The sequence below is a fragment of the Astyanax mexicanus genome, chromosome 4 (assembly GCF_023375975.1).
Source record: "Astyanax mexicanus isolate ESR-SI-001 chromosome 4, AstMex3_surface, whole genome shotgun sequence".
NCBI classification, from domain to species: Eukaryota; Metazoa; Chordata; class Actinopteri; order Characiformes; family Acestrorhamphidae; genus Astyanax; species Astyanax mexicanus.
The window spans coordinates 33,140,597-33,284,775 of record NC_064411.1 but is presented as its reverse complement, the minus strand read 5'-3'; the positions used below and the strand labels follow the sequence as shown (position 1 = coordinate 33,284,775).

The following is a 144,179-nucleotide window of genomic DNA, read 5'->3' as shown; positions in this document are numbered from 1 at the left end:
TGGGGAAGATTTCACCTCTTTCCTCTTGTAACTCTGTTCTAAGGGGAAGGGTTACAAATGAGCAATGGGATTGGGCCTATGTGTGTTCTCTCTGTCCTTTGTGTTAAAATCTAGTTCGGCACTGTATGCATTTTAGTCTTTCTCTATAGAAACTTAGGCCCTCCCCAATACACAAGACAGTACTTGTCCACACAGCACAGTCCAGCCAAGATGGCAGACTGCAGGAAACGTAAAATTAAAGTGGCCAGTTATGCTCTCTTCAACTCTTGAGCATGGAGCTTGTGTCACAATTGCTTGTTGGAAAGATATTTTTACGTCCACTGTTGTCATTATTTAACTGTAGAACCATCACTTCTACTGGAGGATGCGGTTTAAACACTCTACACATCTCAGGAAATAAATCCTCATTACTTAACCCAGAAAAAAACTCAAACCCCAATCTGTTGTTTGGGGGCAGTGGTGTTTTCCACTATACTATTCCACCCAAAACAGTTGTGAACAGTCATTAGAAATGGTAAAAAAAAATACAAACTCCAAACAATAATGCACAGAAAGCTTTATTTGCAGATTGTTGGGTTCAGTGTTGGGAGTGAAACTGTAGACTGTGGTGCAGATCTGAAGGCTAATGGAGTGTTTTTTGAGAATGCGTTTTTGCGGTATTGTTTTTTAACTGATGAAAGCATGTTCATTCCTCTTCTTCCTGTGCAGCTCCAGATATGGAATAGATCCTCTCCTGCATGTCCCTCTGGACTGTTTCATCGTCTGCTTTGACTGTTCTACAGAAAAAAAAAACAAAGATTACTCTTAATAAAATGTAGAGTCAAAAAAGGTATGGTCCCTCCAAATGTACATCTTTATATATTTATGTCATCTTTGTAATATAGTACAGAATATTATTACCTAATTAGCACTGTCTTCCTCTCAGTCACCTCCACAGCCTGCTCTTTGCTGTAATCAATGATAGTGCCTTCTCCGAATCCTGCACCGAAGCCTCCTCCCAGTCCTGTGATTCCGGCTCCAACACCTCCTGCAATACCACCTTTGACCCCCAGAGCTCCAAGGCCTCCAGCAGCATCAGCACCCATGCCACCCAGAGCTCCAACGCCTGCTACAACACCACCTTTAACCCCTGGAGCTCCAACACCTCCTGCAGCATCAATACCAATGGCACCCGGGGCTCCAACACCCCCTGCAATACCACCTTTGGCTCCTGGAGCTCCAACGCCTCCTGCAGCATCAATGCCAATGGCACCCGGGGCTCCAACACCCCCTGCAGTACCACCTTTGGCCCCTGGAGCTCCATAGCCTCCAGCAGCATCAGCACCAATTGCACCTGGGGCTCCAACGCCTCCTGCAATACCACCTTTGGCCCCTGGAGCACCAATGCCTCCTGCAGCATCAATGCCAATGGCACCCGGGGCTCCAACACCTCCTGCAATGCCGCCTTTGGCCCCTGGAGCACCAACGCCTGCAGCAGCATCAGCTCCCATGGCACCCAGGGTTCCAATGCCTCCTGCAATATCGTCTCTAGCTGCCTGGCCTCCAACAACATCAGCACCCATGGCACCCAGGATTCCAACGCCTCCTGCAACACCACCTCTAGCTGCTTGGCCTCCAACACCTCCAACAACATCAGCACCCATGGCACCCAGGGTTCCAACGCCTCCTGCAACACCACCTCTAGCTGCCTGGCCTCCAACACCTCCAGCTACATCTGCACCCATGGCACCCATGGCTCCAACGCCTCCCGCAATACCTCCTCTGGCCCCCATGGCTCCAATGCCTCCTGCAGTGCTGGCATCCATTCCCCCCAGGCCACCACCAACTACCCCTAAGCCACCACCAATACGCCCGAGTCCATTGACAGCCCCCAGGCCACCACCAATAGCCCCCATGCCACCACTGATAGCTCCAAAACTACTGCTGGCCATCAGCGACATGGTGCTCATTCCCTGGACCATGCTGGTGATGCGTGAATCTTCACCTTCGATCAGTTTCCTGTGAGGAACAGAGAGAAAAGCAAATAGTGAAATTAAAACATTCACCACACCACATTTTCACATTTTCAGTAGTTTGATTTTTATCTAAACATTTTACAAAAGTTATGCTTAATTATTTAATCAAGGTAAAAATAGGGTATGTTTGCATCCACTATAGTTATTCAAATAAATTTGAGATGTTATAAGCTACTGTGTAGTAGTGGCATCAAAAACAGGGTAGAAGGCTATTATAAGGAGTATATGGTGTAAAAGGGTAGTATATGCTAAATGGCATATTATAATGTAGCATAGGGAGTATAGGGTAATATAATGGGGTATAGAGGAGAAGTAAGTACAGTAAGTAAAGGATAGTATAGATAATAAAGGGGTTTGGGGTAAAATAGAGGAGCATTAGGTAGTATAGTTGGGTATAGGGTAGTATTTGGGGAATATAAGGAGTACAGGGTAGTATAGAAAATATAGGAGTTTAGGGTAGTATGGGGAAGTAGTAGAAGGGAGTACACTGACTATCGGACAGTATAAAGAATAAAGGAGTTTGGAGTAGAATAGAGAAGTATAGGGTGGTAAAGTTGGATACAGGGTAGTATGGGGGAGAATAAAAAGAACAGAATAGTGTAGGATAGTTTAGGGGTTAAGGGTAGTATGGGGGTGTAGATTAGTATAAGACGTATAGGGTAGTATATATATATATATATATATATATATATATATATATATATATATATATATATGGGAGTATTGGGTAATTTAGGGAATATAGAGAGTATGAGGGAGTATAGGATGGTGAAAAAATTAAAATACACTTGAATAGTGAAGCAAAATCATCTATGTATGTAAATCTGACATAAATCTTGATCTCAGCACTCCTGGTTTTACCTGTAGGTGGTGATTTCCAGCTCCAGACCCATCTTAACATTGAGGAGGTCCTGGTACTCACGGAGGTGAAGAGCAATCTTCTCTTTGATTGTTTTAAGCTCCAGCTGCAGGGCCTCAATTCTGGCCTGGAGATGGAAGACTTAGTATGAGGGTGTGTCCTGTACATACATGTGATCTGTTTGAATCTGTGTACAGAAAATGTACTGAGAAAATTGCTTTTTGACCTGCAAGGCCTCAAGCTCTTTCTTGTGTCTCTCCTGTGTCTCCCGGAGCTGAGCTTCTAGACCTTCATTCTTGGACTTCATGCCATCCAGGTTGCGTTCCTTACCCTGAATCTTTAAACACATAAAGATAAAAATAAATAAAGATCAATCTTATATCTCTGAGTTTTAGAGAAACTTTTTAAGTGACAATCTGTGAGTTTGGGGGATTTGGAGACCTCTCTGGGGAGAATGTGCAATTGCACAGAGCATGTTGAAGAGTACTTTTAACACAAGATATGTAAATTATGTGATAATGGAATCAACAGCCTATCCAGCATATAGTGCATGAATTATTGCAATTATACTATTATAATGGCATAAATTTATAAATCTTCGTAAAAAAAAATCTAAATATTTAACTTACATCTTTCTTGGCGCCTGCGATTTCTTCTCTTACTCCCCGGACAGTGTCAACGTGTCGTGTGGATTTGTTATTGAGGTCGTCAAACTTATTTCTGTACCATGAATCCATGTCCTACGAAAAAAAAAAAAAAAATACATTATTCACCATAAGGCTGTTTAGAGCAACAGTTATGCATGTATTAAATAATGTATTAAATTTGTAAATTTACATATATTCACATGGTTAAACATGATTTTTTTTAATTTAAGATATTTTAGTATTTGTCTTAGTTTATGACTTGATTTTTCAGATTTATTCTACACAATCAAGAAGGACAGAATGGCAACCTGTAGGTTTTTGGCTGAAATATCTTCATACTGGAGCTGGACTTGCTGGATTGCTCCGGCAAGGTCAGGGAGAGAGTACGCGTCCTGGACTGAAGCATAGGCTGAATACATCTGTTTCAACAGCTCCTCAATTTCCTGAAAGAATAGAGTGTTTTATATACAATGTGAAGAAACAAGCCAAATGTATACATATTTAAAAAGCCACGGCTGCAAATGTCTAACCAATTAGCATGCTGCTAACTGCATTTTTGTTTAGTATTAATCTTTAAATTACTTTTTATGTGATTTCTGGCACGGTATGGTCATTCTTTGTATAAATCTGTAGCTACAATAGCAGCTTAAAATAGCAGCTAGCTGGAATGCTAAATTGGTGGGGAAAGTTACCATTTTAGCTTGGTTGCTACATAAGCCTAAACATACTGCACATAAGATGTAGCTAACCGCCAAGTGCCAAAACTGACCTATGTACTATAAGTTTATTAAGATAAGAAGCAAGCTAGTTCTTGGTCCCATTATATTTGTCAGTTTACAGCTGTAGCCTCTTTAATCACAAAAGTAGCCCATAAGTCAATTAGCCATAAGTTAGGTGTGTAAAGTTAGCTGCTTAAGTATTAGCACTAGAGCAACAAAACAATCCATGGTTGCAAATAGCTTACCAATTAGCATGCTGCTAACTGCATTTTGGTTGAAGAACAATGTTTAATGTTTAATGGGCTTGCCTATGTGGTTTCTGTAACTGTATGGTTCACTTAAAAATCATTTATAAAAAAATGTAGCAAACTAAAATGCTGGCTAAAAAAATGTTAGCTTGGTTGCTATTTTAGCCTATTAGCATTTCACTAAAGATGTAGCTAACCTTCAGGTGCTAAAGCAAGGTTATTGTAGTTAGCTGACAAACCATGGCTGCAAATATCTGACAAATTACCATGCTGCTAACTGCATTGTTGCTAAATAACAGAGCTAATCTATAATATATTAGCTTCATATGCTATAAATGTGGACTGACATTAGCCTGGCTAACATTGCCAGCTAGCAGCAATACTGAAATTGAGCCTATAGCTTTTGTTTGCTACATTAGCCTCATAGCTCCAGTGCTGCAGAAAAGAAACAGCTAGCATTCAGATACCAAACTAGGCTGAATAACCACATCTGAAAAAAGGTTAAGTTGTTTTTTTTGTTTTTTTTTTACCAAAACTACAACTAGCTACAAGCTTGTCCCAACTGCTCACCTCCTTGTGGACTCTTTGAAGGAATTCAATCTCTATCTCCAGGTGCTCCAGCTGCTTTTCTAGGGCAATGCGAGCAGAGGTTGCTGCGTCAACATCCTTAAAAGAACCAAAAACAACTCATCAGTGGAAGAGGTAGTAAATCAAGGAAGACATGCATTGTTTTTAAATATATTTAGGTCCTTACTGGACGGAATGCCTCGATGTCCATTTCAGCCTTCTTCCTCAGCTCCACAGCCTCCTCATACTTCACCTTTATCATCTCCAGCTGACCAGCCATCGCATCCTTAGCACCAATGGCCACATCCTTCAAAATAGCAGCGCTTAACTTAAAGTGTACTGGACATGGTACAAGATCATTCTCAAAATATAATATTTGGTTTAAGCTGTAATGGTATGTTTTTAAAAAAAAATCTATGCATAATTAAATGGGTAAAATATATGTAAACAAAAACACACAGTAAGCATTATTTACAGTGTAAGTACACAGAATTAGATGTCTGAACTTTTAAGAACGTTAGTTAGTACATGATCAATTTGGTTATGAATTTAATGCTCGAAACCTAATACACTGTTTTACCATATTTTCAAGAAACACACAGGGTCTAAAATGAATTGCCATGTCTAATGGACGCTAAAAAACATTGCTCTGATCTGTGGCATGTGCATGTGCTGTCCACTTTGGATAGTAATACTTTGCATTGTCATAAACATACTAGCCAGTGCTTAACTTCACTTACAAGATAAGACCTCACAGCTACAAATGTGGGCATTCCCAAGCTGTTCCCTGAGATAACAAGGTATCAATATACAGTACAGGCTGCTGAAAGATGACTTTTAACACGTCAGTATAAATTAAAGGGTGTTGTTTGCTTAAAAGTAAATAGTCCCTTAACATGTTACCATGATCAACATTCCACATTAAAATGTACAGTAAAAATGTCTGCAGTTACCCTCTGCATTCTCATTTGGTCAGCCACCCTGCGGAGCTCCCTCAGCTGCTCTTCATACAGCATCCGCAGGCCTGTGGGCTTCAGGAAGCGGTTCTGAAGGGCTTCGATCTCTGTTTCCAAGAGCTTATTCTGCTGCTCCAGAGAACGGACCTGCAGAACAGCACAGTGATCAGTGAGCTCTTGTTTTAGGTTTGAACACACTGATGGTGAGTGTCAGAAACTAGGGAAACTGCCAGTATGCAAATAGATTGAGACAAAAACCAATGGAAAAGAAGCTGCCAATGGCGACTAACTAAACTCAATTATTATATAAGTTGATTAAACTCAAAGATCTCCATTTGAATGTATATGTGCCCACGAATGTCTACCTAATTGGAAATAGTTGAGTAATGTTTGATGTAATTTGTTTGATTTTAAACTAATTGGGGGTTCACAGTAAATAAACATTATGCCTTTATGTCTTTCTTGCCTTTTCAATGTAGGCTGCCAGTCGGTCGTTTAATGCCACCATCTCCTTCCTCTCACCAGTCCTGGTGCTGAGGAACTCTTGGTTTTCTGCAGCAACAGCCTCCAGATCAATCGCTGCTCCTCCGGCACTTACACACACTGTGCCAACACCAACGCTGCTAAACACACCAGTTACAGACATGCAGGTAAGAAAACCATGCTAGGATTAGTTTTACCTGAGGATTCGAATAGAGCAGGGGTCGGCAATAGGCCAGATGTGTTGGCCAGATGTGGCTCGCAAGCATGAAAGATCTGGACCGTGAGGTTATTTGAACTATAATAAATGATAATGAAAAAAAAATAATAATAAGAGGCTTCTCTGGCGAGCTTTTGTTTACACTCCTCCCCTGTCTCTCTGTGTCATGCTTTAGTGTCTGCCCGTTCTCGTTTTTTTCCGCCCGTTCTTGGGCTCTCTATCTCCTTAAAAGGCAGTTTTTTTCTCAGCCATGTCTCAATTCACTAGCCGGTGCAGCGATAGTGTGTTGGACCGCAACCCTGACAACACAGGTTTGATCCCGTGTGAGGAGCTGTGTTTTTATTTATTTATTTTCTGTCAACTGTTCTGCAATTGGGTTCAGCAACCCTCTGGGCTGGGAAGCTACTAGTCTGTAGCACTCCACCCTATTACACTTAATTTTCCAAAACAGATTTTTTTTTTTGTGGCCCGCCATTTAATGGCTTGGAAAATATTCAAACTTAATTGCCGACCCTTGCAGTATGTTATGAATAAATGTGGAGTGATTTAAATCCAGTATGAATCTTTAGAGTGTGCAGTTATTACAGTCTGACACTAATAAAAGTCCACATTGACTGAGAAAAAAAAACAGGACCAAATTTTTGAATACTGTGTCTTATGTGTAGGCTAAATAGTGCTTGGACCCTGGAAATTGCTATATTTGGTCATATTTAATAATTTTATTGTTGTTGTTGTTGTTGTTTTTATTTAAAAATATTTAAACTGTAAACTCTTTTATAGGGAGGGTCAGGGGATAGTTCATTCTAGACCAGAGATATCCAATGCTAGTCCTATAGCTCGACCACCCTTATCTAACACACCTGATCCAGGTAATAAAGGGCCTCTAGGGGTTTCCTCATTTTTAGAGCCAGGTGTGTTAGATCTAAACTCTCCAGGGTGGTACATCCACAGGATCAGGACAGGGCAGCCCTGGTCTAGAGGGACCCTCATGTCTACACTTTGTGTGAAAAAAAGCTTCACACACAGATGTCCCAGCTTCTAACACACCTGAGCCAGGTATCAGCATTCACAGCCCCTGGTTACCTGGCTCAGGTGTGCTTGGGGCTGGAGAAGAATAAAAATAACACGGACTGGCTGACGGTCCCTGCAGACTGGATTGAAACCCCACTGACATAGCCAAATAGCAAGAGAACAAACAAGTGATGTGTCAACAGAAGATGCACTGACATATCACAGAGGTTTTTATTAGTGCGCTTTCCAAATGCATGGCTTGTGAGCAGTGTGTGATATCTAACACAGCCTAATCTAATCTCGCACATTAAGGCGATTGTGAACTAAAGCCAGCTATGATGAAGGTGTATTGTTATTTGAATTCTGCCTCGCCCATCAGTTCAAACACTAGCTAGATGCTTAAAATAAAGTTGTCATTAATATAAAAGCATTTTCGAGTAAGTAGCTATGTAATTCACGCAACTAACTTTTTCCTTCACTGATTTACCTAAAACTACTGTAGCTAGCTAATATGAAATGGAAAGTTATTCCATTTACTTATATATGAAGATATCTGAGCTGTGAATTACATCAGACCTGAGCTAATCCATTTAGTTATATACTATTTTAAAACCTTAAAATAAAGATTTAGCTGAAAACTTTAGAGTTTACCATAACCAGTAATTTTTAATTAATTTAATTACCAGTGTTTGATGGTAAATTTAGCCAAAACATTTTCAAATTTATGTTTCATAGCTTGTATTGTTAACAATACAAGCTGATACCAACCCATTATACAGTTACACACTTTACACATCCAAACACCATCAAAATATTTCCTCAGATAAAAGTTGGCCAGTTAGCTCATTATTTTCTCATAAAATTGGCTGAAGACTACACCAAAATATGTGTTTGGTAACTGAAATGTGCTCCTTTTTTTTTTAGCACTATGAGGCTAATGTTGCTAGCTAGCAAGTAATAGAATACCCCAAGAATTAGGTAGTGGGTGCTAGCTTAAAAAAGTGGTGTCCTTATTCTTAAAACAAACTCTCAGACAATTATGTCAGATAATTATGTTGTTTCTGACACTGTATGACTAGCTTTTATCTAAAAAAAATGGTCTGAAGTACTTTATCTTGGATAGCTACAGTATAAAAACACGGTTAAATGCGTCCATGCTAGCTAGCTTGTTTGCTACTTTTGCCTCAGAGCTACAAAGTGTCAAAACTAAAGGAGGCATATGTCAAACCATTTTAGCCAGTGATCAGTCATAAGTTAGTTTTACTAGTAAAATCTTAATTTCAAGATCTCTATAATGTAGTTTTTACTAGTAGAAACTCTGATTTTAGAGATCAGCTAGGAAATATTTTAGTAATAATATCAGGTCTACAGTTCTATAAAGCGTTTCTGAGTGCACATATTACCAGAACCAAATACATAATGTAATGTATTTTTGAGTAGTCATATGTTACCATTAATTTACATAACAATTTCTCTCTCCTACCTATAATTATAGGTATATAATTATATATATATATATATATATATATATATATATATATATATATATATATATATATATATATATATATATATATATAATTATATATATATATATATATATATATATAATTATATATATATATATATATATATATATATATATATAGTATTGGAAACTAGTGTTTGTACTTAATATGTTTGTACGTAATTGGTAAAAAAGTGATTACTGATATCTGTAACTGGGTTTTTTCACTAGTAAAATATAATTATAACTACGAGAGAATGAGATTGCATGTAAATCAGTGGTAGCAAATGACTAGCCAAAATGACATTCATGATATGTCATCCTTGTAATATCACTATTTGGAAAAGCTTAATAGATCTGTAGATTTGATATTATTACTAGCAGAGCTGACATCTGAAATTGATATCTGAAATCTGTCATTTTAAGCTAAAAATGTCTGATAGGTTACTGTCAACCTTTAATTCACAGAGCAGCTATTACTTGGTTCATAGGTCATTCTCAGCACTAGTTAGTGTGCATTGTTCTGTCCTGGTTCACAGCAGTAATACTAATTAAATTCACATATATTAAGTGTAGGTGTAATGTTAAATTAAATATTTATCTGCACGTATACTACCACAAGCATTTTAGAACCCAATTAAAAAAATGTGATATTTCAAATAGTACCAACACTCTGTACTTAAGGCCAAAGTATAGGGCATAAACAATACTAATTCAAACTTTTTCTGTGTACTCTTTTGTTAATGTGTTCAGTGTTAACAATCCTGACTTGGTAAATGTCTATGGAATGTGATATTTTTCTGATTGGCAGTGTATAAACAAGACCCAAAACCTTACCCAGGATACCTAGACTTGCATTACTTGTTAGTGGCATTGTCCTTGTAGATTTAGCACAAAAACAAGACATGTACTTCAGATAACTTCAGATAATATCTGTTTTGATTGACTCTATTGACACACGAGTCAGTGTGTAAAGAATGAAAAGTTGATTTAACACGCTGACGTTGGTTTACTATCACGTTTTTTTTGTCCTAATGTAGAATCTATTAATATTTATTTGGTAAATGTTTATTGTAGCACATTTTGTGGCATCCCCCAGGGTTCTGCTTTAGGGATGGTGAAATTGTTGTTAAATTGGGCAATACTGCAGTTAAGTGTAGAACTACATTTAGAGTTTAAAGGGTTTAGGTTTTTTAAACTTTTTTTCACAACCTGCACCCTAGAACCATCTCTAAGGAGAGGTCAATACAAACTGTCTGAAACTTCTCTTAGCTTACCCGGTCATTAGAGGCCTGCCGCGGGTGCTGGACAGCGTCCTGCGGCCCACGGCCATACTGCTGCTGCTGGCTGCCGCTGTGCGGGAGTAACTTGCCGAGCGGCACCTTCCAGCATCCCTCCTGACCGGAGAGGGGCTGCTGACTCGCACCTGGTAGGACGAAGTGGTGGTGTCCTCAAAGTGCCGGCGGTAGGATGAAATTCTTTCTGGGCTGCGACTCATGGTGAAAACGGGCCTGGGCTTAGCTTCTACGTCTTCTGATCTGATCTGACTTCCACTGATGGTCCTCTGATCATTAACCCACGCTGGACACGGCCTAATATACCCAGAGCCCGAGAATGATCCACCAACTCTGGAATTTGTAGCTTGGGTAGCACAGAAAGCCATGGCCGCCACTCAAACATCTACCAGGGACGTGTGAGGAGATGGAGCCGGGCTTGGACGAGGCCCCATTAGTCAGTAGGTGCAGATGTGATGTGATATGTTGTGATATGAAGGGCCTTTAATTGCATGCTCAGCTGCAGAGCAGGCCGCAGACGGCGAGGTCAAGATCCCCCACATGCAGACGTGACAGGCGTGGCCATTAATGCTCCAGATTAACATGGAAACAAAACTGTTATCTTGAGAAAAAGGCCAATAAAGAGAGATTTCAAGCTTTTAATGGTCTCAGAATGGGGCTCACGCATGAGCAGGCTGAGAGATGTGAACGGGGTTTACGGCAGGGGTGTCTGAGAGGGATTATCATTAATAAGTGCAGCTACTAACATGGTAACAACTAGATACATGGACTGAAGTAGCCTATAAATCAGGACCACACAGAATAAAGCCCCTAGACCTCATACATTACCTCCAATTGTTTAAACCTTATGGCATTTTGATAATTATATTTATTATGATCACTTTGAATTTAATTCAGTAATGTTTTTCATCCAGACAAATTCAGTATTAAGAAATAAGACAAAGATTACAAGAAACAATAAATCAATAAATTTTTAGACTGATATTATCAATATTTATTGAGTTACACATACAGAAGTAGTGTGTAATGCATGTGTAATACAAAATGCCAGACATCTCAATATGGAGAGTTGTAGAGGTTCCTAATAGTGTCCTTTGGTAGTCCATGCCATGCACAGCTTGAATACTCACACTGTTCTTGCAGATTTTGCAGTACTGGTGGAGTGTGGAAAGCGTCTCCAATAGCATCCCACACGTTTTCAATCGGCCATAGGTCTGGCAATGTGGCTGGTGATGGCATAGTATCAGTATTTTAAAGCAGCAGTATGTGGGTGTGCAGTGTCCTGTTGGACAGAAAAGGTTAGTCAAATAACATTACGCTGTCTAAGTGTCTGTAATAAAGACCAAAGACCTTCTGGACGTGTGATGAATGACAACAAACAGTTGATCTTGGTACTGAGATGCCTCCATTGGTCATCTCCACCTAGACAAAAGCTGACATTTTCACTAAAGATGACATACTTGTCAGTTTGCTTTTGTCTTGCAAACAAAACTACAGGCACCTGGATTAAAAAGACAGTAGGAGATCAAAATGAGGCCTTGAACTATGCTTGGTGTTGTGTCATTTTATTCTTAGTAGGTAAGAAGAAGTTAATGATGAGATACAGCACAGTAATGGCATGGGCAGGTGTGCTTCATTTAACACCTGTGGTATTATTTACAGCTTGTTTTTTATTATTGAATGTATCATTTAATAACATATTACTGTAGTAATAGTTTTTTTCTACCACTGTGAATGCCATAAGGGTGCTGACCAATTTAAAAGGAAGCTTCTTTATACATCAGAGTTTAAAAGCAGCAGGCGCTGGTCGTTTACTGTTACAAGGTTAACTGTCCCTTTATCAACACATATTTGATTTGGTGGATAAGATTCTTTCCAGTGAAGCTCTGCTGTGTCGTACGATCTGTGTGTATGTGTGTGTGTTTGTGTGGGAGAAGGGCTGAATGCATTGCGTATCTTCCAAATTAAAACAGCAGATAAATGAGCTCAAACACTCAGGTTCTATTTCACTCACATCTCCTCATCCAGTTCCAACTCTGTGACTCATCCTCACTGAACCCTCACTGAGCACTGACCACATTTCACAACTGTACACTACACTGATATCAAACCTCTCTCTGCATCTGTCTATCACTCTCTATCTCTCTCTTACACAGATTTCTCCTTTAAAACTAAGAACTTATTCAGCATTTTAATGACAAGCTGAATAATACAAAGTAGTTTTATAATATTTTAGAGTGGATACTGGAAAAAATATTTTAAATACTAAAGAATTAAGGTATTAAAAAGGTCATAGTAGTTACTATATAATTCATAGTGGACACCGAATCGATCTAAATGGATATTTTGTCTGAGCTCTGTTCTGTGCAGTTACAGGTGCATCTCAAAAATTAGAACACAAACGAAAAGTTAATTTATTTTAGTAGTTCAGTTCACAAAGTGAAACTCATATATCATGCAGATCCACTACACACAGAATGATCTATTTCAAGTGTATATGTAAAATTCTTCTTTTCTTCTTCTTGGATCATGGCACTACTAAGTGGTATCAACCACTCTGGCAATTCCACAACACTGACGTTGATCTGCGGCAATGTCTTTAAGGAATTTGAGCCAAGACAAGTCAAAATCTCTAAAGCTCATGTTGATAGTCAACGGTTTGGTTAGCGTTGCTGCGATTTTCCTGTACATCTGCTTAAGTATAAGCTTCACACCATCTATTGGCCTTAGAATTGGTCAGTAAGCCGAGCTTTGGCAAACGATCCTAAGGCATACAGCTTGGAATGAAGCATAACAGAAAGTTGTACTTTAATGCCAGATTTACGTTGAACTTGCAAGTTTGTGACAAAGTCGTTCCATCCTTGTATTCGTAATGCATTGTAGAAAGTCTAATGGCTCCAAAATTAGAATATTGTAAAGGACCAATACCAATGATTTTTAATACAGAACTGCTAGCCTACTGAAAAGTATGTCCAGTCAATGCACTCAATACTTGAGTGTGGCTTCTTTTGGCATACATTTCTGCATCAATGCAGCATGGAATATAGACAATGCTGAGGTGCTTTGAAAGCTTCAGGTTGCTTTGATAGTGGCCTTCAGCTTGTCTGCATTACTAGGTCTGTTGTCTCTCATCTTCCTCATGACAATACTTTGTAGATTCTCTAGGGGAGTGTTGGCCAATCAAGCGTAGTGTTACTGTGGTTAATAAACCAGGTATTGGTACTTTTTGACAGTGTTGGCAGAAGCCAATCCTGCTGGAAGCATGATGTGCTCCAAAAGCTTCTGATAGAAGCTGCACTGGCTTTGAACTTGATATAACCATCACTGATTGAGGAAACTTCACACTAGACCTCAAGAAGCTGTGATCGTGTGCCTTTTACTCTTCCTCCAGAGTCTGGGACCACAATTTCCAAATAAAGCACAGAATTTACTGATGGTTAGCGAAGGTTTGGAGAGCCATGTCATCTACTGGTGTTGTTATCTGCTGATCAGAATGAAATGCACTTGTGCATTCTTTGGTGACTGTAATAATCATATCATTAAGCTGATGAAGAAGGTGCTTGAGTGCATGAGAGATTCTTTCAGGATCGCATCACGGAGGCACCGAGCACGGCTCTTCATTCATCAGAAGTGGCACTGGAGCTCACAGAGTCTCGCTGTAAATGAGGTGATGCCTGTGATGTATAGTGGAAAAGACCCTCCTTATTAAAGCCTTCTCAATCACAGCTGCCATCATGAACATCTTCATCATCACTGTCATAAAGAAACGTTAAAATAACCTCATATAGGTCAAGAGTTTTTTCCCATCTCAACCCAGACATTACTGCACGTTTTGACAGTGTATACACATTTTAAATTATATTTTGTTTTTATGTCTTAATAATCCAATTAGATTTTATAGAACATTTATATTAAGGGATTATATACTTTTTAACTAATAAATGACCATAAATTTTTTTTCATGCCTTCAAGGCACATTTTTATGACGATTCATATGATTTTTAAAACATCAATGCAGACATGGACAATAAAATCAAAAATCAACTAAAACTACCAAAAACCACCAAGAAGGACCAACCACATTCAACTGGATTAACTGTGGACGCAAGAGGAAGCTGTCTGAAAGGGATGTTCGGGTCCTAACCCTGATTGTATCCAAAAATCATAAAACCACGGCAGAATTCAATGTGCACCTCAACTCTCCCGTTTCCCCAGAACTGTCCGTCAGGAAAATAAATTATTGTGGTCTAAAACCAGGTGTTTCAGTTTCATTGTCCAAACCCTGTATTTGTTGGCTTAAAACAGATTTTCACCCTTGATAAATATAATCACAAAGATTTGTACACCAAATTTCCATTATTTTTCCAAAACGTTCTGGGTTTTTTATTTTTCCAAAACTTATTTAGGCCTGGAAATTGCTACTTTCAAATTCCATGACTTTTCCAGGTTTTTCATGACAGTACAAACCTTGTATATTAAACTGTTCTGGTAACATTGAGGGAACTCTGCTATACAAAATGGACCAATTTTTTTTTTTTACCAATTAAGATGCAAAACATTTGCTTAAAGCTACAGTTCGTCCATTTTGAGGATTTAGAGACCTTTCTGGTGATAATGTGTAATTGCACAGAGCATGTAAAAGAGTAAGTTTTTACATTCAGGTTAATACAAATAAGTTGCAGTGTAAGAAATTCAGCATTTTTAAATATACTGTTTTGTTCATGTATGTAATACTGTTAAAATGTAAAGAGCAGTTTCATTTATCAAACCTACCAGACCCCTCTGTTTTAGAATTAATACATTAGACTTTACAAATGTGGTCATGCCATCGGACACAGATACCATTAAATAGATTACTTTATCTCCTCTCATTTCAGGAATACTACGGATTTTAACTTAAAAGAAGAAATCTTACAAACTACTACTTTAAACTTTTATTTTTATTTAGAGAAAATGAAAAAAAAAACACTCTCAATTTCCAGTACAGAGGTATCAGCATATATCAGTGCATAAAATTAAGGTATCCAGGACTGATAAATCCTCACTAAATATAATATCGCATAAACACCCCCTGGAGAGATTCAGTTTGTATATTTTGCTCAAAAAAGCCCTTAATCATGGATATAACAGGAATACAGTGCTGTTTTAAAGTCTCCATTTTAGTTCCATTCCAGTTCCCATCCAACACATATTGTTTAATTAGTCATTGGAAGTCAATACAAGTCTACAATCAAACCTGTGTTGACTTTGTTTATTTGGGTTAATGCTAACATTGCATTATTCGTTTCACACTGCATGTGTCACTGTAAGATTTGCATAGATGATTTAATCATTGAACATTTTAAACAATATTTTTTACACCGATTCATATGATTCAGACAATGCAATCACAATTACATAGTAAGATTTAAAACCAAGCAGGTGAGAGAGGTGTGCCAATACTGTTATCTAATAATATGAGTATATAGCTGCACTGATTTCAGTCTACAATATTGCAAATTTCCATAAACCAAACTTAATAAAAGCCTGTGTTAATCGTAACTGTGAGTTTGCATCAGCAGTCCTCATGCAGTTCGTCAAATTCAACAACAACACACTAAAACTGAACCACTTTTAAGGCAGGTGATGTAGAGAATGTAGCATTACTTGCATTTTATTCTTATTTAAGGAGTGTATAATGTGAGTAGGGTCTGCTATAACACAGATAAAAAGAGGTATGTCTGCTATTTGTCAGAAAGCTTCAGTACATATTTAATAAATACAATTTCTTTTCAGGTCAATTTCTGCTTTGTTCTGCAATGAAAAAGAGAAATTTTGTTGCTGATTTTTAGGTGAAGGTCCATATATAATGGAATAAATATAATGATAAATAAGATTATTGGTTCTACTATTTAATTGACTCGGTTGATATTTTAAAGTTCTATCTTGACGGGATTAGTTTCTCAGGGAACGTCTGTGAAAAATATTTCACACTTCTACTCTTGCATCCGGACTGCAATTGAAGAAAACAGGAGGACCAGTGAGTTTTTAGGCTTTTTCGGTCAGGGCATCTCATTCAGTAGCTCCTCCATTTCCATTCGCTGTTGTGTTTACGTGGATCTCTATGGAAACGCATGCCCAAAGATATGACTCTGGATGGGATTAAAATGACCAGACTACCACAGTAGAGTTTAGCAAAAAACAGTAGGTAATTCAGCCTGTACTTTTCTCAGAAGAAAATTACCCCAGGACCCTTTGAGAAACTTTTCCCATCCAGATAGGGTTTAAGTGAAAATAAATACTATAACAGTAAACCTAAATCTGATATAAATAGAAATATACAACCAATATTAATAAATAGAAAAAACTGAGCCAATATATGTCAAAATTTGTATACACCAAATCCAACTAATAAACAGTAATAATTAGGAACGCACTGGAAAATTGGCAGCCGAAATAATTTGGCCAAAAACAGCAAAAAAAAAAAGAAAAAAAAAAGAAAAAAAAAAGACTTCCTGCATTCATCTGAATAAATGAAAAGAGTGAAAAGTGTATACCGAACAAGGAGACTCTTGATGTAGTTTTGTGCAGTGAGGTTAAAGTGCCAGTCCTTAAGAGTTCTTACTACTAAATTAAAAGCAGTATAACTCCTGAGTGGAGAGGGGACAAAACAACTGTTTATTTCCATTTAACTGCACCTCAAAGATTTAGGTTTTCACGCCTGTAATTTGTTTCTGTGGCCTGAATCAGTGAGTTTATTTGGAGCCTTTTCTCGCCACAGTTTGGTTTGTTTTCACACAGGCAAAAACCTAAATGCACCAAAATGCGCCACAACAAACCACACTGAGCACACTGTATTCTCTGATTGGTCAGAGCTGTCCTTCTTTCAAATGGGAGCAAGAAGGTAAATATAGCTAATAGGTTGTGTTCCAGACCAGTGCATATAGTTGTGCAGTGTGAAGCCACTTTAACACTGAACACAGAAACTTTGCAGCTGCACTTTGAAACAATGGGAACGTTATTAACGAGATGTGCAGCTCAGATGTCGGTGTAGTAAAGGAGTTGTGTGGCGAGCACTGTTCAGTGTGAAAACAGCTTAGGATGGAGCAACCGCAGAGACAGCATTTTTTCATTGATACTTATTTGTCTATATACAGCTGTGAAAAAAGACCACTTAAAAATTATGAGTTTCTTTGATTTTACCAGATTGAAAACCTCTGGAATATAATCAAGAGGAAAATGAGACCAAGCCATCAGACAAGTCATCACAAGCCATCAGACCAAACTGAACTGCTTGATTTTTTGCACCAGAAGTGGTATGAAGTTATCCAAAAGCAGTTTTTTTTAGGTCTGAAAGCCCTGTATCTTTTTAGTTATTTCAGCCATTTCTTATTTTCTGCAAATAAATGCTCTAAATGAGAAATGTTGTCCGTAGTTTATAGAATAAAACAAAAATGTTAATTTTACTCAAACATAAACCTATACATAGTAAAATCAGAGAATCTGATTCAGAAACTGAAGCAGTCTCAATTTCTAGAGCTGTGTATAATTATCTACATATTAAGTTAAACTGCACCTGAACAGCTGTTTACCTCAAAGAAAATTAGTATATTTGATAATTAGGTCTGATTAAGATGGATCACTTTCTCACCACATATTTACTGCTCCAAAGTTTTGTTTGGAACTGGACTGAGACCACCTCTTCTCGCGGGTCTCGGTGCGGTTGTTTTAGTCCACCCCCCAGTGCGATTACTGATTTCTCACCTGCCCAAACAAACTGCACCAATTATTTTAATTCCGCTAGAGAGGTCTCCAAATCCCTAAATCCCAAAACCTACAGACTGTCACTTTTAAAATGTTCAGTAAATATAATTTTACACTGTAGTATTGCAATGGCCTTTTTTTTAATGTATGTAATAGTGAAACAAATAATCTTTAAATAATCATCTTGTTTGGTTTCGGACAAACATTTTCATTTTTGTGCATCCTTAGAAATAGTGTATTAATATGTGCAGAACTATGTCTCTGTATATATATATATATATATATATATATATATATATATATATATATATATATATAAATCACCAAAATTAATGAGCTGCTAAAATGAGGATGCACAATATTTCTTTCCAGCAATTACATCATTACAATGGTGGCTTGTGCAACAGTCACACTGCAGAACTATATGTAGAATGTCACATAAGGCAAATGAAATCAGTGATGTTTTTATGTTGTTTGATACAAAAGGAAAGAAAAAATAAATCACAGTATACAATATTATCACATTCCATGACATCTGCTACCAGAGGCAGATTATATCTGCTCAATATAATTTATTTTACTTCAATCTTGGCTATATAGAGTAGAATATTCATATCATGACATGTTAAGTCATTGTTTTTGTAATATATAATCACAGGATTTTTTTTTTTATATCATGCAGCCCTATGCAGAAATGACCTCATCTCTAACTCTTTTTCTAATCCTGGTAAGTTGTACACCATTTATATCACAATTCTGCTAAAACTGTACCAAAAGATACTGATCAGCAGTATTGGTGCACCTCACTTCCAGTTCCAAAGCAATTCTCGTTTTTGTTGTCCAGTTTTTTCTTTGTTTAACCCAGAATCGTGAGCAGCAGCCGCTTCGAGTCTGTGAGAAGCTTTATATTGATGATCTCCTGTTTAATCCACAGTAGTGCTACCACAAAGGTCAGAAGGTCATTCTTTGGTCTGGAGGATTTCATGTTTGGCCCAGTCTTGCCATCCTCCTGGGTAGTGCTGTGCGCTGCATAGACAGAAAATCTTTTAGTATTTAAAATTATCACCTCTGTGTCTGTGCAAAAGTCTTAGACACATGATAAAATGAGAAAAAATTATGTTTACCTGGGATACATTTAACAAACATAATCAGAAGCCCATTTACAATAGGGGTGTGAGTTTGTTAGCTTAACCATTATTATTGCTGCTATCCTGGAATGAGGTCAGTATGCTCTAATGGTAAGCATACAATACTATACAGAAGTGAAGACTGATGCATTTTCAGACCAGTGAAAATATGGCAAGTTCTGAAACTTAGTCAAACCAATAAAATTAAGGTTTTTAAAAATCTCCTTTTGAGAACTCACTTCTATTACACAGTAAATAAGTTCACTGCACATTTTGTGCTCTACTGGCTCCATAGAGGACCTTGAAATCCTTGTGCTAAACTGCTCCATGCTTGGCCACTTGTAATACAATTAAAAAAGGTTAATATCTCACAACAATTAGAACTAAACATATTTTACATCACTTTCAGGTGAGAGGTAAGAATTCAAAAGACACTGAAAACAGCAAATTAAAAAAAGAGAAATTAAACTAAGTCTCTTTGGCTTCTTTTCACATTTCAGTAATGCTTTCTCTGATCTGATTGGTCAATAAAAAATACATGATATGAGATGTTTCTTACTTGGAATATCCTAAAGACGTGGCAGCTTGTAACGCCTCAATGCTCCTCATTCCTGCCAGACAGGTGAAGACGACGTTTTCAGTGGTTGATGGCATGTCACCTCCGTACTTTTCCTTAAACTCCTCCGGCTCTAGTTGGAGAGCACTGGTGACCTGCCCCACTACAGACAGAACACAGTCAGAAGAGTTACATTTACATAGTTTTTGAATATTTGAATAGGAGATTTATGGCTTATTATGCTTTACATATACATAATCATAATGAACTGATATGAAGGTGATCATTAAACTGCAGTGATCTTAGAAAGTTGGTATTTTAAAACAAAAACAAAACAGAATCCTTACAGAATAATTTGTAATTGTATTTTTAATTTTATTCATCATTTTTAATCGATATCACAATATATTTAACTCTGTCTATACAATACAGTATATTTCAGAATATTTACAGAAAAAAAGCCAAGAATGTGTAAAACAGGCTTATTACAAAAAACTTAAAGTTAAACTAAAAAGTTAATTTGCCAATTGATGTAATGTGCTCTGTAACAACAGTAACAGTGACATAAGTAATGTGTACTAAAAATTAAATGTTTAAAAAAAAAAAGAAAAAAAAAAAAACGTGTATAGTGATTGAAACATCTTCAACATCTATACACGGCCATGGCCGAAAGTGTTGTCACTCCTGAAATTGTTCCAAAAAAGGAATTATTTCTCCCAGAAAATGATTGCAATTACACAAGATGTTACCAACATGTTTCAAGGGAAATAAACGTAAAAATGTGTATAACAAAACACTGCAATAATAACAAGTAACAGCAATAATGTTCTGGGAGAGAAAAATTAAGGGGTGCCAACACTTTCAGCCATGACTATACATTTATATTGAATTATTATCCAGCCTTAATATCATTGGTCTTCTTTAATCTACTTTGGCAGATGCTAGGCTAATGTTGCTAATAAACTGGACTAGAATTCATCTCATCTCTCTGTGAATATATTCTTGGTTATGATTTTAATTAGTTTAAAATTATCATAAAAAATAATACATTTGGTAACAGATAAGAAACTAGTTAATGTCTCTAAATAAAAAAAAAATCATTTACTGTTCCCAGAGTTTCCCCATTCAGTTGTAAACAAAAATATCTGTTACTGCAAGTATTAGATCATTTTCCTCACTCTTTTGTGACTTTCAGTTCAATCTTTTTAGCCTTTTGTTTAAAAGAGATTTATTCATTAAGCAAATCATTTATTCCTCAATCTTGGTATTGGTGCCTTCCTGCTCTGCACAGTTACTGTTTTCCCCTTATTTAAAATACCTGATTCAACTAATCAATCAGATTATTAACAATCCCTTTCATAGTTGCAGTGAGTGTGTTAAATAACGGAAACCTCTAAAATGTGCAGAGCAGTACCAATCCACCAACACTCCATGATTGTTTTCTAAAAACAAAACATTGTTTACATCAACATACAACTGATTTGTACCAATCTAGGTCAAGTGTTGATTAGCAATTTTACCACAGTATTTTCTGTACAACGTAGAGTTTATCCGATACCAAACACGTCCTGACTGACTGCACCTTGGGACAGTGACAGACTCAAAATTTCAAATGACTTATTTGCTGAAATATTCCACAATTGACATACGTCTTCAGTGCTTGTATGAACAGAGCCTAGTTTGTCCAAAAATGAACTCTAAACTGACCAATTAAACCACTTTCAGAGGTAGTCACACATGACTAAATATCATTTGCATTGTAAATGTTAAAGCGCCCTGTGTGTGTGTGTGTGTGTGTATGTGTGTGTGTGTGTGTGTGTGTGTGTGTGTGTGTCTGTGTGTGTGTGTGTATGTGTCTGTGTGTGTGTGTGTGTGTTAATACCATGTTTAAAGTTCATAAACGCAAATGACATACCAATGGTTAAAAGAAAAGGAGCACTCACATGGGACATTGATGGCACTGGGGATATTTCCATACTCCCTGAGTTCCCATGGTTCTCGTACATCTATCACAACACCTGATTTGGCTACAAGCAGCTTTTTTAACTCCTCGTAAGTGATCACTTGTGAAGACTGGCTGGTTGAAGAAAGGCTTCTCCATGGATTTGCCCGATATCCAATGGCACGTCTGTCTAAAATGAGAAAGACAAAGTATTTTTCTGCATTCTGTTCTAAACTTTTATGTCCAGAGAAACAAAATGTAAATTAATGAAAACTGGTAATAGGGATGAAAAACAATAATGAGGTCAGTATGTAATGAATATATACATATTAAAGACTTAAAAGTATGTTTTAGCCTTGGAATAAATGTACATAAATATATAATGCATTAATACTTGATTTGGTACTAGATACAAAATAATACTTAAGTACAGTACTGATTCAACTTAATAACAGTGATAACAGTTGGGAATGGAGGAATTGATAATGAAATGCTAATTACTTTATTTAAAAAAAACAAAAAACATCCCCATAGTGCAGTCAGCCAAATGGTTATAAAGGAGAGATGAGGCACATAAAAAATATTAGTTAATCTATTAAATACCAATATAAAGACTTAGAAAATATAAATCCAGGTTACTAGTGAAGTAAATTTAATTTGTTACTGTACTAAAGTTTTTTTGCAGCATTTAGTTTTTAGTTTTTCAGCGTTATCACAAATCTTTTGAAGTGTTTATCACGAAACAATAAAATCTAAAAATTAATTATAAATTGATCATGAAAGACTGGTTAACCTAGACTAAGATGATTAAATAAGTGTATTTTACTGAGATCAGAGCCATACTAAATCATGGTACTTTTGCTTCTGGCCCTTAATCCGAACCTTAATTTTTGTGGGCAAAGTCATTAGAGCTAGGCCATTAGAGACATAATAAATCATGATACTTTACCTCTGACCTCTTGACATTTTCATATTGGAAGGCAAATATTTTGTACATATTCTAAAGAGAGGAGCATGAAGTGCTGTAAGATATTTCAGGAGAACACTGCACTGACTTTAGACTTGATAGAACACAGTGGATCAACACCAGCAGATGTGGCTGGTTGACTCTCCAAACCATCACTGATTGTGGAAACTTCACACTAAAATTCTAGCAGCTTGGGCTGTGTTTCTCTCCACTCTTCCTCCAGACTCTGCTCCCGAATGTTTTTAAATGAAATGCAAAATTTACTGATAGTCAGTGATGGTTTGGAGAGTCATATCATCTGCTGGTGTTGGTCCACTGTGTTTCATCAAGTTCAAAAATTCAGCACAGTGAAAATCTTAAAGTACTTCATGCTTCCCTCTGCTGACAACTTTTATAGAGATGTGGATTTCATTTTCCAGCAGGACTTGGCACACTGCCAAAAGTGCCATGGTCTTATATAATATTCTAATATTCTGAGATACTGATTTTTGGGTTTTCAATTGTTGTAAGTTATAATCATCAACAATAAAATCAATAAATACTTAAAATGGATCACTCTGTGTTTAATATATCTATATAATATATGAGTTTCACATTTTAAACTGAATTTCTAAAATAAAGTAACTTTTCAATGATATTTCAATTTATGAAGATGCACTAGTATTATAATATTGCAGCTATCTTGCAAGGTTAGATTCAGGGTTTGTGACTTTCGTCTAGCACTGGTTCTCACTATAAAAATACCACTTTAAACCTTCACAAGAACACTTGGCGCCTGTCTTTATCACACTACCACTTGACATCGCCCTTCCCCAGTAACTTCCCACGGAATTAAATATACAATGACATTTCAAGCTAAAACTGTTTTAGTGTGTCTGTACTGTGTTTAAATCCAGCCTGAACATCTGCAAACAATATGTAATAAAAACAGTAGCCTAGCTAGTTATCTGAGCAGCTGAGCTAAGCCAACCCGGACTGTAGTTAAATATCAGGACATGAAGTTTCAGGTCTTACTCTGTAAACATCCTGCTGAATTCACGCCACCCGCTCCTGTAAATAACCCGCTCCTGCTCTCCAGAACCCGAACCAAGCCCCTCGTTAGCCGACAGCAGACCCTCAGCGCCATGTTAGAGCTGGTTTCAGTCAGTAAAGCGGTGTTAAAGCTCGGGTTTTACACTAGTTTATCCTCTCAGACTCCCGGGTCACCGCTCCGCCGCTGGAGGACCCATCACCTCCCCTACGCGCTTCCGGTTACACACACCAGCCTGAGGCAAGCTTCCGCTTTCAGAATAGCAACGCTAATGATGCTAATGCTAACATGTTATTTTTAATCAACATATTCACAATATATGTTACTGAGCTGCTGTGAATACACATTAACCCTTTCAGACCTGAATTATCTCCAGTGTTAAAAAAAGTATAAGAATGCTGCACAAAAAAGAGGACTCTAATATTCTACTATAAAAATCTCATTAAACAAATAAATCCAATTAACTCAAATATTTAATAGTTTTTTTTATTAAAATTGCATTTGAAGCCTGTGTGTAATATTTTACAGCTCTGAATAAAAAAACAAGAGACCACTTCAGTTTCTGAATAAACTTCTCTGATTTTGCTATTTATAGGTATACGTTTGATCAAATTGATTATTGTTGTTTTATTCTATAAACTACAGACAACATTTCTCCCAAATTCTAAATAAAAATATTGTCATTTAGAGCATTTTTTTTTTTTGCAGAAAATGAGAAATGGTTTTTAATTACGGTGTTCACACTGCTTTTGGATAACTAACTGGATAACTAACTGTATGCCACGTCTGGTGCAAAAATTCAAGCAGTTCAGTTTGGTTTGATGGCTTGTGATAATCCATCTTCCTCTTGATTATATTCCAGAGGTTTTTAATTTGATAAAATCAAATTATTATTATTATTATTATTTGTTTATATTTGTTGTTATTGTTGTTGTATTAGTAGAAGTCGTTTCATTATTATTTCAAACAGAAACCATACCAGTCAAAAGTTCGCGTTCACCGGTGTGATCCTTATGGGCTTCCGTCCTCGTCACGATGACTTTACCTATTTGACCACGTGATTAGCAGTGTGTGTTTCTGTCTTGTGTCGAAATGCCACAAACTGCGCTTTTAAACTGTAAACACGCGACCGGCGGCTTTAATCCCGTGTTATTAGATACATAATCACAGGCAGGAGCTCGCGGGGGTCGGAGACAGCGGTCTGCAGTGTTCAGCAGGACTTCAGGACTTTAGGAACTGGTTCAGCGGCTACACCTGCGCTATAGCTCCATCTGACCGGAGAGAAGGTGAGCTACTCTGACATTTACACCCCCCCCAGCACGTGCTGCTCTTCTTCAGAGCGCGCGGAGCGGGTACAACACCCCATAACCCCACAGTACAGCACTGTAGGAGAGCTGCTGCTGCTACTACAGCCTAACGTAGCTACAGGAATTTCCTGGTCCACCTTAAATAGTGCAGAGGTGACATTCTGGCGCCGGAGCCAAACTGCAAGTGCTCAGTGCTGCAATATTTAAGGTGGAACGGGTAAATTCCGATTGGGAGGAAGCTTCAGCTAAACTCCATAAGCTGGCAGTGTTTAGGCTTTGAAGTGACTATGAGGAGGAGACTATGGTGTTCATCTAATGTAAGTTCATGTTAAGCTAGGTTTGTTGTGTTTGAGTAAAAAAAAAGTGCTTAGCCATAGCTACTGAACTGTAGTAATAAGCAGTAATGCTCAGCTCTGATGTAGGGAGGGGTGAGTGATATGGGATAACTGATATTTAAATAATGATAATTAAATACTCTTTCATGATACACAGTATGTATCTTAACATACTTAGAGCTCTCCTTTCACTAAAATCCACTTTTTCTTGTTGTTTGTGAAATATAATAGGTCTCTCTGAGTTGTATATGCATGCTGTATACGAAAGTCTTCCTTAACGCCGCTGTCTGCGGTAGCTAGTAAAAGAAAATATTCAGAAAAACGAGACGCTCAGGAAAAGCACACAGGTCTACGTCAACCTGTGAATTCATGGCCTCGCCCATCTTGACTCATGACCGCCCACAGGCAGCAGTCTGCTTAGCTGCGGAGGAGCTTTTTTTTTTGTTTACACCAGCTAGTTAGCATTAGCTAACTATAGGTTTAAATCGGATCTCCGGTGAATTCTGCGTTTTACAGAGACCTTAAATATACACTAGGGAAGCACAGTTTGACAAAGTAGCTCAACTCGACAGAACACCGGTCAAAGCGGGATTTTATGATATAAAGCGGACTCTGATACTTCGACGTGGTTCTGCTCTTTGCCTAGCACTTAGTGCCATATCTTTACAACTAAGGCTGAATCTCTGAAAACGTTTTGTTCTTTAAGTTTTAGAGCTGTAAAATTGACTGTGGGGGAAGGCAGGTAGGCATTCTCTGCTGCACTGCTGTTAGCCAATCAGAGGCGATATGTTTGCATGTATGAATATTCATGAGCAAGAGCTGAAATCCTGTCTTGCTTCAGAGACCAGTAATTCAGTGACGTAATGCAGGGCTAAATAGAAACACCCGAGCACTTTTTTTTCCACTAAAAATGGCTCACGTGGCATTCATTCATACTAGATACCACAACTAGACATTTTAAAATGAATGAAGAAACGATGAAATGAGACCTTTAAGTGATATTCGTCCTTTAGCAAAAAGAGACACTCAGTCCCCCATCAATGTGGATGTGGAGATCTGTGCATGTGAGGAAGCCAAATCAAGAAACATAAAAAATAGTTTCTGTGATTTAAGACAAATGCACAAAAAAAAAAAAAAATTTTCCCTACTTTTTTGTCTGACCTTTAGTGTCCATTGTTTTGGTCTATTCCCATTCAGAGACAAAAGATGCTGGTCTCGTATGAAGAGTCGACTCATTCACTTGATTGAATTGGTTCATGTGCAGATGAATTTGAATCAATTATTCAAAATATTGTTTATAAGCCCACATGTTAATATCACGCTCTGACTTCATGTGTACACAGCCGCAGGGAAATTTAAAAACATTTCAGGCACTGAATTATACTTCAGAATGCGTGTTTGTGACTGAAAGCTGAGAAATACAGCAGTAAATGTGTCACAGAAATTTACTTTGTAAGAAAGTTTAAAGGAGAGCTTATTGTTGAGTGTTTTTCACAGTAGATTTTTTCACGGATCTTTATTGAAAAGAGAGATGACACTGCAATTTCTTTTTATCACTTTATAGACACTTTATGCTAGACACTTTATGCATTTTTGAGGTATTAAGCTGAGAAGACAAGGTGCGACTTTTGTGTCAAACATCGTGTCAAGTGCAGATTTGGTTAAAGTACCAGTACTAAATAAATGGGCTACCATTTCTAAAGGTCTTTTTTTTTTTTTTTTCTTTTTTTTTTTCTCTCCATTTTAAAATGTCTATTTATGGTCTCTAGTATGAATGAATTCCATGTGAGCTGTTTTTTTTGTGAAAAAACTCAGGTGAACTGGTATAAAGCTGCTCTAGTCTGGTGGAGGAGTGGGCAGGGAGAAACGATAGGATTTCGGCTCTTGCTCATGGATATTCATGCATGCAAACATATCATTCAATTGGCTAACAGCATTGCAACACCCGTGGGCACTAATAACAGTCTTTGCAATGCCATATTTTATTTTACAACACGTGTAATGCCCTGTTAAGTACAGTTTAGCCACTGACCTAGTCTTAGAGTCTCTGTAAAATGCGAAATCATCTGGAGATCCTATGTAAACCTAATTACTTACACATAGAGGTGGGTAGTCCAGAAAAGAAAAATCCACCCCAGGGGGTTTTTGTTGGCTGAGACGCCCAGAGTAGAGACACCCAGACAGTTGGTACAAAATGCTGGGGTGGATTTTTTTACTTTTAACTAGTGTAAACAGAACTGTATTAATAATACACACCTATCTAGTGGAAGAACACCTATTAATGAGAAAACATGCAAGGACAACTGATGAACCACAGACAGGGCCGTGAGCATCCAAAGCTCACTGATGCTCATGGAGGTCCCATCTTACAACTACTAATAGGACTTTAGGGATCTACTGCTGATGCCTTGGGTATGAGATACCACCGGACATCTTTAGAGGTCTTGTGAAGTTTGTTGGAAATTTGATTTATAGTTTTTGTTTTGACGGCCTGATGGTGACCTTCACAATAGTACCCAAATAGTTTTCTTAGATCTTTAGATCTTCAAGGATGATACTGTGGTAAAAATGAGTGTGATAGTGACTGTGGTCATGTGACATCTCGCCTGTGGTGCGTGATTTCCTCAAACGATTGATGTGTGATGGATATGTGTCCTGTCCAATTTCAGTTCCTGCTTCTGCCTTGTGCTACAAATGGTCTTGAACAGTGTTATAAAGAAACCGTTTTTCGGTTCCTTAAAGAACCATTTTAATAAAAGATTTGTGGGTGTGAAAATTGTTTAGTTACTTATGTAGTGCTGGGAAGTTAATCAAAATAATTTGATGATAAATCAAATTGCAGCTTTAATGCAGTTTTCAAATTTAGGGTAATTGAGCTTGTTGGTTATAGAAGATGAATTAAATCTCAGTAGATGGGTTTATTTTTCTGTTAGAAATCTGTAAAAACTCTTATTGTATATTTAATTTCTTTACATATTTCTTTTTTCCCTAATTGAAATATAAGGAAGTTATTTGTTGCAACTTGTTTAGTATAAAAGCTGATTGTTTGACTAAAAGGAGCAAGTTGTATTGTGCTTGCAGGGTTTTGAGTCACATGAACATAAACATAAAAGAAACATTAGTTGTATGTTTGATAACTGAATTATGCTGTTGTTACTGCAGTATTTTAACACAAATAAAAAGAAAACAATAATTAAACTCTTTTTAATAAAAATTGTTATTCAAGAACTAAAATAATTCACAATTGAAAATTGTTTAAGGAACATCTAACAATTTTTATAATCGATTGTTTGATTAATTAGATATTATTTAGATAGGAAATATATATTTATTAATGTATTTATTTACTATAGATTTAATATATTTGACCAGATATTGTCCAGATAATTTGTAACTGTGTAAGGAACACAACCTACAATTATTAAAAATAATAGTGTTTATATGAAGTATTAACCTGAAATATGCATGAATTGTATTATTATTATTATTATTATTTAATAACACATCAGTGAATGTAAGGTAAATATACACTTGGCTGTGACTCTCAAACATGCAATATCGGAGAAATTGCCTGATTTTTTTTTTTTTTACATTTATTATTAAAAAGGTCTGTATTGATTTTCTTTTACTCTAAATGTAATTGTCACCATATTTATGATGGAACAGACAACTCCATAAACACACGAGAGAAAAATGAGTCTGTAGTAGCATTGAGTGAGAGAACAAATAGTCACTATTGTGGCTAACATCAGCTTGACTAAAACTATTACTTGATTTGGAAAAAGCACTGGTTTAAGGCGGAATTTCAGGGTTGAAGGAAAAACTCTGAGGCCAGCTTGTTCATTAAATGTGAGTGCGATATAAATTTCCTAAGAATAAGACACATCTTGTTTAGCTACTCTAGCACGCTCTAGGAAAACTGAATGAGAGAATAAATGAATTAACATCATGCTTTCACTTCAGGAGCAGTAATGTTGTGTTGTCATAGGGGTGGGTGATATGTCCATTAAACGAATATCATAAAATTTCAACTATTTTGTAACAACAGTAATTTACCAACACATTTTAGCTCTCAACATTAGCTGTGGTGTGTAGGGATGCACAATTATTTCAAAACCAGGTCTGTATGAATGGATAACAGTGTGAATGTGAAAGATTTGTATTAGACAGATGTTTGTATGTTTATACTATTGAAAAATTGTATGATAAATACCTCTTGTAGTTCTAGAAGAATCAAACCACTTTCTTCTGATTTCTTAAAGTGTTGCAGAATCCAGATGCTCAGTCCACATTGAAACTGAAAGCTACTGCTCCTGTTCAGTGTGTTGAGTGATTGTGTTTTTGTGCAGGTCCAAATGCGGCTGAAGGACCCCTTCTCTTTAAAAACCACCGACATGACGAAGCGGACTAACAAGCCGAAGAAACCTCGTGACGAGGAATCCTCGGATGAAGTTAGCGGTGAGTGAGGTTTTAACGCTATTTATTAGCTTCCTACATTTGTTTTACATTGTACCAAGTTCTTACATTAGAAGGAAGTGTAGGATTGCAGTGCTGTTTGGAAGGCAAAGGTTGCAAGGAATGATAGTTAATTAAAAATATACTGATATGGGCCATATTTTTAGCTAAACATACGGAAGTAGTGTGTTCTTTATTCTAGGGTGTTCTAGAAGTAGGGTGTTTTTTTTTTTTTTTTTTTTTTTTTAACATTTATTGTTCCTGATAACTTTTATCATCTTAATGAATAGCATTGCAGTCATTTTCTAACCCTTTCTTCTGGGTGCAAATATTTATAGTTTGCAATGAACGTTCATCTATAGTTTATAATGTGTTTCAACATTCAACTTTTTTTTTTTTTTTTCTTTTTCCTTTGTGGAGCTCGTTGCTGTGTCTGTTACCTTCAGCTTTATGAAGCAGCTTTTGTTTCTTTCATGAAAAAGCATTTCTGCTGGAAGACTTTTCTTTCTTTAATAATAAATCTATTCTTGTCAAAACCTGATTCTAACATTGTCATTCTGGATGTTTCTGACATACACATGTACATCCACTGCTAAACGTTTGTAGAAAGTTTTAGCAAAGCCTAAGCCTGGATGTGTTGGTTAGATGAGTACTTTGTGAGTTCTTTGTGAACTCCAGATTATATATGGATTTGTTCAGTTCCACGAGCAGCTCACTTGATTTAATGTAGTAAAGACTGTTCAGTTTTTTTTTTATAACTATTTGGGAATTCTGGCCTTTCTTCAGAAAAGCACTTGTGGTGATATTGTGTATATTTATGATTTTATTGAATTTATTTGTTATTTTTATTGCTTTTAATCTCTCTGAACAGGCCTGACGTGTCAGCATGTGAGTAAGGCTGTTGAGCTGAACTCTGTGAAGAAGGCGGTGACGGGCAGTCTGTGGTCCGTCTGTTCAGACTGTATGAAGGAGCGGGATGTGATGGACATGCAGCAGGCTGGAACTCACGACATCCGAGTGTGCCTCAAGTGTGGCTTCCAGGTAAAAGACCTTAAAACATCTTAGAATGTTCCATATATCGTATTTTCTGGTCTATTTTCATACGTAAAGGTGCATTTAGGTGACAATAGTAAGGAACAGGGGTGTTGCCATGTTTCCTTTTTAATTCAGCAGGTCTCAGGTCAACGCTGGTGGCGCCTAAGTAAACAAAACTTTAATTCTTTATAATAAAAAAAATAAATAAAAAGTTTTCTTTCAAAGTTAAACGTGGGCTGGATGTTAATCTACACAGATTTCTCTACTGAAAACTGTTTATTGGAGTAAAGCGCTTTTTATTTACAGTAACCTTAGATTTCCAATATTTTCATGTGAAAAATATGGTAGAGTCATTCAACAAATCTACAGACACTAAACTGTTCTGTTATAATCTGAGAATTCTTCTCAAATTTGTTGATCTTCTAATAATAGAGCTTTGCATTGACGTGGACCTTGTTTGATGCATATCACTTTGCACTGTTACAAATCAATATATCGAAATGTATTGACGATCTTATCACTATCATGTGCATAAAATCTGTGTAAGGTTTAATTTTCATCTGAAGACTGAGGCAGGGCTCCAGACTAACTTTTTTTTTCTCAATCGTCTCAAAGCTTCCTGTCAGTATGCCCAAATTTCCAACTTTTTCCTTTTTACATTATGGTTGTATTTTTGTACTGCCGTAAAGTAAGTTATACCCAATAAAAACTTTTGAAGCTCCCCAGTTGACTGACAAGGGCCATCCACCAACCACAATTATTTACTTTAGGGACTTTTTCCACGATAACCATATTGACCCTTCTCCTCTTGCGATATTACCAGCAAGCTTATTGGCTGTATATTGAAAAGTGAGACTTTTTCTGTGAACAAACTGAATACTAAGCAATAGGAAAACTAATAAAAACACTAGAAACTGCACATAACCAAATTTACAGCACACATTATCCATCCCGAATGCATCCTGTGTATTTAACTCTGTGCTCTACAGGGCTCCAGACTAACATTGTCCCACCATCCCGGAGTCAATATAAAAAAGAAAAAGCACACTGGACAGGATTAAAGCTCAAACACTGCTGTTTAGTGTTTGTGGTTTTAAATGTACAGCAGTTATTAAAACTCGATATGTGTTCAAGATCAAATGTAATTTTGCAGAGTTATAATATTTTTATATAATTATATAATTTAATGAATCAGTATTTTCTAATATCCTTATCAATTGGGCATGCACTGAAATTAGATTTTGTTTTTTAACCAAATTGATTGCAAAAAAAAAAAAACACACATTTGTCTGAATTTGTTTTTTCATAGGGTTTTTATCAATTTTGCCACTTTTTAATAGTACTGGTTAAATATCATCTTGTTTTCTTCTTCTTCTTTTTTTTTTTTTTAAAAAAGGTTTTTAAAATTGTTTGTATATAACCAAACATAGAAAGTGCTTTTTTGCCATTTCTGGACAAATATATTTGGTGTATCCTTGCTATTATATAATGGTTCCAGGATCCAAACTGAGCTGGATCGAGCCGATCCATTAAAATGTGCCGGTCTAAGGTTTCTCCTGGGTCATTAAGGTCTTGCTCAGTGGAGCAGTCTGCTAGTTGGCTCTGCAGTGAAGGGCTTTTGTGTGCTGTTTGTTTTCAGGGCTGCAGCCAATCAGAGAGCCAGCACTCAGTGAAACACCAGCAGGCCCATCACTCAGACTCTCACTGCATCAGCATCAGTCTCAGCACCTGGAAAGCCTGGTAAGGACACACGCAAACGGGCTCGCACACACACAGACGACACACACCTCAGAGAGGTCAAATATACTGTATCACAGGCGTTTGTGCACTATGAATACAGAGATCATTTAGCAAAGTATGTGGAGAATGTTGAAGATCAGCACTGTAAGGGCAGATGTGGATACGCCACACATTCATTCCTCCTGCACCACTGTCTCAGACAACCGTGCACTTTGACACCACTTTGTCTGATGACTCATAAAATCAGCTTATTTTCCATTTATTATATCTTCATTTCTGTCATTTTTTTATTATTAGACTTGCATTTTCACATCTGAAAGTCTGGACTAGAGTCTGAACCAAGATTTATATGTTTGTTATAGTGTATAAATTTGTTTCAGATAGATCTTTAAAGAACTGTGATTAATTCTGTCCTCATCACCTCTGTGGGCGGAGTCTTCCTATACAAGACACTGATTGGTTTCTAGAATGTTGTCAGTTCTGTGAGATGCCTTTCCAGGTATTTTACTAATTATTTAGTTTCTGCTATAAAACTAAAGCATAACTTGTATCTAATTTAAAGTATGAGGCCACAAACAGTTCTTTAAAGTTTTAAGGACAAACCCAAAGCAGAGCAAAAAGAGTAGTCCAGTAGTCTGGTCACTATGATCAGAAGATCACTGGTTCGAATCCTGTTCATGTAGCTTGCCATCAGTTTCCGGAGCCCTGAGAGAGCACAATTGGCCTTGTTTTCTCTGGGTGGATAGATGGCGCTTTTTCCAATCATCACTCCAAAGGTGATGTCGATCAGCACAAGGCGTCTGTGAGCTGCACTTTCCTCTGAGCACGCTGTGATGCTACTAGGCAATGCTACATCAGCAGTAGTTCAAAAAGAGCCGGTCTCTGACTTCATATGTATCGGAGGAGGCATGTGCTAATCTTCACCCTCCTGGTGTTGGGTCATCACTAGTGGTATGGGGAGTCCTAATGGGTGGGTTATAATTGGCTATGTAAAATTGGAAAAAAATGGGATAAAGTTAAAAAAAAGTGAACAATGCAAAAAAAAAAAATTTAAATTAATTTAATTTCTTAATAAACATTTTTATTGAAAAGAAAATATTGAATTACAACAGTTCTGTGATTAATGCTGAATAATTGCACTTTTTCTTCTTCTGTAGGCTTAATAAACTATTTTTAATAATAGTTTCTTAAATGTAAATAAAAAGCCTGTGGTAGATTAGAAAAAATAATTATTATTTATATTAGCGTATTAGTGTAATTTGCTTAAACAAATAATCGTATTATTCATAATATTCTGTGATTTATGCTGAAATTTAAATCATGATTAAATATTCTACCTTCTGAACTCTGCAGTAAGTGGTGTTGTGTTAATCACTAAATAAAAGCATTAATTTCATCACCAGCCTCTGTTAAATTTGTCACATGATTTAATTTTGCTTTGACAAAATGTAAAGGGTTAAAATTTCTAGGTTAATCACCTAATAAACATTTATTCCTCTTAATCAGGCACTTTCCAACACATTCCAAAAAAATGGACAGTAAAACATTTCCCAGCATGCCGTTTTTAAGAACATGGTTTTTATACATTTATTACAAACTTAAGATCATATGTAAATCCATATTTTCTTCTTAAAGCCTTCCATTGAAGATGCTGAGAAATGTCTCCATTACAATTGTTTTTTTAAGGACTGTGCAACTAAATGAGCAGAGAAAACATAATGTCCTGGATTCATACTGTCTAAAATTAACATTTATATTTAATGTGAATAAAATTAACATTAAAGCAAAAAAAGTCCCACACAGTCCCAGCTGCTTGTTTAGGGATGTATATTTATTGTATGTTTTTATGTATATTATACTTTTCCACTCTCTCTCTCTTGTTGTTCTCCAGGTGTTTTGAATGTAATGAGGAACTCTCCACCCACTGCAATAAAAAGGCTCTGGCTCAGACTGTAGACTTTTTACAGAAGCACTCGGCAAAGTCTGCCTCAGGTAATCCAGCGCTCTGCTCACACTGATGGCCTGTTGAGGTGTTTTTTTTTTTTTTCCTTATCTGAGTGGCTCGCTGGCTCCTTCTGGTGGCTAAGAGCGCCACAAGTTACACTCTCTCTTTTTATGCACCTGATTGCAGCTGCTTTCCTATAGTCTGATGAAGTCAGTATTCTAATAGGAAGGAAATACTACAAGAGTACTCATGTATTATGCAGTTTACCTACACATTAACATATGCTAATTATAAACATATCATACACACCCAACTATATAAATAGGCAGGCTTGTGCTGATAGTATTAACAGTTTAAAATTGGGATAAAAAAATAATCTAATCCCAATTTAAGATATAATGATGTCAAAGAATATAACGTAGGTCAGGGTTTTTCCTCAGTTCTCAGTCTGTTCTATACTACATGATATTCTGAATGGAGATACATAATTTATGGGGAAGTGTAGTCCTTGTGTAGGTTTAGGCTTAATCTTTATTCTGTTGTTGAGCTAATTAATAAGTGGGTTAAATCACTGTTTACAGGGATGTCTCGATCACATTTTTGGGCCCCCAAAACATTTGAGTTTGTGTTTACCTATACCTATGCCTATAGTCCTGAGGGTTTTTTTAAATAAAATAAAAATAAAATTATTATTATTATTAAAACAGTATCAAAACATAGCATTTTATCACAAACATGTGTTTATAAAAGTCTTATATTGTATAAGCCTGTGCTTCTAGAAGGATAATAATTGCTTACTAAATATATTTATGGAGTATATTTAAGGCAATTATTTTTTATTTGCAACAAATATAAACCTTAAAATCACCTGTGCAAATATGTAAATGTAATTTAAAGAATCAGCGTTAGATTAATGCAAAATTAAATTTAAATTTATATTAGTGTCCGTCTTGAAAATGTATTAAATACACAATATTAAAATCATGATTCCTATTTTTGTTAAATGCTGGTAGTTACCTGCATTCTTGGGAGGGAGACAGTAATACTATTTTTTTACACAATGGTGAACAATTGAACCAGTTGTTTAAATTGAACCAGTTGTCTGAACCTCTTAAAAACGTGATCACTGAAAGTTATTACAAAAAGTTATGAATACACTGATGCCTGAGAAACTATTCGACTTCCCTTTGTTTTTTTTCTGTTTATCAATAAGGATTATTCTACTCTTACTGTAATAAATGAATTCCTGATTTATGCGTTTGTGTTCACACTGCTGCGGGTTGCGCCTGCACGACAAGAGAAGTCGGATTTCGGCACAACACCAATTCTTTTTTTTTTTTTTTTTTTTTTTTGGTTCGTGTAAAGACTGCTTCCTGTAACTTCTTATAACCTCTAAAAAAAAAGTGTTTTCACAATGCAGAGGAACTGGACCTTGGTTCAGTAGATTCAGTTTGGTTCAGTTTTGATGCTTCATGGCCCTTTTCACACCTGCTTCTTTGGGAGGTGAAAGCCCCCCCAAATTACGTTTGTCACTTATACAGTGCTTTTTTGCCAATTTACCCAGATCTGTTACATATAAAACCCACAGAAGTGGAGTTAAGAAATTAAGTTTGTATAGTTTTTTTGTACTAATGATGAAACCTAGATCACTACCCCTGAAAAGAATCAGAGTCTGTATGTTTCTCTACAAAGAGTGAACCAACATTTCCACTACACCTCCACACTGAGTTTGTACATCTGAGGCACTGAATTCTAGAGGATTTTTTTTTTTTTTTAAATCTTAAAAGCGGTGAATAGAATCAGCGGATTCACTGGTGATAAAGGACCGTGTCTTTTGATCGTTTTCAGTTTTTGACTTTTTTGACTTTGTCTATGATCGCACTTTTAGCTACAGCTAACTAACAATCGTGGTCGCTCCAAGCTGCCACGAAACTCTCCCACAAGGTTGTTTGCAGCACTGCTTCACAGAAATAGACACCATTTAACACACGCTGAGGCATTTTGAGAGCTTTTCATTCTTAATGACTGCTGATCTGCCACCGCTCTGAGATGGAATGCCTGAGAAGCGTGTTGACACAGAGGAAGGGCCAGGACCTTGGATGTGCTGAAGGATTCAGATTCAAATGCAGTCGACTGAATGCTCTGTCAAGTGACCTCCACGTATGCATTAACCTTTAATACCCTCAGTACAGTTACGCGTTAGTATCATGCTAAAGTGCTTCACACTGGTATAGTTCATTGGCATTCAAATTATTTTGATATTAGCATGAAATTCTTTTCAGTTCTTAGACTGGACTCATTCAGTCGACTGTGGCATAAGTGCGTGTGTGTGTGTGTGTGTGTGTGTATGTATGTATGTGTGTGGCTTCTGCAGTGATTGTTTCTATTAGCTCAGGCTGCTAAAAGCTGAATAAGGGGAATGTGGCGGTGTGAAGATAATATTTAATTTAATATATGGGACAGAGCCGACAGGATGGTAATGTTTCCTTGATTCACTTTTATTCACGCTTTGATTAAATGCAATAAAAGACACCAGCTTTTTGTGTGCTTCTGCTTGGAAATGACCCTGGATGAGGTATTTGATCTTTTAATACTTAAAATAACTTAAAAAAAGCATAATAGTATATATTAACAGGTGATGTTAACCGTGGTGATCCAGGCATATTTTAGCTGATTGGGTATTAAATATTTTAAATCCAATTCAAATGCAATCTCTTGTTTTTTTACTGCTGTGTTCTAGCAGAGTGCCCTTTGACATCTTTTAGATGTGGGGAACAACTTGACAGTGGAACATGAAAATGTGATTGTAAATATGTGGTACTGTTATTTTGACAATGTTAAGCCAAATATTAGGCATTATTTCTCATTAATTTTGCCACTTGTCACTCGCAGTACCTTAAAAGCCTAAATGTATTTTTAACTTGCTTTTGTTGTGCTTCTGTATAAATATGACCCTGGATGAGAAATTTTATCTTTTAATACAATTTAAAATCAAAGCATAATAGTATATATATATATATTTTTGTTAATAACTTTTTATTTGCAATGTGGGGAGAAGGTGATTACAGCAGTAAAGAGACAAAAAATACAGAGAAGTAGATATAGGGCATTACAAAAGATTCCTGATAAGACTAATAACTGAAGACCTGATTCTTATTGTTTTGTCTGATGTACCCTGGAATCTAGCACAAGATTTTTCATGGATAGCAATAAAAATAACATAATAGTATATATTAACAGGTGATGTGAACCGTGGTGATCCAGGCATATTTTAGCTGATTGGGTGTTAAATATTTTAAATCCAATTCAAACGCAATCCCTTGTTTTTACTGCTGGGTTCTAGCAGAGTGCCCTTTGACATAATCTAGATAACATTTAATCAAATTAATTTCTAGGTTTCCAGCAAATTCCCAGCATTCCAGGACGGTATCGGACGTTAAAGTTCTTCACTGTACATAAAAAAATATATATATGATTTACGATATGTGGTACTGTTTTGACAATGCCAAATATTAAGCATTGTTTCTTGTTAATTTTGCCAATTGTCACTTGCAGTTGAATACCTTAAAAAGCCTACATTTATTTTTAATTTCCTTTTCAAATAAAAAGCAATTAAACTGAACATTTTTTAACATCCCAACAGGCATACCAACAAAACACAATGCATGTACATCAGGAATGCTGTACTTCTAATCATGAATTTACCTTAGAAATGCTTTTCTAATAAGGCTACTCCAGAGGTGCTATTGTAATTCTAAATTCATTACAGTCATGCTTTCGTTGTCACGCATCTACATCAGTAGTGCTGTTTTAATCATAAATATACTTTAGCTGTGCAAGTCAGTTGTGAATTTACCTCATTTGTTCTATTCTAATGTTAAATTCTAATAATTTATCTCCGCAGCTATTTAAGTATTTTAGTAGTGCTTTTCTGATTGCACATTTTACCTCAGCAGTGCAGTTTCTGTCATATATTTACCTAAGCAAAATATACTAAATATATAAGGCATTCTTTCCATAACCGTGCAAAATAAAGACCAATCATTCAATATCAGATTTTTGCAAAATTATTATTATTTTTTAAATGTACTGAACACATTTTTATAGCAGTCAAAACAAACAAAGCAAAACACATTTACTTCGACAGTGCTAATTTAACCGTACATTTATTTTAGCAGTGCTATAGCAGCCATAAATGTACCTCAGGACTGCTATTCCAATCCTACATGTACATCAGAACTCCTATTCTAATTATAAATTTACCTCAGAACTGCTATTCTAATCATACATTTATCTCAGAACTGCTAATTTAATCATACATTTAACTCAGAACTGCTATTCTAATCATAAATTGATCTCAGAACTACTATTCCAATAATGCATTTACCTCAGAACTGCTATGATAATCATTGTTTTGACATGGAATACTCTTTTTTTTGCAAAATATTCTGTACATTTCTACATCTAGTCTATGTTCAGCATTGGGCATGGTACCTAATGGGTTTTAGATAATTGTTTGTTTTAAGACTGATATTGACTTATGTAATGACCATGAAACCAGTCTATATGTCCATCCACATGTTCTCATATAGAGCTGCAGGTGTTTCATGGCTTTTTAACCATTTTAGTCAACACTTGTTATTGGGCATGGCGACCTTGGACTTATGCACTTGCTCGAGAGCATCCAACTCTGTCTGTTTTGAGGAGAGTTTTGCATTAGCTTCATTGCTAAATCAAAGGTTCAGAAGGAAACATCCAATCCAAACCAGTGGGAAATTGTGCAGGTATTCATTTTAAGCCTCTGGCCTACTTCATTTAAGGCAAATGGTGTTTATCTGCGATGTGAACAGGCTGCTCATGTTGAGCTGCTGCCGCTTGGTCGGGTTCGTTAAGAGACGCCAGGCGTTCTCTGCGCAGGTTCCCTGAAGAACGGCAGCAGCTGCGTGGAAACAAGCCCCCCAAACAGCCCCCCTCCAAACTCGCCACCAAAGAAACCCTAAACCGCCTGCACACCCAGCCCACAGCACTCCTCCTGCTGCACTAACAAAGCCTGCGCCCTTTCAGTGGGTGAGGAAAATACACACTACTTAATGTCCCCTTCTATACACTTACTCCCACACACTGCCCACAGTGCTATCACCATATACAGTCATGCTGTAATATAAATGCGTTAAAATTACGACGTTCAATGTTAAATTGTTAATGCACACGATTAATTTGAAATCAGTATCACGTAATTGTTTTTTTGATTCACGTTAATTATGCCACCAATTTGACCCCAATTTATGCCATAATCTGCCTGGCCAAGTGCGTTTTTTTTTTTGTTTGTTTGTTTTTTTTAGAGCAGTTCGCTTGTGGTGAGAATGTGATCTGCTTTCGATCCAACCCAGCTATCAAATATACTCCTTTTTAATTGAGCTAAACTACTGATGAGGCGCAGTTTAATCTGGTGTATTAGTCATATAATGTTCTGCTATGAACAAGCACTGTCTCTGCTGCTCCATGCTGTTTACACACTAAGCACGGTATGTGCAGCGTTCACTGGCCCCTCCAAGTAAACAAACTTATCAACTGATCCAGACCATAGAAACCAACTACAGGTGTGATACCAGTTTTTATAAGATGCAGTTGTATTTATATGACTGGTGTAAAAGTGATGTACATTGGTGCTTTAAAGTTTTTGAGTTTCTGTAGAAGTATTACTTTGACACAAGTCCTAAACATTAGGGGTGGGCAATATTATATCGTATACAATATATCATGACACAGAAATATCATGATATTAAAAATCCATATCGTGATAATAGGGCTGCTCTGTCTTAAAAGTAGTCTATTATTTGCTGTGAAGCTTTAGGTGTATTTATTGTATAATTGTTTTAGTTTGCAGTTTATATGCATGCACTAAATATTCTGCATTATTATTTGCTGCGTTATATTATTTTATGCTATATTATTTATTTTGCCACATTATGATTATACTGTTATACTACTATACTATATTCCTGAAATGAATGAGTTATTTTAGTTTTTCTATATTGGCAAGTATATCGTTATCGCAAAAATACCCTGAAATATCGTGATATTATTTTAGAGCCATATCGCCCACCCCTACTAAACATAGATTAAGAGAACCCAGTTAAACAAATGTGACAAAATATTCTACTTCGCCATTTGATCAATGTGTGAATGGCAAAAGTAAAAAAAATCTTTTACTTTCAGAATCTGGTGTGACCCCTTTTGAGCTCCTGAGAAATCTCCTTTGTTTGTTCCATGATTCCCTTTCACAAGCTTGTGTTGTGAAGAGCAGACTTTGATAGATCCCAGTTCTTCAAAAAAAAAAAACAGGCTCCTCCCACTCGCACCTAATTGTCTTCCCATTGATAGAAAACACCTGACTCTAATTTTACCTTCACGTTAACTGCTAATCCTAGATTATCACATGCAGCTCTGGAAAAAAGTAACAGACCACTTAAAATGGATGTGTTTTTGATTTTTCCAAATTGAAAACCTCTGTAATATAATCAAGAGGAAGATGGATAATCACAAGCAGTGTTATCCAAAAGCAGTGTGTAAGACTGGTGGAGGAGAACATGATGCCAAGATGCATGAAAACTGTGATTAAAAACCAGGGTTATTCCACCAAATATTGATTTCTGAACTCTTAAAACGTTATTAGTATGAACTTGTTTTCTTTCCATTATTTAAAGTCATTTTCTGCAAATAATTGCTCTGCATGACAATATTTTTATTTGGAATTTGTGAGAAATGTCTGTAGTTTATAGAATAAAACAACAATGTCCATTTTACTCAAACATATACATATAAATAGCAAAATCAATGAAACAGAAGAGCTGTGTTTTTGCCACTCACAAAAATGTGATCTTGAATCATTTTCCTCAATAAATAAATTACCAATTATAATATTTTTGTCTTAATTGTTAAACTACTTTTAGGACTTTAGGAAAATGTAATATTTTAGGTCATATTTCTAAAAGGTTTACAAACTTTCAAGCACCACTGAATGCTCTCCACCTGTAGGGGGAAGCCCTTCAGCAAACAGCACCTAGATTCTCACTTAATGCTGCTTTAACGGCTTTAGCGTCCTTAAAACGACACTCTGTGAGAATATGCTTTCTGACGGCTTAAGCCACCACAGGTTCGGGTGAATGATTGGTGAGGTGATGAAAGAGTAGTGTGTTTTGCTTTTCTTTTTGGTCAAGACCATGTGGTAGCTGGTGGTCATGCCGGTGGTGTTGGGCCATAGAGGGCCAAACTGGCCTGGCCACCTCCAGCCTGCGTCCGTCCCCTCAGCTTCTTTAAATTACCTGCCGCCATTCTTCCCCAGACATTATTCCTGCCTGCCTTACTGAAGAGAAACGGTCGGCCATTGTTGCGGCAGAATAGCCTGCTTGCCTGCACACGGGGAGCTGGTGAAATTGCATTTCAGCTTGAAGGCCAGCGTTCTCACTCTGTCTCTGGTCTCTCTCTCTCTCCCTCTCTCTCTCTCCTTTTTTTGGAAGGCTGCTGTTGTATTATCTTTCTCCCATACACCCAGCGGCACAAAAGAGCCCCAGCAAGAATTTTTCTGAATCCATAATAGTTTTGTACAACAACAGCGGGGGGGAAGAAAGAAAATCTATTAACTGTCCTCTCTCACCAACAAGGCCTTCAGCTCGAGTACCTGAGGCCCGCTGTGAGGAGACTTGACCTCAGGGAGCCAGACTTACCTTTGAAACACAGCTGGCGAGGCTTTGTCTGAGGAAATTAAAAATATTTTTTTCCTCTCCCTCTCTAGAATAGGCATCACAACATTTTACTCGTTATTTTCAGCTGTTGCTTCTCCATATGTCCTGCTGCTGCTGCTACTTCCACTTCCTCACTGATTACTGTTTTATGTGGTCTGGTAATGCGGTGAAGACACAGGGTGGTTGGGCTGTGGAGCAAGTGCTGATTGGTGCTGCTGGAGTGCTGCTGCAGCTTTAGACTGAACATCCACAGAACTATATCAGGTGTGTGTTTTTAAATAGATTTTGCAAGAATCCAGGACTGTGTTCACACAGGGGGAATTAGGGGGCGAATCTAGGAGCAGAGTTTTATCCAGCCACTCCCCTTTTCTTCCCTGAGAGCTTAGTGGGTCGTATTAGAAGAAAGAGAATAATGTAGACTCAAATCAGACACACAAACTATGATGTACAGATGTTTTAATTTCATTTTAAACATCTTTTCAGAAATATAAAAAAGTAAAAAAATGCTGACTGCACATTTTTACATGTCAAATACTTCCCACAGATACAGTCTCCATTATCTGGTGTCATTTAAACAGCTAAAATTGAAAAGCTACTAAAAACTCTGTGTAGATTTTTCAGGGCATCTGCCCGCACTAGTCTATGAAGTTTCATCTTATGAATTTTTATCTTATCCTCTTAGCATGAAGAGTGCTGTTTAATTTTGTGTGAATGCACCCAGAACAGCAGCGTGGATATAAAAGTGGTGTATACCATTTTTCTTTTTTTTTGTTGCCTAAAACAAAAATTAAAACGTAAAAAACCTTAGCAACTTTGAATGCTATAGCAACCACTTAGCAACACCACAGCAACTGGCTAGCAACCATATAAAAACACCATAGCAAACACAGTAGCTGGCATCCTATAGGGACCACTAAAAATGCCATAAAAACCACCTAGTAATGAATTAGCAGTACAGTGGCAACCACCTGGGATACTATAGCAACCAGTGGGAACTACTTTAGCTGCACAGTCACACTACCTTTTATTCAGGCAATGCACTTTTCCAGTTGTTTAATTAATTAATAAATAAATTAATTAATTAATTAATTTATTCAGTCACTTGCTTACACACTCGGGTTAAGTTATATCTTGAGAGATCCAGGCAATACATTGCAAACACAAAGTGGACAATGAAAAATTAAAAACGTAAGCACCTGTTTAATATAGTTCCATCCAGCACAGTGACATCGTTCTGATATCAAACATCAGCCATTAATTCATCTCAGAAAACAGTTAGCATTGGGGCTAACACTCCCCAATCCTTACTGCTGAGTTTGGCCATTGGCTAGCATTAAGCCGCTAGCTGCATTCCGGTGTTCTGAGGTTAATAACTAAAAACTATAGTGAACTATAACCACATATATCAAACCACAGAACCTACTAATCTAATCAATTCCTAACTAACTTTCAATTAATTTTAGCTTGGAAAAATTTGCCATTATGGCTAATCTGCCATTTTGGGCTTTATAATAAAAGTCCCCAGGCCAAATTCTATTATCAAAAATATTTATAAAAAAAAATAAATAAAAAAAAGCTTTCTTTTTTCTCTTTTTTTTTTTTTTACATTTTATTTAGACTTTATACAGACATTACATGTACCTAACCTTTATTTAAAGTCTAACATTTGGAAATTCTGTTTAAGTGATATTCATTTTTAAGCAGGGCTGGTATATTTTATTACTACAAAGCAACATTTTTTTTAGATATTAATGTAAAAAAAATGTAGTTTAGAAAACTCTTTAAGACCTATTTAAGTAGCTTAAAATATTCTGAAATTAACATCTGGCATTTGTGATTGTCTACTTTAAATGTTTTGTCATTTTTAGGTGAGTAAAGGTGTATTAAACTATTTTAAAAATGGTGTAGGGTTGTAAGAGACATCCAGTATTTACAGCATCTGTTACTGACGTTTATTACTGGAAGCTTTTAAGTTTATCCCAGTTTTTCATTCGTTTTTGCTCATCATCTAAAATGCAGTGTGTGTATAGAAATGTATAGTTTAAATGACTTTCTTAGAAAAAAGTTATTAATAAATCATTTAGATTATTAAATCAAAGAGCGTGCAATTTGTTTGATTAACTTGATAGCATTGAGGTGTATAATACTTTTGTATGTTGTGTGTTTTTTTTTTGGTTTTTTTTAACTGTGTAACGATGATTGTTTTCACAGTTGACCATCTGAATGGTGTTCTGCCTTGCTATCTAGGCCAAACGTGTGTGTGTGTGTGTGTGTGTAATAAAGACATTGGCCTCAGATGGCAGAGAAGCATGGTTTTTCATGCCCTATGGTTATAACAAATTAACGAATTAATAAGACATTTGGTGTTGCTCGTCCTTCCTCATGACTGCCCGCTATCTTCAGCATGACGAGAGCTGTCCTTCATATCGAGATGAGCATGTTCAGTGAGAGCTAATACTCTGATACTGGAAGGCTAATGAATTGAATGTCCCTGCTTTCTGGAATTTGAGCAATAAATTACACCCAGTATTTAAGCATCAGATCATATATTTCACTGTTGAAGACAACATACAACATGGACTGTATGTAGTTATACCCTGTGCTCTCAAGCTACTCAAAAGCTTCTCTTTTTATGATGTGTTCAAGTGAGTTTGATTATGGAGTTGCGTGTTTAAGTCACAGATTTCACTTATTATTTAAATCTCCATCTTGTTAGCTACTTATATTATTCATATTTTAATATCAGACAAATATAACGAGTAAATATTAAAACAAGTGAAAATTATTTTATTTAATAAGGGAGAAAAAATATCCAAACCAACTCGACCCTGTGTGAAAAAGTATTTGCCCCGAAACCTAATAACTTAATAAGGGTTGTGCCACCCTTTGTGGCAACAACTGCAATGAAGCTTTACAGATAACTGGCAATGAGTCTTTCACATCTCAGTGGAGGAATTTTGTTCCACTCTTCTTTACAGAATAGTTTTAATTCAGCCACATTGGAGGGTTTTCCAGCATAAAAGTCCTGTTTAAGATCATCCACAGCATCTTAATCAGACTTTGACTAGACCGCTCCAAAATCTTTATCTTCCATGGTGGACCTACTGGTGTGCTTAGGATCATTGTCCTGCTGCGAAACCCAAGTATGCCTAATTCAAGTTGTCCAGACCCTGAAGCAGCAAAGCAACCCCAGACTATCACACTACCACCACCATGTTTTACGTTCAGTTTCTTTTGCTGAAATGCTGTTTAGTTTTACGCAAGTTACAAAGGGACCTGCACCTTCTAAAAAATTTAGCTATTGTCTCATTAGTGCTCAGAATGTTTTTCCAAAATCGTATAAATACTTTTTCACACAGGGCCAAGTTGGATTGAATTTATTTTTTTATTTTAATAAAGGAAATCATACTTTTTAAAACTCCATTTTCTATGTACTCAGGTTATCTTTATCTAAGAAATGAAAAATGTAGGTATGATAGAATGATTGTAAACGGAAAAATGTAAGTATGATTTAAAAAAAAAATCTGAAAGGGGCATATACATTTTCACAGCACTGTATTTGTTTTGATGTAGGTGTTTGTAATTTATTACAATACTTCTCAGTAAAGTTGATTGTTGTTTCTGTATATATTTTTTACTTATTAACTGTTAAATTTATCAGTTGATTTATTCTTAGGTCACTGCTACTTGATCCTAATCTCTGCTAGAGTTTAGATCCTGTGCCCGAACCCGACCCAAGGCCCGATGGGCTCTGTTTTTGAATGGTTTTTAAATTTTATATAAAGCTGTTCCATGATAATCACAATTTAGTAAAGTAACAAATCAAACTGTGTTTAAAAAAATTGCACACGTTATTGTTTTTTTTGTGTGTGTTTTTCATTAAGGCTATATGCTTAAAATAAAAAACATAGTTTGTGTGTTATATTCTTAAACATTGTTAATTATATTAAAGTTGACGAGGATCGATTCTTAGTAAACATTGTTCTTAAATAATAGATCTGTGCTTCTTCAGTGTTGCAATATTAAGTAGCATCATTCTGAAAGGATTTTGCTCATTTAAACAGCCCAAAAATGTTTTTAAAAATCTCAGTTTTATAGCTCTACTTACAAAAAAAAATGTCGTGTTTAAATCGGGCTTGGGCTCACAAAAACAATTTATGGGGCGGGTCTGGTCGGGCTTGTGTATAACGTGAAGGGGCTCAGGCCGGGTCAGGCTGAATTTTTTGTGCACGATCTAAGCTCTAATCTCTGCAGTAGTCAGGATAACTGGGTTACTGACCCTCTGCTGCTGTAGGTGTTAAGGAATGTGAAGGTTCTCCTCCTGTGGCGAGGTTCTCCCCACTCTGGGGAGCTTCTTCACATCGCTGCTGCCACCGCTGCTGCTGTGAGCACTCGGTGGCTGAGCACGGAGAGCCAGGTGGTGGGGCTGAGCCTGGCTGTGCTGCGTGCTGACATTTGCCTGCTCCGAGTGCTGCAGGGAGAGAAAAAATCTGCTTTTCCATATGCTTATGTCGGCCTGACCCCCCTCCCCCGGCCCTGGCGTCCCTGGCAGATGGCTCCCTCAGCGCTGTTTACCTTGAGTAGCCGTCCCAGATGCGGCATGTGTCCATCGGCATTCCCGTTCCGATCCTCCCTGTAGATCTGTCTGAAGGCCTCGTTTTAAAAACGGGAAGCTGGCAAAAAAATGTTCGGACTTCTCATCAGCATCTTTTTTACAGCTGGTAAACGTCCAATTCCACTTTATGAGGATAGTGACTTTACTGCTGCTTGTGTTCATACTGAACTTAATCCAGTTTCTTGTTTAGTTCCTGTTGAGTTGATGGGAAACATGTCGTTATAAAACGAACATCTTAAGCCCTATCCAGATGGGATAGAATATTTTACACTTCTACTCAGTGATAAAACTCTTGCATCCGGAACGAAAATTGAAAAAAACAGGAGGACCAGTGAGGTTGTAGGCTTTCTCAGTCACATGACATTTTGCGTTTAGTAGCTAGTCCATTTCCACTCGCTGTTCTGTTTACATAAGTCTCCATGAAAGCACGCCACCAAAGTGTTATTACGGTACGTGGTAGTCGAAAAAAATTTTAAATGCAAGGTGACAAAACTCGATGTGAATCTGGACTGGACTACAATTACCAGAGGACCACGAGGTTCTGCGAAAAACAGTATGTAATTTCTAATTAGCTTACTAATATATGGTCGTTCCGGACGGGAATAAAATCGCAGAGGGCCCCCATAAAATAAAAAATTACCCCAGGACCACCTGAGAAACTAATCCCTTCCAGATTGGGTTTTACTGCGCATCCAAAGGATCTAGATAGAGCCGTTCCCGCCCAGTTTTGCTGAAGTAACAGCCTTTGGGAATAAATTCTAGAAGGGAATGGTACTAGTCGTTGGAGCATTTGCTGTGAGCTTTGAGATTTGATTGCATTCGGCCACGTGAGAGTATGAAAGCTTCAGCTACGGTCAGGTGCTCACTGACATTGGATGACTCCAGCTCATACCAAAGTTTTTATTGAGTAGAGCTTCATAATTACTTCAGAAAGCACTGCTCCAAAACTACTTAACAAAGCTCAATATCCAATGGTGGTCTTTATACCTTATACCCCTCTAAACCCAGGTGTTGCAATGCTCTAGTGCTCTACATTAGATCCTTCCATTCATCTCCTCAAGAAAATAGTTGCACCCAAAGCTTAATAGTTTAACATTACGTCGATAAGGTCCTACAACCCGTGTCCCAGTATTACTCTGATTTCTGGGCTATTGAGCACACCTAAATTTAAGCCGCACCATCTAATTTTTAAAAAAGAAAAAATTTTGTATATATACAGGCTGTACCTGACTATAAGCCACAGTTGTCCACTTTATATAACATGATATATTTGTACAGAAAAATGTTGCACAGAAACTTTTAATCAAATAGGCTACACACACAAATAATGTTATGTACCGTGAACAATGTAACATGGCTGAGTTAAAAAAAATACATTCCATCAGGAAAAATCTAAAGAGTAAAGTCGTAATATTACGAGAATAAACTTGTAATATTAAAAGGGAAAAGTAGTACAGATTTTGCTGTGGAGGCATCGCTACCACTAGCCTAGCCCATATTGCGCTTCGGCTCTGGCTCCTCCTCTGCAAGACGCCTCTGTGTCAGGAGAGCATGCGGTGCTTCGCGGATGTTGTGCTATCCTCTTCATCATGCAGCAGTCCAGCATTTCGAAACCGGTTGCTGAAAGTGGATTTTTTTGCCACATTGTCAGGATCCACTGGCAGACTTGAGCCAAAGTTGCTCTGTACATGCGGCAGGTTTTGGTAATTTATTTCTCGACGCTTTTCATCCAAGCCTTCAACTCAGCTGTACAACGTGTAAGTTTTGCACTGAGACCAATAAAATGATACTTAAGAATGAACACATACACATTTCATATATACAAGATACATTCCAGATCCAGCATTTAAAATTTTGTCCTTTCATTTTAGTAGACCTGGCCAAGCAGGAGGTGTTAATGCAATGTGGCCAGACTTAACTGTGAGGATTCAGACTTTTAAGACAATTTCAATTCAATTAAATAAAAGGTCCCCATAGAATAGCCTTCCAACTCCGTCCTGAAAGGTCTGGTATGTTGCATTTCACATGCTTTACACTCAACTTCTGTATGTGTAGCTTAAAGATATTGCTTATTGCTCTTTTCAGTTTAGATTTATGATCATTTGTTGTTGCTGGTAACCTGTATCATCTTCTGAATACCGTTGCAATCCAACCCTTCCATCTGGACGCAGTTATTCCTTTGATGATGAGTGCACATGGCCTTGTGGTAGTGGCCATGAAGCAGCTCAACCAGTTAATTTGATTAGGCCTAAACTTAGACTTAAGTTTTTTGTTGTTGTTGTTGTTGTTGTTTTCCCTCTTCCCTTCCCCCATCCTGTTGTCGTTGTGCTCTTGTTCATCTTGGGTTTTAACCTCACCTCCACACTTGTTTGCACTGCTGCCTGTTTTGTAGACATATGGGCTCTCTCCCGCATGGCCATGTGGCTGCAGACTGGCTTCCAGATGTTTCTCTATTTGAGATCCAGATGCTTTTGGCTCCATGTATTTAGTTCAACACTCCAGTTGATTGTTTTGAAGCCTGATTACCTCCCCTACATCCATGCAATATGGACTGCATCTCCTTATGGACCATCCAGGGCCTTTTGTGTCCACCGTTGGAAAGAACACACCCTGTACACGTCTGTTGACTGGCATTAAGGACACTGGGAATTGTTTTACTGATGGAATGAAGTGTCACATGGGTTGGGAAAAGGCAATTTACTGGTTCAGCTGTGGTGAATATATTGTGCGCCTATTTGTTTTTTGTTCATTTATTTTCCTGCGTAAGTAGTTGGTCTCTGGTGTATTGAGGGTATTTTTAAAAATAAGTCACATTATCTGAGTCTGCGAGGTGCTGTGTGCTATAGTTTTAAACAGCTTTTGGATCTTAAACATGGTTTAAAAATGGTGCTTTATTAAAGTAGTGAAGGAATACATGCAGGGTGTTATGAGCAACAAGTAGTCCTTAATTTTTTTCAGGTTTGTAAATAACTCTTTGCAGGTTTGGAATTTAATGTTGGGAAATGTATCAAAAATATAAATATTTTGGAAACATATTAAACTTATCAGGCTATATTTTCTCAGGTTACCATCTATGTACGATGGTTAATTTAAAAAAAAGATTTGGTTTCCCGGAGGTTAAAACTCAACAGGCCCTTTACAGTGCAGATTGTACTGTTTAATTTCTGATGTTACAAATAAATTCTGATTATATAACAAAAAACTTTAAGATTGTAGCTCATCTTCCTGTATATTACCATTTCTCTTAAGTGTATCATATTTGTTTTGTAATATAGCCCAGCCCTAGTTTGGATAGTAAATAAAATAGATGTGTTTTGTGCAGGCATTATCCTGCTAAAAATGTATCATGGTGGGGTCTTCCAGCATGACAGTGACCCAAACTACACTGCCAGGGCTCCATAAAAAGCATTTCAAGCTTGTCCTGGAGTGACTTAGCCTGTCTCCAGACCTGAGCCCAATAGATGTTATGGAGGGAGCTGAAACTCAGTGTTGCCCAGGAACAGCCCTGAAACATGAAAGATCTGGAGAAAATCTGTATGAAGGAGTGGGCCAAAATCCCTGCTGCACTGTGTGCAAACTTGGCCAAAAACTATAGGAAAACATCTGACCTCTGTACACAAAGGTTTCTGTTCCAAATATTTTGTATCAAATACTTATTTTGTGCCAAAAAATCCAAAATAATTATTAAAAAATCCTATAGTGTGATTTCCTGGATGTGTTTCAGGTAATCGTCATGCTGAAACACCCAGCCAGAGAGCCAGACTTTTTGCTGATTTGTATGTGATCTTATTTCATGCAGTAAAATGCCAAAAATAAATATATAATAAATATATAAATAATTAAATATCATACAATGTGATTTCCTGGATATTTTTTTAGATTCTGTCTCTCACAGTTAAAGTGTACCTTCGATAACAATTATCAGTGTTGGGAAGGTTACTTTTAAAATGTAATCCCTTACAGATTACTGATTACATCACTCAAAATGTAATTTGTAACGTAATCAGTTACATTACTTCAAGTGAGTAACGTAATCTGATTACTTTGGATTACTTTAAATATTGTCATTTTTTTAAGCCTGAATGAATGTAACAAATAGATAAACAAATAAAACAGCCTTTTCAATCACTCTATAAAAATACTTATGAAACCATTTCATCAAACAATTTTATAAAACACTTCTATAAATTGATGATAAAACCATTTAAAACCAAACAATGTAACAACAACCGTAAGCTATCTATTTGCAGGTTTGCCTCCAGTGTAATTTTGACAACAAATTGTGATTTAGTCTTAGTCATAGTCTTGTGACGAAAATAGTATTTAGTTTTAGTCACAATTTAGTCATCTGAAATGTTTTTAGTTTTAGTCGACTTAATGTCATAAGAATATAGTCGACTAAAATTACAGTAAATTTAGTTGACTAAAATGTAAAGGGTGTAAATGTAAATGCTTTTTCATCAGTTCCCTTGAATTATTAACTCTACATGTATACAAAATGAAACGTTTAATAACCACTTGAGTAATATTGTTAATGTTTGAAAGTGAAATATATTTATATATGATTTAATGTATATTATTATTATTGTAGGTGTGTGACTATATATATTTTACATTTAAAATTTTGCTCTAGAAATCAGGTCATAAAACATCTGAATAGTTAAATTATAGTTTGAACAGAGCTGTAGATGCAAAAACTTTTAAAGGATCTAGTTTTATCTCCAGCACTAACAGCACACCTACTGGAGCTACAGTCTATAAATGAACACACATTCACACACTGTCCTGTAGAGATGCTCTCAGGATGTACTGAGAGACTTCATGAGTTAAAGTGAGAAACTTATGAGAAAGTGCTGTAAGGAACTTTACACAGACTTTTGGGTTCATAGATTCACTTATTTTATTGTTTTATTTTGGTTATATTATTGAGTTCCTTTCTGACCTGTTCCTGCTTTAACACTAGCTATATCTTTCCCACTGTGAGACTAAACAGATGATCTGATCTTAATGAGTTAGGGTTCTGTAACAGTTCTGTGTTTTAGTGCACTGCTGAGTTAAACACATCAGCTCATGAAATAACATCAGTATTAAAACGCGGATCTCTGCATGGAGATCTGTGTGACTCTGGTCTGCAGAAGCTGAATTGTGGTGTTTTTACCGGAGATGGAGTCGCTCCACGCGGTTTACACGTTATCTTGTTTTTCGCGACGTCAAAAGAGAAATATATCGCCTCTCCCCTCTCTCCCTCTCCCTCTCTCCCTGCTGAACTCTGTCGAGTTAACTTCCAGTCGAGCTCCGTATCGACAGTTTAATTCCGCGCGGCACTGCTGCAGGAGAGGCGGGTACTCCACCTTCGCTAAAGTAGCAGTGATTGGATCTCTTCCTAACTGGTCCCTACCTTTCACAGACCTAAATCAGTCTGATTGGATTTCGTCCCTGCCAAACATTTTCGTCTCGTTTTTATTCGTTGACCAAAATGTCAGTTAATTTCGTCTCGTTGTGTGAGCGTGGAGCCGCTGTGAGCCGCTGCCCCTCCTCCCTTTGTGTGTGTGCAGCGAGACGGGAGGAGGGACAGACAGTTCCCTGTCATATCAGAGCGATTCACCGCAAAATGTTATTTGCGTTTTGTCAGTGTTGGTAGAGCAAAAATAGGAAAGTACTGCAATGTAACCCTTTAATTTTAGCAGAGTAACTGTAATCTGATTACCACTTACTGAAGCAGTAACTGTAACGGATTACAGTTACTTATAATTTGTAATCTGATTACGTAACGCCGTTACATGTAATCCGTTACTTCCCAACACTGACAATTATAGACCTCTCAATTCTTTGTAAGTAGGAAAGCTTTCAAAATGGGCAGTGTATCAAATACTATTTTTGCTCACTGTAACTGAATGCTGTGTTTGGCTGCAATCTGAGGTGCTTTTATTTTTTTATTTATTCAAGGTTCCCGTGGGTTCTTAAAAAGCCTTAAAATGCCTTACATTAAAATCTGGGTAATTAAGGCCTTAAATTGTCTTAAATTTACTGTAAATTTTCTGTAGGTATAACATTTTCAGACGGAATGCCAACAGGAAAACATACCAACTTTAGCAGCAAGCTAATTAGTTTATTGGGGAGAGAACTAAGGTAAGCGGAGAGCTAGCTAACATTAGCGGGAGATAGCTAAGTTAAGTAGAGAGCTAACTAACATTAGTGACAAGTTAGCCAATATTATCAGTGAGCTAGATGACATTAGCGAACTAAGTTAAACGGAGAGCTAGCTAACATTAGAGGCAAGATTGCTAACATTAGCAGGAAGAAAACTAAGCTAAGTGGAGAACATTAGAGGTGAGCTAGCTAACATTATCAGGGAAAGAACAAAGATAAGTGGAGAGCTAGCAAACATTAGGGGTAAGCTAGCTAACATTAGTGGGAAGAGAACTAAGCTAAGTGGAGAGCTAGCAAACATTAGCGGTGAGCTACTTAACATAAGCAGGGAGACAATTAAGCTAAGTGGAGAGCTAGCTCAGATTAGCGGTTAGCTACCTAACATAAGCAGGGAGAGAACTAAGCTAAGTGGAGAGCTAGCTAACATTAGTGGGAAGAGAACTAAGCTAAGTGGAGAGCTAGCTAACACTAGGTGTGAGCTAGCTAACATTAGCGGGGAGAGAACTAAGCTAAGTGGAGAGCTAGCTAACATTAGCAGGGAGAGAACTAAGCTAAGTGGAGAGCTAGCTAACATTAGCAGTGAGCTAACTTACATAAGCAGGGAGAGAACTAAGTTAAGCGGAGAGCTAGCTTACATTAGCGGTGAGCTAGCAAGTGGTGAGCTAGCTCACACTAGCGGGGAGAGAACTAAGTTAAGATTAGAGCTTGCTAACAGTGAGCTAACTTACATAAGCAGGGAGAGAACTAAGTTAAGCGGAGAGCTAGCTTACATTTTCGGGGAGAGAACTAAGATGAGTGGAGAGCTAGCTAACATTAGGGGTGAGCTAGCTAACATTATTGGGGAAAGAAGGAACTAAGTTAAGTGGAGAGTGGCAAGTTAGCTGACATTAGCAAGGAGAGAACGAAGTAAAGCAGAAAGCTAGCTAACATTAGAAATTATGAATACATTTTTGGGTCTTAAATTATATGTATAAAGGTCTTAAAAAGCATTAAATTTGACTTTTAAAATGGTGCAAGAACCATGATATTCTTTTTTTCATTATTTTTTTTTTCTTATTTTTGTCAGGGAGTGTAAATAAAAATGAAGCAAATTTAACCATATTTATAGAGAATTCTTATCTTAATTTGCACAACGGCAGAGATTAACAGTACTTATGCTGAAATACAGCAGCTGCGCGCCCTTTCAGTGTGCTGAACTGGTACACTTGCTAGCTTGGATTGGGCTGGGTGGAAGAAAACACTGGGCGTTTTGCCACAGTTCTGCATTAGCCTGGCCCATGAGAACTGTTGCACCTGCAGGAAAAATCTAAATCAGAGGAGATGGGCTGACCTTGGTCTGTCGCTCAATAAAGGCATTATAGAAATGAGGGAGCGGAGAGAGACGCAACACACAGCTACAAGGAATGCAGGTTAAAAAATGTTTTTTTTTTTTCTTCTGTTTGCATTCCATCTAAATGACTTTTCCCCCAGCACTCCTCGAGTGTTCGGTTCGTATGTTAAGAGCTTGTTTGACCATTACAGTGGTTGCAAATATGCTGAGGTCAATCAGGGCCTCGTATTGTTGTAGTCCGGCATTGTAAAATCGGTTGTTTTTAATGACCACATTCTGAGATTTGGGTGGAGTGGGTCGAGATTTGATGGGAACGGTGGTGCAAATTTATTTATATATTTATTTATTTGATTTATTTATTTAGTGTTCGACCGTGACCTTGCCGGCCCTGTGTAATTGTATGTTTGAGTATCCTGTAGTGGTCATGATTCATGCAGGGATGGTCACATTCATGCAGGGATGCAGGTTGTGTTGATTGTGGTTTGAAGGAGAGCAGTGCACATGTATCTCTTTACAGACTGGTCAGACTCAACCGAATTGTTTGTTGTTGCTCTTGGGCTCCCCTGTAGTCGGAGGAAGTGTAATTCCTGTTAAAACAAGATTACAGGCGGATAATACTCCCCTCTGAACAGCAAGATAGCTAGCACTTAGCACAGTTAGCGGTTAATGCTAATACTGCTCCAGTCTCGAGTCTCTGTGCTGGAGAACTCTAAACTTAAACTCTTGTGTAGCGCTACACAGTAAAGCGGAGGGGCTTAATTGCTCCTTAATACCTGACTGGTAAAATCTATACTTAAGGCACACTGGATTATAAGGCGCACTGATGATTTTCTGCAATCATGCTTTACCAACAACTGGCAATGAGCCTTTTACATCTCCGGAGAAATTTGGCCCACTTTTCAGTGCAGAAATGTTTAATTAATTAAAAGTTTAATTATTTGAGCATGAACACCTTGTTTAAGATTATTAACAGCATCTATATCAGACTTTAACTAGGCCACTCCAAAAGCTTTTATTTATTTATTTATTTTATTTTATTTTATTTTATTTGTCATTTAAAGGTGGACTTGCTGGTGTGCTTTGGATCACTGTCCTGCTGCAGACCCCAAGTGCACTTGAGATTAAGGTCATAGGGCCATGTTTGTTTGGATTGCTTTTTTTGCTTAATAAATGAAATGAAAGCATTTCAAATCAGCTTTTTTGTGTTTATTCAGGTTATCTTTAATAAAAAAAAAAAATTATGAAAGTATGCAGCGAAAACACTGAAATCTGTGCATCCCTGCATAACAGACTAACAGACGAGAAAATTATTGTTGGGTGTGGCCCTTGTATAAATGCTACATTATTCTGTGTAATTTACTGAAGTGGATTTAAAGCCATTTTGTCACGTTAAAGCCCTTTTTAACGCCCCATATTCTGTAGCAGACGCTCTATATTGAAACAATTTCTAAAGAAAAGGAGAAGGCGCATTTTCGGTGTGCTACAATAGAGCCAAAAAAAAAATCAATCAGTACATGCTGAGTGTCGAGACATGGTTTTAATGGAAAATGGTGGCATCGATTATGATTGAGAGTGCGTTTGCTCTCTGTTTAAACAAAGGCCAGCGGAGAAAACACACACCCAGCGTGACTTCTTTAATCATCAGGTAGATGGCACCATGCCACTCCCCTCCATGCACACAACAGCAAGGGCAGGCTGGTTAAAGTGTGTTTCTAAAAGTATGTGTTTATTCTGCTTAAGTGGCTCGGCTATTCGCTGTTGCGTGAACGGCTAAGTAGTGTAAACAGAGGGAGTTGTCGGAGGCAGGCAGCGCCAAGGGGCTTCAAAATCTCTCTCTCTCTCTCTCTCTCTCTCTCTCTCTCTCTCTCTCTCTCTCTCTCTCTCTCTCTCTCGTTCGCTCATTAATGCTTAATGTGACGGAACACCACTTGTCTAGTCCTTCACAAAGACGAGGGCTGGAATTAAAAGTGATGAGCCAGGAGACGCGTGTTTGATTCGTTTCTTTTGTTAGCGCTTGTCCAAGGCCTTGTCGCTAAATGAGTGTTTACCATATCTAATAACAGGGTGGAGAGATGAAAGAAAGAGCTAGAGATAATCAGGGTAAATGAATACTAATAATAATAATAATAATAATAATAATAATAATAATACGACACAATGTCACAGACTGCAACAAACAGTTTGTATGTTTGCAAATCTTTGCATTTGACATGCTGTTAAACAATTTAATGTATAAAATAATAATATATTTTTTTCCTCATTGGTTGATTAATCTCCATTAATTAAGTGCATGCTGATATACATTTGTATTCTCATCTGAATCACTGAATTAAGTTGTTCCAATCACTTCCGTGGCCACAGGTGTATAAAACCAAGCTCCTAGTCATGCAGACTGCTTCTACAAACATTAGTGAAAGAATGGGTCACTCTCAAGAGCTCAGTGAATTTCCGTGTGTACTGTGATGGGATGCAGCAGCCTCTTTTCAAACTGCTGCTGATGCAGTATTGCCGAGTAGCATCACAGGACACTCAGAGGAAACGCAGCGACTTGTTTCTGGTACGTCAGCTCACAGACGCTGAACCGCTCTGCGCCCACTATATGTACAGAACTTAATGAGTTGCGGCCAATTCTTAAATCACCAGTGGTTCAGCGTTGATGAGTTCAGTAGTGATGCTACTCGGCAATGCGATGCAAAGCACCGGAATGCAGTGTTGTAAAGCCCACTGCTACTACACTCTAAAAGCAGTTGAGACTTGTTCTGTGGAGTGAAGAATCACCCTTCCCTGTCTGGTTTTTGTGGTTGCTGGGAAAATGGTACTTGTCTGACTGCATCGTGCCAAGTGTAAAGTTGAAAGGAGGGATTATAGGGTGGGATTGTTTTTTAAGGGTTGGGCTTGACTCCTTAGTCCCAGTTTAGGAGTAGAGTCCTTTAAGTACTGATATTGTCGATATGATAAGACAGTATACATGTTCCATGTTCTCCTTTTACTGGCGTGGGCTTTCTTTCTGTGACTCTGGTTTCCTCCCAAAGTCCAACAACCTGGAGTTTAAGTAAACTGGATACTCTTAAGTTGCTCAGAAAAAATGGATACTTAAAATTGGCCATAAAATATTATTTGGATAATCTAAATAGGCATTCTGTCCTCAGTGCTTGATGCAGTCCTCCAGGTGGACGGTTGTTTCCGGTTAAGAGTACGCTGTGCACAATTGTCCGCCACCTCTCCCTGGTTTGTGCAAGATGATGATTAAAAATAGCTTTGTGTTAAGGATAAAAAAAGAAATCAAGAAATTAAAACGATTGCAAAGCCCTATTGGGTTTCTAGAAAGGTGCTATGTAAGTGTAACTTCATTCATTTATTTATTAATCAAACTTCCCAGGTTAAACTTTCCCATACTAATAGGATTTAAGCTTATCTAAAAGAATCTGAATGTCCTGAGTGTCACACTTATTAATTCCTCTGTATTCTCTCTGTGAAGTACAACCTGACCCACACTTGCGATTTTGTACCCCCTCTGTGTTGGTGCACAGGTTGCTGCGCTGTCTCATGAGAGTTTTGAGTCTGCTGGACATGCGCCTTTTCCCCTGAGAGTGATGCTCTGTTTCTCTCTCTCTTGTCCTCTCCCTCACTCTCTTTCTCTCTCTGGAGCAGTGGTGGTAGTGGGGAGCAGCTGTGGTTCACTTTGCGCTCCCTGACTAACGCCGTCCTCTCCAGCTGTCATCTACACTCTGTCCCAGCTGCTGCCTTGCGCGTTAACCCACTTCCCTCGCAAAAAAAAAGAAACAAATAAGAGCGAGAGAGAGATAAACAAAACAGGCTGAGCACGCTGGGACCAGGCCGGCCCAGGCCGGGACGCCGTCAGCACCCCTCCACTCGGGTCGGGAACTAGCTGTGCTGAGCGTGCTCTCAGGAGACTGATATTTACCACAGCCCTCTCTTCACTGCTCTTCACTTCTATTCGCACATTTACTGTTTTTTTTTTCACATTAATAAAAAAAACTTATTTTTAAACTTCCAAAGCACGTTATTGCAACTTAATTTTCACTATTAATGTTATTAGAACATCATGCTGAATATTAATGTTATGAAAACCTCATTTAAGATATTCATTTACTAGACCTTTATTCTGGATTTTAAAGTTGCATGAATACATTCATACTATATGTTAAAGGTTTTTGAGTTTCATACATCATACTAATATTCCTAGAATTTCATAGTGGATATTAACATTATTATAACTTTTAGAACAGTCTGAATATTGATGTTCTTTGAACTTCACATTGTATAATAACTATATTCTGAATATAAAGTTAATAGAACTTCATTCTGAATATTAATGTTACTAGAAATTCATACTTGATATTAATGCTATTGAAACTTCCTACAGAATATGAATGTTATTGTAACTTCATAGTGGATTTTAATCGTATTGTAACTTCATACTTGAGACTCATATTGGATAATAATGCCTCTTTTCCAACATTGCCGGGTAGCATCTCAGAACAATCGTGCAGCGATTCAGTTCCGATGCATTAGCTCACAGATGCTTTGTGCTGAGTGACATCACTCTTTGGAGTGATGTTGGAAGAGAGTGCCATCTACCCACCCAGAAAGAGCAAGACCAATTGTGCTCTTTCAAGGCTTTGGCAGCTGATGGCAAGCTGCATGACTGGGATTCAAACCAGCGATCTCTGGATCATAGTGGCAGTGCTGGACCACTTGGCACCCCATTCATACTAGATATTAATGTTACTAGAAATTTAGACTGGATATTAGTGTATAAGAACTTCCTACTGGATATTAATGTTATTGAGGTAGCCTCATGTTATATGAGTTCAATGTTTTCAATAATATTATGAAGTGATTCTGAATAAAAAAGAACTTTAGAACTTTCTTCTGTTTGTTAATTATTGAAAATTAATTCTGGACATTAATTTATGCTGAGTATTAATTTAATACAAATTATTTCTGGAAGTTGAGATTGTAAAAAAATGTATTTTAGAAAAAAATTTACTTATTAGGACTTTATACTGGATTTTATTGTTAGTAGAAATACAGTACGCGATATTTAATTAGACCTTGGGTGTAAATGTATTGTTTTGATTTAACATTCTGCAGACAGTAGTGAAGGTTCCCCTTTACCCTTTTTCTTTTCTTATTTTTTATATATATATATATATATAAACATACATATATATTTTTTTTGTTCCTCTTTAGGAACAACATCAAAACTCATCAAGCTCCTAGAGGAACCGGCCGAGTACTCGGACCCCCAGAGAGGAAAGAGTCCAGCCAACAGCACCCTCATCCCCGTCAAAGGCATCAATAACCTGGGGAACACCTGCTTCTTCAATGCTGTAATGCAGGTAATGTGCAGTGATATATATTTTTTTTTCTTTCACACACATTGTTATTTAGATTTAGATTTTTATACATGAGTAGTGAGCGTGTTCAACTTTTAATCTGATTATTGTTTTTTCCAGAAGTGCATTACCAGCCAAATGTCTGGACAAACCCCTTCTCATTTACTGTACTTTTTGCACTATAAGTTGCACTGGGTTATAAGGTGCATTATTTTTTAAAGTTAAACGAGAGCTAGATGTTAATCCACACAGATGTATCTTGTTTATTTTATTTGGGTGAGTAAAGTGCTTCTGTTTATCTACAGTAATCTTATATTTACAGATTTCCACTAAGGCTAGCCAAACCTTGAGTGATCCGGTAACCCTGCTCTAGTCTCGATTATAGAACTATAGAACTAGAACTAACTATAACACTGTACTTCAGTAGAGTCGCTTTACTGCTTCTTACAACCCTACTGGTAGAGTTCATACATAAGGTGCACTGCATTATAAGGCACACTGACAATTTTTTGGGGAAAATTAAAGAATTTTAAGTGCCTTATAGTGCAAAAAATACGGTAATGTATTAAAATAAACTTTGCCAACTCTTGCCGTTTATTCTCTCAGTCGACTTTATGAGGTAGAACCAAACTTTTAACTGGTACTAATTGTGATTTGTATAAATTAATGGTTGTGGGTGGTACTCTGCAATGGACTTGTGTCCAGTCATAACCGGTAATAATCAAGAAGTATTACTGCCTTGCACCCAGTGGTTCTGGGTAATTTAAAGAGTTTAAATTTTATACAGAAAAGTGTATAAAGTGCATCTAAAAAATTAGAATATCATTGAAAAGTTACTTTATTTAACTAATTCAGTTCAAATGTGAAACTCATGTATTATATAGATGTATTACAAACTTGATAAAATTTAGTGGATCAACACCAGCATATGACATGTCTCTCCAAACCATCACTGATCATCAGTAAATTTTACATTTCATTTGAAAATCAAGGGATCAGAGTCTGGAGGAAGAAGAGTGGAGAGACACACAGTTCAAGCTGCTTGAAATCTAGTGTGAAGTTTCCACCAATCAGTGATGGTTTGGAGAGACATGTCATCTGCTGGTGTTGATCCACTGTGTTTTTTTTTTCAAGTCTAAAGTCAGTGCAGTGTTTTCTTGGAAAATCTTACAGCACTTCATGCTTCCCTCTGCTGACAACTTTTATGGAGATGTGCATTTCATTTCCAGCAGTACTTGGCACACTGCCCACACTGCCAAAAGTACCAATTGGTCTTATATAATATTAAAATTTTCTGAGACACTGATTTTTGGGTTTTCATTGGCTGTAAGCCATAATCATAATCAACAATAAAAGTAATCCCTCAAAATAAATCTATATAATGAATTTCACATTTTCAGCTGAATTACTGAAATAAAGTAATCTTTCAATGATAAGTAATCTGTCCTCTAATCTCAATGTGATTTAGATTTGTGTCCTCTTTTGTTTTAGAACCTGTCACAGACGCATATGCTCAATGACCTCATTCATGAAGTGAAGGAGAAAGGACACAAGCTGAAGATCTCTCCCCATCCGGACACTAACCTGGTACACTGGACCTTTACACATTTATATATAGATCAAATATATATATATATATATTTATAGTGTATATATATATATATATATATATATATATATATATATATATATATATATAGTAAATAATCAGTTATGATGTAAACACAGTTATTCTGAGTGAGTTTGAGTCTAAAAAGTCTAAAATGTTTTTGCAATTTAAAATGCAACATTAAGGATACAACAAGGTGTGGTGCAGTATTAGTTTTTCAATCATCAATATCCTATATAAAACTGAGAGGACATGCTTAGATCTCTGTTGGCTTTGGATAGTAAAGGGTTCGTACGGTCGTGAAAAACCTGGAAAAGTCATGGAATTTAAAAATAGCAATTTTCAGGCCTGGAAAAGTTTTGCAATAATAAAAATACCCAGAAAGTTTTGGAAAAGTCATGGAAAAAATTGGGTCTACAAATCTTTTTTGTTTATCGATGAAGAAAATCTATTTTGAGGTAACAAATACATCAGCTCAGAGTTTATTCAGTAACAATGGAGCTCTCAGGATCTGACACAAATTTTATTATTAAATATTGTGTGTCCATTTTAGGCCTATCATAATCATTTTCGGTTATAGTTTTAGTTGATTTTTGGTTTTATTGTCCATGCCTGTACTATTTTAAAAATCCTTGAAGGCATGGAAAAGTCAGGAAAAACTCATGGAAATGTATTGTTTAAAAAGTGTATGAACTCTGATAGTAAAAATAAAAAAGGGGTTATATTTGTATTGTAATGATGGCAACGTCAATCAACACCACTCTAAAGAAATGTGAGATGGAATGTTTCTCTCTTTAATGTGCCCAAATTTCACCACCTCCCAGAAACTCCAACTCTGAATGTGACCAACTAATCCACCTTTAATTCTACCTATTAGGGTTTGGGTTAATAGTTCTAGGTGTTTTCAGATTCATGGTATCGCAAACAGTGTTTCCATACACTGAGATACCAAAATTCATGCAACAGTAACTAGTATTTTATCCCCTGACTTTTGTGACCGGACACCACAGGTCACAGTCAGTAGCACCCTGTGTGCTGTCCACTGTGGGTGGTACTACCTTATATGATGCATTCCCAGTGTCATTGTGGCTCAAGGAATGTTTTTCTTCTACAGGGGCCACTGACGGTTACCCTGCCTGGTCCTGAACCCCTGACCTCAGCCATGTTGCTGTTCCTCCACAGCATGAAGGAGCCTGGAAAAGGACCGGTTTCTCCAAAAATCCTCTTCAGCCAGCTCTGCCAGAAGTAAGCGAGTGTGATTGGTTGATGACTGAGGTGTGTGTCTGTGTGTGTGTGTGAGAGAGCTACAGTTATCAGATGGTTCATGAAGGTTCAGAACATAGTAAAGAATTTTAGGAACTAAAATAATTAAAATCCACAATGATTTCTAAGTTGTTGCCATGTTTGCACCCCATGGTTGAAGCTTTATTTGTCCTGCTTAGACTCAAACCCAGTATTTTTGGCCTGTAGCCTGCTGCTAACCCCGTCTATCACTGCTGGAGCAGCATTAGCATTACCAGCTAACCGTGCTAAGCACAAGCAATTTGGCCGTTCAGAGGTGAGTATATCAGACTGTAGTTTGCGTGTTTACCATGTTAAAACAAGCTATGTGGGACAAACTGCTAGCTAATATCACCCTGGCTTACCGGAGCACTCAGGGTTTCTCAGTGTATCGCTATTGAGCTGCATTAACTGCTAGCGGTTAGCCGCTAATGCTAATGCTCCAGCTTTAGTGGTAATCTGCAAATCTAAGCTTACTGTAAATAAACGGAAGCACTTTACTCATCCAAATAAACAGTTTACAGGAGAGTAATCTGTTTAGATTTTTTTTTTTAAGAATTACAGTTTTGTTTACTTAATTTAGTTTAGCTTTACGATGTGCTGGATTAGAAGGAAAACATTGCAACACCCCTGTTCCTTACTAGTGTCGCATAAAATGCGCTTTTTAATCTTATGTATAAAAATGGACCAGAAATAAGACATTTATTCAGAGTGCGTCTTATAATCTAGTGCGTCTTATAGGGCGAAAAATACGGTATGCGAATGTCCAGCTCATACGCATGGAAACTGGTACAGTTTAGTGCTAGAAATGTAGAGTGTAGCAGATTCAAGTAAATGCTACTACAAGATGATGCATAACCAGGGCACCAGCTTCTGGTAGTGTTCCTAAGGAATCTAACCAGCTCCTCATGAGCAGTGACCTTCAGTTGTAATATTCTTTGAAAACGCAGATAGAGACTTGAACCCTGAACCGTTCACGTTCCTTAAGTGACGTGTAACGCTTCTCACAAGGTTTAGTTTTAATCTTCAGCAGCTTCTCAGAAGCAATCCAGGAATTTTGAGATTGGCACGTTGTTCAGCCATGGTCACTTCTTTAATGTGTGTCTTTGGTCTCTTTGAACTTCTTTTTTAAGTCTTTTATTTTCTTTTGACACTGCAGACACTGTAGACACTGTAGATTTTCCTGCTATCGCGTTCGGCTGCTTCTTTGACATTGCTACACAAGCCTTCCAAAGGCTATCGCACACCAGACACATGCCTCCTCTCAAGTTAAAATCCTTTACACTGTGCAGTATTTTTCACTATTACGTTACATTTAACCCAATAATATACACTATTTTGCCAAAAGTATTCACGTACCAACCCAAATCATTGAATTCAGGTGTTCCAATTACTTCCATGGCCATAGGAGTATAAAACCAAGCTATTTAGCATTCTGCAAACTGCTTCTCCAAACATTAGGGTAAGAAAGGGTCGCTCTCGGGAGCTCAGTGAATTGCAGTGTGGTACAGTGGTGGAATGTATCACCTGTGAAATTTCAGGCCAGTCATGTAATTTACTCACTACTAAATATTCCATAGTCAACTGTCAGTGATGCTATAACAAAGTGAAAGTGACAGGGAACAAATCCAACTTTACTTTAGCACTTTGTTGCGAGTGCAGTGCATCCAGTGTTCTGTTACTTCACTATCTCACCACTGAAACCCTCACTCACTGCTGTCCTCCATTTCTCTGTTTATTTGCATCTGTTTTGTTGCTTTTTCTCTTGCCTTTTTTTTCTGTTTTCCATGTCACATAAAAATTCGAATTTCGAAATCGTATATACAAATGTTAGTTTTTGCGTGTGTTGTCGTTTTTTTTCATGTGCAGATTTAGACTACTTACTTGTTCTTGTTGAGTAAATGTAGTTGGTGTATCCTTTGCCTTGTTCGTGCAAGGCGATGTTAGTAACCATTTGGCTTTTAGCAAAAACGGGGCTATTGATGCAATCAATCCACAGAGTCCCTGGTAGCAAAGTGCCATGAGGCCTATAGCTATTGTGCTAACACAGTGGTAGTAATTTGGGTGTAAAGCCCATAGCTACCGTCCTAATCCATGATAGCATCTTGGCTAAAGGCCTAAGAGTGTGAGGAGGCCTGTAGCTGATGTGCTAACACAGTGGTAGTGATGCTGGAAGGGACCAGTAGTAATGGGATGAGGCCTGAAGCTGGCATCCTAATGCAGTGGTAACAGTGTAGGATGAGGCTCATAGTCGGTGTGCTAACACAGTGGTAGTGATGTTGGAAGAGGCTGTATTAATGTGGGATGAGGCCTGTAGCCGGTGTGCTAACACAGTGCTAGTAATGTTGGAAGAGGCCGGTAGTAATGTGGAAAGAGGCTTATAGCAGGCATGCTAAAGCAATGGTAGCAATGTGAGAGACGTCCTTTAGCCGGTGTGCTAATGCATTAATTGTAGTGATGTTGGAAGAGCCTGGTAGAAATGTGGGCAGAGGCCCATAGCTGGCATGATAAAGATGTGATAGCAATGTGGAATGAGGCCTGTAGCCAGTGTGCTAACACAGTGGTAGTGATGTTGGATGATGCCCAAAGCTAGCAAGTGGTAGTGATTATGGAGGAGACTGGTAGTAATGTGAGATGATGCCCCTAGACCTCCCTCGTCCTTATTTAGCAACAAAGCAATTTTTAAAAGAAACTGATACAACAATTTTGACCCAGCTTTGGCAGGGAAAAGAGGCCGTTGCTACAATTGTTAAATACACTGGACCGTAGTTAGCCACTGCGGGCACATGAAGTGAGCGTGCTAGTGCTACAGGCTGGTACCATCACTCACAGCTTAAAACACCCACTGCCACCTGGGTTTTGTCCCTTTTACTCAGCTAGCGTGTGTAAATAGCCAGTGGATGGTGAGTTTGGTCCGCGGTTGGGTTTTGAAGGCGCAGGTTAGGTCAGTGAACTTCAGCACGGCTGGCTGGTCCACTTTATATGGTCCAGGTTGCTCTTTTTGAAGGTGCACGGATGAGTGGAGCACTCGTGCTTTTAGTACATGGTGAGTGGCTGGTTGGTTGTGTGTGGGGGGAGCTTTGACTGTCTGCTGTTGGGTGGGTGGGTTTGTGTGTGGGTGTGTATGCATGCATGCATGGCCTCCTCCTCACCTGGCGCCACCACAGCCTGAAGCGAGAGGCATTCAGTGGAGTGTACCTGGTGTGCAGGCATACACACACACACACACACACATATACACACACACACACACACACACACACACAGTTGAGTGTGACTGCAGTGTTTTAAAGGTACTGGGCACTATAAATGGTCAGGTAGATCTCTTAAACATGATTAGGACTTTCCTACAAATAAAAAAAAAATCAGTGTTTTATTTAATAGTAGCTAGATTTTGTGTGTGTGTGTGTGTGTGTGTGGTCACAGGCTGTGACCCTCACTGGCACCAGAAGTAGTGTGTGGTCAGCAGTGTGTGCCTGCTGGACCGGGTTTGGCTCCGGTCCTCTTCTGACCAGTCCAGCTGGCGGTGGGTCTGGACTTGGAGAAGCAATGCCAGCAACCTCCAGCTGCCCATACAGTTACACACACACACACACACACAATGTGCTCCACCTCAGTGTATACCAACACAAATTCAAATTCAAAGTCCAATTCGTCTAATAAGAAAATTGAGTGTTTCTGTGTTAGTTTTATATGATTTTAAATAACATTTTATGTCTTCATGCTCTTTTGTAAAATGGCTCCAAACTTCAGACTAACAAAACTCTAATTTATAGCCATGGCCAAACGTGTTGGCACCCCTACATTTTATATTTTTTTTTGCTGAAAATTATCGTAATTACACGTTTTGTTGCACACGTTTATTTCCTTTGTGTGTACTGGAACAACGCAAAAAAATACATACATTTATACAAAAAACACCCTCAACTTTATAATAATATTTGGTTGCACAGACTCCTTGATGGCAATTTCCAAACCCTCCAGCGCTTTGTTTCCATCCATCTTTGGGTGCTTTTGGAAGTATGTTTGGGGTCATTGTCTTGCTGGAAGACCCCAGAAGACCTAGAATTCAAACCCAGCTGGGCCCTTCATTACAACCCAAAATCCTTTGGTAATCTTCAATTTTCATGATGCCTAATTGCACATAGTCAAGACACCCAGTGACAAAGGCAACAAAACAACACCAAAACATCTTTGAACCACCACTGTGTTTGAATGTAGGTTGCTGTTATTGTATTTATTATTTTTTTTGGTAGGCCTCTTTCCGTTTTTAGTAAACAGTAGAAGGATATGCCCTACCAAAAAGCTCCATCTTTGTCTCATCTGTTCACAAGACATTTTCCCAGAAGGATTCTGGCTTATATACATTTTATCAAACTGCAGTCTAGCTTTATTATGTCTTTTTTTCAGCAGGGAAGTCCCCCTGGTTTTCTTTCCATAGCATTTCATTTCATTCAAATGTTGATGGATAGTTTGTGCTGACACTGATGCACCCTGAGCCTGCAGGACAGCCTGAATTTCTTTGGAACTTAACTGGGACTGCTTATCCACCATCCAGACTATCCTTTGTTGCAAACTTTGTTCATATTGTCCTCAGACAGTTCTCGTCTTCTTTTTCTGTTCTCCATGCTTAGTGTGGCACACACAACAGCTGCACAATGCAAAGATTGAGTCAAGTTTTATATTGCCCACACCTGTTACTTGCTACAGGTGAGTTTAAACAAGGATCACAAGCTTCAAACGAAGGTGTCAACAGTTAAATGGGACCTTAAAGACACCACAACACTGTATTTCAAACAAAACAAGGCAAAGAAACTGAATTGGAATTTAAATAGTTGATGCCCGGTCTTATAAAATATGCCTATATAAGAGCAGGGCGTCCCTTTTGTATGGACTTCGTTCACATTACCAGGCTGAAGATTATTTATGGCTGTGTGAATGTGCCAAATCTGATTTTTTTTTTTTCTTTTCTTTTTTTCAAATCAGATTTGAGACACTTTCATATGTGTTCCTAAATCTGATACGTATCCAATCCATGGACATGCGACATGAATGTGAACGGTCAAATCGGAATTCATGAGTCATTTTGCATTTTTACACATGCGCTACTTGCGTCTCTCTCGTACCCACACATCTTATGGGGCAGCTGTAGCTTTAAAAACAGCAAAAGCAAACCACCTGGTCTTTTTTTCACCTCCTCGACCTGAGCATAAACCACTCCAGCAAAAGGTGCTCCACATTTGAGCTGCTAACTCATCCATTTCTCTTTATAAAGCTACGAGTCGTCTCTCAAATACAATGTTTTTTTGTTGTTGGCGAAGAAGACGATGTTTATACAGGTATCAATGTGCGCATGTGAGGCGAATCAGTGACTGATTCATTCACATTACACACAGATACAAATCACTTACATTTGGTGAGTGTGAACTGTCAGGATAGCCAAATCTGATCTGAGAAAATCGAATTTGAGCAATGTGGCTTGTAAGGTGAACGTAGCCTAATTCACACCAGGTTTACTTTAAGTTGAATTATAGAAAAGCAGCTGTGACTCCAATTCTAAGACAGAAAATGTGTTTTTAAAGCTTCTGGCAGTGGTTTGGAATTTTTGTGTAGGTCTTTATATGTATTTATCTTACTTTTGCTGTATGTGGAATCATCTTGCAATCCTTTGATGTCCTTCTTTAATGTAGAGATTGGACTTTTTTTTTTTTTTTTTTTAGAGATTGGAGACTGCTACTATTGTTCCACATTGTCAACTGTGATCTTGCTATGGATGGTGGAAGCAAAGGGGAGAAATAACAATTCACTCTCTCTCTCTCTCTCTCTCTCTCTCTCGCTCTCTCTTTCTCTCATTCTCTCTCTCTCTCTCTCTCTCTCTCTTTCTCTCATTCTCTCTCTCTCTCTTTGTTAAGTTTTGAGTCTTATATTTCTGTAGGGTTTTGTAGATTTTCCTTTGTGTCTGGAGAATCAACATGTGATCCTGATGGCTTAAAAAAATCTGTAGGATTTTCTTTAATATCCCTGAATAATAGAGAGAGATTAAACTCAGATACTCGTGCTGCTGCTATTGATTCTCACTGATCGCTGTGTTCCTGCTGCAATGGTGGAAGTAAGTGAAGGAGAAGAATAGGTAGAGGTCTGCATGGACTCAACAGACTGTCTTGTTTTCTTTCTCTCACCAATTAGCACTCAGCAGACAGAGATGGAACATGTTGCTCCTGTGTGTGCGCCACTGTGCCAAACTTTATTGTGATGTTTGAGCAAAATATCTAAATTTTAATAAGAAGAACAGAATTTATGTGGCAAAGAGCTATACTAGCAATCAGTAAACCAGGTAAAAAATGGCCAGCAATAGAAAAGAATGCTGTAATTCAGTACAGATGTCATTGTTGAGTTACATTATTTTTTTTATATATTTTTTATTTTGTTATATTAATATTGTTTACAAAATCAGGGTAAGTTTCTGTTTGATAAACCGACAACCATTTATAGATTATTGTTGTTATATGCTTACTAAATCTGTTTTGTTGCAGTAGTATATGCTAAAAATGAATTTTAAAAATGTCAGTTTTGTTGTCATATCACCAAGAACATTGTTATCTCAGAAATACACTGAAATATTGTTATATGTTAGGGCCATATCTCTTACCCCTAGTGTCGATATTAGCATAGAAGAAAAACCCTGAAAAACAGCCATGCATACTCTTACAAAACCTTGCATAGAGAGCCAGAGTTAGTGGCATCATGTGGTAAAATTGAAGTAGAAGTAATAGCAAGTAAGTACCACATAACTCAAGATTAAATAACCAATAAAGATTATATTTTCACTAGTAAATGATGGGGGGTGTCACGGTTCTCTAAATTTTAAAACTTATTTCCGATTTTAGGGTCACAATTCGATTCGATTTTTTTTTTTTTTTAACAGCAGAGAGGCCTATGCCAGGTTTAGATTAATCAGTCATTGGTTTGATTCAGAGAGGGATCGTCGATCCTCTTTTTGACTTCAAGGCTCAAGACCATGACATTATTTTGATCGATTTCGATTAAATATCGAAATCGTGACACCCCTAGTAAATGATAAAATGATCAGTATGTGTCATTGAATATTAACGAAAGATGCAAAGTTTAGGCACAGTCAGGTCTTGTCAGCAGAGCTAAAGCCAGTATTTTCTTGCTAGAACTGTTTGGTATGTCATGGAAATTTGTGTGGGTGTGGCCTCTGACTTATCTTGCTGCATATTCCTCAACACTAATTCCACTAATATCGTGACCAGTGACTAGAAAGCCAAAAATGTATGTCAGAAACCAAAAGTTAGATTCGGTAAACGTTACTCAGCACAGCTAGTTGCTAGGAATGGCCATTTAGCTGTAAATGTATCTGTCTGTTGTGTGAAAGTCATGTTGCTCACACGTAGTGCCAATAGTAGCACAGGAATAATTGCTATAATTATACACTGATGATAAAAAGAGCAAAAAATAATTGGCTATTTTGTGATTGAAACATATGAGGATGAGCAGAGCTTCACATCATAGTGCATCCAGTGAATTTATCCATATTAAAGAACAATATTTAACTAAATTGTTCTACTGATTTGAAGTCATATCACCCAACACTCTCACAATGTCAAGAAGAAAAATGGAGATACAAGGTATTTAGCTCTTCTCTGCAGCGACGTCAGGTAAAACCTTTCCATACAGAATGTAAATGTAAAGAATATAATGCACAGATTTCCTGTAATAACCGCAGCCTCTTAGAAATACTAGTCTACCTTTAGAAAGCACTAATGAGGTTATTCACATTCCAGTGTCATCCTTTCTCAGCATTCATGACCGTATTCATCACTGAACATATGAATGTGTATAAAGGCTGGTTATATAGTGTGCACGATTAGGGTGGACCTTGAATCGAGAGCATATAGACTATAGACTATACTTGCGTCTGATTGGATCTCGTCTCTTCATTATATATGCTTTGCATTCAAGTGTTTGAGCATTAAAGGTTTCTTTATATGGCGCTCGAGTGGTGAATAGTGAATGAATCCTGGTGTTTGGTGATATAAATGAGCACATGACTGTTTAACCTTATATTGAATGTCAGTATGCATTGAGTAGATTTGATTCAAATGTGCATTATTTCCGTCATGAATGGAATATACTGCATTATCTATGACCCTTACTGAAAGACTCTGCATTGGAAATAATGCAAATTCAAATGCAACAGTAGACTGAATCAGAATTATTATAAATATTGGTGAAGCAATTGGCCGTACAGTAAAGCTGTTCATTTCACAACTAGAACTATAGGTAGTGTGCCCTTGCAGTTTTTTTTATTAGCAACTGGATACCACAGAAACAGCGGAAACATGCTGGATACCACAGCAAGGGAAATCCTAGAAACTAATTAAATGCTGGATACCAAAGATGCCATATAATACCAAAGAAATGCAGGATTTTATCATTTTAGCAAGGAGTTTATAACAGCACTTCTTCATCCGTCAGTCCTCTAATTTATCACTTCACTGCTAAAACTGAAACTTAGTTTAATATTAAGCTTAGCTAAAGGTGCTGTTGCTGTGTGGGTCACCCAGACCTCTTCCTTCACCAGTTTTCTCCAGTTTCCAAGAGTCTTTTGAAGATGTAGGAAACAGTACTCATGGCTTCATCACATTTGGCTTCATTTGTAATGTATCTAAAAGAAAGACTTGTACTTTTAATAGTTACAGAGTTCTCTGTGTTTCTGTGTCTTTTTCTAGTTATTGTGATGAAAGTGTGAATGTGCTGTGGATACCACAGAAACACCCTGGAACACAGATTCCACAGAAACACCCTGTATACCACAGAAACACTCTGGAACACAGATTTCACAGATAAACCCTGTATACCACAGAAACACCCTGTATACCACAAACACCCTATATACCACAGAAACACTCTGGAACACAGATTTCACAGATAAACCCTGTATACCACAGAAACACCCTGTATACCACAGAAACACCCTATATACCACAGAAACACTCTGGAACACAGATTTCACAGATGAACCCTGTATACCACAGAAACACCCTGTATACCACAGAAACACTCTGGAACACAGATTCCACACATACACCCTGTATACCACAGAAACACACTGTATACCACAGAAACACCCTATATACCACAGAAACACTCTGGAACACAGATTCCACACATACACCCTGTATACCACAGAAACACCCTGTATACCACAGAAACACCCTGTATACCACAGAAACACACTGGAACACAGATTCCACAGAAACAAACCTTTTAAAACTAATGTGCTTCAATCCATGTTTATGTAGAAAACACTCGTACACTGTCATTGAGTCTTATTATTAATATTTGCTTATTTATTTATTTATTTATTTTCTATTTATATTATTTATTGTGTGTGTGTGTTGTAGTGCTGAGCAGGGTGTATATTTAATGCTCTGTGTGTGATCTCCAGGCTAATGCGTGCGAGTGTGTATTTGAGCGTGTGCGGTATGTTTTGCACGCTCAGCTGATGCGGTATGGTGTGTGGTGGGGCGAGGGGTGGGGGTAGGTTGGGGTAAGAGCAGTCTGGTACTAACTCATCCGCTGTTAATTGTGTTAGCGGCTGCAGCTGTCCCACTGTGGCAGGGCCAGATTGGGCACACCGCTAAAGGCTCCTTCTGCCTCATCTTCCACTGCAATGAGCTTCCGGAACATTTCTCTCTCTCTTTCTGTCTCCCTCTCTCTCTCTCTCACTCGTTCTCTCATTCTCTCCTTCAGAAGTCCCCCAGCCTCCACCAGCTTACCCATCACCAGACCCAGCCTCAGGAATGCGCAGTGTCACAGAAACACTGGCTTTTGTTTGTTACGCTCTTGAACTAAAGTGGGGAAGCCGAGTATGTCATATACACTTTTAAAAACTGTGTAAAACCACAAATGCAGGTCTGAGGAGAGTGTGCAGTGATTTAGGCCTGCAGTTAGCATTGCGCTAACTGGTGTGGGATAAGATTTAAAATAAAAAGTAGTCTTTGTGCAGCTTATATAACAGTGTGCATTTATTCTTCCCTCAAAATAAGTCAATATACAGCCATTAATGTCTAAACCACTGGCAAAAAAGTATCAGTCTTTTGTGTGGCCACCATTATTTTCCTGAACTGCCTTAACTCTCCTGGGCATGGAGTTTACCAGAGCTTCACAGGTTGCCACTGGAATTCTTTTTTTACTCCTCCATGACTACATCACAGAGCTGGTGGATATTCGAGACTTTGCGCTCCTCCACCTTCCGTTTGAGGACGCCCCCAAAGATGTTCTATTGGGTTTAGGTCTAGAGAGACATGCTTGGCCAGTCCATCACCTTTACCCTTAGCCTCTTCAGTAAAGCATAAGTTTGGGGTCATTATCATGCTGGAACTCTGCCCTGCGACCCAGTTTCCGGAGTTTACTTCAGTATTTCACACGGTATGTATTGGAGTATTGTGTCCCTCAATAAAATGTAACTCCCGAACACCTGCTGCACTCATGCAGCCCCAGACCATGGCAATGCCACCAGCCTGCTTGACTGTAGGCATGACACACTTATCTTTGTACTCTTTACCTGATTGCTGCCACACATGCTTGAGACCATCTGAACCTAGCAGATTAATCTTGGTCTCATCAGACCATAGAACATCGTCCTTTGTTGATATGTCTTTAGCAAACTGTTTGCAGGCTTTCTTGTGTACAGACTTCAGAAGAGGCTGTCTTCTGGAGTGACAGCCATCCAGACCAATTTGATGCAGTGTGCAGCGTTTGGTCTGAGCGCTGACAGGCTGAACTTCCAACCTTTTCAATCTCTGCAGCAATGCTGACCGCACTCCTGCGCCTATCTTTTAAAGACAGGATTTGGACGTGACTCTGAATGTGCACTCAGCACTGGTCTGTTCGGAGTGGATCCTGCTCTTTTAAAATGCTGGATGATCTTGGCCACTGTGCTGCAGCTCAGTTTCAGGGTGTTGGCAATGTTCTTGTAGCCTTGGCCATCTTCATGTAGCACAACAATTTGTCTTTTAAGATCCTCAGAGAGTTCTATGCCATGAGGTGCCATGTTAAAACTTTCAGTGACCAGAATGAGTGAGAGAGCTGTACTACAAAATACAAAATACAAAACACTAACGAGTCGCATGAATTTTTTGAGGGAAAATGACGAGCAGTGCTCACTTTGGACATTTAGGGGTGTACTCACTTTTGTTCCGGTGGTTTAGACATTAATGACTATATACTTTTCACTGTGTCAGAGTGTCATTTTGTCAGTTTTGTCCCATGAAAAGATATACTTAAATATCTGCAGAAATTTAAGGGGTGTACTCACTTGTGTGATACACTGTATATTGAGTTTTTTAATTAAGTAAAAATAAAAGGCAGCTGATGCCTAATTATAATAAGCAGTATAATCAAGTTTTAAATACCATTCCCACCAACCCCACCTATTATAGAGGGACACACTCAGTCAGCTTCAAAAACCTCTCTGATACCATGCTTCACTTCACTCAGTGCTGTCTCTATACTGAAGCATGTGTTTTACTGTAGGCAGCAGTACATGTTTCCTGTGTAACTGACTGTTATCCTTTTTTTGGGTGTTGAGGTTTGACCCCTGATTGCACCCCCTGGGCAAAGCGCTGTAGAGGAGAGAGAGGACAGACACAGTAGAGGAGGAAGGGAGGGCTGGGTGGATAGATGTATAAATTGAGGGATGGAGGGATGAGTGGATGAAAGCATGTGCCCTGCTCCTGCTACTGATGGCCTGTGTTTGAGCAGGTGGCAGAAGCTCCTTCGCCATGCTTGAGCACCCAAAACCGGACAAACCATCACAATGCATCAGCCGAGACTGCCTGACCATCCGTCTTACAGCATATGTGCATGTGTGTATTAGTGCTGGTAATGTTAAAACATGCAATTATTCATTGTATTCAATTTGAAACCAGCCCTATATTTCACCCTATTTTTACAGGGCCTAGTAATGCAAGCACACTGACACCACTACTATAAGTATTATTTAATTGCATGTTGCCATTTTTCTCCCAAATTACTTTATTTACATTATTATGTCCTGTATTTAAAGCTAGTATTATTGTGATTACATATATTAATATTATTTTCTTAATCGATTGGCACATCTAAGTAGGCCCTCTACGGTTTATAATCTCAATGCACTGCCATACAGTGGGCCGTGACTTTTGACCTCTCTTCCTAAAGGCTGTGTATGACACCACACCAGCTGGCCCTGCACTTCTGCTGCCACACAACAGGTTTCTGCAATTCTGGCTGTAGCCTGACATCTGGCTGCAGCATCTGGCTAACATCTGGCCCAAGGTGGACAGGGGAGAGTCCAAGGAGAGGCAACCAGTCTTTTAAAGTGCATCCAGATCTTAATTTGTTTGGTGGTTTACAACATGGTGTGACATTAAATATGGAATAAGTATGTTTTATCAATGCTAATGAAAAGTGGGACCAGTGGGAATGAAATATGGTTAAAACTACAAGTTTGGCTTGGTCTACCAGTGCAGACCAATAACAATTAATAAAAATTACTAAGCCCTGCTTGGTCTACCAGTGTGGACCAAAAATTTGATAAAAATGGCTAAGGTCTACTTAGTCTTTTAGTGGTCTGGTTTGGAAGCAGAGAAATGACTAAAAACAGTCCTGTTAGATCTACCACTGAAGGTAGACACATGACTAAAAAGGGCTAAGTCTGGCTTGGTTTAGAAGTGGGAGGTGAAAAAAAAGGCTAAAACTTGCTCGGAAGCTAAAGTGGCGATGTCTTGCTTGGCCTACCAGTGTGGAGCAAAAAATTAAATTAAAATGACTAAGCTCTGCTTGGTCTTACAGTGGAAGTTCTGCTAGGTCTACCAGTGAAGGTAAACAAATGGCTAAGTTAAACTTGGTCTGGAAGATGTGTCTGGAAAAAATGTAGGATAAAAAAGTTTGGATTGGTCTACCAGTGGGAGCAAAAAAGGGCTAAAAATAGCTAAGTCCTCCTAGGTCTAGCACTGAAGGTGGACAAACGGCCTTAAATTGGCTAAAAAAAAAGCTAAAAAAAAAAACCAGTGAATGCTAAAAATGGCTGAGCCTGGCTTGGTCTAGTAGTGCAGAGTAAAAAATGTATTTAAAATGGCTAAAAACAGTGGATAAATGGCTAAAAATGGCTAAACCTGGCTTGGTCTAAAAGCAGGAGGTGAACAAAATGGCTAAAAACTGCTTGGTCTTCCAGAGGAAGCTAAGATAGCTAAGTCTGGCTTGGTCTACCACTAGGAGCAAAAAATGGCAAAAAACGGCAAAAAAAAAGTTACGTTCTGCTAGATCTACCACTAAAGGAGCTACCAGTGGGAGCCAAAAATGACTGGCTGGCTTGGTCTATCAGTGAAGGCAAAAATGGCCAAGTCTGACTGCGTTGTCAGAGCTGGAGCATCAATACTAACAAACACAGCAGGCAGACTTAGCATAAGTTAGTTGCAGTGCTAACAGCTGGGCTTGACAGGGTTGGAGTTGTGATGCTAACAGACAGGTTAGGGTTAGAGCAGGTAAATAAAAGAGGCAAATGGCTGAATATGAAGCATTAGTTTTGGTTTGAGATGCTGGTGCTCTAAATCAACATCTACTGGAAAAAGTAAAAAAAAAGTATACTGACTATGTCCTCCAGTAAATTGAAGTTGAACACATGGTTTAAAAGCAAAGATTGAAATATACAATGCACACTTCCTGTTTAGAATGACTGATAATGTGTAATGAAGTCTTGGTCCTGAACTCTCTCACACTTACAACTTATAACAGTTGCAAATGACTTCATATGGACTGAAAGAGCTTGAGTGCATAGAGCTTGTAGTAGTTTGCCGCTCTTTTTACCCATAAGCTTTTAACTAAACCTCGAGGAGCGTGTTGTAACTTTGAGTTGCATGCTATTGTGTAAAAATTCAATCTTTGACCTAAACATGATCTGAATGAACTAATGATTACAGATGATTTGAACTCTTTTTGCCAATTATTGTGAACCTTGGATATTCTGAACTTTGGAGAAGTGCGTTTTAGCTTTGAGGAAACATCAGTGTTGTTCATACTCTGGAAGTTCACAGTTTACCTAAACAGTGACATTTTTTTAAATCTAACCATGCGTTTAATAGAGTTCTGAATGGTGACCCGTCCACTTTGGAGCTGTTATTAATGAATGTGCCACTGTTTGACTGCTCTCTGCTGTGTGTGAGAGAAAGCTCAGTGTAGAAATACAGAAATAAGCCTGAAAATCTTTCCTAAAGACAGTTCTGTGTGTTTTTGCATTCATGTTGTATGGCACAGACTAAGTGCTTATGTTTGTGTGAGTGTGTGTGTGTGTGTGTGTGTGTGACCCCAGCTGGTTGAATGAAAGCTGTCAGCAGTAGAACAGTGGCTGCTGTTAGGAACTAAAACCTGGAGAGTTTCCGAATGCGGTAACAGAGGAAAGACCTTGAGCAAAGAGAATGGACATTCTTTTCACTCTTTTGTGCACGAGGAGACTGTTGATTTCTTTCTTTCTCTTTCTCTCTCTCTCTTTCTCTCTCTCTCTGTGTGTGTGTGTCTGTGTGTGTGTGTGTGTGTCTGTGTGTGTGTGTGTGTGTCTGTGTGTGTGTGTGTGTGTCTGTTTGTGTCTGTGTCTGTGTCTGTGTCTGTGTGTGTGTCTGTGTGTGTGTGTGTGTGTGTGTGTGTGTCTGTGTGTGTCTGTGTGTGTGTGTGTGTCTGTGTGTCTGTGTGTGTGTGTACATGCAGGGCTCCGCGTTTTAAGGGCTACCAGCAGCAGGACAGCCAGGAGCTACTGCACTACCTGCTGGACTCGGTCAGGGTGGAGGAGAGCAAGGTGAGTGTGTTCGCCATCATGAATGTTGAAACGAGCATTGAAATGCTTTGATTAACACATTAAACAATAATTATAAAAAGATAAACGAGATTAAAACATAAAAAATAAAATATTTTATTATATAACTTTTTTATCTCACTCAGAAATGCATTGAGGGCTACCCTCATTTAAAGTTCAGAATGGGTAAAAAATATAAAATAAAAAAATTCCCCTTATGCTAAAATCAATGTAAATGGGGAAAAAAAAACATTTAAATAACAAAAAGCTTGCAGTCAAGGTATTAAAACGTCGGGAGTAAATTACGTGCTAAAATGTGAAGAATAACTTTGTTGCAATTTTTTTACAAAATAAGTTTAAACTGGGGTCAAGAGAGAATTTTATTATTATTTTTTTTCTCTCAAATGGATGGGACTGCACTGCACCAAAAACTTGCGAGAGGAGGTGGTCTTTGTTTTTTGTTTTTTTATTGTGGTGAGAATATGTTTTGTTCTTGATCCAATCCACTTATCATATATACTCCTCATGTTTGAACTAAAGTGCTTTTCAGGTGCAGTTAAACCTGATTCATTACTAATTATTACAGCTATAAACAAACACCCTCTCTGCTGCTGCTCCATGCTAAGCTGTTTTCACACTGAACGCTCTGTAGGTGCGCTTTGTTTACTGAGCTCACATCCAATTGAAAACACTGCGTTTGAAAGCGCACCAGCACATTTTCTATGTTTAGTGTTAAAGCAGTTTCACACTGCACAGATATACGACCTGGCCTGGAACACAAAATCCTCTTTCTATATTTACGTATATTGGTGCGTTTAGGTTTGTGCCTGTGTGAAAACAAACCAAACCAAGGTAGAAAATGCTCCAAATTCAGTTCATCAACTTCATCGAACCAGAGACACGAACTACAGGTGGGAAAATGACCTTAGGGTCAGATATGGTTTTAAAAAATAAATAAATAAAAATAATTCAAAATTTGTCCTATTAGAATATGCAGTAACATTTAGCTCTGTGGATTTCTACACGTGACTACATCAGAACCCTTCTTTTTGCTTATAGTTTCACAAAAGAAAAAATATGCACTCATCACAAGCTGAAGGCATTTTTCCTTTTGTCTTGCATTGAAAAACAAGCAATAAATGCCATTGTATGGCTTGAATAAACAGTGTAAAAGACTACAGCCACATTTAAAACTGTATTACACACTATTATAGTCCAACTTTGGACATTTTATATCCAGTTGAATTTCGCTGTTTTTATAGAAGTGCTATTTTTGATGCATTGGTCATCGTGTGCACTGTACTCTTTTCTGTTGTGATGCACTCATTATCAAAAAATAACATGCCCTGCTACTATTATCAGAAGATCGCCGGTTCGAATCCAGTTCATGTAGCTTGCCACCAGCTGCCGGAGCCCTGAGAGAGCACAATTTGCCTTGCAACTTTGGGTGGGTGGATGGTCTGTGAATATAAGTGATTACAATAGTACAATATTATAGCAAAAAGATAAGTTTATTGGGGCTCCATTACCTTGTTGGGCCCCCCTCTTGCCTGAAACCTAGCCTGGATTTGTTGCTAAAGCAGTCCATGTTTTTGATTCATGACTGGCTGGCTGATTGACTACCTTGATGGTAGGCGATGCGCACCCTCTCAGAGTCTGTCAACTGGACAGAATTTCTTTAAGTGCGTTATAGAGGCGTGTCTAACAGTTAACGATCTCTCACCAGGAGGTACACTACCCAAGAGTAGTCTTCGGAGTCATTTTACAGGGCAGTGTCCAATCTGTCCGTACCTGTAGTCATTTACATGTCTGCCTCAGACATAACTGCTGAGTTAAGAAGCAGCCTGTGGTGCATTTTTTTTTGTGTGTCAATGAGTGCAGATTTTACTCTTGGCTCATAGATTCGTCCTTGCCTCTGACAGAAACGAAAACAACTGCACAACTGCCTTAAATAAAAATCGGCAAAAGTTTGTAATCCACACTACGAAGAATTAAGGTTGATATAAGATCAAAGGGAGGTCCTATCCAGTATTTGTGTAGTTTTCCTAATTAATTGATCACTGTACTAAATTGGTACGGTATATTACAGTCATATTTTAAAGGAGCAATCAATAAAAAATGAGAGCAGGAATGTGAAATGGGTACAGCAGTCCAACTTCAAAATATCAGAGAGTTGTTTCCCCACCCAATTACTTCACAGACGCCATGCTCACTCGGGTTGCCAAGCTAAGGACACAGATTCTACACAAACAAATGTAGCATGATTTCCGTAACTTCAGCCTAAACCAAAAAACTGGACAATAAAACTGAAACACCTGTCATTTTAGTGTGGGAGGTTTCATGGCAAAATTGGAGCAGCCTGGTGGCCAATCTTCATTAATTGCACATTGCACCAGTAAGAGCAGAGTGTGAAGGTTCAATTAGCAGGGTAAGAGCACAGTTTTGCTCAAAATATTGCAATGCAAACAACATTATGGGTGACGCACCAACAATTTGTCCTCTTTTGAACTCTGGTGTATGTCTTGCCGGCGCATCTCTGACCAAGACAGCAAGTCTTTGTGATGTATCAAAAGCCACAGTATCCAAGGTAATGTCAGCACACCACGAAGAAGGACCAACCACATCCAACAGGATTAACTGTGGACGCTGTAAGAGGAAGCTGTCTAAAAGGGATGTTCGGGTGCTAACCCGGATTGTATCCAAAAAACGTAAAAGCACGGCTGCCCAAATCACAGCAGAGTTCAATGTGCACCTCAACTCTCCTGTTTCCACCAGAACTGTCCGTCAGGACAATAAATTATTGTGGTCTAAAACCACGTGTTTCAGTTTCATTGTCCAACCCCTGTACATAACCTACAGTTGAAATGACTACATTACAGATCCCAGTAATATACTGTAGCATGACTACATTAGCCAGCATAGTCCCGATCACTCAACATCGGGGTGAAGCTAGTGACAATACTACACAGTTCTAGTTAGAAAATACTGGCCAAAGCTCTGCTTACAAGAAAGAAGTGCTTGAACTTTGCATGTTTCCTTTATCGCTTTATCACTTACTACTAAAAAATATAGAATCATGAATGGTCCTTTAAGGATAATAAAATAAATAATGCGTACAGTTTGGTCATTATAAAGAGTTGTGTGTTATTGTGGCCCCTGTGTCAGTAATCTGCTCCCTACCCTTCAGCTCAGTCTAGGAGGTCGTTCATAGTGGGGTTGTGAGGAGTTTTAGGGTGACCCCTCCCTACTGCTCCTCAAGGCCCCCCAGGAAAACAGGCGTGTGGTCAGGACGTGGTGGCGTGGCCCGGTGGCCCTGCGAGCCTGACTGAGCAGAGCGGAGCCGAGTCGGACCCCACTCAGACCTGTGAATGCTCACAGTTGTGGCACTTAGAAACCCTGCAAGTGGCGCAGCAGGCACGGGGCATTGTGCAGCCTGGGAAACACACAGCTGCTGAGTGGGAGGCTTTCTCTGTGTCTCTCTCACACACACACACACACACACACTCTCAAATATATACAGGGGAGTGGGGGACAAGAGGGGGGGGATTTAAGGATTCACACTGCACAAATGGTCTTATTAACCACATTCGCTCATTTATGCATGCATGCGTGAGTGTCTGTGTGTCTGTGTATGTGTGTTGTCCTAATGTTTACAGCTATACTGTATAAGCACATCTTACATATTAATCTAAGTAAACTAAACTACGAGTCTAGACTAGCCATAACATTAAAACCATATACTTACGAACACTAATAATCTGTTCCTAATGGCATCTTTTAAAGCTTTTACACATTAGGCAGCAAGTGAACAGTCAGTTCATAAAGGTTGTGATGGAAGCATGGTAAAAAAAAAAAAAAAACACTTAAAAAAAAAAGCTTTATTCTATGGGAACCTTGGAAGCATTGACATGTTTATTTATATTTTAAGATAAAGCTAAAATTAAAATAGTTAACAATTAACAATTAATAATTCTTGCACTATCAATGTAGCAATATTATTTTTTGTAATTATTTATTTTGTGTCGTGTCCCAACAGTGATGTGGCACATTTTAAGGACAATATTAAATATTTTCTGCCAATTTAACTGCAGTAATCTACACATGACTTTAAAATATGTGATTTAATATTACACATACAAAACATATGGCAAATAAATTATTAGAAAATATGTGAGGAAAGTTGTGGTCCCCAGGAATCCCGTCACTGGTGTTATCACACAGCAAAAAATCTCTTATTTTTAAATAGTAGTATTTGAGTTGTATTTACATATTTTCTGAAGGTATATGAAGTAAAGCATCACATTGTAATTCTACAGTCTCTTTTCAATTATCTGAGATTTCTTTTTTAATTTGGCTCATGATTTCATATGAAGCTTTTGATTGAAGTGACTGGTGTTACATACTTTATTCTTAGGAAACTAAAATGTAAAATTAGAATAGAATTTGATAAAAAAAACAAAAAACATTTTAGTTGATATAGCATATAGATTTGAAATGGGCTTTTGTATTTATTAGCTGTTATTTAGTCTATTTAGTATATAAAAAAATAAACAAAATCACTGGTGTTACCTTTATTTGGTACACCTAACTTTAAATAAGTGCACAAAAGGATGCAAATGTATGTCAGTTATGCACATTTCTATAGCCAATATGTTTTGTAATAACATTTAGAAGTTAAATTAGTTTTAATGTTGGACAAATATAAAAAATTAAGCCATTTTAAACAATATTCAATAAAACAACAATGTTCAGTAAAGTGAACATTGTTGTTTTATTCTATAAACTACAGACAACATTTCTCCCAAATTCCAAATGAAAAAATTACAGTATCATTTACAGTATTTATTTGCAGAAAATAAGAAATGGCTGAAATAACAAAAAAAGATGCAGAGCTTTCAGACCTCAAATAATGCAAAGAAAACAAGTTCATATTCATAAAGTTGTAAGAGCTTAGAAATTAATATTTGGTGAAATAGCCCTGTTTTTTAATTACAACTTTCATGCATCTTGGAATGGTCACCTCCACCAGTCTTACACACTGCTTTTGGATAACTTTCTGCCACTCCTGGTGCAAGAATTCAAGCAGTTTAGCTTGGTTTTGATGGCTTGTGATCATCTATCTTCCTCTTGAATATATTCCAGAGGTTTTCAATTTGGAGGCCCCACCTCACACCTTACAGGACTTGAAGCATCTGCTGCTAATGTGTTGGAGGTGCTAGATACCACAGAACACCTTCAGAGGTCTTGTGGAGTCCATGACTTGACAGAAGATGATTGTGTATATGTGTGTGTGTTTGTGTGTGAGAACCAAACCCCCTTGAGCCAACCTGCAGAATCCTGAATATCAGTGTGTATTAGCCATTAGCATCAGATCAGCATATGTTAATTGACCAGTAATCGTAATTATCGCCAATTATCTCATTAGCCAATGATCTGAGCAGAGACTAGACTTGCATGTGAAGATGCTTTCTTAAGAAAGGATCACATACACTCCTCTGAAAGTGTGTGTGTGTGTGTTTGTATTTGTGTTTGTGTGTGTGTATGGATGTAGGACTGGTGATTAATTAGTGAGCAGCGCAGCGGGGAGCCCCTCAGAGTGGGGGTTTTGGGGGAGTGAAGGAGAGGGATTAGCCAGGCTTTTGACCTAAATATCCGTGGCGTGGAGACGGGACAATAGCCAAACTGGTCAGAACCCCCAGACAAACGCCACCACAACCAATTATCTATTGATTGGTGCTTTACTGTGGCTGTGTCTCCTCACAGCTCACTCGCTAACACAGTCACTGACCACGTCACCTCCCATTAACCTCACACACTCATGTACACACACACACGCAGTCACACATTCATATACATCCCTCACACAGATTTCATCCTATGAAAGTCTGTAATTTATAGTAAGCATTTGAAGTTCCATAGTTCCATAGCTGCTCTGCTTGTGGCTGCACTGTAAGCTCTACATTATCGGCCATTTCAGTCAAAGTTGTGGAAATCTAAGCGTACTGTAAATAAACCTAAGAGCTTTATTGATCCAAATCAATGGTTTTTAGGAGAGAAATCTGTGTAGATTAAAGTCCAGTGCTTGTTTGACTGAAAATGTTTTTTTTTTTTAAGAATTAGTTTATTTCGGGGGCCCCCCCCTTAGCGGCAAGACCCCAGTGGTGTATAATCACATCGCATTTGGTTTGTATTTGGTTTGTGAGCGCTGCATCGTTGCTAGGTTACCTGTATGTGGCAGAGTAATACATGGAGAACTTCGGTTACAGTGCATTACCGGCTAATAATGTCACTCATAATGTCACTTATAGCCAATCGCATTGCAGGGTCGGAACTAACTGTGGTATAATATTATATTTCCTAGTGTCAATTAATAATAAGTTGGAACATTACATAACCATTTAACAATGTTTGTTACAGTCATACATACCCTATTATTCACACTTAGGCACATTTATAATCCTTTGTTAATCCACTGAAATACAGCGACTTTCAGTGAAGTTCCTCCAGCACTGAGGCTGGAGCAGCATTAGGGTATTACTGTTTTAAAACAAGGTAGCTGATGGTAGTGCCCTGGCTTACCGGAAGCACTTTCGGGCGTTTACTAGAACTAAGCACTGCTAACTGCGGCTAGCGCTGCTGCTAACCACACTGTTAAAAAATATTGAAAATCTAAGCTTACTGTAAATAAATGGAAGTGCTTTGCTCACCCAAATACAGTTTTCAGGAGAGAAATCTGTGTAGATTAACATCCAGCACTCGTTTGACTTTTTGAAAGAAAATCTTTTCTTTATTCTTTAAAAAGTATAGTTTTGTCAACTTAGGGAATTTCTGTGTTTAATTTGAGTATAGTTGATCATGTCCTTGATTGTTCTCAGTGGTTACAAAATTAAACAATCACATGGCACTAGGGATGGGTATCGTTTTTAAATTTTTGATACTGATACAATATTTTGAATTCAATACCGATACACAATTCTCCCACAAAGTGTTTAACAGCTGACATGAGTAGTCTCATTCTTATACTGCCATCATGAGAGGCTGCCATCATTTTGAAAGTAGAATCTATTTATTGTTTAAGGTAAATCCAGCCTTTACTCCACTTTTGTTTTTCAGATCGCCATTTCATACTTTTTACCTTGCTGTGTGTGCTTTGTGTTTTACACGTTTATTTGTGCTTCATGAAAAGTATAAATAATAGACCTTTCGGTACTCAGTAGTACCAAGACATTTTATTCTTTGCCTTTTTGGGATCGAATTTCGATACCCAGCCCTACATGGCACCGAAATGGATAGTTTCCAAAACTGCCAGCTGCACTGGATTCCACTTGAGGTAAGCTAAGCGCTGCCACTATGGTTTGGAGAATACTGGTTCGAATCCCGGTCATGCAGCTTGCCTTGAGAGAGAACAATTGCTCACTTTGGGTGGGTAAATGGTACTCTGGGCTACTTCCAGGCTACAAAACAACTTTCACACTTGACCAAACTGAACCCTACTGAACCCGTGGAGCCCTCCACTAGGAAAAAATACACAAAGAGCATAAGGGGAAAAATCCTATAAGAGGAACCAAGACTCCAAAAAAAAAGATTTATCTTGGTGGATCTTTCCCATGCTTTTAGGAAGTATCTCTTGGGGAGAATTTTTTTTTTTTTTTTTTTCCACGGACCCTTTTCTAAAAAAAAAAAAAAATTGATGTAGTGTGAATCTGGCCGGTTGTTCTTTACATTGAGTCAGAACTTTCTGGATAAATGCTCCAACAAAAATGTTCCCAAACAATTTGATCCATAATAAAATCTATGTATACTCACTTTAACTGAAGCATTTTATTATTATTCCTACTCATCTATTAGTTTTATTTTAAAGACAAAAAGAAGTAGTTGTTTAACTTGCGCTTACTTACTTACCCTTGCTGTAAATAAAATCATTAATTGTTTTTTTTATACTTAATGCATATGTTGTATATTTACAGTATCTTACTGTGCACAAATAATTATGCTAATGTGACACAATACAGTTTATTTAAATTAGCTGCATTCGTTTACTCTCAGGTTGTCCCTGATCGTGTTTGTGTTTGCGAGTGCTGTGGGAGACGCATTGAGCAGCAGTTCAGTGTGTTTTTGAGTTTAATTGTTTGCTTTATACAAAATTCCAATGATGTACACAAATGAAGAACCACATGACCTTCCATATAGAACACGCTCTGCATCTGAATGTGAAGAGCTTTAGAGCAGGCAGGTGTGCTTTTTAACATGCCACGTGTACAAGAAATGAAGTGTGTGAGTGTATGTGTGTGTGTGTGTGTGTGTGTGTGTGTGTTTGTGTGTATGTGCTTACGTTGTCCTGTGTTTGTGAACATGCAAGTGACCTTAATGGCATACATGTACATAATATTCCATTCAGGTCTATTCAATTAGTGCGGCAAAAAAAGCTTGTCCAGAAAAGCATGTGTAAAACACAAGTGAACAGTACCGGGCAGGAGACCCTATCTAAGAGCGTGGGAAATAACCACTGAGTAGATATTAGACTCAAAAAGAGCATTTGATATAAAGAAGGAACAAATGAGAGGAACCAAAGATTTTTCATGGCATCCTATTTATAACTATATCTTCTTTGGATTCTTGGTTCCGCTTGTTAGCTCTTTCCTGTGCTCTTAAGGATTATCTTCTTTCACGTCTAGTTTTTTTTTTTTTTTTTCCCCAGTGGCTCTTTTCCATACTTTTAGAAAGTATACCATCTTTGGAGTCTTGATTCCTCTTGGTGGCTCATTCCCATCGTCTTATGGTCTTATGTCTTTGTACCTGTAGTTGACTTTTTTTTTCTACAGTGTGGGAATATTTCCTTTGCACTCCTGCTTCCGTTTGGTGGCCGTTTCCTATGCTTCTCCATTAGAGTAATGGTTTCTATTTGAGGTATTTTCTTATGCCTTTTAGGAAGCATCAAAGTGAGGTCTTGGCTCCATAGGCAGTATCTCCTCTGGAGTCTAGGTCTAGTCTCCCTGTGGTATTTTCCCATGCTCTTAGGAAGTACTTGGTCCTCCACACTACTGGAATATTTCTTCTGCAGTCTTGGTTTCTCTCTCTAGCTTTTTAGGAAATACAGTTGCATCTCAAAATAATTGAATATCATGGAAAAGTTACTTTATTTCAGTAATTCAGTTCAAAATGTGAAACTTATATATTATATACATGTATTACACACACAAAGTGATCTATTTTAAGTGTTAATTTGTTTTAATTGTTGTTAATTATGCTTTACAGCTAATAAAAACCCCAAAAGTGCCTCAGAAAATAAGAATATTATATAGGACCAATTGGTACTTTTAGCAAGTCCTGCTGGAAAATGAAGTCTGCATCTCCATAAAAGTTGTCAGCAGAGGGAAGCATGAAGTGCTGTAAGATTTTTCAGGAAAACATTGCACTGACTTGATATAGACTTGATAAAACACAGTGGATCAACACCAGCAGATGACAGACATGTCTCTCCAAACCATCACTGATTGTGGAAACTTCACAATAGACCTCAAGCAGTTTGGACTGTGTCTCTCCACTCTTCCTCCAGACTCTGATTCCTTCATTTCCAAATGAAATGCAAAATTTACTGATCAGTGATAGTTTGGAGAGGTGTTTGTTTCCCTCAGTGGTTCTTTCCCTGACTCTTTGGAGACTTGGGACCTCTTGATGGCTCATTCCCATGCTCTGAGAGAGAGAGAGAGAGAGAGAGAGAGAGAGAGAGAGAGAGTATCTCCTCTTAAGTCTTGTTTTCTCTCTGTGGCATTTTTCCAGTGCTCATAGAAAGTACTTTCTTTGAACTCTTGATTTCTCTTGGTGTCTTTTCCCCCATAGTCTTAGTGGCTAATATGAGTCACTTTACTCACCTACTGTATGAACATTATTCAGCCTTTGATGTAATAATTGACTACTTTGTTCATTTAAATATCTTTAAAAAAAACACTTTGTGTCTTTATGGAATTAATGAGCAGTTGGAATGGAATTCTGACTTTTGTGTGTTTTATTCTGACAGCGAATTAAAGCGTCCATCCTCAAAGCCTTCAATAATCCCACTGAGAAGACGGCTGATGAGGAAACCAAGCGGCAAGTGAAAGGTAATGAACCACCCAGAGTGTACACACACACGAACACACAGAGATGATTCTTTTTATATTTCTGTCATTTGGAGCAATATCGCCATCTAGTGGCCATTAATTACATGCAATTTATGCATGGGTTCTGAAGGCTGGTTAGTTACAGTTATTGTATTTGGAGGACTGTTTTGTATTTAAGCTTTTTATCTCTGGTGCAAAAACATCATTAAATCTAGTTAGACAAGTGTTAGGGCATAAGGTCCTTTCGGTGTTTCTAAAGATTTGAATCAAATATCCTTAATCTCCAAGAGAAATCAGTGTAAATAGAATACTTTTTGGATCATATCTATTTCTTTGTTCATTATAAAATTGGAGCAAAATTATTAGACTTGTTCAGCGATTTATTGAGAAAAATTATCCAATATTAAATATCTTTCAGTGACAAAAGTATGTGAACCTTTGCTTTTAGTATTCGGTGTGCCCCATTTTTGCAGCAATATCTGGAACTAAACGTTTTCGGTAAATGTTGATAAGTCCTGAACACTGGCTTCCCGTTTCAGGTTTTTCCACAAAATTTCTACTAAATTAAGTTCAGGACTTTTACTTGGCCCCATTCCAAAACATTAACTTTATTCTTCTTTACAAATTATTTTGTAGAACGACTTGTGTGCTTAGGATTATTGTTCTGCTGCATGACCCACATTCTTTGAGATTCAGCTCACAGATTTACTTACTTTTGCCACTCACAGATATGTAATATTGGATCACTTTCGTAAATGATCTAAGGTCTAAAATTTTTGTCTCATTTGTTTGATTTAGTTCTTTTTATCCACCTTTACAACATTTAGGAAAATCTGATAAAGTTTTAGGTAAAATTTATACAGAAATAAAAAAAAATAAAAATTGTGTGATCTTGTGAACTGCCAGTTGTCATTGAATTAACCTTCTGTACACTTGTGGGTGTTTGTGTTCCAACCCACAGCATACGGCAAAGAAGGAGTGAAGATGAACTTTGTGGATCGAATCTTTGTTGGAGAGTTGACAAATACCATTATGTGTGAAGAATGTGAACATGTAAGTGTGTGTGTGTGTGTTTGTGTGTGTGAATGGATGTGTGCCTACAATTTCCTGGGTGTGTTTACCTGCATAAGCACGATCTGCAGTGAATAACCAGGCTCTATAGATGCCCTTGAACTAAATTGTTTGTGTGCTGGCTTTCAGATTTCAACAGTAAAGGAGGCCTTTATTGACATCTCTTTACCCATCATCGAGGAAAGGGTGAGCCACAGTGTTTTCATGTAGTCTTATTATACCGTCTGCTAGTTTATCTAATCAACCAGTCTTTTATTAAAGTAAATCAGGTGAGCTGCTGGTGGATCTCAACACATTCATCCAGGGTCTGGAGTTCACAGAGAAGATCAGGAACCAACCTGTGCTTCTCTGACCATCAATTACTTCACTGACCAATAAAATGTTCTGACCTCAGACCTTTTATTTATTTATTTTTTAAATAGACAGTTTACACAGTGTACCGTATTTTTCCGACCCGACTATAAAGCGCACCGGAATATAAGGCACGTTAAGCAACACTAGTATAAATGCTTACTGGAAGTTAGCGTTAGCCCCAGTTAGCAGTGCTAGCCAGCCCCGGATAGCAGCGCTAGCCAGTCCCGGTTAGCAGCGCTAGCCAGCCCCGGTTAGCAGCGCTAGCCAGCCCCGGATATCAGCGCTAGCCAGTCCCGGTTAGCAGCGCTAGCCAGTCCCGGTTAGCAGCGCTAGCCAGCCCCGAATATCCACGCTAGCCAGCCCCGAATATCCGCGCTAGCCAGCCCCGAATATCCGCGTTAGCCAGCCCCGGATAGTAGTGCTAGCCAGCCCCGGATAGTAGTGCTAGCCAGCCCCGGTTAGCAGTGCAAGCCGTCCCTGGTTAATAGAGCTAGCCAGCCCCAGTTAGCTTTAGGATTTTAGGTGCGCCTTATAGTACAAAAATATGGTATATATACTTGTTTCTTTGCCCATTGTCTTTTTCAGCATCACTGAAAACTGTGTAGTTCTATAATTATAGATTGTAATTCTTCTGTTTCTCTGCATACTTTATTATCCTCCTTTCACTCCTGTATTTTTTTATAGTCAAGACCCACAGGAGAGACCACCATAGAGCAGCTATTATTTGGATGGTAGGTCCTTTATTCTCAGCACTGCAGTCACAGCACTGGAACATGGTGCTGGTGGTGGTATGAGTGTATCAGACACAGCAGTGCTGCTAGAGTTTTTCAACACTGGGTTCACTTACTGTTTACTCTATTAGACACTCCTAAGTAGCTTCTCCACCTTGTATAAAAAATAAAGTCAGAAACAGGAGCTCTGAGTCTTTTACTGCACAGTTTGTGTTGGTCATTCTTTAGTTCTTCATCAGTGGGGACCGGATGCTGAGGTGTTTAATAACTCCAGCAGCACTGCTGTGTCTGATCCACTCATATAATCAGTACAATACACACTACTAACACCACCACCACCATGCTGGTGCAGTCACTGCAGTGCTGAGAATAATGACCCACCACTCGAATAATAGCTGCTCTATGGTGGTCTCTCACAGGGAGAAGCGGGGCACAGGGAGAAAGGATGATATTCTAACAGAAATGTGTATATATAAATTTAATGAGGATTTGTTGGATGTTTCAAGTGCATCTATTTTTGTTGTTTCTGTGTAGATATCCAAACCTACAAACCCAGGCAGACTGGTCAAAACTGGGCGGGACCAGGATGCTCTGGGCTGCCATGTTGATGAAGCGCCTCACTCTCAGGCCAATCGAAACAGTAGAAGGCCCAGTGGACAGGTAACACAATACATAGTGGCGCATAGTGCCAATTATTGCTGCTGATATATAAAGCATGCTGTAACTGTGTAGTAAATTTGAAGTATACTTATAAATGATATGACATGAGTAGCTCAATTCTCATACTGTTACAAGGAGAGGCTCCATCCTTTTGGATCTTGTTGAAACAAAGAAACAATAAGTATGTTTGTGGCACTTTATTAGGAACCATACTTATTTTTCCCTAAGCATATTGGTGGATGCTCTTCAATTTTAATGCATGCTCTTTTCTGACCAATGCTGCAAATCTGCTAACCTGAATTAATTTTATGACTACAAGCCATACCTAGCCATATAATATTTCACAATAATTTCTATTAATTATATAACAATAATGTATGATATTTTGCATTATTCAAAAATATGTTTGTAAAAGACTGACCTGTGATTATTTGCATTTTTTTTACCTAAAACAAACAAAAACACTACAATCACCAGTAAAAATATTAAACATTGCATTTATTTCTTCAGCATTTATTAATGGCAATTTAAATGTAAATAAAAGAATCAGCAACAGATTAGCACTAGAAATTAAACAGTATTTATATATTAGTGGTCTAAAAATAATTAAAATCGTGATTCATTTTTTTAAATGCTGGTATTTTTTTTCTGTATTTATTGTGAAGGCACAGTACTAATAGTGTAGTGTGGTTTAGGTCTGGCAGACTAGAGCCCTTTTACTGTATTATAATATATCCAGATATATCCAGTTGGTGCGTTTCATGCATAATATATAAGAACCTTTTATATATATATATATATATATATTTTTTTTTTTTTTTTTTTTGGACTGTGCCTTTTTGGTATCAAATTTCGATACTCGATCCGAGTCTTCACTAAAGACAGTTTTACAGTTTGACATTAATGTAAGGAAGTCCTGAAACTAGTGACCCTACTTTTACCGAACACACACTCTATGCCATGCACTATTTTAACAGGACAGTGCTTGTTCACATACTGCTAGAATCTCAAAAGCTTGCATTGAATACACAGATGCTATGCTATTGCCAGACTCATTACCAGATCTATCCCTGATTGAAAATGTGTGAGATGCTCTTGGATGTGCTATCAACACTCCATCCCCACCACAAATGTAATCTAAAAATGTGTTTGTGTTTGTGACTGTGTGGCCAGAAGCTGCAGGGATACAGATCCTCTACATGTCGTGATGAACGAGGAGCAGAATCCCCTCAGAAACACGAAGATGACACTAGTCTGACAGGACGGAGCATAGCCAGTTTCCAGACTGACACAACAGGCAGCCAATCAGATGCGAGTGACAAAGATTCTTCTCCTCAGGACAGCAGTAATGATGCAGACAGTGAAGCATCCGAATCTGAATGGTCACCAAGAGTGTCCACTGTGCCTATTCAGAGCAGCACATCAAATAAAGCTTCTCCCTCTGCAAAAACGTCTTCACGTAGCCCCAGCTCTTTCCCCACACAAAGCCCCACCCCTTCCACTACCCACAGCTCCATCCGAAGCCAGCAGGGTGGCGCGGTTGAGCAGCTGGTCAGTGCTGTGTCCAAACTGGGGCTGGTCCACACACCCCTTGACCCACTGGCCCTCAGTCACGGGTTGGAAACAACTACTGAAAAAGAAAAGGAGCGAGCGAGCCACCAGGGGGCGTTCCAGGCTCTTTCCCACAGCTACACACCTGCGTCTAAAGAGTGCTCGGTTCAGTCCTGCCTGCACCAGTTCACCTCCGTCGAGCTGCTGATGGGAAACAACAAACTGCTGTGCGAAAACTGCACTGAGCGCCGACACCGACAGCTCAGGAGGAGTGGAGGAGCAGGTACGCCCTCATTTATTACGTATAGAATTTCATCAGGTTCCTCTTACAGACTTCTGTAGGGCTGAGATATCTACCTGCTATAGGCTTCTGAAGTGCACCTCCTAAGAAATTCTAAAGGGCATGGAATTACTTCCTATATGCTTCCACTACCACTTCAGCTAGATATGGATTTACCTCATAAATGCTTCCATAGGGAAAAGTTACTTCCTATAGGCCTTTGCAGGGCATTGAGTTGCTGCCTTTAAAACTTTCCAAGGCATGAAGTTAACTCCAATAGGTTTTTACTGGACAGGGAGTTACATTCTGCCTTCTATAGGCCATAGATTTACCTCCTAAAGACCGTTGTACATCATGGAGTTACTTCCTATAGGCTTGCATAATGCAGGGTTACCTTCTATAGGCTTCCGTATAACATGGAGTTCCCTGGTGAAGGCTTTTAACTTACCCTCGTATAGGCTTCCATTGGTCATAAAGTCATCACCCATATTCTTCTGTAGGCTATAGAATTAGCTCCTGTAGGCTTTCATAGGGCATGTAGTTACCACCTATAGACCTTTGTATAGCATAGAGTTATCTCCTTTATATGTCTACAGGGCACTGACTGAATAACTATAGGAAGCTTCCTATAGGCCTCAGTAGGGCACAGGGAAGCCTCCTATAGGCATCTGTAGGGCACAGACATGCCTCCTATAGGCCTCTGTAGGGCACATGAAAGCCTCCTGGAGGCCTCTGTAGGGCACAGGCATGCCTCCTATAGGCCTCTGTAGGGCACATACATGCCTCCTATTAGCCTCTGTAGGGAACATACATGACTACTATAGGCCTCTGTAAGCACCGAGAAGCCTCCTATACACCTCTGTAGGGCACAGGCATGCATTCTATAGGCTTCTTTAGGGCACAGACATGCCTCCTATAGGTCTTTGTAGAGAACAGACCTACCTCCTATATGCCTAGGACGCAGACATATGTGTGTTTTTTTTTTTTTTGTAGGTCATTAACATAACTCAAGGCCCTATAGAGGCTGATAGGAAGTATAACGATGCCTTATAGAGACAGAAGGTACATGACTTGATTCCCTCCAGAGACCTATAGGAGGTAATTTAATGTCATACGAAAGCCTAGAGAAGGAAACTCCATGCCCTACAGAGGCCTATAGCATGCGTCACCTATAGAATTACATGAAGCATAGGGTCACTGCCTGTACACTTTTTTGTCACATACTATGTTGTATATTTTTAAGCATTTTATTTTACACAAATTCATGTATGTTACAGATAAGAAATCAGAGAAGGTGTACACAAGTGCTCGAAAGCAGATGTTGATCTCAGTGCTGCCGCCAGTGGTCACACTGCACCTCAAACGCTTCCACCAGGTATGTACATTATATTAATAATCATTACTGGATTTTTTTGTGGTTTATTAAAACTGGTAACACACCCTCTGTGTAATTGTAGGCTGGGATGAATTTGAGGAAGGTGAATCGACATGTGGATTTCCCCCTGATCCTGGACCTGGCACCATTCTGCTCAGCATCTTGCAAGGCAAGAAAGCAGCTTCACATTCATAATAAATACAATATAGCAGTGGTATATTGGCATAGTCTCTGTCTACCATGTGTCAAATTCTGGGAATCCAGTTTAGTTTGGTGGTTTATCTGTTTAAACACACCTGAAATTTTGATCAGCACATCATTGTTAATGTTGTTGTAACTTATATAAAAGCGTGACTTCTGTTTAAATGATTGTGTGGTTGTGTATCTGTGTGTATGAAACAGAGCCTGGGGTCTGGAGAGAAGGTCCTCTACAGTCTGTATGGTATCGTTGAGCACAGCGGCTCCATGCGGGGTGGTCACTACACGGCCTACGTGAAGGTCCGAACACCACAGCGTAAATCTGAACAGCGCAGGAACCAGTCAGGTATGCTTTAAGTTGCAGTTGTAACACAAACACCTGCTTTATACCTACTAAAAAGCCCATTTGTCAATCAAATGAATGGGGCCACCATAAGATATCTACTGAATAGCACAGCAAGTACACTGATGTAATAGTGTATGGTGGTTGAGAGTGAGTCTACCACCCATTAATATTCAGGCAGAAAGAGAGCAGATACCTCTGCTGAACCTCTACGGATTGGGTTACTTGCTCTATATGTACACTAGTTACACAAGGCAGGGCTATAAAGGAGGGTTTTCTGATGGCCAGTTGGTGTCCAGTTAGTGGGCACAGTTTCAGAAGTCGATTAGAACTTATTTGGATGCAGTTGAGATGCTGTCCACTCTAAGCAAACTGTGGTATTTAACCTGTATTTAGTGCATATGAAGATCCATTTAAGCATGCTAAACTAAATGCTAAATGCTGTTACATCTTAGGCAGATATGTAAATGATTACTGGTGAATTTTGATTAGACACTGGGTCTTGCCACAGGATGTTGTATCCCTGCTGCCCTGTAAAAAAGGCTCTGCAGAGGCTACTTTGGGGTAGGGTACCTCTTGAAGAGAGATCCTTCACTGCTAGACATGCTTCTACAATACATTTAAAGACACATCATAGACTGGAAGAAGCATGATATTCGTTTTGACCAGAGACTGTAAAAAAGACGTGTCGCCGTTCCCATTCATTCAATGAAAATGTTGGTGATCCTGATACCCGAGTCTGCGCAGTAAAGACCAGAGGAGGGAGAAAGACTGTGGAGAGACAACCTACTCATTTAAATAACCCCGCCCCTGAGGGCTGCTTCGACAATGGCTCACACAGTAGGTCACACCCATACAGTCATTGCTCCCACCCCGGCTAGGTGTAACCCAGCCCCTTTACAATAACCACACCTTTTTAAATAGAGCTGAATAATGTTAAAAAAAAAACAAATTCTGTGGGTATATAAAAATAGATAGAATAGGTAGAATAGAAAATAGAAAAATAGGTGGAATAACAGTATATTGGAAAAAAAACATGATTGAAAGTTTTCTGTTTTGCCATTGAAACCTATGGAGATGGGTGGGATTATACAGCTTTCTGCAACCGAACAGCAGGGGGCGCCCAACCTGTGGCTTCACTTTTGAGAGATGATGCTCTGTCCAGCTATACACAGTCTATGGTTTTGACAGACTGATAACCATTCAGCCACCATTGCCGTCTTTGTTTACAGTGGTATTGTAAACAAAAAGCATGAAATGTAGTGACTTTAACCATACCATACTGTGTGGACGGAACTGACGATGACCTAAGAATTGAGGCCTTGTGGTCAGTGACACACTGCCCAAACTGCTGGTGTGAAGGACTGGAGAGCCATTGGATATGAGAGTCAGTCACCACTAATAATAATTTGAGGGACACTGACAGCTCAGCCATATGTGCAGGAGCTGTCCTCAGCCCACTCCCTATCCACTGGGGTTCCCCAGGGTTCGGTACTGGGTCCCCTTCTCTTCTCAATATACACTGCCTCTCTTGGTCAGGTTATCCACTCACATGACTTTTCCTACCATTGCTTTGCTGATGACACCCAGCTATACCTGTCATTCTCACCTGAAGATAACTCAATCTCTGCACGGATATCGTCGTGTCTCTCTGACATATCCTCTTGGATGAAGGAGCATCACCTTCAATTAAATCTCTCAAAGACTGAACTTCTGGTCATACCAGCAAAACCATCTTTTCAACACAACCTCTCTATAAGAATCGACTCTCTCTCTCTCACCAACAAAGGTTGCTAGGAACCTGGTTGTTATGGTTGATGACCAGCTCTCCTTCACGCACTATGTGGCCTCGGTTGCTCGATCCTGCCGCTTCGCGCTTTATAACATCAGGAAAATTAGACAGTTTCTGACGCAACAGGCCACCCAGCTCCTGGTACAAGCAGTCGTAATCTCACGCCTTGACTACTGCAATGCCCTGCTAACTGGCCTCCTGGCCTGCGTAGTAAAACCACTCCAAATGATCCAGAATGCAGCAACCAACCAAAACGGGCACGTCACCCCGCTGCTCATTGAGCTCCACTGGCTACCAGTTGATGCTCGCATCAAATTCAAAACTCTTACAATCGCCTACAAGGTGATGACAGAACAGGCTCCTTCCTACCTGCACTCACTCCTGAAGGCTTACGCTACCTCCCGGCCGCTGCGCTTTTCCAATGTACGTCGCCTCGCTTTGCCAAACATTCACACAAAGCAATCCAGACTGTTCTCATACAGAGTTCCCCAATGGTGGAACAAACTACCTTCCACTACCGGATCAGGAGAATCTCTCGCTATCTTTAAGAGACTCCTGAAGACAGAGCTCTTCAAAGAGCACTTACTCTCTTAACACCTCTAACACACTAACTACTTCTAACCTCATTTCCTTCTTCCCCTCCTTCACTTCTCTATCCCTTTATTTCCCTTTGACCTCCTTTAAGCCCTATCTAAAAATGGGTTATCTAAATTCCTATTACTTTTGTACTTCATTATTGTAAGTCGCTTTGGACAAAAGCGTCTGCCAAATGAAATGTAATGTAATGTAATGTAATTTCCTGTGGCTTTTATGGTAGGGCTTCCAACTGGCATTTTCAGCAGGATAATGCTCACTCACATACAGTAAGTGTGTGGCAATTTTTGGACGGTCTCAGATTGCAACTCATCCTTGGCCTGCCCAGTTGCCAAGTTTATTGGCAATTAAGCATTTATGTTACCAGATTTGATGCCAGTTTCAGCAGCCTATGAGTGTTTAGGATCTACAGGAAACCCAGCTACAACATCTCTGGGCAAATGGGCTGCAGAATGCCAAATGGAATTATATGGGATCATGCACAACCATTTCACATCTTGGATCCACAGGGGAGAGGTAGAGTTTTTCTAATAAAGCGATGCTTTCAATGCTTTAATATTGTAATCACTTGAATATCTCATCATTCCATGCCAACATTTTTTTTTTTTTTGGTCAATACATTTTTAGCACTTGAACCCTTTGTGGAATTATTGAGTGAGCTACCAACAGCTCACCTGAAGCACCAGAATGAATGCTGCCATTTCGTCAGGAGAGCACTGAGAACTGGGAACGGTTCCACTTTATCTCTCAAGCTCACAACAAAATAATACATTTCATTATAGTTTATTTGTATTTATTCAAATGTTACAATTGTACATGGAAATAAACCTGTCCTGCTTAGGTCAACTGCTTTAAATATACTCTTCCCAGGTGGTCCAAGACTTTTGCATAGCTGCTGTACATAAACACAAAGCGTGGCCTTGCTTTGTTGCCTCTTTGTGGAGCTCTAGTTGAGCTGGCCAGTGGTGGCTCAGTGGTTAGAACATTGGGTTATTGATCTCCGCGTTATGGGTTCGTCACCCAGATCCGCTAAGCCTCCATAGCTGGGCCCTTGAGCAAGACTTAACCCACGTGGCTGACCCTGCGCTCTGACCCCGGCTTTCTAAGAGAGGGATGCGCGAAAAGAAGAATTTTGTGTATAAATATAATGACAATAAAGCATGAGTGGTTGTGGAGGCTGGGAAGTGAGTGCATGGAGTGCGGTGTTGCTTTATCGCTGCAGCCTTGAGCGTGTTGTCGGTGCAGTAGGGGTTAAGCTGGGCTTGTTTATTGCAGAGTTGCGAGTGTATTCTTCTGTGAAAAAAGAATTGATTGTGCTGGTAACGAAGTGCCGAACCCAAGGCTGTGTTGTTTTGCGTATCAGAAGAGCAGAGAGTCCAGTAAACATTCGAAGATGACACACTTAACAGCACAAAGCCTGCCTCTACCTTTCACAGTGCTTTCACCTCTGACCTCCCACTCGCTGGTCACAACCTCTCGTTGAGGTCAAGGCAGCTGAAGCAGCTCTGCTTTAGAGGATTTTACACAGCTATCCCTCTGCACCAAATCTGATCGATGAGCCAAGGTGGTTCTTTTGTTTTATTCTGTTAGAACTGCATGATGAATGAACTAATAGAAGTGTTTCATAATTACTTTAAATAAGTCCTTTGTGCACTGGCTTCCATGGAAGTTAAAGGTTTTTTCTGTCTGTCAGAGTCTCAGTCTGTCAATTCACCTATGATTGCTGCAAATCTTAAGCACAGAGGCAGACATGTCAATAATTACACTTGTGCTCTGATTAGACACTGGCTCTTATCACAACATGGTGTAAAAGTGCTTCTCTCTCCCCTATAAAAATAAAAATGCTCTCAGATGCTGTTTTTGGGTAGTGTACCTCTTGGGGAGAAATCATTTACTGTAATTCATTCCTCTGCATTCCTCTGGTTTTAAAAAGGGCACATCGTTGGACTGAGTAAAGCAGGATGGTCATCTTGGCCATCCATCAGCCGGCCACCACAAACACCACCATCCTTGTTGTAGTGTTATCCACATGTGTAACCTCTCATGGCAGGGCTTCCAACTGGCATTTTTCAGCAGGATAATGCTCACCCCTACAAGATTGTCTCCACCAGACTGCAGGACTTCCTTGACTTGCCCACTTGATACCAGATGTATCTCTAATCGATCATTATTGGGGACTAGATAGGATGCCTTGGTAACAAGTGCAAGTGTGCAGGATCTACAGGCCCAACTACAGCATCTGCAGCAAAAGTTAACTTTCACTTCTTTCACATTTACAGATTTCCCCAATAAACATATTCTTTTACTTTTATAATGTAATCACTTACATACCGTGGTATTTGAATGTTTGTAAACCCTTTAGAATTTTCGATATTTCTGCAGAAATACAACCTAAAACATTTATTTCATCATCATAAGTCCTAAAAGTAGAAAAAGATTACCCAGCTAAACTAATGAAACTAAAATATTATACTTGCTCATTTATTTATTGAGAGCAATTATCCAGTATTAAATATTTCTGAGTGGCAAAAGTATGAGAACCTCTAGGATTTAGTAGTTAGTTGAAATTTGTGGTGAAATTAGTCAGAATTGGAAGAATGTTTTGTGGATGGAAGAGACCAAAGTAGAACTTTGTATTGGTTCCCAATGAACAGCGATATGTTTGGAGAAAAGCTTAAGAACCTTATCCCATCTGTGAAACATGGTGGTAGTATCATGGCTTGGGCTTGTTTTGCTGCATCTGGGTGAGGAAGGCTCACCATCATTGATTAAACAATGAATTTCCATGAATTGAATTTTAAGAGAAAGAGGGTCATGCAGCAAGACAATTACCCTGAGCATACAAGTCGGTCAACCAAAGAATGGTTCAAGAAGAATCAAGTTAAATTTTTTTGGAATGGTCTGATTTGTCTAATTTATTTAACTGAGTTCTTTTTATCTACTTTAAAGACTTTTGTGAGCGGATAATGTTTTAGGTCATGTTTATGCAGAAATATGAAAACATCTAAAGGTTCACAAACTTTCAAGCATCATTGTATATAATTACATTCTCACATATAAAGAGATATTCAATTTCAACAACAACTGTATGGTAATTTTTTTTTTTTTCAATGAGTGTGTGTACATGTTTGTTTCAGGTTCCAGAGAGGCTGTTTCTGCCCCTCCAGGCCAGTGGGTCTATGTGAGCGACACCAGCGTCCAAACGGTGCCGGAGTCCCGCGTCATGAACTCTCAGGCCTACTTGCTGTTCTACGAAGAGCTCCTCTAGGGCGCGCCGTTTCGTCTGTGCTCATCCCTTTCGGGTGAAAGCTCACCTGTGTATTGGTAGCCTCACAGCCTCGGCCTTCTTACACCCAGACCTTCACAGCGCAGTGGACTGCAGATGCTGCTCTGAATAAAACAATCTTCTGAATCTAGAATTATTTATATTTTACAGCTTATATTTGATTTTTGATTGTGTAGAGAATCATGAGCTTTTGTCTGTTTAAAAGGAGATGATGCGTGTCGATTTCTTTTGTTTTGGTTTGACGAAGAGAATGCCAAAGACTTTACAGGACAATGAAGACTGCGGAGCATGACGTGCCAATAGATTCACGCTCTGGCCTTTGCTTATACATGAGGGAACCTCAACACAGTATGCAGTTGTGTGCGAGTGAGTAAGTGAGTGAGTGTATGTGTTTGGAGTGGGAGTAAGTGTGTGTTGACACTCCCACCTCCCTAGTAAGCTGAATACTAGGCATACAAACACACACACACACACACACACACACACACACACACGTGCTTGTCAGCATTGTAACCATATTGTTCTGTGCTTAAAAAAGGGACAATACTACACTCACAGGGTTGCCTAGCTACCAAACAATAAAAGGTACATTTTTCCTTTTTTTTTTTTTTTTCTTTTTAGAGTCAATTTGTATTGTATTGTATTGAAAGCACTGAACTTTGAGAATTAGGTTCTAAAACTATTAATATCCAGAATTCTTAATATTAAGTTAAGTTGGTCTAGTTGGTGATATGAAAATACCATGCCAGATATGACAATTTGATATTACAATATCTCTGAATACAGGAATACAGTACACACACACACATATATATATATATATATATATATATATATATATATATATATATATATATATATATATATATATATATATATATATATATATATATAATATACACACGCACACACAACTGTCAGCCATAACATTAAAGCCACTCATAGGTGTTGCGAACAACATTGACCTTCTAGTGGCACCCAAAGTGTGGGGTGTGTTAGGCAACAAGTGAACAGTATTTTCTGGAATTTATAAGTGATATAAGTGATGTCCTGAACAGATCCAAGCAGATATTAACCCAGAAGAGCCCAGATAAATTTCTAAATATTAATGCAAAACTCAAAATTCATAGTTTAACAGTCTGTTTTAGCAATCTTATTGGAACTATTTGTGTTACAAAACATTTCATTAAAGCGTATACATTTTTAAAAATGTATGTGTCAAAAATTATCAAGCTGGAATGACTCAAATCATTTTTTTTTTGCTCAATTTGTCTCAGATTAGATTTTTTCATGGCTGTGTGGTCGTGACAAATCAGATTTTGTCAAATCAGATTGGAGTTACTTTCATATATGGTCCTTAATCGGATACATATCCGATCCATTGACATGCGACATAAATGCGAACGGTCAAATCAGAATTCATGCTTCTTTTTGCTTTTACACATGCGATATGTGCTTCTCTCTTGTACTCACAACGCATCTCTCGGTGGAGCTGTGCTGCTATAGCTGCAAAAACAGCAAAAGCAAACCACCTGACCTTTTTTTCACCTCCTCGGCCTGAGCATGAACTCCAGCAAAAGATGCTCCACATATGAGCTGCCCTTCACATTAATTTCTCTTTATAAAGCTACGAGTTGTCTCTCTAATATTAGGGTTTTGGTTGTTGGTGAAGAAGGAACATTTTTTATACAGGTATCAATGTGAGCATGTGAGGCGTTTCAGGGACAGATTTGTTCACATTACACACAGATACAGATCACTTACATTTGTGAATATGAACCGTCAAGTTTTGCCAATTCCGATCTGAGCAAAAAAATCAGATTTGAGCAATGTGGCTTGTCATGTGAACACAGCCATTGATGCCCTAACTCGTAACTCACAACTTACAGAACTTGAAATGGATGTGCTGCTGACGTCTTAATACCAGATTTTACTAGAGACTTTAGAGTTATTGTGAGAGCTGTTTTAGCAGCATGAGGATGACCTACACAAAATTAGTGGTTTAATTATGTGGTTTTAATGTTATGGCTGACTAGTGTTCAGTGTATTACTCATATTTAAATATGCAGTACCAGTCAAAAGTTTGTAAACCTTAAATTCAGGATTTTCTCATTATTTGAAAATGTTCTGCATTGTAGATTAATTAATACTAAAGTCATCCAAACTATAAAGAAAACCATATGGAATGACTTAATTTAAACAAAAAAAAAATACAAACAAGAATATGTTTTATATTTTAGATTCTTTAAAATAGCACCTCTTGCTTAGATGACAGCTTTGACAGATTTTTTTTTTATTAATAGCTCAAATGTGTTCCTTGGAAAAAATAAAACATACCAGTCCTGCTTAAAACCTTTATCAATACTTTATTTTATAACTTTAAAAAACACTTTTATTGCACCCCCTCAGTTTCAACTGTGCTATAGGCGTGAACGTTATACCAAAGTACACGGATACTTACAATATGAAATTCAGTCTATCAATAATACCACCCCCCTGGTGATGTCCAAACATCTGAGTTTTACCCTTATCAGAGGCACACTGCTCAGCTCAATTAGCTCTCCCTCCTGCCGCACCCGTAAACCCATACATCACTCAGTGCCCCTCTCAAACTACTTTTCCCATTTTTTTTATTTTTTTTTTTTTTCAAATTTGAGCTGAGGATGTGTTTAAGATCATCATTTAAGTTGTGAAGAGGCGAAATTAGTGACTAACCCTGTTTGAGTAATGTTCTAATCCATATTATGGTCACATTATACTCAAATAAGTAAAAAAGAATGATTTTAAGAAATAAAGGTCAGTCAATCCAAACAAAAAATGAACATTGAAACTGTCCTTAAGTGCAGTCGCAAAAACAATCAAAAATGTTATGATGAAACTGGCTCTCAACAGGACTGCCCCAAGAAGAAAGAGCAAGAACAAGTTACCAGCACCCCAGATAAGAGTCTACCTAAATGCTTCACTGAGTAAATCCTGCTAATCCTAATATATTCATTCTAAAAACTGGGGTCAGGCGTCTTTACATACTTACGTCACACGTACAGCCTCTAAAAGAGGATCCGGCTCCGTTTTACTGAATGCGAGCGGCTGGTGGAGCAATGGAGACTTCAGAAGGGGAAACTCAGAGCTCAGCAGCTCATTTACTCATAGTAAAACCGAAGAAAAGAAGGAGTGAAGTTTCTGATTTAGCACTTTCTCTCTCTCTCTCTCTCTCTCTGACTGAACATAACCTGGAATCGGATTCATCCACTCTAAAAGGAGACCGCATCACACCCGCCCAGTTTAAAATGATTCTTCCACATGCTCGGTGCAATTACCCATTCTCACCAGAGAGAAACTTACAGAAACTTATCAGCTTTAAACACCTTTAAGTCACTACATGATTTCTTATGTGTTCCTTTACTGTTTGGATGACTTCAGTATTCAATTAAAATGCAGGAAAAAACTTTTGTGCAAATATTTGACTGGTACTGTACATGGTGCAAATTATTATTGTATGCTAAACCTTTGAATAGGGTCTTAAGTTCCTCTTTGAATCCACTGAAGTTTGAAAATGACTAAAAATCAAGTAGAGTCTTAATTCCCAACGCTTGTCCATGGGTTGTTCGGACAGTGCCTACAGCAGCCAGGGATGATTTGCATGGCTACAGAAAGTGATTGATGATCTGAATTGTATTTAAAAACATTTCTGGTAAGCAGTGTGACTATATGTACATTGAGTGGAATCTAAGAAGCAGATTCACAGCCGGAGATTAAGCCTAGGATAAGAATAATTTTCCTTTCAATGAAAAATCTCAGTTTAAAATGGTGTGTAGTCCAAATCTTAGGCTTAATCCCTGTCTGGGAAACTGAGCGTATAATTTTGAGTGTAATCTGGTATATCTTGTGGACGCCACCTCAGGTCGCAGGGCTCCTCAAGCTTTTTCTGCTTGGACATTATGGATTGTGTACAAATATATATATATATATATATATATAAATAAAGCAAATAATGAAAGACAGCATCTAAAACACATCTTGTTCAGCTGATGTGTTGAATGTTCTGATGGGTGTGACCCACATTCGTCCTTTTAAAGAGAGAGTGTTACACACTGCTGTCTCCTGTGTTGTCTTTTATTCTTTTCTTTTCTGTGTCATTACTGGTTAACACAATGCTCTGTGCACACGCTGGCTTTTAATGATCCACTTCAGTTTCTGAATCAGTTTATCTGATTTTGCTATTTATAGGTATATGTTTGAACATTGGTGTTTTATTCTATAAACTACTAAACATTTCTCCCAAAGTCCAAATAAAAAATATTGTCATTTAGATCTTTTATTTGCAGAAAATGAAAAATGGCTGAAATAAAAAACAAGCAGAGTTTTTAAACCACAAATAATACAAAGAAAACAAGTTCATATTCATAAAGTTTTAAGATTTCAGAAATCAATATTTGGTGGAATAACCCTGGTTTTTAATCAAAGGTTTTATGCATCTTGGCATGTTCTCCTCCACCAGTCTTACACACTGCTTTTGGATAACTTTATGCCACTACTGGTGCAAAAATTCAAGCACTTCAGTTTGGTTTGATGGCTTGTGATCATCCATCTTTCTCTTGATTATATTCCAGAGGTTTTCAATTTGGTAAAATCAAGGAAAAGTGGTCTTGTATTTTTTTCCAGAGCTGTATATTATATTTCAAATAAAACTCGTTTTACTAGATTAAAACAGGTTTACAAAATACAAAATCAAGCACTAAATTCAATATTCAGCTTTTACTAATAACCATTGGGTATTTATAGCCTTCCAATGAGAACTCGAATGCAGAATTAAAGCTGTGAGCACAAGAGCTCGCTTGCTCTGTCGGTCTCTATAAATGCCAGAGTGTATTGTGGAAATTATTAATCTTTACTACACAAGTCTAGTGGTTGTAATAAATTACGTGGCTATGGTTAGTCAACCTTAGCTGAAGATAAGTGCTTACTTGCTGAGGAGAAAATTTCCCAGCTCAGTATTGGTCTTCTTGTTTTTTTCTGGGCTCTGAACTGTCTCCATCTGTGGAACTCACTGCCGTATTTACTTTGATTTTACTTTGTTTCTGTTTCTTTTTGGGACATATTTCAAGAGTTTTAGGCTGTTCTGCCGAATCAGTTTGCCTGCTCTTGTGTTCTATACCGGGCAACCCGGTGGGTGGAAATAGTACTGGGGAAGCGTGAAGGTCGAGAGGCTAAAACCCACATAGTTTTTCATTCAATAAGAACATACCAGCTAAAGCTGTCCTGAAAAGAACTGCCCATGCTTATGTTCAAATTGTATCTGATCACACATCCTGATCATATTATATAATCATACTATAGAAAGTATAGTACTTTTTGGCCTTTTTGACCCTTTAGGCTTTATCTCTGCTAAGTATAGAGACAATATAAGAAATATTATTTTAATTTAATGTTAATTGCTGAACATGCAATAATATGATGATTATTTTGTTACTGATATCAAAAGTATTCATACCCCTTAAACTTTTTCACATGTTGTCACCTTACAACCATGAATTGTAATGTATTTTATTGAGATTTTATGCAGCACATCAGTGTGGAATGAAAATGATAAATGATTTTCAACATTTTCTTTAAATAAAATACTGAAGATCTGAAAAGTGTGATGCAAAAGTATTCAAACCCATCAGTACTTAGAAGACCCACATTTCTCTGCAAGAACAACTGTAAGTCCTTTGGGGTCCGTCTCTCACAGCTTTGCACATCTAGAGACTGAGATTTTTGCCCATTATTCTTAACAAAAAAGCTTGAGCTCAGCCAGGTTGGATGGAAAGCGTCTGTGAACAGCAATTTTTATGTCTTGCTACAGAAGCTCAATGGGATTTAGGTCTTTAGAACTTTGACTGGGTCATTTTAACACATGAATATTTTTTAATATAAACCATTCCACTGTAGCTCTGGCTGTATGTTTAGGGTCATTGTCTTGCTGGAAGGTGAGTCTTCCCAAGTTTTTTGCAGCTTCCAACAGGTATGGGGTATGAATACTGTTGCATGCCACCGTACAGTGAATTTTTTTGTAATGTCTTCATTTAAAATGAATCTTGAAAAACGTTTTGTAACACTGTGTTTGTAAGAAATGTAAACAAGTATGTAAGTACAAATATATAACGACTATGAAAGTTAAAGCAGCACTAGGTAGGGTTTCCTTGATTATTGAACTTTTTAAAGAAGTATCATTAAAGCTTGAAACTCACTGCAGCGCTGCATTGAGGTGTAATAGGAGGAATAGCGGTGCTCTCGTGTCTGTGCCGGAGCTCCTCTGAGCTCAAACCAGACTCTGTAAGTTTTCCGAGGTGGCTGCGACCAACGCTCGCGAGAACTGCGACCTGCTTTCCGACCTTTAGTTCTAACAGTTCTACAAGGACTACTGGTTCATTCTTTACAAATTAACATACAGACACTCTGGCAGAAGCTGGAAAGAGACCAAATATGCCTGTGAAAGCCAGAAAACGAGAAAGAGAAACTAATCCACCTGAAACATTTATTACACTCTACAACTGTAGGAGGAGCCCACGAGCCCCAAATCTCAATCCTACCTAGTGGAGCTTTAAATATTGTGAACCTGACATAATATGGAAGTGGCTGTTCTGGTTTGATTCTTTACTAGTTGCAGATCCTTAAAGGTCCTCTCACCTTCAGGATTCATCCTCAGGATGAGGTTTAATCTGGCTGGAGTGTCCCTTTAACTCCTGGGTTTGAATTTGAAATCAGGGTCAATGTGTGGAGAAGAGTCAGAGCCGGAACAGCCGGAGAGCACGAATCTGAGGGAAATAAAAAGGTTGCGGCACATCAGCGAGGCTAAATGTGATCTGACCAATTGGTCTGATGGTCTTCCCTCGAGGCGAGTGGGAGAAAACAACCCCCTACAACCACAACCACACACACACACACACACACACACACACACTAAAACCAGGCTGTTAAAAGGCTGAACTGTGGCTGCAGACATGTAATGCGTGTCTGGTAGATGCTTTTAGACCGTGCTGCTTTGCTACACATTCAGCAGGTTGTGTGTGAAGGCACCAAAGCGCCACCCCTCCCGCCGTCCTCCCGTCACCCTCCCGTCACCCTGTCATCATTAACTCACATTAAATCACCTCCCAGCTGCAAAGCAGACACACAGAGCTTCACGAAAAGATCACACGCTGCCGTTGGTGTCCTGACACCCTGCCCAAAACCATCGCCTGCTCAAGTTGGTGTCCTGACACTCCAGTGTCCCAACAGTGTGGTCCGGGGCTGTCAGTGCTAGGCTGCAGGATGGTTTGGGACAGTGGCCTTTTTCCTTTCCTGCTGTGCTGGGATGAGCAGTGACAGACAGGCGCAAAGAAAAGCAAAGCAAAACCAAGCAAAACAAAAGAGGACTCGGAAAGGCATCTGCGTGCAATGAAGGCCTTTTATAGGGTTTCTATCACAAGTCCTTTTTTTTTTTGTTTGAACACTATGTTTACACAAACACTGTCCAGTCCACAAGTGATGTTCGTGATGTCAATAAATCATTGCATTCACGATATGTCATATATCCACCGTTTTAGCCCACAGCAGTTTAATCTTAACAGTTCATGTTGAAGTTATACTGCTTTTTTTATGAGGTGCAGTACAGGGCAACCAATCAGAACAGAGATTATTTACATACATCACTCTTTAGCACAAGTATGACATGACAGCTTGCCAACCAACCGGGGCGCAGTAGCGTTAATGCAAATCACTCAGCTTGCACTTAACAGTAATACAACTAATCAGTGAGCAGTTATCAATAGCAGTTATGACAACCAATCAGCACTCAGCAACAGTAATTCCAGCCAAACAGGGCTCAATAGCAGTAATGCCAACCAACCAGATCAAACTTATCAGTAATACAATAAATGAGCACCCACTTACAGTCATGCCAGCCCAATAGCACTTAGTAGCAGTAATGTGAACCAATCAGAAGTCACTTGCAAATGTAACACCAGCCAGTTAGCTTCTCAATACTGTGTCAGCCAATCAGCCCTCAGTAGAAGTAATGTCAACCAGACACCAATCACTTAACAGTAACAGTGCTAATCAGCACTTACTGACACTCATTCCATCCAATTAGCGCTCATTAGTATCAATCACAGCCAATCAGGGGTCACTAGCATTAATGTGATCCAGTCAGCGCTCAGAATTCAGTAGCAGTTAAGCCAGCCAATCAGCATTCGGTAGCAGTCATTCCAACCAATCAACATTCAGTAGCAGTCAATTCAGTCAATCAGCACCCAGTAGCAGTAATGCCAACCAATCAGCATTCAGTAGCAGTCACGCAACCAGTCAGCACTCAGTAACAGTAATGCCAACCAATCAGCATTTAGTAGCAGTAATTGCAACCAAACAGCATTCAGTAGCATCCAACCAATCATCATTCAGTAGCAGCCATGCCAACCAGTCAGCACTCAGTAGCAACAACGCCAATCAATCCGCATTTAGAAACAGCAATGCCAACCAATCAGCACTAGGAGCAGTAAGGTCCACCAGTCAGGACCCTAACAGTAATCCAGCGATTGATCCAGCAATAAACAGTAACATCATGTATTTAGCACTTAGTAAAAGTCATGCCAGCCAATCAGCAATCAGTAGCACTAATTCCAGCCAAATAGATAAAAAGTCTCTCAGTTTAATGTTAGGATGAAAATTGATCAGAATGTTTGATCAGATCACTCATATTTCTAATAAATAAATAAAATATGATTTTGTTGTAAATCTTTCAGTAATCTTACCTCTCTAAATGCCTTTACTGACTGGTGTCTGCTCCTGGCGTTTATAAGATGTTATTACACTTCATACAACATCAAGCTCTTCATCAAGGGCCTCATTTATAAAAGGTGCGTACGCATAAAAACAGGCCTGAAATGTGCGTGCGCAACATCTCACGCAAGAACTGTGATTTATAAAGAAATACTATATTTTAACTTCTTTTTTTATCTTGGTGTATGTATGCGGTATGAACTAATATAACTGGGGAAGGTTTAGGTTTTTATCTGCAATTCCGTGCTTTATAAATCCTTATAAATGACAGTTCTTGCGTGAGACATTGCACATGCACATTTCCCCTGGGGCCTCATTTATAAAGGGTGCGTAGGCATAAAAACAGATCTGAAATGTGCGTGCGCAACATCTCACGCAAGAACTGTATAAAGAAATACTTGGCGTGAAAACGAGCGCATATTTAGGTGAGGTTTGAGACGTCCGTATCTCTTCAGAAGATTGCGGAGAGAGCGGGAATTAGTGGTAAATCAGTGGTAATCATGTGGTAAAGCACGGAATTGCAGGTAAATATTAATTCATACCGCATAAATCAACATTAAAAACGTTAGATTAAGGAAGTTGAAATATAAAAAAATATAAATATACTTGTTTAAATATATATATATATATTTTTAGCATGTATAAAGTTGCAGTGCTTGCTATATCTTATTCTGCTTTATATGTAGTATTACTTGTACACTAACTTGTGTATTTCACTTGTAGGTTATTTCAGTTTTATTTGTATTATTGGGTTTGTTTTGTCTCACAATTTAAAAATTATTATTATTATTATTATTATTATTATTATTATTATTATTATTATTATTATTATTATTGCAGCAACAAAGACCTAGACAACCAACAAGTACGGCAACAGCGTGTTTCAGAGATCATGCAGATTTTTTGGTGAATGATGATGACTGGTTAATGACTCGATTTAGATTTCCAGTAGCCGTTCTCAGTCGGGCACAGATTTGGAGAGACCAGCGTTAGGGAATCAGGCAATAAATTAACTCTTGGAAAAGCTTTTTAAATCTGAAGACTTTATTTAACCTCTGCAGCAGTTCGGCTTGTGGAGTTATCATTATTAACTGCTGCAGCCACATGTGGGCTAAAATGACCAAACAACACATTCTTTCTCCTCGACCTCTGAAACAAGGACTTCTAATTCACAGTCTCCAAAAGTTCGCTTCTTTGCCCTCCGTTATCCCGCTCAAGATGAATGGGGGAATCCTATATTTAAATATTCAGTGAGTGATTTGCATGGACATTTTATGGGTAAATGTGGGCGGTATGGAGACGAAATATGAGGCTGGGTCACCTGTGCACAAATATAAGCAGGTTGTGATTTATAAAGAGGAAACAGCGTTCAGGTGTGTGTACGCACGCTTCTTTAAATTTGAATTTGTTTGGGGGGCATACGCCATTTCCTGTTTTTTTTTTTTTTTTTTTTTTTTTTTTTTCACTCCAGAAGCTACGCAGAGTTTTATAAAAGAGGCCCAAGGACTTGTACAACCCCCATATATAAATCTGTATATATATATCCAAGAATATTTAAATGCGGGATTCCCCATTCATTCTGAGTGGGAAAACGGAGGACAGACTGAAGTAGAAGTCCTTGTTTCAGAGGTCGAGGAGAATGTGTTTTTGGTGGTTTTAGCCAATATGTGTCTGAAGCAGTTAATAATGAAGCTTCACAAGCTGAACTGTTACAGAGGTTTAAAACGTGTTCAAATTTAAAAAGCTTTTTCAAAGGTTGTGAACATCTGTACATGTTCATTAATTACCTGATTCAGTAACATTGGTCTTTAAAAATCTGTGCCCAACACAGTTCAAGGAGAATGACTACTGGAAACCTAAATTGACTCAATAACCAGTCATCATCATTCACAAAATATCTTCATGATCTCTGAAACACGCTGTTGCCGTATTTGTTGGTCTGGGTCTTTGTTGCCGCAATCATAATAATAATAATAATAATAATAATAATAATAATAATAATAATAATAATAATAAATTGCAACTTTATACATGCTGACAAAAAGTATATTTAAACAAGTATATTTATATTTTGTTAGATTTTAGCTTCTTTAATCTTACGTTTTTAATCTTGATTCATGGTATCAGGTTTTCGCTTTTACTTGCAATTCCGTGCTTTACCACATGATGTCACTGATTCCCGCTCTCTCCGCAATCTTCTGAAGAGATACGGACGTCTCAAACCTCACCTAAATATGCGCTCGTTTTCACGCCAAGTATTTCTTTATACAGTTCTTGCGTGAGATGTTGCGCACGCACATTTCAGATCTGTTTTTATGCCTACGCACCCTTTATAAATGAGGCCCCAGGGGAAATGTGCGTGTGCAATGTCTCACGCAAGAACTGTCATTTATAAGGGTTTATAAAGCACGGAATTGCATATAAAAACCTAAACCTTCCCCAGTTATATTAGTTCATACCGCATACATACACCAAGATAAAAAAGAAGTTAAAATATAATAAAATATATATATATATATCCTTTTTCAAATATATTTTTGTCAGCATGTATAAAGTTGCAATGCCTGCCACATCTTATTCTGCTAACTATAACTTGTGGATTTCACTTGTGGTTTATTTCTTTTTTATATGTATTATCTGGTCTGTCTCACAATTAAAAAAATATTATTATTATTATTATTATTATTATTATTATTATTATTATTATTATTATTATTATTATTATTATTATTATTGCGGCAACAAAGAGAACCAACAAAATACGGCAACAACATGTTCCACAACACATTCTTTCTCTCCTCGCACACTTTCTCTCCAGAAGCTAAGCAGAGTTTTATAAATTGAGGCCTCAGGACCGGGAGGCAGGACTTTGCACTGGATTTGGCAAATCAAACACTGCAACCTTCTGGCCATCCTGTGTAAATACACCCGTTCTGTTATACTGGTGCAGCTGTAAGTGATGGTTATGGAAATGAATGCTGTTCATAAACTACACGACTTAGAAAAGACTCTAAAAAGACTTTTAACAGACTAAAGTCTGACACCCTCTAACATTTAAAGACTAATCACAGACTTTTTACTCACAGGCTAAGATTTTACAAAGACTGGGGATCATTTACTGCAAGACTGCATCTTTCTGAGATTATTTCCCATCATGTTTCTGGTGGAGTTTACATACAATATATAATACCTATTAAGCTACAAATAATATGTATATAAATACTGTGATTTATCAGAGACTCACAACTTTTGTCCCCATCAACAGTTAATTCTTGATTTTTTTAAATAGAATACATTTTGTGTTAAACTCTGCCTATAAACTTCTTTTACCCCCCTTTTTTGCTACAACCTTGTATAGCATAGCATCACAGTTTCACTGCTATACATTTGCCTTTGTTTTTGTTTTAGATTTAATGCAATAAAGAACATCATTTTTGAAAAATGTGTATTTATTATGTATCAAAATAACACTGCACAATAAATAAAATAACTTTAAATATAATGACTTTAAAGTGCTGCCTGTGTTTAAAATACTGTACATATTAAAGTAAGAAGCACACAAGGAATATTGACTGTAAAATGTGTTCTTTTCAAATCGTTTGTAAAGAGTCATGTAAAATATATGCTTGCCTTCTCGTAGCTTCTCTGCACCATTAAGCAGTCTTAAGCTAACATTGTGCTAGCTGTGGTAGCTGTGTAGCTACCAAAGCATTAAAACTTGTAACATGTTTTCAAACTTTTCTAGAACTGTTTAGACACAACAACCAAAAAACTTGATCATAGAAATGTTACTTTGAAAGGCTAAAAACGTACCTCTCATGCAGCCAGGCTCTCTTTTTTGCAGGATGAGTAAAATGGCTGACTCTTGTGTGTGTGTGGTCACATAACAATTTTCTTCTCCAGACACAGGGTGGCACAGTTTCCCCACTGACACAAAACACTCTACTTTCCCCTAAATATAACAGTAGTGTTAAAGTAATCATATGTAATTTAGTAATTATTTCTAATTACAAACTTATAAATGAATTAAATAGTTACAGTTACAGTGCAGGAATAATTTAGCCGCTAATTTAGCTGAAAGCACAAACTGAGGGGGGAAAGGGAAAAGTTCACCCAGAAAGCGTTAAGAAAAAGATCAGATTGGGTAAGCTGTACTTTTATAGTATATATTTATAAAGTGTAGTGAATTTGTTAAAAAAAAACATATGTAGCTAACTGCACATTTCTAACACTGAGAAATTGTTAGCTAACCTAGCTAAATGTCTGAGGTAACACTTAGCTAGCGCTAGTGCTAACTAACAACAAACAAAAACAGAAGGCAAGAGAAAAGAGCAGAACAAACAAACACTCTTTTAGAGGAGTACTGTGTGTAATTTGCTGTCTGAACTGTTTATTAAATTGTTTATGATTTTTTTTTATTTAATTAATTTAAGTAATTCCTTGGTCTTCTGTTTGTTTCAACTAATTGATTGGCAATGATTTTCTCACTAGTGCAATTTGCTTACTGCACTAAAACTAGTTTAGCACACACACTTCCTATGGCAGGGCGCAATTTGTTGCAGCGACATGCAAGTATTGGATTTAGGACCACATATGAAAATTCACATAGCCATAAAAAAATCAGATTTTAGCCTCACTGAGCAAAAAAATCAGATTTGAGTCACTTCAGCCTGGTAATGTGAAGTAATGTGTACCAAAGTGGCAGAGCGACAAGTGACACAGTTGCAATTTTTAAGCATCCCAAGAAGCACTGTTCAATCCTCCATCCAAAAATGGAAAAAGTTTTTTTTTTTTTTGGCCTAAATGCAAAGCGGTATGTGTGGTGGAAAAGTTAATACAGGTCAATCCTGAAAGAAAACCTGTTGAAGGCTGCAGAATACTTGAGACTGGGAAGAGGATTCACCTTCCAGCAAGACAATGACCCTAAACATATAGCCAGAGCTACAGTGGAATGATTTAAATCAAATAATATTAATGTGTTAGAATGGATCAGTCAAAGTCCTGACCTAAATCCCACTCAGCTTCTGTGGCAAAACATGAAAATTGCTGTTCAGAGACGCTCTCCATCCAACCTGGCTGATCTTGAGCTGTTTTGTAAAAAGGAGTGTTCAAATATCTGAGTCTCTAGATGCACAAAGCTGGTAGAGCTACATCCCAAAAGACTTGTACTGCAGATGTAATTACAGTGTAAGTTGGCAGTACTAGGTATTGATATGGAGAGGCTGAATACTTTTGCAAGTCTCATAGAAGCTATGAGTTGTAATGGCTGTGAAATAGTAAAAAGTGAAGCTTTAAACCTAGAACCGCTGTAAGGGATGTGTGTGATGTGTGACGTTTAGAATCTGTTAAGATCCGTTGTGCAATGTTAATGGGACGTTTGTAAATGATCTAAATTTCATCTTTATACCACCAGGGGGAGACTTAAGATTGTCTGTACTGTTTTAATAATACAGCTTATCAGCTACTGATTAACTGATAGCTGATTTTTTTCAATTACTGTTAAATAATTTAATCTAATGTAAAATCTTAGAAAACAACAGTGCTACACATTTTACACAATACATTAATAAAAACAAAAAAACATTTTGTTTCTTTTTATTGGTAGTAAATGTTCAATGTTTAGAAATTACACAGCAACACATTACAAGATTTCCTCTCAAATAAAATATGTAGAAATGCAGTAGAAATATTACTTGATAAAAATCACCCTTTATACCAAAACCTTATGGTAAAGAAAAGCTCAAGCATTGTAAAAAAATATATATATACAGTAACTGAAGTGTGTAGCAAGTGACAGTCAGTATTATTTATTATTTTATAAGTCATGGTCCGTTAAGTATCAATCCAATTTTATTAAGCAAACCTCCCAATGATAGTAATAAAAAAAACTCAGTTTGTGCAGATAAAGGCAAAATGAGGAAGGTTTCTGATAGATAAATTAATCTGATTAAGACAGCAGCTGCTAAAATGCCGTTACAAACCAGCAAACAGGTATTTGAAGCTGCTGGTGCCTCTGGAGTCTTGCGATGCAGTTGTGTATAAATCTACTATTCTGCCGCCCCTAACCAGAGCTCACAAGCAGAAATGGTTGCAGTGGGCCCAGACATACATAAAGACTAATTTCCAAACAGTCTTGTTTACTGATAAATGCTGTGTAACCCTGGATGGTCCAGATGATGGATGGCCACCACGTCCCAACAAGGCCGTGACATCAGCAAGGAGGGGGCAGAGGTTTGTTTAATAAAATTGGATTAAACTTAACGGGTCATGACTTAAAATTATATTTACTGTTATTTACATGGACTATTTAGTTAAAATCTGAGTGAAATATCACTTGCATAACATTTTGAAATTTTGAATTTCTGCACATTTTAGTGTTTATCTGCTTAACTGCTTGATTAGGATGAGCGTTTATTATGATGAAACTCTTCCTGAAAGAAATCGAAGAGTCAGAGAAACACTAAACTGTTAAGTTTGTTTAAGTCGACAGACGGCTCTGAGTTTAGAGACGCTCGTCTTCACATTGAATGATTTCTCCACAGGGTTCGGGGCACCACAGCTGGAAGGCGGTGGGCGCTCTCCAGACCACTTGGTCCAGGGACCCAAAGACAGTCTACTAGACAACTTCAGCAGCTCAGTGATTCGCTTCTGTCCAAGCCCCACCCACATCGGCCCAGAGACACCCCTCCTCCTGAGCTCAGACTCCAGCTGTTCCTGCTCCAGATCAGACTCGATGCGCAGAAGTCCATCCCTGTTATCTTTCTTACAGTAGTCCAGAACGTTCTCCCAGCTCATGGTGTCATCACTAACATGGACTTGTTCACTAACATCACTAACATGCACTGATAGAGACACATGAACACAAACAGAAAAGCATGTTTTAGACTGAAATAGAAGAAACAGATCAATAGAAGAAACAGATCAATAGAAGAAGTCAGGACTTACTGCTGTAGCACAGAGCAGATCCAGTATTACTGCACGGTACTGAATACATTTTTCCTGATACCAGTTTCACACAGTCTGCTGGAGAAGATTTAGGGTGATCGTCCCACCAGTTTCTGTAAGCAGATCTTCCTCCATCAGCCCACTTCCAGTCATCACGCAGCAGACCAATCCAGAATGGATCTCTTATCTTCATCCCTGCTATCTTCACTGCTTCATTCTGCTCCTGATCTCTGATGCTGACCAGATCAGTGTAGTTCTTCCTGCAGTAACTCTGAGCTTCATACCAGGTCAGAGACTGATCAGTGATCAGGTGATAGCTGAAGGTAAGGTCAGTCTGACCTGTAAAAGGTAAGAATAAAATCACTGTGATCATCAATTAAACACCTCTTATCATGAACCAAAATTAGTATTTAATATCATGTAGATGGAGTTTATGATCTAAATGTTGTGTTGAATGTATTTGTGTCACAATATCAATACAGTGAGTCTGTTCTGTCGCAGCATTGCTGATAAAATTTCATACATAGAAAAATTCATTTTTCAAAGTTTACTCTGAGTTAACACATTAATTCATTATTACAAATATATAAGATTGTTAACCCTTATTATTAAGTACTTTGTATACATTTGATACAGTTTCCTTTGATGTGGGGATAGGTTTTTTGCCAGGTTTATTATTTTAAGCTAAAGATGTTTTTTTAAATACGTTTCTCATGTTTAACTATTTTTCAAAAAAATATATCAAAATACTTAAACATGTCCGAGAATTTCTTGTCCCTGCTGGGATAACCCCGCCCCTTTAAGAAAACAGCTTTCAACATCCTTTAAGATCAGTGAAATTACTACCTTCTCAATGTCTTATTTTTGGACTGAAGATGCTTGCTGCTGCATGTTCAGCAAATAATAATATTAATTAAATAATAATAATTATCATTATTATGCTTAGCTGAGGTAAAGTTTAGGCTGTCCACCCTGTAGTGGTAAAAAAAATCACTGCAATTAAAATATTTTTTGAAAACCTAAATCTTCGGAAAAAATCAAAGTCACCATAAACCACGATTTTATCAAATACCATTTTTATGGTTAAAAATCACACATTACTTAAAACAGAAAAACCTTTTAAACGATCAATTTAGCAATATTTGTTTTTAATCAATTATACAGTATTCCAAGCACCACAATAACAGATATTTTATTCTGTGGTTTAATGTACAATTGCATCCATTTTGTTTTTAATGAAAATTGTCAATAGTTGTTCTTTTTTTTAAATAAATGTACAAACATTTTTTCCCAAAAATAAGCTGTTATTTATGCATATTTATAAAGCCAACAAGTTATGTAATAAAGTAGTCTGTGTTTAAATTTAATTTAAGAATTAAGATATTTTTAAAAGTCCACCCTTTCGAGTAGCTGTAAGAGAATGAACGTAAACATGTCAGGAAAAGATTAAGCTGTGAAAATACTTTTTCAGTGTAGCTGGAAATCTTAGAAATATGATACACATTTAAAATCATAAAAAAATCTTCCGGTATTTTTTAAACTACGAGACTCTTAAAGGCACAGTAATTTGATAATGTATGTTCTGTAGCTGAAGCAAGCTAACAATTCATCGCATACAGCAGAAATCTAAATAATTAATAAACAGTATTTACCTTGTTTGTAACACATGAAGTTTCTTGTTTCTGTACACTGAAGATTTTCCCATAATCCATCAGCCTTCATAACAGAACAGCAGGGCAATGAGCCACAGTCTCCAGTTGCAGCACTGAATGTAACGTCATCACCATTAGACCATTTTACACTGGACTGATTCCTGTACAGACCAGTCCATGCAGAGCCGATTCCAGTCAGTCTGATCAGTGCAGTGATGTCTTCATCATTATACACAGTGACCAGATCAGTGTAGTTCTCTCTACAAGCTGCTCGAGCTTCAGACTGAGTCAGGTTCTTCTCTATGAGATGGAAAGTTGTGAGAGAATTTCTTTGTTCTGCAGGAGAAAAGACTGTGGAGAAACGTTCTGTAGTTAATGAAGCGGAACAGAAATTAAAGTGTTACACAGGGGATCTGCAGGTAAAATTACATTTTAAGACATTTTAATTGGACTTCCAGCAGGGAGCAGGTAGACACAGGAGAAGAAATGGTAGACTTGCAGTGTGTCCCAATTCAGGGGCTGAAACTGAACATAAACAAATAAAAGGGTGTTTGAAATGAAGTTGGGAAAAAAAGAAGAAATTAGAATAAAGTATTATTTAGTTTATATATATATATATATATATATATATATATATATATATATATATATATATATATATAAACTACATAATACAGACTCCTCTGCTGACTCCGCCCTTTTCGTGCTGAAATAGGCCGGCGAGCAATGAATCTTGGGATACTATAGGCTACTATAGGATACACCATGTGCATCCATCGTTTCCGAGGAAAAGTAGGCTAGTCGCACCGCGGTGACGTAATCAGCCTTCAAATGAGTCCTTCGAAGGATGCAGCCCGAATTGAGACACACCTCTGGGGCTAAAAACGCCAAGTCCCACAATTCCTGGCGGTGATCATTATCAACCAGCTGCACCTGTGCAGCACCCTATATAAACTCCAGCCAAACCTACTGATGACAAAAGTGTGTTTTTTGGGAGATCTAATCAAATTGATCCCTTTCAAAATGTGACTGTGTTGTCTTGGGTCATGTTTACAACAAACAGTTCTGAGATCAGAGATTACATTTTTAAACTCTCATATATCTCAGCTCTAATCTCAGATCTGCTGCTTTCACTTTATTACTACCCAAACTCGAGAAAAGATTTAAACGTTTCGAAACTGTGTGCCATAATTAAGTCTGTTTTTGTGCAGTCATGTGGCTTTTTCGTTTTGATACAGACTTCAAAACAGTGTATCGAAACACTTTGATTCAAATAATATATTTAACTAATAATAGAAGTGTCAAAATAAATAATAGACCATATTGATATGTATAAGTATAAGTAATTTATAAGTAATAAAATTAATTACTATATATGCACATAAATACGTTCACTATAAACATATAGAATTAAAAATAATTCTTTCTATCTGCTGTACACTTGTATCCAACACCTACCACAACCGTAACAATTAACACACAGAATTACCACCACTTTCACAATAAGAAAATGACAAAGCGCCATTAATGAGATTTGAAAACGGGTTCCAGTACAAAACTGGGGTAATCTAACTAAACAGTGCACAAAAATAAAACCAAATTTGTATTTACTGTCGTGGTATTTTTAAGGTCTTAGGGGAATTGATTTGAGACATTTAAGCCATTTTTAAGAATATTTTTAAGGGTACCCTGGTTATATAAAAAGAAATGAATGGTAATAGATTAAAATTGCTTATTAAGTTGAGGTTGTTCTTTAATACTTAATATTCAATAAAAGTCAGTCCTGTTACCTTTCTTACAGTAGTTCAGAGTGCTGCTCATCCCGGTCATTTGGTCATCACCGACATTAACAGATGCTGATAGAGAGAGTACAGAGCGTGTTTTAGAGTGAGAGCAGAGACACTCTGATTTATATACAGTGTGTTATATAGATGATACTGAACACTGCTGAGAGAGTTATAGAGAGTGAAGTCAGGACTTACTGTTGTAGCACAGAACAGCAGGCACAGTATTACTGCAAGACACTGTTTGCCATTTTCCATTCGCAGTCAGCTGTGTACAGTTTGTTAATGTTGATGATCGAGGGTAAATAGTGTCCCAGTTTCTGTAAGCAGATCTTCCTCCATCAGCCCACTCCCAGTCATCATACAGCAGACCAATCCAGAAGGAATCACTGCTCTTCATCCCTGCTATCTTCACTGCTTCATTCTGCTCCTGATCTCTGATGCTGACCAGATCAGTGTAGTTCTTCCTGCAGTAACTCTGAGCTTCATACCAGGTCTTATTCTCAGTGATCAGGTGATAGCTGAAGATGAGGTCAGTCTGATCTGTGGAGAGAAAAGATTGAACACATTTAGCTCTTTTCTGCAGAAACTCTTTGAGATTTTGGTCATCAGCGTCCAATGAGAGAAAAGAAACTCACAGAACAACATTTCAGTTTAATTTTGTTCTATCTCTGAGTTTCTGATGTCATGAAGAAGGACTTGCAAAAGTATTCATACCCCTTAAACATTTTCACATTTTGTCACCTTACAACCACAAACTTAAATGTATTATATAGAGATTTTAAGTGATGAACCAACACAAAGTAGCACATAATTGTGAAGTGAAATGAAAATGATACATTGTTTTCAATTCATTTTAAAATAAAAGTCTGAAACGCGTGATGTGCAAAAGTATTCAGCACCTTTTACTCTGAACCCCCTAATTAAAGTCCAGTGAAGTCAATTGCCTGCCTTCAGAAGTCACTAAATTAGTTAATAGAGTCCTACTGTGTGTAATTAAGTCTTAGTATAACCATAGCTGTTCTGTGAAGGCCTCAGTGGTTTGTATCCATGAACAAACAGCTTCATGAAGACCAAGAAACTCACCAGACAGGTCAGAGATAAAGTTGTGAAGAAGTTTAAAGCAGGGTTAGGTTATAAAAATATATCCTAAGCTTTAAGCATCCCAAAGCGCACTATACAATCCATCATCCAAAAATGGAAAATGTATTTCTACAACTGTAAACCTACCAAGACATGGCCGCCCAGCCAAATCAACAGATCGAGCAAAGAGAGCACTGGTCAGACAAGCAGCCAAGAGGCCCATGGTCACTCTGGAGGAGCTGCAGAAATCCACAGCTTAAGTAGGAGAATCTGTCCACAAAACAAATAGAAGTTCTGCACTCCACAAATCTGTCCTTTATGTAGGAGTGTCAAGAAGAAAGCCAGTGTTAAAAGAAAGACATAAGAAGTGCTGTTTGTACAGCAAACATGTGGAATAAGGTGCTGTGGTCAGATGAGACCAAAGTTGAAAAATAATACTGATCATCATCCTGAACACACCATGACCAAAGTGAAACATGGTGGTGGCAGCATCATGCTGTGGGATGCTTTTCTTCAGCAGGGACAGGAAAGCTGGTCAGAGTTGATGAGAAGATAGATGGGCTTAATACAGGATAATCCTGGAAGAAAACCTGGTGGAGGCTACAAAAGACTTGAGACTGGATTCAAGAGAGAGCTTCAAGACAATGACCCTAAACATACAGCCAGAGCTACAGTGGAATGGTTTATATCAAAGAATATTCATGTGTTAGAATCACCCAGTCAAAGTCCTGACCTAAATACCACTGAGCTTCTGTAGCAAGACATGTAAATTGCTGTTCACAGACGCTCTCCTTCCAACCTGGCTGATCTTGAGCTGTTTTATAAAGAAGAATGAGTAAAAATCTCAGTTTCCAGATGTGCAAAGCTGGTAGAGACAAACCCCAAAAGATTGCAGTTGTATTTGCAAGTAAAAGGGGGCTGAAAACTTTAGCACATCACACTTTTCAGATTTTTATTTGATTAAATAATATTTTCATTCCACTTCACAATTTTCGCTATTTTTTGTTAGTCTATTACTTTAAATCTCAATAAAATACATTTAAGTTTGTGGTTGTAAGGTGACAAAATGTGAAAAAGTTCAAGTATTGTAATGGAATACCGTGGTATTAAATGATTCATAATGTTAAAGTGTTTGAGATTGGGTAAAGAGTAACATCTGGTTTTTGTACGAATACTGGGTGCTGGTAATGGGGAGGTTCAAGACAGCAGGGATCCAGAGTTTTAGTCACGTACACCACGTGCAACATGGATCGGGGTGAGGGGCTGAGAGAGAGTATAAACAGGAATGAGCGGGTTAGCTGGGTGAGCAGATTCTTGGTGTACGCAACACTGTCTGACTTCAATAAAACTTTGTTACTCTCTTCTATCCTGACGCATTCAGCATTATTCTTCCACTTCAAAACCACCAAGTTCCACAACATTATGAATACTTTTGCAAGTCACTGTATAACAGCAACAACCCCCTTTATGCCCTAACAGACAACAAAGAAACTGAAAGATCAAATCTTATCTAGAAATAGAGTTTACTGTAGAATAACTTTTATACACTTTTCTTTAAATGTGTAGTGCTTTTATTAAATATTAAACATTAATGTGTTAATGCACGCCAATAATCTGGAAAATTTACACTTTCATTTTTGTTATGCAAATTAGTAAGTTACCAAGTTTGAACACAAAATTCTCCTGTAATTCAACCTTTTAACATGGCTAGTGACATTTTAGCACACACACATTGTAAGATGATTGATCCTGATAAGATTAATCACAATCATTCACAGAGAACTGCTGTAGTTAATCTGATTATCAGTGCTCATTATAAGTGCTTTATCAAAAAAAAGTGACTTAAGTAGAAGTTGAAGTGTTCTTTAAGCTCTACACTTAATGGAAGAACTAAAGTATTCAACATTTTTTGTATTTAGGTATTGTTTAAGTAGTTTATTTGTAAAATATAGTACTGAAGTACTGAAAGTAGTAGTACTCAGTGTGTAAGGCAGAATGGGAGCAGCACCATCTTTTATAAGATTAGATTAATCACTTGATTCACTCAATGATGAACAGCTTTATCAAACCCAGTGACAGTGCAGAGCATCGACCGCTCTGAACATTTTTATACTAGTTTCTATAAAACGATTAACAGTGCAGCACATAAACCATGTATCAGAGTAAAAGTATTACACTCATGGAAAATATGCAGTGAAGTAAAAGTGGAAGTACGAATAAAAATAATACTCCAGTAGATACAGACACAGCCTTTTAGTACTTAAGTACAGTAGTGAAGTAGTTCTATTATTTCACTTTACATCTTACGTTTATACATGGATTTTCAGCTGAAAGTGTTACACCATATATAAAGTATAATATACAGTATACAAACATTAAAGTACATTTAGTTGAACTCATACATAGTGTCTAAGTAGCACAACTTCCTAAATACAAAGCAGCCAATAAGAACATAGATGATTTACACACATTCAGCATATATAACAGGATAAAAATATATTATTTAATAATAAGGTATAAAGAAATTGTGGTAAATGGTTGTGTGAAAACAGTAACAAGAATAAAGATGACCTTTCAAATCTGAAGCTCAATAGTTAATAAACAGTATTTACCTTGTTTATAACACATGAAGTTTCTTTTCTCTGTGCACGTTATATTGTCCCAGGATGCATCAGTCTTCATAGCAGCACAGCAGGGCTTTGGCCCACAGCTTCCAGTCAGAGCACTGAATGTAACTTCATCACCATTAGACCATTTAGAACTGAACTGACTGCGCTGAAGACCAATCCAGGCTCTTCTGTCTGCAGGCAGAGTGTTATTCAGTTCAGTGTTGATCAGATTAATCAGTGCAGCGTTCTCTTCTTCACTGCACACAGTGACCAGATCAGTGTAGTTCTCTCTACAAGCTGCTCGAGCTTCAGGTTGATTCTTGAGTTCTGGGTTCTTCTCAATGAGATGAAAAGTTCTGAGAGGACTTTGTTCTGCAGGAGAAAAGACTGTGGAGAAAAGTTCTGTAGTTAATGAAGCAGAACACAAATAAACACGAGTAGATGTGTCTAAATCTTTACACACAAACATTTTACAGCTCATTAAAAATGGACTAATAAATATTTATTGTTGCAAATCAATGAACTCAACTATTTGCTGTTTTTTCATCCCTCGTTCCTCCCATTCACTCACAAGCATTTTCAACAACACCTAGAAAGCACTTGAAACACGACTGGAAACACTCAGTAATCTGTCAAAATTTGGCAATGAACCAATTAGCATGGAGTAACATCCATGCAACAGCTTGAAACCACTTAGCAACATAAATAGCAACCATATTGGATACCACAGCAACCACCTAACAACACAATAGCAACCAGCTAGAAACAACATAGCAATATTGTAGCAACCATCTTGCATACCCTAGCAACCTCTCTGAGACACCACAACAAAAGTCTTTTATACCACAGCAACAGCCGAGAAACCAGCTAGAATCCACTTAGCAGCATAGCAACTACCTAGCAACCACTCAGTAGCACCCCAGCAACCATCTTGGATACCATAGCAGCAGCCTAGCAACAGCATAGAAACCAGATAGTAATCACTTATTAACATAAAAACACCATATTGGATACCACATCAACCACCTAACAACACAATAGCAACCAGCTAGAAACAACGTAGCAATATTGTAGCAACCATATTGCATACCTTAGCAAGCTCTGTGACACCATAGCAACCATCTTGTATACCACAGCAACAGCAGAGAAACCAGCTAGAAACCACTTAGCAACATAGGAACACCTTAGCATCCATTCAGCAAAACAATAGCAATGAGTTAGGAACAACTTAGCAACATTGTAGCAATCACCTTGCATAGCCTAGCAACCACTCAGTAACACCACAGCAACTGTCTTGGATACCATAGCAACAGATTAGCAACAGCATAGAAACCAGCTAGCAACACCTTAGCGACCACCAAGCAACACAATAGCAACCAGCTAGGAACAACTTCGCAACATTGTAGCAACCATCTTGGTATTCAACTATCTTGAATACCATAGCAACAGCCTAGCAACAGCATAGAAACAAGCTAACAACCACTTAGCAACATTGGAACACCTTAGCAACCACATGGGATAGCAACCACCTAGCAACACCTTAACAACTACTAAGTAAGGTCACAGCGATCACCTGGGATAACATATTGTTGGGTGGGAACCAGTTTAGCTTGTTCCTATTGCTCAGCTACTGTACATTACATTTATCTTTTTTTCCTAAAAAATAAAATAAACCAATTGATTAATATTTAAAATAATTAGTCAGTAGTGAGAGCGCTGTCTACTGGAGTTTATTAATTCATATTTAATATTGAAGATATTCAGTCACATGAAAAATGAATCAGTTTATGCTCCCTCTGATCCACCAGGGGGCGCTGATTTACATTCTGCTGTTTAGTTCTTGTATCTGAATTTTACCAGCATTAATATTCAATCTGATGCTGCTTGACAGTAACAGAATAACTGACTTGTTAAATATGAAACTTATTAAAAACAGATAAACTGAAGATTAAACTCTAAAGCAAACTTTTATAAACACTTTAATCACCTAATGACAGAAAGTCTAACCTTACATATCCAGGGAAAAATATGTGGAATTTATTTACAACTAGATACATATTAGATATATAATTTATGAAGATTTTTTTTTACTAAATATTAAAATTATCAATACAAATATTATACTTGTTGCACAGCATTCTGCTGCACATTTATTATCTCACATTTGGCACTTTTTTTACAGTAACTACTCATTTCTACTTTGCACACTATTATATTCTTCTTTCTATATTCTGTCAATTTAGTGTATATATTTTATTATATTATATATATGTTCAATTTGAGTTCTTAGTTATATTATTACTGTATATATTTTATCTTATGTCTTATTTGACATCTCTGCTTTAGTTTTATTCGCATATTTTAAATATTCTATCTTTATCTTTACATTATATATGATTTTATATCTCATTGTTATTGTTGTTGTTTTTTTTAAATGTATATGTTGTTCTAGAATTGCATAATTACATTTCCCATCTTAAAGATATACCTTTTGTGATTTCTTAACCTGAACAAGCTAATTAACCAGTATAACCAAGCTTGACCAGCATGAACTCACTGTTTGACCAGCATAACCAGCAAGGCCACACTGGTCAACCTGATTAATAGATGACCAGAATTAAATGCAACATACACTATGCTGGTAAAAAGCTGATTAAACACATGAACATCAAAAAAACAGCTTAAACCTTTTAAAAACAGCTGAATTTTTAAGTAGGAAATATATTAAATATCTCCTATGTTCCTTGTTTTGGATTATAATTAAAAACCCAATAGATGATTATATATGTACCTGGGAGGAGGAGGAGGAGGAGAAGTAGAAAGAGGAATGGGACGGTAGCCATGACAACACCAAAAACTCCCACAAGTTCTGAGGTATGAAAAAAAGTAATCCAATTAACACACAGCTACATAATTAAACACTATCAAATAATGTAAAAAACAACAACAACAACAACAACAGATCAGGACCAAGTTTTTCAAAAGCATCTCAGCATCAGGATCATCCTGAGAGATAGTAGAGAGAGTGTACCGTGTGATGCTCGTTCTACTCTCTAAGAATCATCTTTGTGCTGAGATGTTTTGAGGAATCCAGCCCAGTTGAGATCATGTAGTGAGAAAGATCTTACCCGCTGAAGTTCTCGTTGCTGAATGAGGTGGAAATGTTTGAAACACAAGGATGACGCTCATCATAAAAACGTCAGTGTAAGGTCAGACCCTGTGTGGGCAGGAGCTGATAAACAAATGTTCTAATAAACACAGAAACACTCTGACGTAGGGCTGCTGCATCTGTTTCCATGGTTGGAGACTGGAGAACCAGTCAAACAAGTTCTCAGCTTATCTGAAAATGTAACTGTTATTTTTGGGCATCCTTCCTAATACTGTTTTTGTAGATTGCACTTACTTACTGTGTTCACAGGTAATGATTCTGGTAGTGTTTCTGAACACAGGCAGAGTCATGCCTTTTTAATTCAGTGCTGCCTGGGGTCCCAAATATCACCAGCATCCAGTATTGACCATCGCTCTTGTCTCGTGCACACAGAGATTTCCACACTTCCTGAAACTTTTCATGATAATATATAATGTAGATGGAAGGATGTCCTAAGTCGCCATTCTTCTTGTAAGGACTGAGTCTTTAAAGAGCAAAGATGGGCAGAAAATATCTACTTTCTTCACATTTTATCTGTGGTAAATTATATATACTGATACTTATACATATACACTCACAATTATGAACGATTTGCTATACAGCAAATGGCCCCATTTTAACCAGTTTTACATCCCTATACAGAATTATATACAATCCTTAACATGCTATACATCCCTACATGCAACGATATACAATAATAAGCCATTATTACATTCCTATATAGTTATATTCAGTCTTTTATCACATGTACATCACTACATTAATGTGCAACATCTTTAACTAGTCATACTACCCATCCCCATACACAGTGTGGTACCCACAGCTCCTGCTCCAGTGCCAGCGACTCCTGTCGCTCCCTTGATCTTGTACCCACACCCAGAACTATGAACACCTCCCTGTGATTTCCTCCTAGACCATCCCCAGGTCACGTGCCTCCAGACCAGCCCCCAGGTCACGTGCCTCTAGACCAGCCCCCAGGTCACGTGCCTCCAGACCAGCCCCCAGGTCACGTGCCTCTAGTCCAGCCCCCAAGTCACGTGCCTCTAGACCAGCCCCCAGGTCACGTGCCTCCAGACCAGCCCCCAGGTCACGTGCCTCTAGACCAGCCCCCAGGTCACGTGCCTCTAGACCAGCCCCCAGGTCACGTGCCTCCAGTCCAGCCCCCAGGTCACGTGCCTCCAGACCAGCCCCCAGGTCACGTGCCTCTAGACCAGCCCCCAGGTCACATGCCTCTAGACCAGCCCCCAGGTCACGTGCCTCCAGACCAGCCCCCAGGTCACGTGCCACCAGACCAGACCTGCCCCAAGGTCGCCAGCACCAATCCCCAGAACTGTGCCCACACCGGCCCCTCAAGACTTTTGCCAGTCCTGGGTTCTTACCACGTTTGTATTCATACCTGTTTCTATTCCAGTTCCTGGTACTGTCTGTGTCCCTGTACCTATTGCTGTTTGTGTTTCCATTCCTGTCCCCGTCACTGTGTTCGTGTCAGTCAGGTAACTTCCTCTGTCCAGTTCTGCCCTGTCTTCTCTCTAGTTCCCATTCTCGTCTTCTGTCCAGTCCCTGTTCCTGTCTTCTGTCCAGTCTTTTATCCAGTCCACTGTCCAGTCCCCGTCCCTGCCTAGAGTCTGACCCCCTGTCCGGTCCTTTGTCCAGTCTGCATCCCCTGTCCAGTCTCAGCTCCCTGTACAGTCTTTTGTCCAGTCTCTGTTCCCATCCACTGTCTAGTCACCCCTTATATCCATAGTCCATAGTCCGATCACCTGTTTTGTCCTGTGTTCCTCCCTCTTAGTTCCTTCTCTTGTCCTGTCCTCTGATAACCCTCTTTTGAAGGGGGAGTAATGTCACACCTTAGCCTGTGCCTGTCTTGTATTTCCCTCTTTTGATCCTGTGTGCTCCTGTCCTCTGTTTTTCTGTCTTGTGTTACTAGCCATGTGTTCTGTAAGCACATGGCCTTGTTTTTTATTACCCTGTCTCTGCACTAGCCCTGCCTGCCTCATTTGTAACCCCGCCCCTCGTTACTTCTCCAGGTGTCCCTTGTTTGTGCTTGTGTATAAATACTCCATGTGGTTGTGCTTTTTGTTTGACCCTGTTGTGTTCTTTGATAGACCTTGTTAGTCTTCATTTTTTTATGTCAGTGTTTGTTTCTTTGGCTCAGTTTTTGTTCTTATTTTTTTGTTTTGTAATCTGTATTTGCATCTTGCCTCTGAATTGTTACATAATGCCATTTGGATTTGTCTAATCTTTTCTCCTGTTTTGGTGGCAGGGAGTTGTATTCCCTATCACTTGTCAAAAAAATAATGCTAATCCATACATTTTACATTTGCACAGTATCCGGCGCTTGGTCTGGCAGAGGATCTGGGGAGAGAGCCCACTCTAACTTCCTGTTGTGGCGTGACTTCTAGACCAGGTCATAATAAAAAGCAAATTCACTGATGAGGAAACTATATGCAAATGCTTCCAGGAAAAAGTCCCACAGACGCGAAACATTTGCATAGAATTAGTAAAAAAGAGAGGAAAATTGAATACTGCACCAGTACTGCACCAGTATCTGCTTTGTAACAACACAGCTCAACAAGCAAAATTCAATCAATACTGTCTACCTAAGATAACATTACTAAAAACATGCTGCTCCACTGCTTTACAATTATATCACTGTAACTACATAAATTATATGCCATTACCTGTGTTCTTATGTATGTAAAAACCTAATTTTACTTACAATGACTGCTTTCCCAAAGCAGGTCCTAGCCCTACCTACTACTTAGGCTTCTGACTGGCAGGCCACTTATCCAATCATCTTGCACCAACTAAAAAGACATGACATACTGCACCAGGAGAGACTTTAAAGTATGCAAGCCCAGCACACTCCACCTGTTAATATATCCCAGAATCCCATTGGAGCACCGCGGCACTGAGGGATAGCAGTAGGCCTAAGCGGCGCAGGTTAAAATTGAGAGTTTTAAGTCTAAGAGTTTATTATTTAGAGCTTTGTAATTTATTTAGAACTACTCTCAGTAACACAGTGCTAACGCTGCTCAGTGATTAGTAAAGAGGGTTAGACACGAAAATAAAGAGATTTTTTTTGATGCAGCTAAAAAACACCAGTATTTACTCATGCACTACAGCCCTCTGTGTTGCTAACCGTGCTGCTTAGCTAAGACAGGGTTAATTTGGTTCTTATCAGCCTGTATAATAAACTAATCTGAGGTAAAAGACTGTCGTAAAACACATTTATAAATAATAACTTGAATCTGGCTGAATATCTAAATATTTAGTTTTATGAAAAAGGTAGCTAACGAGCCACGATGATGATAATTTCTGTTGTACTGAATTTGAAGTATATTTGTCTAATACCAGAGCTAAACTTTATAATTTAATCGTGTGTGTGTTTATAGATTCAACTATCCAGCCAGTAGAAGGAGAAGAGAGGATGAAGACCAGGAGATGGACAAGATTGGACAAAAATGGACAAGATTGGACTAATAAAATAATAAAAATGCTATAAAACTACTTTAAAGACTTGTCATTCTTCTATTTTGTAAAACTGTAAGGAGTAAATATGCAACTTAGGGAAAATTAAGTTGTTTTTTTTTAAATAAGAAAACAAAAATAATAATTTTTTGTATTTAGTTGTAAAATCTCACTGCCACTTTCACAAAACTGGCTGTATTGATTAAACTTTGCTTAGCATATTAATTTTATACATTACTTTTATAATTACACATATGTTGGCTTCTATGCTTTACACTGTCAGTAAAATAGATGTATAACAGTAAGAATAATGTGATATATAATATTTATTATAAAAAGGGATGCACCTCCTGGTAGAAAACCCTAAGGTAAAAAAGGGATAACTGAGATGAAATGATAAAGTTGAAACCTTTAGAGATATTTTGTTGCATAAATAAAATATTTATTAATGACACTACATGTTTTTTTTTAATACTGAATAAGCTCTATTTATATTTGTTATTTAATATATACCTTGAATTTGATTAAAAGATAATTTTTTGTTTTAATGTTTTTTACAGTCTGTGTTTATTAAACAGGACTGTTTGGGGTTTTGTTTATTAATAAAAGCTGATGAGTGAAGGTAAGATGGCGGAACAAGCAAACAAAAAAAATCCCACAAATGTAAAGTTTTTTCCTTGTTAAAAGTGACGATTAGCACTATAGTACCATAGAATTATGTGTAGTTTCAATGTTCTGTGGCCAAATTCTTCATAACAAGCATAAAAAAGATTGCTAACGTTAGTAGTTTGTCTCAGTGGTTAGCCAGCTAGCTAACTTTTCCATTCCACCTTAAATGGTGCAACAGAGGACAGGGGCTGCAGCATTTAAGGCGGAACGCAATAAAAAATAAAAACTAATCAAAGCTAATTTCAGCGCCAGTCACAGAGGAATTGTCTTCTGTCCAGTCTTTTATCCAGTCCACTGTCCAGTCCCCGTCCCTGCCTAGATTCTGACCCCCTGTCCGGTCCTTTGTCCAGTCTGCATCCCCTGTCCAGTCTCAGCTCCCTGTACAGTCTTTTGTCCAGTCTCTGTTCCCATCCACTGTCTAGTGGACAATAATAACTAATTTATAAACCATCTCCCCCCTTTCTAAAGACCTGCCCTGAAGTTAACTAGTTAACCAGCAGCTAGGTTGCTTTAGCGCTCCACTGCTATAGTTATATCTGTAACAGGTGTTTAAGGGTTGTCCTAATTCTTAAAGGGAAGATTTTACCCCTTCACCATATGTTCCTAGAAGAAGGGTTATACTCGAAAACAGGGGATAGGGGTAATTTAAGTGGTAAGTCTTGGTTCTGTTAGCAAACATGCTAACTACAACTGCTTAGCAACAACCTTTAGCTTTAGCAACAGGTGCTAACGTTCAACTGAATGTACAGAAGCTCTGTTTTTTATTAATATAACCAAGCTTATTTCACTCAAACATTTCATCAAACATTTACCTCATTTTATTGTGTTTACAGTTAGAGACCTGCTTGGCTCATTAATGTGTTCAAATGCTGGAGAATACTCTGCACTTTCCTCATTACTGATTTTAACTCAAATAGCAAACACGCTAACACGCTGTTACACGATGTGTTGCAGAAAAAAAAATGATTTAAAAACTAAATCAAGGTTTTACTGGATTTTAAGACTAAAAAGTCGTAGTAAAGCTAAAGTAATCAGGAGACTGGAGGATCGGGAGAAGACGCTTGTACAGAGACGTCATGAGAAATGATAAAATCCTGATAGCGTTCACATCTGCGTGCATAGCAAACATTTTGTGTCCAGTAGGTGGAAAAGTTAATTATTTCTGAGGATTTGTGGTTAAAATTGATCCAGACAAATTACTTAAATACAATAATAATATAGTCTGTTTTACCACATAAAAATACTTGTTCCTACGCTTGTTCCGCCATCTTACCCTCACTCATCAGCTTTTATTAATAAATAATACCCCAATTAGTCCTATTTAATAAGCACAGCTTGTTTACTAAAATATAAGCTATGTATTATATAACAAATGTAAATAGAGCTTAGTCAGTATTAAAAAAACATGTAGTGTCATTAATAAATATTTAATATATGCAACAAAATCTCTAAAGCAGCTTTATCATTTCACCTCAGTAATCCTGTCTTTACCTCAGTGTTTTCCAGCAGGAGGTGCATCCCCTTTTATCATTGCTATTATTTAATCACATTATCCTTACTATTATTATACATATCATTTACTGACAGTGTAAAACATAAAAGCCAACATATGTACATTTTATAAAATGAAAATGTGCCTGGTGTTACTTTCACTTATTGTACCTTTCTTTGGTGCTGAGGAGTAACTGTTTATTTTACCTTGAGTGTATTGACAAATATCTTTCAATTATGATTACTTTTCTTAGTATCTATAATTACATAATCATTGTGTGAAACCTTGTATTTTATATGCATTAACCAATACTCACATTGTATTTGATCATTTTTACTCACAGTGTATTTTACACGCATTTATATAGAAGATTAACCAATAATCACAATATATTCTTTACATATATAGTAAAACATTGTTTGATCAGGCATTTGACTAACACCGACCTTATTATGACAAATTAACCCACATGATACATAAGGCGTTTACTAACACATAGGACCTATTATATGGCGGACTAACCACGCGCTTTTAACACATTAACATATAATATATGGAATCCATTGTGTGACGTGTGTAGCTCATGCTTGAAGCATTTCGTTCACTGCATGTCTCTGACTAACGACCATCAATCATCAGCTAGTGCACTCTGTATGAACTGAATTGATACAAAGGAGGCTTCGGGACGAACAGTGCGGCCTTTCTCTCTGTGCGTGCAAAGTTCTTCACCTACCAAAGCGGGAGGAGGACGCGCGCACATAGGGAGGGCGGCACTGTCTAATTACTGGAACAATATCACACTGTCTGACTGGACCCAGTCAATTCTTAAAACAATACCACACTGTCCGGCTGGATACAGTCAAGGCCAAACACTAGGGGTCCGGTCAGACCTGTGAAACTGGAGTACTAACACGTGAAATTATGCATACTAACATGAGATGATTTTAGCAACGCCTCATCAGCAGGTTTCACGTCATTTGGGGTATAAACATGGAGTCAGATTAGAGGGGGGTCAGAACTTATACTGGGACAGCTAATAATTGGTTTTGTATGTTCTCCTGGATCCAGTACTTTGTAATAAATACTTGGTTTGCTTTCAACTTCACTCCACCTGTCTGACTCTCTCTATCAAACGAACACGCATGGGAGTTGTACCCCAGACGAGAGGTGGGTGTTGACCCACCTTTCATTTTCTTTTCTACAACAGTGCACATAATGTTTAAATAACAAAAAATGTTCATACAGCTAATTATTATGTAACAACATTATTAGTATTCAGATGATCACTCAGATATTTATATGTACACTTTTTGGATAATACTTTTTAAATGGAAAGTTACCTCAAAAATAGTTTGTGACCATTTTAACTTGTAGTCAATTAGTTAAACATTTGCAAAATGAAATCTCAATAATTATTATGAATTTATTTCTCACTAAAAGAAGTTTAACCCCGTCCCAGACAGTTTAGTCCCTGTATGATTATGATTTGTAAATATATTAAGTAAAATCTTGTAGAACCTTAATATGAGATGTCCCTTGTTTATGATCATTTTATTCCATGTAGATTTTGTTTTTCACTGCCGGTTATATTTGTTTATGATAATGTATTAACGGTTTTCTACATTTTTATATTTAGATCACATACTTATATTAAAGCTCTTTACCAACCACATTACCCACCTATTTTTCTTACCAGCCACCCTAAAATAGCAAACTAAAACCAGCCCTAGTAGCACATAATGGCCTCCACAACATTACTGCATGGCACTGCTTGCCATTTCCCATTTTTCAGCTGTGTACAATTTGATGTTGTTGTTGATGATCGAGGTTGTCCATCCCACCAGTTTCTGTAAGCAGAGCGTTCTCCATCAGCCCACTCCCAGTCATCATGCAGCAGACCAATCCAGAAGGGTGTGCTGCTGTTCATCCCTGCTTTCTTCACTGCTTCATTCTGCTCCTGATCTCTGATGCTGACCAGATCAGTGTAGATCTTCCTGCAGTAACTCTGAGCCTTATACCAGGTCTGAGAAGGATCGGTGATCAGATGATAGCTGAGTGAGGTGAGGTTAACTGTGAAGAGGACAGAGTGAACACATTAACCTCTTTGTTCAGAAACTTACTATTTACATCTTTTTGGTTTCAAATGCTAAAAAGATAAAAAAAAAAAAGTTTTGTCACTATAAATAGAGCTCATTGCTAAAATAAATACGGCAACTGCAAAACTCAGCATGCGGTTATGTGTTAGGCAGATGTGTAAATATATTTATGTGTCACACAGTTAAGCCTGGTCAGCATAGATTTTGGCTGAGGATTCTGGGGTTTGGACTTTTATGTCCCAGACCTACTAGCTTTGCCAGTTTGCTGAACAGGAACCTCTTTTGGTGACTGGTGAAACAGGCTTCCTTCTTATACATTTAGGTTAAATAAAAAATAAGAGGTTTCCTAACATTTTCATGACTGTGAATTTACCTATACAGCATATGACAATTTATTTTTACCTTCAAACAAATCATGCATAGTGTTTGAGTAAGGACTATATTTTAAATACAGGACAGCCAATTTGCACAGGGCTAATTTAAATATTGGTAACTTGTTTTTCATTCACAAATACTGTGAAAAACATGTGAGTGAATATGATAAGTTAATAAGTAAGTAAGCATTTACCCTGTTTATAACACAGGAAGTTTCTTGCCTCAGCTCAGACGAGTTAAATAAATAATATTTACCTTGTTTGTAACACATGAAGTTTCTTGTCTCAGTGCACGTTATATTGTCCCATGATGCATCAGCCGTCATAGCAGCACAGCAGGGCATTTTCCAACAGCTTCCAAACAGATTCTTGAGTTTATTATCATTATCACCATTAGACCATTTAAAACTGTAATTACTGCGCTGAAGACCAATCCAGACTGTACTTTTTTCAGACAGCTTATCAGATGTGTTGATCTGATTAATCAGTTCAGCATTCTCTATATCATTGTGCACAGTGGCCAGATCAGTGTAGTTCTCTCTACAAGCTGCTCGAGCTTCAGACTGATTCATATTCTTCACAAGGAGATGGAAAGTTCTGTTACAACTTTCTGTAGCTCTGTAGCACATAACAGCATCCACATTACTACTGCATGTCACTGCTTGCCATGTCCCATTTTTCAGCTGTGTACAGTCTGATGTTGTTGTTGATGGTCGAGGTTCTCCAGCCCCCCAGTTTCTGTAAGCAGATCTTCCTCCATCAGCCCACTGCCAGTCATCACGCAGTAGACCAATCCAGAAGAGAATGCTGCTCTTCATCCCTTCTTTCCTCACTTTTTCATTCTGCTCCTGATCTCTGATGCTGACCAGATCAGTGAATCTATTCTTGCAGTAACTCTGAGCTTCATACCAGGTCTTATTCTCAGTGATCAGGTGATAGCTGAAGGTGAGGTCAGTCTGATCTGTGGAGAGATCAGTGACTAGATCAGTGTTTTTATTATTTAATAATTAATTAATTAATCAATCACTCATTCAACACATTAATTAATTAATATTTTTTAGCTATTTATGTGCTAATTTATTTATTTACTCACATTAATAATTTTTTCCTCTTTTAAGATCTTTTCTTTTGTGTGGCTTCCTTTTAAGACCTCTGTGTTCTTTTGTGAGCCTTTTGCTTTAAGATCTACTTTTTTCTGAGATCCTGTTTTTTTTTTTTTTAAGATTTGAGACCCCCTTTTTTGTCTTTTCTTTTCTCTTGTTACCCACTGCTACTGTCCACACCTCTCCAAAGGTACAACAGAGATATTATTAACTTGGGTTGTATTCTAAAATACTGTGAAAACCATTTAAGTGAATATAAGTGAATAAGCTGACTGGGATAAGTTAATTATCTTAAGTTTTTTAAGCTATTGTTTTTTCTCTATAGTTAATAAATAGTATTTACCTTGTTTATAACACATGAAGTTTCTTTTCTCTGTGCACAACATATTGATCCATGAGCCATTAGTTATCATAGCAGCACAGCAGGGCATTTTCCAACAGCTTCCAGACAGATTTTTGAATTTATTAACATTATCACCATTAGACCATTTAAAACTGTAACTACTGCGCTTCAGACCAATCCAGACTTTACTGTTTGCAGGTAGCAGAGTGTTGGTAAGATTAATCAGTTCAGCATTTTGACTTTCGTTATGTATAGTCACCAGATTAGTGTAGTTCCCGCTACACTCCATAAGAGTCAGGTTCTTCTCTATGAGATGAAAAGTTCTGTTAAGACTTTGTTCTGTAGAAGAAAAGACAAAGATAATGTTCTGTAGTTCTGTTCAGTTTTGAAATAAAAGAGATGTCATGTGTAAATGTGAGATAAATAAATTCTAAAAACTTTTACATTATAGGCTATCCCTGTTAGTTTGTAGCACTTTTCTAGATCATATAATCATCAGTGTCAATAACAGATGCTGACAGACAGAAAAGAGAGACCAGAGACAGTCTGACCTCTAGCTGAAATTAACATTTACTGTTGTGAGGTCAGGGCTTACCTTTGTAGCACAGAGTACCAGGCACTATAATAATGCATGAGGCTGTTTGCCATTTCCCTGCTTCTAAGTGTACACAATTTCTTCCTGGTATTATTTGAGGGGAACCCGCCAACCAGTTTCTGTAAGCAGATCTTCCTCCATCAGCCCACTCCCAGTCATCATGCAGCAGACCAATCCAGAAGAAATCACTGCTCTTCATCCCTTCTTTCCTCACATCTTCATTCTGGGTCTGATTTTCAATGCTGACCAGATCAGTGTAGTTCTTCCTGCAGTAACTCTGAGCTTCATACCAGGTCATTTTCTCAGTGATCAGATGATAGCTGGAGTTTTTAGTCTGATCTGTGGAGAACAAAGAGTGAACGTTAGCCTCTTTGTGCAGAAATAGAACATTTCCCTTTCTTTTCTTAACCTTTTAATTTTCAAATGATAAGTTCAGCTAATAGTGACATTAAAATATCACCATATGTAAAACCTGGAAATGTGTAGACTGAGACAAAAGAAACGAATACACCAAAATAAACATTAAAATTTCATTTTTACTATATTTTTCCTTTTAAGAACACGCTAAAAACATATCTGTTCAACCTGTGCTTTCCACTATGTTTAGAGTGATTTTATTTATTTCTCTTTTATTTATATTTGTTCTTAGCTTTCATTACTTTTATTATTTGAATTATAATGTTTATAATTTTATTTGATCATTGTTTTATATTATGTCTTGAATTTATTTGTTATATTACAATTTCATTTGTTTTAATTCTGTTTTAAATTTCAGATTTTGTATACTTAGTTCGTAGTTATTCAATTTCTTAAAACTTTCTTTTAACCTTCTGCATGGAGTTGTATATCTTTCTGTAAAGCACTTTAAATTGCCTCTGTGTATGAAAGGTGCTATACAAATAAACTTCCTTGCCATACCTTTTTCATATCTGTGTGAACATATTATTGTTTTTTAAATCATTTAAATTTTAATTAGTAATAATGTGGGCATGTTTTTTGACAAAGAATATATTGTTTAATGGAGTGTCCCTAACTGTTTTACAAGACTATGTATTAAAGTTTTCTACTTGTGAAAACGACTACATTTTAAATACTGGATGCTTGATTTAACTGGCACAGTAACAAATAACCCTGTTTACTTCTATTTTATGTAAAAGCGTTTTGGAAAACAAGTGAACAGAGTAACAGAAATAACATGAATGTAAAAGTCTTAATAGATGAAGCTCAGATGAGTTTAACAGTCTCTATAGCTAATTAACAGTACTTACTTTGCTTATAACACATGAAGTTTCTTGTCTCTGTACACGTTATATTGGCCCATGATCCATTAGTCTTCATCACAGCACAGGATGGCATTGTCCCACAGCGTGCAGTCAGATTATTAAATGTCACTTCATCACCATTAGACCATTTAGAACTGCACTGACTGCGTTGAAGACCAATCCATACTTTACTGTTTGCAGGAAGCCGAGTGTTGGTCAGATTAATCAGTGCAGTGTTCTCTTCATCATTATACACAGTGACCAGATCAGTGTAGATCTCTCTACAAGCTGCTCGAGCTTCAGTATGATTTAAGTTCTTAATGAGATTGAAAGTTCTGCTTTGTTCTGCAGCAGAAAGGACTGTGGAGAAATGGTCTGTAGTTAATATATCATTAAGGACTGGTGTTAATATGTTTCCATTCAAACACATTTACAGCTAAAGAAATGTCAGTTCGGCACATTTAAAGATTCCAGGGCCAGAGTGGGCCCCTTTTTAACCCAAATCCGGACCATGGACCATTTTTCCATGGAGCAGGAATTTGAATAAATGAAACAGCAGCTAGATCTTACAATGCCTTTTTATTGCATATAAGTACAAGTATATGTTGCTAAGTTAACAGAACACCCTTCACTTAAACATGTGTAAAGATTTAAAAGGTAAAAAAAATGTAATTTTATGTATTAATACTACTTAGAAGCCTTTACAAAATTAATTGAAAACACTTAAAATGACTTAATTGAACATGTAATGGTCAAAATATGGTAAAAAAAAAAACTGGACATTTTTTAGGCGCTTTTCAGATTTTCTGTTAAAAGTGTTTAGAATCACAATGTAAAATTATAAACTGCTCCCTTTCACTGGTTAGATATTATAGATATTTAAACCTGGAATGGTACTTTCTTTCTCCAAAGTACTGGAAACTTTATAAGAATAAAAACTAATTTTGCATTAAAGAAGGTGTTTTTGTATATTCAACTCCTAAAGAAGAGATATTGTGCACTGTTGTGTTGAGTGTCGGGTAACAAGCCCCCACCTCACCTCTCTGCCTGGAAAACTCGCCACCTGATTGGCCGACAGAGTCGGCCTACACATATTTGATCAGACTTTAACCTCTCCGTCCACATAAATTATATATGGGTAGCTTAAAGGGAAGTTGTGTTACAGTAGATTAAAAGAGATATTCACTTTTTTATGGCTCAAATTTCTTCAAGCACTGTTTGGATATAAATGAGGATTACTGGAGACTGGTTTGTTGGATCTGCTGGTTTGTGGAGCGGAGTTTAAGACAGGAGTGTGAGGTGAGCCCGGCTGATCAAAGTGCCTGTTTTTAAAGCTGCAGTAAAAGTGTAAGCACTCTTTCGGCTCTAATTCAGGAACTGTATATATGTCCGCACTGGATCAAATATAATACGTACAAAAAAACGCAAATATGTAAATTATGAATCCCAATTCTAATAAACAAGGCATATTTTGCCCTTAATGTTTAATTTCTGAAAGGATATACAGCAAAATAGGCTAGATAACGAAAAAGCAGGGATTGTAAGCTTTAAATGGTATATTGGGTGTCTATAACTATTCATAAACACAGCCAGATATTAATTATGACATATTTCTGACCCGCCCGTGGACCAGGGCGTGTTAAGAGGTTAATGATGCGTATTGGGCTCTACAAACTAAACTACGCTAAGTCGACATCGGTAACGTTGCGCAATAGCTGACAATTCAAGATTATTTCCATATCTCTGTTTACCGGCTGCAGCTGGAGTCTGTCCTCTGGAAAACAAGCTTGTTAATTTCAAACATTTGGCAGCTTCTTCTTCCATCATCTCTCTTTTTTTTAAATCTGGCCTTTTCGGCTCCACCTGGCCTTTTTTACCCTCCATCACAGCTGACTGACGCTTCGTGTTATTCTGTTGCTATATTTAATTTTATCGCTTCAGAAAAGACCACTCGTGGGCGCAACCAAGTCAAACATTTGGGAGGGGAAATTCCCTCAGATGGTTAAACCCATCTAATCTACTGCGAAGTAGAGGCTGTGCTGTCAGATGAATAGAGAATGCATACGTAGTTGAATGGAAATTAATGCAAGAATAAGATTAAATAAGTGACAGTTTCAATTTTAAGTGTCAATTTTTTTTTTCCGTCCAACCCGCTCAAACTCGAGATTGACATGAGCCGGCCCATCGGGAATCCTCCCGAATCTCCCGATTAGCCACTCCGGGCCTGAAAGATTCCAATTGTTTAGTTAAGTTCAGTTGTATAGTTTAGGATTGTGTAGATCTGGCCGGCTGCAGCAAGGCAAGCAAAATAATAAATTGCCTAGGGCTCCTTTTTGGCCTGGGGCGCCCAAGCAATGACTGTTTTTAAATTTAATTGAATGCAAGGACAAAGTATGTGGGTGCTCTCCTTTAATTTCTCCTACTCCTATTTCTCTTTCTTTAATAAATCATGGTACTTCTACTGAGTAGATACTTAGATACTTAGCAAGTATAGCAAGTACAAACACATTTAAATTTTGAAGTATCTACTTCAGATACTTTAGACTACTTTTGCTGGAGTAATATTTTCCTTTTGGTATCACTATCTAACTTTGTGTAATTTGTCCACCATTACAAAATGCTAAGTAGCTTTAACAGATAACTAGCAGTAGAAACAAATTAATTAATAAAGTTTTGAGTTTAATTTAACATAATATATCAAGATAACACGTTATAAAAACGACTGATTGTGAGCACATACTTACCTTTGAGGAGGAGCACAATCAGAAGAATAGAAATATTTGCCATGATAACTGCCACAAGTGCTGAGCTGAGACTCTGTGGGTTTTAAAATATACATAACACATATGTATGCATGTTGTAGAAAGTATAATATAGTGACATACTTTACAAAAAACTATTTAGTTTACCACTAAACATTATTTAACAACATTAACTGATTAGTTAAGTACAAATGTTCACAATGAGTCTTACCTTCTGAAATCCCCGTTGCTGAATGAGGTGGAAATATTTATATCCGAGAGATGAAAGCAGTCATGATTATATCAGGGAAAAGTCAAGCCCAGTGATGGGCAGACGCTACTAATCAAACATCTCTAAGGAAAATTACAGCTCTAACATCTGACGTGCATTTGCTTTGGTAAAATATTTACTCATCTTCAACCATTCTAATTTTAGCCATGTCACCTCCTTACTACGTACCCTTCACTGGCTTCCAGTAGCAAACGCTGCCTAGGGACCGACAAATTGATGAAGGCCCTCCTCAAGTCAGAAGTCAAGAGGCTATTATTGTCTTTAGATCTGAGTACAGGTACAACATGGAACAACAATACAAAAGACAACATAAAATGAAAAAGTGTAAAGAATGAGAACTATAACACTTACAATTACAATTACAGCAGACAAGAGACAGAACAATGCAGTACCGATTTGATACAATGAAATATGTTAGTGAGAGTGCAGAGAAATGTAACATACTGTAACACATGATCAAATCAGTTACTGAGGCAGAGAGTTTATAGTTCTATAGAATGAAACAACAAGTGTGTGTGGGTGGGTTCAGTAAATAGTTTGTGTGTGTGAAGAGTGATGGGGGGCTCAGTTCAGTTTTGTATAAGTGTGTAGGATGAGTAGCGGTGGGGGGGTTCAGCTTCGTCTCTATGTGTTAAGGCGTCTGACTGCCTGGTGGAAGAAGCTGTTGCTGAGTCTGGTAGTGGTGGCTTTGTTTTTAGGTGTTTGACTGCCTGGTGGAAGAAGCTGTTGCAGAGTCTGGTAGTGGTGGCTCTGTGTGTTAATGAGTCTGACTGCGTGGTGGATGAAGCTGTTGCAGAGTCTGGTAGTAGAGGCTCTGTGTGTTGAGGAGTCTGACTGCTCGGATGCTCCTGTGTCTTCCACTCCTGTGGGTGGCTCGTCCACAATGCTGGTGGCTTTGCGGTTGCAGCGTGTGGTGTAGATCTAGGGAAGAGAGACTCCGATGATCTTCTCAGCTGTCTTCACTAGTCAAACAAGTGCTGGAAGGTAATCTGCACAATTTTTTCTCCTGAAAACTGTTTATTTGGGTGAATAAAGCGCTTCCGTTTATTTACAGTAAGCTTACAATTACAGTAATTGTGTGGTATTATGTTAGCAGCATGGCCGGCTGTGATTAGCAGCGCTAGCCAGCCCCAGTTAGCAGCATAGCCAGCTCCAGTTAGCAGTGCTTGCCAGCACTGGTTAACAGCTCAGCCAGATGCAGTAAGCAGGTCTAGCCAGCCTTAGTTAGCAGCAAAGCCAGCCCCAGTTAGCAGTGCTTGCCAGCACTGGTTAACGGCTCAGCCAGCTGCGGTAAGCAGGTCTAGCCAGCCTCAGTAAGCAGCGCCACCCATACTCTGTAATTCATCAGAATGGCTTTACTGCTCCTTACAACCTGGTAGAATTTATACATAAGATGCGCTGGATTAAAATGCGCATTGACGATGTTTAGGAAAATTAAAGGATTTTAGGTGTGCCTTATAGTGCGAAAAATATGGTAAACAATCTTCCATGATTTCTGCTCTGCATGCCACCACACTGGAGCTGAAATTAAACGTAATAGATGTAACTAAAGTGGAGACTTTCATGTTTAACAAAAATATCACGTTTCTGTCTTAGGAAGCAACTTGGAATTGTACTTAAAAACTCAGTTTTAAGGCTCTAATTACTAAAAAGGTGAAATTTAAATAGGACTTGGGCTCATAGTGACAGTTTTATGGTGCAGGATAGATTTTTTAGGCCCGATCTGAGCTCTAGCTGGAGCTGAGCTTATTGTCCCTCAGTCTTCCATTATTATATTAAAATAATATGTTCAGTTATACATATTTAAATATTCTTATAGCCCAACTCTGGAAAACAGGCAGTGAGGTGGTGGATGTTGGGATACTCATTCCTGCGGTATTTGCTTGTAAGTAAACGAAAACTTAATTATATGAAAATGTTTTTTACACCTATATCTCTCCTGAAAAACTGCTTATTTTGGTGAGTAAACATCTTTTTCTGTTTACTGTTTGCTTAGATTCCCAGTGTTTGCTTAGAGGTGACCATACTTAAGGGAATCTGTATTAATTTTTCCTGGCATCTGTGTTTCATTAACCCTCTCATGCATGAATTATAATAAACTCAGTCAGGATTTTTTTTCTAAGTGTTTTTATACATCCTTAGGGATGTAAAACAAGGTTTGAAAAAAATATATATTCTATCTTTATTCGATAAAGAAATATTTATCTGTCCACTCAAGTGTACTTCATGTATTTTTTGTTGTAAAAAAAACACAAATGTAATTCAGTCATACAGTTGTAATATGGTATTCTGTTGGAATAGTGGAACTGAGGAGGATATTGTGACACAAGAAAATGTCTCTGAACCGTAGAACCTTATAGAATCTTGATTGTGACTGGTATTATCATACTGTATTCTTGTCAAGTCTCTGAACTGTTAAGTGAGCATATTCTCTTATAGTATTTTATAGCATGTATCATATTTCCTGTCAAATCATGCTTGTTGCTAATTTCTGAGACTATTTTCTATTATGGTTGCCAAAGCATACAGGGCACAAAGCTACAAGACACTGCATGCAGATGTACTTGGTTCTTCGTGTGCTGGCATTTTATACTTTCTTGAGCTGGGGCCAGTGGTTTCCAGGGGCATACTGGATATTGGGGTGCCCTTAGTTTCAACAGCCTCATCTCCTTCATCTCCGTTCCTCAGCCTCAACTCCCTCAGTAACATTTCCAGACTCACCTTCACTATCACTGCTTGACCCTACTTCTCTGCTTGCAACTGTCTGTACTGGCAGACATTCCTCAATTAAAGAAGTTGATTTACAGCCAAAACATTAAACAATATGAATTATTTTAAAAAACAACACTGGAAGTAATTGACATTGCATAAAAGTTGAAAAATAGCTAATGATGCATGATGTACAATTAAGTGGACAGATGATTAATCTACAATTCCCTCAAATATAAAATCAAAATTTAGAAAATCTTTACATAATATGTCACCTTAGATGTTACTTGATGTAATTATATATTTTTTTACCTGCAGTGATATAATTTTATAAAAGGTAGAAACAAAAATAGCCAAGGTGTTTGGTGGTTTTCCCTGTCTGCCGGCCATCTTGATTTCATTGACTTCTTTTTCCCATTACAATGACCAACCAATGGGATTTTTTTGTATAGGATGATGCAATAGCTTCCACTACAGTGGACTATATGCAGCAGTGCCCAAAATTGCAAGAATATTTAAAGAAAAAAAAAAATTAAACAGCTGTACACTGTAGTGACCTATATGCATGAAAGGGTTAATGCGACATTTGGGCCCGAACAGAAGATCGCAATCGAAATCTTGCTTAACCTTAGCGAGCAGATGTAACTGACTACAAGCATATGCCTGTAAAACTAAAAGACATGATGCCTTTTTCTGTACATTTCAGCTACATATAATTTATCATGGTGTAGTTTTATGAGTCTATATACAGTAATGGAAGATATAAAGATTGTCTGCATGATAAAATAAAACAACAACAACTGGTATCTAAGTTGGAAAATGTGGAAGACGGATTTAAAGGCGGATTCTTCTGAAATGCTGAAGGGGAAATTCCTGTTCTGTGATTCACAGTAAAAATTGGTTTACTGTAGAAGTTCCCCTTTACTGAATTCTGTCCATGACGCTTTGCAGATCTACCTTCTAGCTGTATATAGTTGTATACACATTGTGCCCTAAGAATGTGTTAATTAATTATACAGCAGTA

The 144,179-nt window shown here is 37.9% G+C and overlaps 4 protein-coding genes across 9 annotated transcripts; 1 reads left to right on the top strand and 3 right to left on the bottom strand.

Moving 5' to 3' along the window:
• Window positions 1–541: 541 nt before the first annotated feature.
• On the bottom strand, window positions 542–10,907 carry zgc:172323 (Filament_head and Filament domain-containing protein). 5 transcript variants are annotated; one of them, XM_049478976.1, is made up of 12 exons: window positions 10,507–10,907; window positions 6,478–6,634; window positions 6,009–6,158; window positions 5,243–5,362; window positions 5,059–5,154; window positions 3,830–3,964; window positions 3,504–3,614; window positions 3,101–3,211; window positions 2,877–3,001; window positions 1,283–1,998; window positions 901–1,201; window positions 542–776 (listed from the first exon to the last, which is right to left on the bottom strand). In XM_049478976.1, the coding sequence occupies exons 1-12, from the start codon at window positions 10,890–10,892 to the stop codon at window positions 686–688; spliced, it is 2,499 nt and encodes an 832-aa protein (XP_049334933.1). In that variant the 5' UTR covers window positions 10,893–10,907; the 3' UTR covers window positions 542–685. The 5 variants fall into 5 exon arrangements, with proteins under 5 accessions (XP_049334933.1, XP_049334932.1, XP_022534914.2 ...); XM_049478975.1 differs by having other exon boundaries at window positions 901–1,540; window positions 1,622–1,998; XM_022679193.2 differs by having other exon boundaries at window positions 901–1,998.
• Window positions 10,908–15,760: 4,853 nt separating this feature from the next.
• tstd3 (thiosulfate sulfurtransferase like domain containing 3) lies at window positions 15,761–24,111 on the bottom strand. The gene is made up of 4 exons (XM_022679192.2): window positions 23,874–24,111; window positions 21,894–22,082; window positions 19,954–20,113; window positions 15,761–19,293 (listed from the first exon to the last, which is right to left on the bottom strand). Exons 1-4 carry the CDS (start codon window positions 23,983–23,985, stop codon window positions 19,227–19,229), a joined length of 528 nt encoding a protein of 175 aa, XP_022534913.2. The 5' UTR covers window positions 23,986–24,111; the 3' UTR covers window positions 15,761–19,226.
• Window positions 24,112–24,798: 687 nt separating this feature from the next.
• usp45 (ubiquitin specific peptidase 45) lies at window positions 24,799–101,205 on the top strand. Of its 2 annotated transcripts, none has more exons than XM_022679189.2 (18): window positions 24,799–25,175; window positions 29,881–29,989; window positions 30,858–31,027; window positions 32,661–32,761; window positions 34,653–34,753; window positions 59,764–59,912; window positions 61,401–61,496; window positions 62,633–62,763; window positions 77,569–77,656; window positions 87,672–87,753; window positions 88,715–88,806; window positions 88,954–89,010; window positions 90,444–90,569; window positions 91,743–92,403; window positions 93,678–93,775; window positions 93,858–93,944; window positions 94,178–94,319; window positions 99,840–101,205. In XM_022679189.2, exons 2-18 carry the CDS (start codon window positions 29,887–29,889, stop codon window positions 99,968–99,970), a joined length of 2,415 nt encoding a protein of 804 aa, XP_022534910.2. In that variant the 5' UTR covers window positions 24,799–25,175; window positions 29,881–29,886; the 3' UTR covers window positions 99,971–101,205. The 2 variants fall into 2 exon arrangements, with proteins under 2 accessions (XP_022534910.2, XP_049334390.1); XM_049478433.1 differs by lacking the exon at window positions 24,799–25,175 and adding an exon at window positions 25,249–25,513.
• A 13,186-nt stretch (window positions 101,206–114,391) lies between these two features.
• Window positions 114,392–126,158, bottom strand: LOC111194569 (lymphocyte antigen 75-like). The gene is made up of 7 exons (XM_049479003.1): window positions 126,134–126,158; window positions 123,023–123,232; window positions 119,367–119,711; window positions 119,175–119,240; window positions 117,385–117,735; window positions 115,733–116,071; window positions 114,392–115,629 (listed from the first exon to the last, which is right to left on the bottom strand). The coding sequence occupies exons 1-7, from the start codon at window positions 126,156–126,158 to the stop codon at window positions 115,256–115,258; spliced, it is 1,710 nt and encodes a 569-aa protein (XP_049334960.1). The 3' UTR covers window positions 114,392–115,255.
• Between the last annotated feature and the right edge of the window lie 18,021 nt (window positions 126,159–144,179).

Bases quoted from the DNA above. Each gene is read 5' to 3' on its own strand.
- zgc:172323 (XM_022679193.2), bottom strand. From the start codon at position 10,892: ATGGCTTTCTGTGCTACCCAAGCTACAAATTCCAGAGTTGGTGGATCA. The intron at 3,615-3,829 runs GTTGCCATTCTG...TTTTTTTCGTAG, and splicing joins TTTCAGCCAAAAACCTACAG to GACATGGATTCATGGTACAG. The intron at 1,999-2,876 runs GTAAAACCAGGA...TGTTCCTCACAG, and splicing joins CTGGAAATCACCACCTACAG to GAAACTGATCGAAGGTGAAG.
- tstd3 (XM_022679192.2), bottom strand. From the start codon at position 23,985: ATGGCGCTGAGGGTCTGCTGTCGGCTAACGAGGGGCTTGGTTCGGGTT. The intron at 20,114-21,893 runs GTGAGTGCTCCT...TTCTGTCTGTAG, and splicing joins CAGTGCCATCAATGTCCCAT to TGGGGCAGGTCACCAGTGCT. The intron at 19,294-19,953 runs GTAAGAAACATC...CTGTCTATGCAG, and splicing joins ACGTCTTTAGGATATTCCAA to CGCACAGCACTACCCAGGAG.
- usp45 (XM_049478433.1), top strand. From the start codon at position 25,484: ATGAGGAGGAGACTATGGTGTTCATCTAAT. The intron at 34,754-59,763 runs GTAATCCAGCGC...GTTCCTCTTTAG, and splicing joins CTCGGCAAAGTCTGCCTCAG to GAACAACATCAAAACTCATC. The intron at 61,497-62,632 runs GTACACTGGACC...TTTCTTCTACAG, and splicing joins CCCATCCGGACACTAACCTG to GGGCCACTGACGGTTACCCT.
- LOC111194569 (XM_049479003.1), bottom strand. From the start codon at position 126,158: ATGGAAACAGATGCAGCAGCCCTAC. The intron at 123,233-126,133 runs GTCAGAGTGTTT...TTTCTCCTGCAG, and splicing joins AACAGATGCAGCAGCCCTAC to AACAAAGTCCTCTCAGAACT. The intron at 119,241-119,366 runs GTAAGTCCTGAC...TCTCTCTATCAG, and splicing joins TGCTGTTCTGTGCTACAACA to CATCTGTTAATGTCGGTGAT.